Genomic DNA, 144,179 nt, shown 5'->3' on the forward strand with positions numbered 1-144,179 from the left:
TTATTCGAGCTTTTCGTAAATCAATCTCTCCCCCCCCCTTCCTGCCAGACAAAAAAATTTACCAATGACACGCGCTGCGTCACGGTGGGGAGGGGCCAAAACAGGCACGTCACAGCGGGGAGGAGCCAAAAGCTGGGTCGGGGTCGAACACGATTTGATGCTCATTCGAGTAGCGAGCACCATCGAGTACGCTAATACTCGAACGAGCATCAAGCTCGGCAGAGTATGTTCGCTCAACTCTCATAGTGTGCTCCAGAAATAGTGAGGAAGAGGCATAATGGCCTCAAAACATGTATATATGCTGGTTATGTAATAAACTGCGAAGTTAAGCAATGCCACTATTGTGTACTCAAATATGTCCCCATGTAGCACCTTATACCCAGTTTCTAAACGGTTTTTGGTATCTGGGGAGTTGAGACGGTCAGTTGGAGTTGGCTGCACCTGCTATACAGAGAACACTCGCTTATTGAGGATCCAATCTACACAACCTTGCACAGGATATGGTTCATATGTCTTTTATACTCATTTGGCTTGGTTCACCTTCTTTTCTCCATATTATCCACCTTGAACAGACAAGACTAACATGGAGATGTTTGGCCACAATGCCCAGTGCTTAATTTGGTGAAAACCAAACAACACACATTGGCACAAACACCTCACACCAACTGTCAAGTTTAGTGGTGGATGGGTGATGATTTGGGCTTGTTTTGCAGCCACAGAACCTGGGCCCCCCTTGCAGTCATTGAGTTGACTATGAGCTCCTCTGTATACCAACGTATTCTAGACTCAAATGTGAGGCCATCTAACCAAAAGTTAAAGCTCGCCAGAAACTTCATGCAACAGGACAATAATCCCAAGCACAGCAGCAAATCTACATCAGAATTACTGAAGGAGGAAATAATCAAGGTGTTGCAATGGCCCAGTCAAAGTCCAGACCTCAACCTAATTGAAATGCTGTAGAGGGACCTTAAAAGATAATAATTATCTTTATTTATATAGCGCCAACATATTCCACAGCGCTTACAAAACAGGGGGAGAACAGATACAAAAAACAAAGATACAAAAACCATGGTTACATGTAGTAATTAATTGATAGAAACAGTAAGGGTGAAGGTCCTGCTCCAACGAGCTTACATACTACAAATAATAGGGTGATACAGAAGGTAAAGGGGCTGGAGATGTGCACTGTATGGCGAGGTGGAGTGTGAGAGATGCTATACACACAGACAATGGTCAGACATAAGCCTTATAGTGGCTGAATTGGTATGACTGCAGGGGGCGGTTGATTATGGCTAGCAGGGATTGTAGTCGGTAGGACAGGGAGCATGTTATCGGGTGGAGAACAGAGGGGTTTGGTTTAGGGGATATTGTATGCCTCCCTGAAGGTGCGTTTTTTGAGCACGCCTGAAATTGTGTGCATCAGGTATTGCCCGGATAGTTTGGCTAGCATGTTCCAGAGGCTGCTCTTGAGACGTCTTGGAGGCGGGAATGAGAGGTTCGATTCTGATGGTTTGTCCAATAGGGGCTGTGTAGATGGAGAAGAAGAGGAGGCCGAGGACCAAGCCCTAGGGACCCCAACAGCAAGGGGAAGAGGAGTGGAGGCCATTTGACACTTTTGTAAGGGCGGTTTAGAGGGCAGAAGATGGACTGTAGGGGGTCAAGAAGAGAATTTTCTGATAGATTGCTTGTAAGGTGGAAGTAAACCAGGCGTTCTAAGAGAGCTTTCTCATGTGTTGTTGTTTATCTGAGGCTTTATTCCCACGAGCGCATATCAGCCACCGTTTTCACGGCCGGCCGATATACGCTATGTTGGGAGCGGAAAATCTGGTGAATAGGCGCACAAATCAAACGTTTGTGTGCCCGTTCAGATGGCCTGGGGAGCCAGGCGCTGAGCTCACCAGGCCATCGCTCATCGCAGGCTCACATCTGTTCCTCCCTGCTCGTTCTGTGCAATGGGAGGGGGCGGAGCTAAGCAATGGTCTGCCCCGCCCTCTCACATTAATGGCTATAGACAAGGGGTGGGTGCTTAGCTCCGCCCTCATCCTGCCCCCTCCCATTGCACAGAACCAGCGGGGGGGAACAGAGGCGAGCCTGCATGGGGGGGGTGGGGGAGCAGAACAGAGGGCTGCTAAACTCCCTCCCACCTATGGCCGCTGCAATGGGCTTCCATAGGAGCCCATGCAGCGGCCCATGCAGCGGCTGACGTATTCCGGCCCAAAACATGGACAATGTCTTCATTCGGCCTTACATACTATGTAAAACATAGTTCCAGGACTATGTTTTGGGCCCGACAATATATTGGCTTGGCCAGGTGTTATTATGCCTCGAAAATACACCCATGTGATCTGATGCATTGGAATCCAATGCAGCAGATCACAGCGCATATCGGCCGGCCGTGAAAACAGGCGTCCGATATGTGCTCGTGGGAAAGAGCCCTGAGGTTCTACTTACCTAATTTTAGCGCCTTCTAAGGACCAGATTTTTTTTAATGATATCCTTACACATAAAACCAAAGAATGCAAACAGGGTGTACTTTGTTTTTCTTATGACTGTATATACATATACGCACATACACAAAAATAAGCTATGTGAATGCATTCTCCTCCTAGCTTTCTGAAGGTACATCATCTTTCAGAACATCAAGTACATTCTCTCTCCTGCAAATTGAGCCTGGAAAATGCCCTGCATGAATCTCTATCACTTCACACAACATAATTTCTAATAGACCGTTACCGATAGATATCCTTAGGAGGTTCAGCACAGTCCGTCCCCATTAGTTGTAAACCAGACAGGCATTTTACGTTCTGAATACAAGAAAGAAACGTAAGATAAAGAAATGTTCTTTACAGGGCAGCAATGAGCATAAATGTTATCTCAGATGGTTAGCTGTATCTCCGGAGTAATCATTCCACCAGGGTACCCATCTGTCATTGTTATGAAAATAATGCACATCTAGCAATAGTCATTTTTGTGTTACAAAGTAGACACATTCCACTAGGTAGCCAGTGAAATGAAAACACATTCACCATGTGAGATCATGAATATATCTAAATCACAAAGTAGCCAAGACTAGTTAACTGCTTTCTTCCACCCGGATGCCACGTACTTTGTAGAAACTGCTCAGAATATTAATATCATAAGTTTTCGCCTGAATGCTTTATTAGTCCCACCACCCCTAATTAGAGAGGTCTACCACAGAGAACCTTGTAGATACTGACTGGCTGAGTCCTGCTGACAGACATGTATGAGAAATGTATCTGGCAGCAAACACATAGAACAACGCCCTCAGTGGGCACCCTTAGCATGCACTAGTTTAGTTTTCGTACATGCGCATCCATTTAATGACGTACATACGCATCAGTGAATAATGTGCCGCAATGGGGAAAATCTACAGCAAAAATCGAAAACACATTGCATATTATAGGTTTGGAAACTTGCAGCATGTCCTAAAAATCGATGTAGATTTATTTTATGGTGTGTAAATGGAGTTTAAGAAAGCCCCATTCAGGTTACGTTAACCCTTTGCAATCCAATTTTGGATTCAGGGTTTCCTAGGGGGCTTTTTCTTTCCGCCAATATACAATGGTGTTGCTGGTTAGAGCCAGTACTGTGGTATGGGACATGCTGGAGAGGTCCCCCGACAACATAGCGGCCAGTAATATACAGTAAGAATACCCTGCCGGACGTCTTCTGACATCGGAGCTCTTACAGCCTTCAATCAGAATGTCTTCAGACATCAGACAGTGGATTGGAAAGGGTTAACACTAGCGATTTTTCTACTGATCCAGTGTTATTAAAAATGAAAATCAGAAGTGAAATAAAAAGAATCTGTAAGCTTTCCGCTTACTCCTTTTTTCAGCATTTAAGACTCGGTGTCTCTACAATTAACCCATTCCCGCTGCAGGGCGTAAGTTTACGTCCTGGGAGCGGGGTACTTCCCGCAACAGGGCGTAAACTTACGTCCTGGAGATAGCGCTGGATCATATGTGATCCAGCGCTATCCCGCAGCGGGAGCCGGCTGTCAGTCACAGCCGGCGTCTCGCTGCAGCAGCGGGGGGACATCAGAGATGCGCCCGCCACTGTTAACCCCTTCCCTGCCGCGATCTAAGTAGATCGCGGCAGGGAAAGAGTTCACAGCGGGAGCGCGGCTCCCTCTGTGTCTCCGGCCGGAACTCGTGATGTCATCGCGAGAGCCCGGCCTGTCACCATGGCAACAGGACGCCAGACACTGGCGTCCTGTATTGCCTATGCCTGAGATCGCTGTATGAGCGATAAGGCATGGGAGAGCAGTAGCTCTGCCATGCCTTATGACAGCGATCATCAGGGCAGTGATTAAAGTCCCTCAGAGGGACACAAACAGTGTAAAAAAAAGAAAGATTTAAAAAATGAATTAAAAAAAATGTAAAAAAAGAGTAAAAAAACCATTTTTTATGCTTTTTCTCAGATTAGCATAAAAAAAGGTAAAAAAAAAATAAAACCCCACATATTTGGTATTGTCGCGTCCGTAACGATGCGTACAATAAGTTGCACATGCTTTTGACTGTGTACCGAAAAAAACGCTAAAAAAAAAAAGCTAAAAAACTGAGGCAAAATGCTCATTTTTAGCATTTTGCCTCACTAAAAACGCAATAAAAGTGATCAAAAAAGTCGTATGTACGCCAAAATGGTACCAATAAAATCTACAGCTCGTCTCGCAAAAAATAAGCCCTCATAGAGCTCTGTACATCAAAAAATAAAAAAGTTACGTGACTTTGAATGCAGCAATTTAGAATAGAAAAAAGATTTCCAAAAAAAAGGGTTTTTATTGCAGAAAAGTGGGAAAACCTAAAAAAAATGTTAGAATTTTGGTATCGTTGTAACCGTACCAGTCTGCAGAAAAAATGGAAAGTCTCATTTATGCTGCATGATTAACGGTGTAAAAAAAAAATAAAAAAATCTATGGCAGAATTGATGCGTTTTCTCTCTCTGCTATCATTAAAAAAAAATAAAAAATTTTACAATATAGTCTATGTACCCAAAATTGGCATCGATAAAAACTACAGTTCGCCACGCAAAAAACAAGCCCTTATACGGCCGCGTCCACGGAAAAATAAAAAAGTTATGGCTTTTGAAAAATGGAGATGGAAAAATACCAAAAAATCGCTTGGTCCTCAACGCCAAAATAGGCCATGTCATGAAGGGGTTAATGTGGCTCAATGAATAGTTCGGTTATCTTTGAATCTCATCAATGGAAAGTTTTGAAAAACTTTATACAGGTATCATCCTTGGTCAGACTTGAACCTACAACTCAGCACTGCAAGGCAGCAGTGCCAACAACAGAGCCACCGCACTTGTTTTATCATTGACAGAGAAGAGCAAGAAGAAGAAACACAAAGAGAACATAAAAAGCAAACACAGACATCACCCTTAGGCCGGGCTCACATGGCTGTATGCAGAATCTGCTTGCGGAGCCCCGCAGCGGATCCCAGCTGAGCCCGGCCGAGACTGTGCGTATGGCTGTGTAATGTACTGCGCAAGACCGCGTCCTTACACAGGCGGTCAGGCATAGTATTCTTTTTTTGTTTATATTTTACGTGCCATCGCTAAGTGATGCCGCAGGTACTCGCAGCCCATACGCAATGTAATTCCGCACCCATAGAGAACAATGGGCTCTACATCACAGATATCTGCAGTAAAAAAAAGAACATGCTGCATTCCATTTTCTGAGAGCGGATTATGCAATTTCAGCCAGCTAATGTGAGCAGAATTGTGGAATCCAATGCATTTGATTGAACCGCGTATTACCGCCGTTCAAACACTCGTGGAATCCGCTATTTCTATCCAGTCGTGTGAGACCGGCCTTAGTCAGATTTGAACCTACAATTCTAGCAGTGCTAATGACTGAGCTATTATGCCTAAGAAGAGCGAGAATAACTGCAATGAGAACATACAACCTGCATGCAGACTTTGTCCATAGTCAGACATGTTATAGTTTGTAGTTGACCCTTTTAAAGGGATATCTCACGAAAACTTGTTTTTTTTTTAATGCAGCCCCAGTTTTGGCAAATAGAAAGTATTCAAAATCTGCACCAAACTTCCCTTTGTGAACCTGATTTCATACTTTTTACTTATATTCTAGGCTGATCAAAATTTGTAGTCAGTCTTACCATACAATTGCTTAGTTTGAGTTGCTGTAGTCTATCCTTCTTCCCTTACTACTTGACCTATTTAGGGTTCTTGCTTTCTTTAGTTTTCATGTATAAGGTGCAGACACTACCCATACTGTTATGGCAGCGGCCAGTAGTGCCTTGCTTTACCTTTTCCCTCCACTTCTTGCAGCCATCAGTATCTTCTATCCTCCTGGCGCTGCACATGTCACTGTCCCATAGGCCCTCAAACCCGCCCAATCCAGACAGTTCACTGGTTATTTAAGGTACCCATTGGTGGGTTCCTGAGCAATAGGTTCCATAAGGTTTTGCAAAGGTGTTTCAGTTTCGTATTTGACTCTTGGTTTTGACCGGCGCCTATTCACCCAGCTTTTCTGTCTTCTCCTGTGCTGACCTCAGGTGGGACATTGACCATCATTTATCCAATCACCTGGTGCACTGATGCTCTGCCTGTCTCTCCCATTTACGCAAGAATTCTGCCTGTGCTGACATTGGCCTGTGTCTCGGCTTGTCTGTTAAGTAGCATGTTACAGTCATCTGGCCTGTCCGTGTCAGCTGCCACTGCACTAAGGCTACTCTTGGATTGACAGCCTGGGGGCCCCTGCAGCTAAGGCCAGATGTAGTGCTGTTTTTGGAAGAAAGAAGTCATGTATTCCACTCCTTTTAATTGCCTATACTCATCTTTGGATGAGATTTAACCAGTCATCTGGATCCTTGTAGGCTTCGCTGCACTCTATTAATGTAGTCAGAACAAGCTGTACTGTTAGTAGTTTTGTCCTTTAGGTTTTGTGCTCCTTTTAACCATGATCTCTACAAAACTAGATTGAGATTTTAGCTCCACTTTAATAATTTGTCAAATACTGAGTAAAAGGTTTAAATCTTCTATGTTTTTTGTAAGAGAACATGCGACAAAACACCATATAGTCAAGGTGCAGGGAGAAGGATTCCGCACCCTTCATAATTGCCTTGGTGTGCAGCCACAATTACCCATTTTAAACCATCCCTCTATTTTTTGGCCTACTTCACCACAAGTAATTATATATTTCCCATTGCTTAACTAGTGCTAACATGTTTCACAGAACTAGAAAGAGATAGGGGTACAATAGAGGTTTTACGCCAGTTTCTAACTTTAAAAAGTTGAATATTTTTGTGCAAAAATTTCTGACTTTCCTCCTTTCTGTGTTGGATGCTGAATACATAAAGAAACAGGGGCCTCTTCATGTATTCCGCACACTGTACTCCCGAGGGACTCTCTCTGGAAGAGAGTACAAGAACCTCTTGCCCGAAAAGGACAGAATCGGAGAGGTGACAGGGAGGTAGGAGAGGATTTGGTCCTATGAGCTGGGACAAGCCACAACAGTGAAGCTTGACTGAGAAGTAAAACTTCTCAATTCAGAATATTAGACAACATGGAAGCTTTATAGTAGGTAGCCATATTTGGAAGGCCCATGCCCCCTATCTTTTAGGCTTAACAAGATGTCTACATCCCAGCCTAGGCCTCGACCTTGCCCACACAAAATTAATAAATAATGAGTCCAAAGTATTAATTTTACTTTTCTGGTACACGGCTGAGCAAGTACTGGAAAAAATAAAAGGACATGTGACAGCATATTCATTTTTAGGGCATGAATTCTTCCGAACCTCGATAGAGGTAATTTGCTCCGAGAAAGCAGGTCAGATTTGATTTGAGCAAGTAATGGAGTGAAATGTGGGGAAGTTATATCCTCATGGTCAGGAAGAATCTAGGTGCCCAGATAAGCTAAAGATACGGGAGGCCCGTCTGAACAAAAAAAAAAGAGCCTTTCAACTCAGGAGAAATGTCAATATTCAGCACTTCGGATGTGCAAATTAACCTTATTACTACTAAAATCTGCAAAGGATTGGAATTCAAAGAGGATACAGGAGAAGCTAATAGCGGATTAGAAAGTAACGTCTGCATAGACAGCTAGCTTATAGACAAAGCCTCCAACCACTATCCCCTGCATCGACTTATTAGCTCTAAGAGCCCTGGTCAGACATTCCATGACAATGATATATAAATGGACAAGAGGGCAACCCTGCCTAGTACCATTTACCCTCACCTGTACCAGAGGGGAATTGTAGAGAGCCCTAATACAGGAGATCGTGGTCCCTCCCAGACCCTTATGTGCCAGAGCTAACCTTGAAAAGTCCCACTGTACCCGATTTAACTTTGGACAACAGGCCAAATTTGTATTAACGGTAATGCAGTCGCGACAACCACTAGCCAAAATCGTGCAAGTGTTGTCTGTTATGGGTGGGCAGAGTTGCGGCCGCATTGTGGTTACTGCAGTAGCCTCCTGTACTCTCAACATAACTTTTATTCTCCAACAAAACAATTAAGAAGCCAAATTCCATTAATGAAGCACAGGCTGTAATAAGCGCGCGCAGGTGTGACGTCTTCTTGTCCTCGCTCCACTGAGTAACTGCAGTCAGTCTATTGTAATCTGAACAATCAAAAACCTGACAACGTAAGTCTTTCACTGCATACTCTGCTGCCTCTCCTTCTTGTGATCTTATCTTAAAAGAATATTTGACCTTAATTACCAATAAAGCAAAGAGGTCTAACTGATTAGGTGGTGTTTTAGCCCATAGGGTAGAAGTTGATATGGCATACAACAGCAATAGAGGCTCATGAAGCAAGAGTCGGACCCTGAACACTGCTTTCTTTCAAATCCCTTGGGAATTCTGCTACCAAAGGTCTAGAATTCCTCAACAGGGGAGATCATGTTTATCAGCTTGAACAGGTCAGCTGGGCCACGATCCAGGTAGTCTGCTTGTCTAAGCTTGATGAAACATAGGCGCCATCGGGTAACAGTAGTGGTCAGGGACGCTGCCAGTAAGGTGTAACTCAAAACGAAAAAATGAAATTAAAATACAACGGTCGCCAGGCCGCTTCTTTCTGCAGATTGTAATAACTCTAAAATAGGCGAGTTATACGTATAGTCTGCTCGTTGTATGCTTTTAATATCTTCTCACACATATCATTTCAGACTTGAAAAGCTTATAACATGGACCAAAGGCTTTCTTCGGGGATCCCATCATTGTAAATACAGTAAGTGCTTCCTGGGTTTTTCACTAACCCTTTACCTGTTGATACATAGGCAGGGCCCAACTCCATTACAAAATGTCTCCTAATCTTTTCAATCAATCGAGTCAAAATTACATCTACTAAGCTGCTTAGATCTCGACGGATGGAGATGGACAATTAACAACTGAGCAAATGTTGCATAAGGTAAGACGCTTCACTTTGAATAAGAATTTACGAAATGTCTGCTCTGTCTAAGGAATGCGCATGTATTCGTGACACTGAAAATCTTGCTTGGCCTGAACACAGGCGGCCTTTACTTTTTGTAGCACAGAGGAAACTTTTCCTGTATGGCACCATCATCGCTTTCCTAAGTGATTCTGGACTGGACTTGCCCATTGAACAGGCTTGCGACATTAGCAAGCAGATGGTGGGGACTGTTCTGAGGATAACCATGCATCAGATAGGACACAGGCTTTAGCATGTATTTTGCACCCAAATTCAGGTCTCATTGTTTTTGAGATCCGGTGGGGAAAAAAAATTGGCATGTCAATCCTTGAGGCGAACACTGTCAGGTAGCCACAAATGAATAGGGGCCAATCCATGCATGGATCTGAAGCTGTAGAAACTGCAAATCTGAGGCAGAAATCAAATAGATTTTCGGCAATTGACTTTTCAGACTAAAAATCTATTGTCTCAACATACTTAAGCTTTCTACAGCAGAAAAAATGATTTAATAAAAAATGATTCATTTGATAGAATTTGAATAGTCAGATAAAAAGTAGACTGCTCTTAACCATGACCTTTAAACAAAAGTAACTAAAATCACTTTCCTTCTGAATGCATATTCTGTAAAATCCAAATGATGTGCATTTATACGGATTCCTTTAACACAGGTTTTTCTATTAAAAGTACCAAACGTCTCCCAAAACTCACTTCTATAGGAAATATTCTCTCTTCCACTATCGCCTACTTTTGTTACTCTGGTCCTGTACAAGAGGCAAGGTTTCGATAATATCATTAGCGGCTCTATGCTGTGTTTACACGGAACGATTCTTGTTCAGAAAATTGCTCAAATGAGTGAAAGATAATCGTTCAGTTTAAATGTGAGCTGAATATGAATGAGGAATGAGAATCGTGGGCATCTCATTCGTCGTTCAGTTTCAGCTGGCATTAAAATCATCGCCGGCTCGCGCTCTTATCGTGCCGTTTAAACACTGATCATAGGAATGTGAAACCCTGAACGATTAGCGCCCGATGTCACCAGCTCTGTCACTTGGGCAAACAAAAATTGTGAGATTCTCGACCCGTGTAAAGGGGCCATTAGATACAAGGCCAATGATGGGAAATCTAAGATCTGCGGCTTAGGGTCCTTTGACCCAGGTAGATTTCCGGGTAGAATGAGCGATAGTCAATGAAACAAGTAGATTAATGTACGTTTAAGGGGCCTTTTACATAGACCAAGGTAAACTGTATGGGGGTTAATGATCATTAATCATCAATAGTTGATCAGCCGGGGTCCGTTGCTTCCGCTCCGAGCGATGGACACCCGGCCAATCGACTATTGATGATCTGTCCAGATGATAGGTCATCAATAGTATTTCCCTGGAAACCCCCTTTAACACAATTGTTTGTGCCCCAGTTTGTGCATTGTTGGCAGCACATCTCATGTTTAAAGGGGGAGATGTACCGCCGATAAATGCTTATTTTTGGCCCGCATAAAAGATGATTTTAGCAAAAAAAAAAAAGCTCATTAGCTGATTGCTGCCTTGTTCACTTGCGGCAATAATCTTGAAAGAACATTGTAACAAATGTTTGATTGGCCAATTCTAAAGGCCCCTTTAAACGGAACGATCTTTGTGTCTAAATGCAATCCAACGCCCGAACGATAATCATTCACTTTTCGTTCGGTCGTTCATTTTATGCAGGCATAAAAATCGTTGGCTCATTCTCTTATCGTTCAGTTTACATAGCGCCCATTCAGTCGCTCTCATTCACTACTATAGCGAATGCAAACAACTGAACAATTTCTAGTTTGAACCAGCCAACTATGTATCTGCCTGTGCAAACAGGTTGCTCGAGTCAACGAACTGAACTCCGAGATCCATTCCCTTGCACGATAATCATTTGGTACCAACCGACTCTAAAAGGCCCATTACACTAAAACTTTATGCAAATATTGCATCTGAAAACGTCCAGTCCATAAAGGGAATAAAACTAAATTTGAGAAACAGTAACATTCATTTTCACTAAAAAATTTCCAGCCATATCAATTGGCCGGTCTGTAATGTCACGACCCCGCTGATCTCGGAATTCTAACCTCTTCTACAACACAAAGGACCCCAGATTTATTGCTCGGCTGTTCTAATGAAATCGCAGCAGGCATGTAACAATGATTGTGCTGCTGATTGACTAGACACAGTCAATCTGCTCAGCAAGATCATCAATGGTGGGGCTAGGACTGTGGTGAAAGATCCAGACCTTAGCGAAACTCATCCACAGTAGAAATGGTATGCTAGGAGATACGCGACTGCTGACATCTCCATCATCTCGCCAGTTGTCTCCTAATACAATGTTCACTAAGTTAACCCTTGCCGCAGAGAAACTGAACGCACAAAAGAAAATTCTTTCCATATTCTATTCCAATATAAGCTACGGCAAACAAATATTACATGAGCTTCTGATAAAATGACCCAAATCTCCAAATTTATTCTAAGAATTACATTAATGATTTTGGGTGCACCATTTTCTTTTTTCAGTGACAGTTAAGTTACTGCTCTTCGCCTGGTATACATTGCCCTGTTTAACCCACTTGTTGGCCAAGGTGGAATATGAAGAATGACTCCTCTAGATTTCCACACTCCAACTTCAAGTGATTGGGAGTTGCAGTACCAGGCACAGCAGCTGCAAAATGTATGGCGCTGTTGCTGGTAATAATGAAGAGGCCCAAGCGCTATAGCCACCATATACACTGATTGCGGGGGTATTGGGAGTAAAATAGGTGCATAACAGCCAGGCACAACTTGCATGGACACAAGTCCATGTGCTGACCGATTTATGCGGAGACAGCACATTTACATGTGATGAGCTTTTCTGGTGATCCAACAGTCCACGTGAAAAAACCGTCAATGTGCATAGCCTCATAGGCATATAAATCGAGCCTTGTGCTGTCCATGGATTAATACAGACAGCCAATGGCCCAAAATCCACTAGTGTGCAGGGGGCCTTGGAGAGAAAAGGCCACCAAAATATATATATATATATATTTTTTTAACAATAATTATTATTGAGAATTTTCAATATATTAACAAATAAAGACTATATCCGTATGAGAAGTTATACAGGCATATTATGGTGGCGTAAATGCAAAACAATATGCAATCTGGCTAGGCTCATTCTAACCAAATAATAGTCCTGCGGTTAAACCAGAATTTTATCGCCTTCCGATAAAGTTTTTCTCGTAGGTGTGGTTCGTTGATATCATTGGCCTGGCCAGGGCCAAATAACAGTACAACAGGGGAAAGTAAGGAAAAGGGGGGGGGAAGTCTTATGCCATCAATATTACAGTGACCTTCCTATTTTGACACAAAGTTCTCTCAGGAGTGGAGGGGGTATATAACCTGCTGCTGTTTTTTTTTTTTGCTGTCCCTCCGACCCCCAGGTTACAAGTCCTGTTATGGGCTGTCCAAAATGGCCAACAAAATCTTCAGACTACCAATCCCTCACATTAAATTGGTAGTGTTAAATTACCAATTCACTACGTCTACTCTCTGATTGGCCAGTGCAGCTTATATAATTAGGACTGGCCAATCAGAGAGTAGAGCACGGTGTGCATTAGCTAGTTAGTGGTAATCTTGGATGGCAGATAGGACCTAGAACTGGTGAATCGGAGGGATGGATAAGAAGAGCAACTGCAGGTAATATACACCCCCCCCCCCCCTCCGGTCTTGGTCCTGTAACCATAGGGTCACTTTAAAGTCTTGGTAAACCCCTATAACTGTATGGCCCAAAAGTGACAGTCTTTCTGACCATACTGAGCAGAATCTGAACATTTTAGAAATTATATATAAGTAGTTTGTGCTTCAAACCAATTGTAAAACTGAAAACACAACGCACATTCTTATTTGACTGCAGCCTACAAAATAAAAAGCGTGGAAACATTTTGGCAATTTTAGACAAAATGACTAAACTACTGCACTTTGTCTAGATGCAATTTGCAGAAATATGTAGAAATCCGAAGAGGAAAAAATAGTTACAAGGGAGTAATATTCCCCGGTTACCTACAGATATACATATCAATCTGGTACTAGAAAAGAAATGTAAAAAAAAAAAAAAACATCCAAATTGTTTGAATGCTTTTATTTTAAATGTTCTTTGCTAACAATTTAGTCTTTCACAAGAGACATTAATTGTCATGAGGGAAGGAGCTGGTGGAAGGAGATGAATGAGACCTTTGTATCGCCTGAAATGGCAGTCACTGGTGAAAACACATGAAGGCTTCAGAGACAGGCAACACTAGGCACTGATGGATTAGAGGCCAGGTATGGTCATATCAAAGCACTGATTTGGAAAAATGCCTCATGCCCTCCTTTTCTGATAACTAGTAGATAAGGAACATCTATACTTGAAGAATATAAAAGTCTTTCCAATGGCCAAAAAAAAAGTTTTAACCCCTCAGTGACAGAGCTTTTTTGCTTTTTTCCATTTTTGTTTTTTCCTACCCCCTTTTAAAAAATCGTAGCTCCTTTATTTATCCACCGACGTCGCTGTATGAAGGCTTGTTTTTTGCGGGATGAGTTGTATTTTTCAATGGCACTATTTATTGTACCATATAATGTACTGAAAAACGTTTTAAAAATTCTTAGCGGGGAGAAATGGAAAAGAAACGACATTCCACCATCTTTCGGCGCGTCCTGTTTCTACAGCACACAAATTGCAACAAAAACGACCTGATATTTTTATTCTATGGGTCAGTACGATTGCTACGATACCAAACTTGTATAGTATTTTTTTTGCTGTAGTACTTGAATTTTTTTTTTTAAGATATTTTATTTTTTTCTATTATTTTCTGCGATCATCTTCTGCGCGCAATACCATCTTTATTTTTTCGCCGACGTAGTTGAGCAAGGTCTCATTTTTTGCGGGATGTCCTGAAGTTTCTGATAGTATCAATTTGGAATACATATGACTTTTTGATCGCTTTTTATTGCGCTTTTTCTGGGAGACAGGGTAACTAAAAAACTGTATTTCTGGCGGTTTTGTTTTTTTTTTCAGACGACGTTCACCGTGCGGGAAAAATAATGCACTACTTTGATAGATCGGACTTTTACGGACGCGGCGATAAATACATATTTTTATTTTATGATTTTGATTTTTTAATAATGGATATGGCAAAAGGGGGGTGATTTAAACTTTTATAACTGTTTTTTTTTTTTTTTTTTTAACACTTAAAGGGGTTGTCCCGCGGCAGCAAGTGGGTCTATACACTTCTGTATGGCCATATTAATGCACTTTGTAATGTACATTGTGCATTAATTATGAGCCATACAGAAGTTATCAAAAGTTTTATACTTACCTGCTCCGTTGCTGGCGTCCTCGTCTCCATGGTGCCGACTAATTTTCGGCCTCCGATGGCCAAATTAGCCGCGCTTGCGCAGTCCGGGTCTTCTGCTCTCTTCAATGCAGCCGCTCGTGCAGAATGCCGACTCCGTGTAGCTCCGCCCCGTCACGTGCCGATTCCAGCCAATCAGGAGGCTGGAATCGGCAATGGACCGCACAGAAGAGCTGCGGTCCAGAGGGAGCAGACCCCGGCGGCCATCTTCAGCAGGTGAGTATGAAGACGCCGGACCGCCGGGATTCAGGTAAGCACTCTCCGGTTTGTTTTTTTAACCCCTGCATCGGGGTTGTCTCGCGCCGAACGGGGGGGGTTAAAAAAAAACCAAAAAACCCGTTTCGGCGCGGGACAACCCCTTTAAAAAAACTTTATTGATCTTTTTTCTTACTTTACTTTGAAGTCCCCCTGGGGGACTTTAACATGCGATGCTTTGATCGCTCCTGCAGTATGACGTAATGCTATAGCATTACGTCATACTGCTTTTTTACAGGCAGTCTTTCAAGCCGCCCTGTGTGGATGGCTTGGTAGGCAGTCTGCTAAGGCAGCCCTGGGGCCATTCATTAGGCCCCCGGCTGCCATGACACCTGCACGGCTCCCCCGATCTCACCGCGGGGGGGGGGGGGGGGCATGCAGGACTCCCGAACAGCGTTTGGGGGATTTAAATGCAGCTGTCAGAATTGACAGAGGCATTTAAAGGGTTAACAGCAGCGATCGCTAAGGGGTTAAAAGTCAGATTCGATATTTATTTTTTTTACCGCCACCATCTCCTCCTGAGCCCCATGCTGGACTGAAGTCAAGCGGTTGTTACGTTTCTAATTTTAGGTCAACATATGGGGGACTAGTTGTACGTCCTCTTGGTACCATTTTTGGGTACATATATATTAATGATCAAGCTCCGTTATATTCTGACGGAAAAACACTGAAAATACACATGCTATTGTTAGGGCATACAGACATCTTGGACGGGGAGCCTTAGAACAGTCATGGTGACCAGACCAACCGATTTCAGCGGAATCGGACGGTCATCTGACATGTATGGTGGTCTTCCTCCACTCCCTGATTGCAGATCCTAGGGGAGGTAAGGACTGGGTAAGTTGGATTTCATATGCCCGATCCTTTTGTTCTTGGGAGATAAGTCTCAGGCAGAGCTCTCTAGTAGTGGCTTTATCCCCTTTCAAAACACATGCATGTTCAGACAAGCCAAGTTTGCATATGTGTATATGTAGGAGTGACGAGATAGCTGTCGACAGACATCTAAAATGTGGGGGTAATTTTATGGTCCTTCAATAGACCCTGGGATCTCTACTTGTAAAAATTGTATCACAGGTAATCACTGTAGCACTAGCAACGGGGAATCCCTCCCTGGCTCCTCCCCTTCTATGCTGCAATCCGATTTGATCGCTACATGCAAGGTGTTAAACAACTGAAATGAGTGGTTTCTCAGATCTCCATGAATAGAGCAGGACCACAGCTATGAATTACAGCCTCGATCCTACTTCTGATCGCATAGGTACAATGACAGCGCCCAACGTGGTCAGAGTACCATAATAGTATGGCCCAGGTTCTCTGTGGACTCCTGTCTGTGCCATAGTATTATAGCATATGTCATTAAAGGGTATTACCATACCATCTCAGCAAGTTAGCCCAATCTACAGGATAGGGTATAACTTGCTGATTGGTGGGGGTCCAACCACTTAGAAGTCCACTGATCTTGAGATTTAATTTCAAAGTTTGGACAGCAGGGGCCATGCATGTCCGCCTTTACTTCAATAAGACCAGTGAAGATAGTGCTCGGCTAACTTTGGAGGTCACAGTGAAGTGAATGGCATGCATAAGCGGCCACTGCTGTCAAAACCTCAGGACCCACCAGGGGTAAAATCTCAGGATTGATGGGAGTTCCAGTCCGACCATTGATTAGCAAAGGTAACTTGCCGAGAAGGAAATACCCCTTTAAGATGCACAGAGTTTAGGATGTAAAAACTTTAAGGCTTTATTCATATGTCAAATTACAGCTACATGTAACAGTGGTAGCATCAACCGCATAAGGCCTCCTGCACACAGGTGGAAATTCCGCGGCGGGATTTCCCGCACAATTTCCACCCATGCCTGCCTGCATGCATAGGATTGCATTAGATAACGCAATCCTAGGCAGATGGCCGTGATACAGTCCGCGTGAAAACACACGCGGAAAACAAATCGCGGCACGTCCTATTTCCGTGCGGGTCTCGCAGAGGCCCGCACAGAAATGTCAGTGGTGACAGGCCGTCTCCTCTCTGCGCATGCGCCAGAGAATGAAGATGCCGGGAGTGGGTGAGCCGCAGGCCTCTGCAGGGGCACGGGACCACATCCCGCTGTGAGAATTCTCGCAGCAGGATCTGTCCCGGCCGTCTGCAGGTGGCCAAATCCACATTAATATAAGCATGTAACATTGCCTATATGGATATTGCAGTAGAATCACCACAAATGTGTGGTGAGATCCCTGGTAGAAAATTTTGAAAATGCGTGGCTTTACCGTAAGTGTTTCTGCATATGAAGATAGATCATTGTTTGGTGCTGAGCCCGCACCATACCCAGCAAGTGACAGGATATGTTAATCAACCAGAGTTGATCGCAGCCGTTTTACCCCTTAGATGTTGTTGTCAAGTCAGTAGACAGCTGGAGGGTGCTTGCACTGGCAGTCCACAGACTTATGAAGACCCATAGGCTGCCATGGAATTAAGCCTATTAAACCGAGCAGGTTAATGTTAGGAGTACAATATGCTGCAATATATAAGTATTGCATTATACTATACAAATAAACAAACTACTAAAAAGTTCAAGTTCACTATAGGGACTAATAGAAACTACAAAAATACATTTTTAATATTTTTTAAAAAATTTTCTTCAACTGAAAACTCCTCCGCCATTTCCTCCCCATTTAAAAAGACCAATAGAATAAAAATCATAATTGGTATTGCTGCATCCATAAAAAGTCTTAAGTATATTATATGGTTCAAACGATTTTTATGAAGTCTGCCAGACGCATACAATGAGTAGACCGTTGTAGTATCATGTTATCAAATAAGCAGATTGACAAATAGATAAGTGCATCTTCTCTGACCTACATTCTTGTTCAGCAAGGCAAACTGTTTTATTAATAAAGTAACTTTCAAATAAATTTCAAATATCACATCCAGTGTCTATTAGTTATTCAAAGAAAGTAGATGAAAACGAGAGAGAGAAAGAAGAGAAGGAAAAAAGAAAACGCAGGGGTATGGAGGGGGGAAGGAAGGATTAGGGAAGGGGGGGGAGGGTACCCAGCCCAAACTTTCAAAGCGAAGATTATGACTTATGGTCCTGATACCACAGTTAGGTTGTTATTCATACCTGTATCGGGGAGTGCTCCCCTATCGAGCCAGAAGTCTACCTCTGTAGAAAAGTGAAACGGATTCCACATCACCCAAGTGGCAAAGTGCTTATCAAGCTTCATCTCATCTCTTGCGCATAACTCTTCCATGTATTCTAGATGGTCAAGCACTTCTAACCACATTAACCTACTAGGGGGGGGGGGGGGGGTCGGAGATCTCCACCTCCTAGGAACGATCTGGCGCATGACTAGTATAAAGAATCTCAGTAAGGAGCGTTTGGTTTGCGCCAGTGATCCTGGCATCATAGATAGGAGTGCCATTTCAGGGGTGTACAGAATTTGGTTTCTACAAACTGCAGAGTGGAGAGTGTTGATCTCCTGCCAGAGGGGGCATATCAGCAGACAGGACACCACCAAATATGAACAAGTGTTCCAAGCACCGACATACATCTCCAACAGGCATCTGGATATTGGGGGAATATCTTTGCCAACCTTGCTGGTGTCTGATACCATCTAGTCAGTATTTTGTAATTTAATTCTTGTATCTTACTAGATACGTTCATTTTATGGGTTAGGGTGTATGCTTTTACCCACGACTCCTCTGAGGGTGAGATACCCAATTCTCCCTCCCACTCCAGTTCCAAGGCTCTATTACTATTTAGTGTGTCCTCCTCTACTAACATCCGATATAATTTTGATATTTTATGATGATCTGCAGCAGCCGAAACACATAATTTTTCAAAAGGGGTGATGGTGCGCCTCAACTGTCGCAGGTCTCCCAAAGATTCTATGTAATGGCGTAACTGCAGGTACTGGAACCACACTCCGGGATGGAGGCCCCGCTCCCTGAGTATCTCACACAGTGGCCTGAAACCAGATTCCGAGATCAGATCCCGTATCCTGGGTATTGAGTTTGGTATTATATTGGTTAGGGTAGAGCCCCGTAGGAGGGTGGGAATATCCAGGTTTCCCACTAAGGAGGTGAGTGGACTCGGTCTATGAACCAATCCTGCCTTGGTTGCTGGACCCAACCAGGCCGTCATCAGCACTTCTAGGAATGGCGACAGTCCTAACCCTCTATGTTTTCCTCTATCCGGGAGCCAAATAAATCTCAAACCTTGGAAGAGTGCTCAGTCCTGTTCCATTTCCACCCACAACTTCTACTGTCTGCCATGAAACAGGTCTAAAATTTGTTTGGTTAAGGTTGCTTTGTAACATAAGGAGACATTTGGTATGCTCATTCCTCCGGACTCTCTGTAGCTAGTAAGGGCCTTCCATTTGCGCCTGGGCTTGCCACCTTCCCAGATAAAGTTCATTATCGCTCTCCAGACACGTACCAGAAATGATCCAGGTAGGCCAATGGGTACAGTTTGTAGAACATAAAGGAATCTTGGTAGGGCATTCATCTTGACAGTACTGATTCTACCAAACCAAGAAAGAGATACCCCCCTCCATCTTTTAAAGTCTGCCTCTAATTTTGTCAAAAGCGGTGTTTAAGTATATTATATGATAGATTAAACTGTACCATTATAAAATACAATTAGTCCCTCAAAATTCAAACCATAATATGGGTTTGCCGATGGAAAAGTATAAAAAATTATAGCTCTTGGAAAGTGGAGAAGAATAAAAAAAACAGAAATGTTGGGAGCCTCATGTGGCGCAGAAATGCAGTCCTAAGCTCTCGCTCACAACCTGAAGGTTGTGAGTTCAAACCCCTCATGGTTCAGATAGCCAGCTCAAGGTTGACTCAGCCTTCCATCCTTTTGAGGTCAGTAAAATGAGTACCCAGCTTGCTGAGGATAATAAATAAATTACCTGAAAGTGCTGCGGAATAAGTTAGCACTATACAAATAACAAGTTTATTTATTTGAGTTGTGCACCAAATTATGATGCTGGTATTTAGGTCAGCATAACCTTCTTGACAGCCAGGACCCCTTTAATACGACACATACAGGCCACCATAAGAGAATAAGCTGGGCAAAGGTGTCACCCAAGGCAGTAACCAATTAAGCAACAAGGCTATATGTCCCGTATTCAGCTACAACAGTCCACAAGCCAACGACTATTGCATCACGGCCATTAAATAACAAGCAGGAACAATGCAAATGTGTGTAAAAGGGTTCTACAGGTTGAAGACGAGGTACTGCCATCTAGAGGGAGTGACAAGACAGCTGGTTGTCATATAGGCTCTCCAATTGTCCTCGTCAGGTTATGAATTCTGTTCAACTGAGTGATAACCATTACATTTGCCAATTCAGTCGGATTTTCCATAGTCATCCATGTACACGGGGAAGGCTTTGCCAACAGGAATCCAACCCCTTTGTTGTACTATGGATCCACAACAGGATGCCCATTGAATTCTACGGACCTGTCAGCACCGCCAATATTATGGACATATAGAGAGACTTTATTCCTTTATGAATGCTTAATAAATCTGAGCGAAAAAATGGTAGAGCGAGGCATCAGATGACGGTATTCGCTTCTCCTCACATAGCGTTTACAACCGAGATTTTTGTTCACAGGATTCCTAACGGAAACTACAGCCATTTAACCCTTTCCAATCCAATTTGTATCCTGGTTTTCCTAGGGGGCTTACTCTTTTCCCCCTGTTATACAATGGCGCTATCTGCTGGCTAAAGCCAGTACTGCATGAGGTGACACATTAGATAGGCTCTGACAGCAGAGAGGCTGGCAATATAAAGTAAGAGAACCCCACTGGATGTCTTCCAACATCGGAGCTGTACAGCCTTAAATCATAATGTCTTTAGACGTCAGACAGTGGATTGGAAAGGGTTAATGGAGGAGTACAGTATACATTTCTGAATTGAATACCCCCGTCTCCTGCGCCATTCCGGAAACCATCAATTGGAGGCCAAAATGGCGTTGATTGGGCGAAAAGGGATTCTGTTTACTGTATGTGCCGAGAGCTTTCCTATAACATATAACAAAGGTAGACTATAGAGGCAATGTGAAAAGAGCCTTGCATGGGTATTCTCCCCTGGAGGCATGGCTTCTAGGGAAGAATACAGCGACTCATGGGGGCACACATATGGCATTACATAGAGCACCTACAGGATCTGAAAAACTAAACCATAATGCCTGTTATCAGGGTCCGTGCAAGTTCAAGGGTGTTCCTGAAACTAAAATGTTGACTGCCTTAGGTTGGTCTAAAGAGGTGTTGTTTCTCCTTAAGGAAAGCAGCCAAAAAGTGTGTGGAGACACCTAGGGGGCAAGTGGGTTGGGGATGTCATCGTCTCTTCCCAAGGAGAACACCCAGAAAGGGTGTGGGAAGTCACCTGAAAAGTCAGTGAGGAGACTTATAAGGTCTTGCATGCTCCGCTGGGTAATTTATGCAAATAAGGAAGATGGAACAATACCTCTGCAGCGCCACCTATTGGATGGCAGCATTCCTTCAAATCAATGTAAGACTTTTTAATGGATTTCATATTAATGCAAATCGCACAAAAACATTGTTCATGTGAACACATACTTAGCAAGTCTGCCCTATGTATTGTAGTTTGTTTGGCATTCACTGCAGACCCTTCAAATAGCTGATTACCAGGAGTGCCAAACGTTCACCAATCTGATACTAAAGGCCAGAGTCCCTTAAATGAGCGTAGCCGTGATTACTGATCCATTCACTTCAATGGGACTGACTCAGATAGACTAACACAACCCCCAAGACAGTGAACGGAGGAGTGACCACGCATGTACACCGGGTTAGTATGGCACGTGGCACATGTGGGCTGCCTTCTACACGTCACACCTAACCGCAATCAAAGAGAACTCCAATCATGGTTGTTAATCATACAGATGCTGCTGTCAATTCTGACAACGGAATTTAAATAGCCTGACAGAGGGAGGGGGCGCTCTACGTCTCTCAGCAATGATATCATGAGGCGCTGTTTGGGTGTCATGACAGCCTGGCACCTTCTAAAGGTCCCTAGGGCTGTCATGTATTTCTACTTATTAAGTAATGCTGTGTCGCTAGTTCAAGTCCCCTATGGGGACTAAAAAAAATAAATAAATTTTTTAAATATTACAAAAAAATTCAAAGCTTAAAAAAAAACCAACCCTTTTGCATTTTGAACCATAATAAATCAAAGCAACAGGATAAAAAAAAACATTTGGTGTCCGTAAAAGGCTGATCTATTCAAATAACGTATTTTTTATCCTGCACAATGAATGCTGTCAGAAAAAAACAATGCCCGAACCACACTTTTTTGGAAACCCAACCTCAAAGGAGGAAAAAACAAACAAACAAAAAATATCAAAAAGTCGCATGTTCCCAAAAACGATACCAACAGGAACTACAACTTTCACGTGTGTCGGAATGTTCGGCTGGAGGCTCCTTCACAGATGGGACTGAAAATGCCAGAAGAAAACGTCCAGCAGTCCACCCAGCGCTTTTATTTCCATCCAAAGGCAGGGCAGCTGGGGGGACCCCATTATAGTCAATGGGGTCCGACCGATGCTGGTTGGTTTCATCCAAAACGGTTTGGCCGTGGGGATTCCCCTTTCCTACTCTTTGAATGGAGCAGAACAGTGGAATCCCCAGACAGGTGTGAAACCATCCTTAGTCCACCGAAAACAAGACCTCGAACACTTTTTATGTCCCTATACTGCAATGTATGGCTTCTGTTTCCACTACCGGAACAAGTGAGGGCTCCTTCACACCGGCAATCGCGACTTTACTGTGAGAAAACTAACAAAATTGCTTGTTTTTCACACGATTTTTGAGCCTCAGCGCTGCTTTTTCTCTTAAAAACAACGCCGCCGCTCGCAATTTTGCCACAATTTTTTTTAGCAGGACAGTCAATGGGCCTTCTAATGTTAAAAAAAGCAAGTTTATGCATTGTGATGGGATAAAAAGGAGACTCCATGGAGATAAAAAAAAGGCCAAAACACAGAAAGATAGTAAATGCCGCGATTTGTTTTCTCAAAACATTGCAAATGTGAAGGAAACCAATGAAAATCACTGTTTTCATAATCCTGCTTTTTCACTCGCTCTCACATCACACGAAAATCACACAATTTTATTGCCCGCGTGAAGGCAGCCTGACGCAGACCGCTATCGCACAGCGGCGTTTTCGTCTGCGCTTAGAGATGAACCAAAAAACAAACATGCATTCATCTTCAAAAAGCCCACATGCATTTTGCATTTCACCACACTAAGAATTAACGCCCAAAACATAGGTTTGTTTTTTTTTAAAAATGTGATTTTAAATGCGTTTTTCAAAGTGCATTTCTGGTGCATTTGGAACGCTGTGTAAAGTAGCAGCCAACACATCGGCGCGTTGAATCTGGCCGAAACTACACAGCGCAGAAATACCACTTGCATTAATACATCTCGCCGCCGAGCAGATGGGCGCACTGCAGGCGACGCCATCCTAGGGGAGCGCAGCAGCCAATGCAATAGCCGGGCTGTTAATATTCCACCAGACACAAGAGAAGAACTCCAGAACAGATTTATTGTATTTATTATATACATGTCCACCAGCGCCGCTCTAGTGGAGAGATATGGGTAATGCAACCCTGTACAACACTTTCAGCCAACTACATGGTGAGAACAATAGTCCCGTGAAGCCTCTGCTCTGCAGGCTGCTGGGAGGTGAGAGCCCCGTGGAATCTCCTACGGACACGTTACACACTAGCCGTACAGGGCTGACCCCTCCGCCGCCTCTTACCTCCACGCTGCACGTAACACAGTACTCTAAGCGCCGGCATCGTGAGCCTCGCGTCTTCTTAAATCACGTCATGTGATCACGTTCAAGCTTTCCTATTGGCTGCTACTCTCTGGCGGAAGCAGCATTCTACTCTATGGATAGTCCTGGAGAAGTAAAGATGGCGCTTACCGACGGCGAGCCTATGAGTCAAACTACTGCAGAACGCAAAGCTATAGTGATCATATTTTGTGATGTTTAGTGCACGGGACCAAACCTTTGTTTTGTAATGTGCTTTCTGTGGACCAGCATTAAACATTACAGTATATCAGCTATGTAATCTTAGTGGACAGGTACGTGTGGGTCATTGGCTGGGCAAAGGGTCGGATTCCGCTGCAGGACCCCACATGCGGAATCTGACCCGTCCGTGTGCAGGCGGCCTAAGAGAGGGATGGTAGAGAGAGAGGGGGAGGGGGGGGTAGAGAGAGACTTTGGCCGTTTTGCTCGGACATGGGGTTAAGAATTTCGTATTTTGCGAGCAGAAGAAAGATCGCAACATTCTCTATTTTGTCGCGGATTCCGCATGTATGGACTACATTGATTTCTGCCGATTTGCTTGCAGCTTGCTAGGAAATGAGAAAACCGCACTCATAGGTCACCATTGGCAATCACTCGCAGATCTTCCGCTGCAGGTATCCAACCAATTCGTGTGAGCCCGGCCTAACGTTCAGTGTTGAAGGGGGATTTTCTGTAATATTAGGCCGCTCTCACACGGGTGTATTGTCATGACGTGTCCGATACATATTACATACACATCACCATAGTGCATAAGGATTGGCAGCATGCAGCAAGTATTCATGTCATTGCGTACTTGCTGCATGCCTGCACTAGAGACCAGCGCGCAGCACGACCACTCACGCGGTCGCATGGGACCATAAATTCCTGGCCCAGTGTCAGTGTTAACGGCATGTATTCTGGAAGGAGCACGACCCTTTTCAGTTGTTATCTATTTATGGTCTATCCTCAGGAAAGGTCATCAATAATAGATTGACAGGTGTACATCGTCGTCTACCCCACCAATCAGCTGTTTATGAGGCCAGAGTACTTGTGCACTGGGATGAGTTTTGCAGGAAGGAGACAGCTCCATTCTTACAGTAGTGGCTAGGCCAAATTGCAGTTCTCATTTATCTTAATGGGAACTTTACCTGCAATACCAAGCCTGGCCATTACAGTTGGAACGGAGCTGTCTGCTTCCCGCACAAATCAGCTCAGTGTAGGAGTGTAGGGTCCCAGTGAACAGCTGATGAGTGGGGGTCCTGGGACAAGTACACCTGTCGTTTTACTATTGATGACCTATTCTGCATTAAAATCCACAAGTAGCTGTGCAGACTTTGGTGCAGATTTATGCAGCGGCAGCTTCTGCTGTGTGTTGCGGTGAGGCCTATGGCAAAATCCTTGCCCGTATGAAAGGCCTCTTAGGCTAGCTCTGCCAACTGTGGATCTACTAGCCACATTTAACGCATCATAGATATCTAGAACGCTCTAGTTTTGTGTCAGTAGAGCCATGGCTGCACCTGTAATATGCTTGTATGAAACTGGCCTAAGACGGTGTTCACACAACTTGCACTGGTTGCGCAATTCAGTTGCAGAGGTACAGTACAAGTGAAGCAGGTGGTGGCGTTGTAGATGGTGTGGCGGTAACAGATGGCAAGGTTGCCACCCTGAAGGTTTCTTTTTTCAGGACAGCTTATCAAAAAGTCACAGAGAGGCAACATTTTTTACAGACACATTGGAAAATCATAATGAATGATAACAATTACAAGTGATACGTTGTATAGGTCAGATAAATTAGCAGACTTAAAGGGGTTGTCTCACGAAAGCAAGTGGGGTTAAGCACTTCTGTATGGCCATATTATTGCACTTTGTAATATACATCGTGCATTAAATATGAGCCAAGTTATTCACTTACCTTCCCTGCGCTGGCGTCCCTGTCTCCATGGCTCCGTCTAACTTCAGTGTCTAATCGCCCGATTAGACGCGCTTGCGCAGAAGGGTCTTCTGCCTTCGGGTCTGCCCGGCAGCAGCGGCTTTCTGGCTCCGCCCCTTCTACGCGTCATCTCGTAGCTCCGCCCCATCATGTGTGCCGATTCCAGCCTCCTGATTGGCTGGAATCGGCACACGTGACGGGGCAGAGCTACGCGATGACGCGTAGAAGGGGGCGGAGCCAGAACGTCGCTGCTGTCGCACCAAGCCGAAGGCAGAAGACCCTTCTGCGCAAGCGCGTCTAATCGGGCGATTAGACGCTGAAGTTAGACGGAGACGGGGACGCCAGCGCAGGGAAGGTAAGTGAATAACTTCTGTATGGCTCATATTTAATGCACGATGTATATTACAAAGTGCATTAATATGGCCATACAGAAGTGCTGAACCCCACTTGCTTTCGCGAGACAACCCCTTTAAGTGTGAGGTGTAAAGTGATACTAGTGAAAATTATAATAGCCTGTTCCAGTACAACCAGCCTAAAAAAAAATCATGGAAGCATCGGATTTTTTTTTTCACGGAAACTGGAAAAAAGTGTCATTTTTACGGACAGTTTCTGGACAGTTGGTAACCCGGACAGACGGAGGCAGCATTTTATTTTACAAAAATAAACTTTACTAAACAAACTAAGATCCTCCTGTCAAACCAACAAGGCTTCTACAAGGAAGTCAAGTGGGTAAAAAAAAGTATTTAATCAGATACCAATTGTACAAGTTCTCCCACTTAAAAAGATGAGAGGCGCCTGTAATTGACATCATAGGTAGACCTCAACTATGAGAGACAACATGAGAAAACACATCCAGAAATCACATTGTCTGATTTTTAACGAATTTATTTGCAAATTATGGTGGAAAATAAGTATTTGGTCACCTACAAACAAGCAGGATTTCTGGGTCTCACAGACCTGTAACTTCTTTAAGAGGCTCCTCTGTCCTCCACTCATTACCTGTAGTAATGGCACCTGTTTGAACTTGTTATCAGTATAAAAGACAACCTCAAGCAGTCACACTCCAAACTCCACTATGGTGAAGACCAAAGAGCTGGCAAAGGACACCAGGAACAGAACTGTAGCCCTGCACCAGACTGGGAAGACTGAATCTGCAATAGGCAAGCAGCTTGGTGTGAAGAAATCAACTGTGGGAGCAATAATTAGAAAATGGAAGAGATACAAGACCACTGTATGCTTTATTTTTCAGCATTTCAGACACTATGTGTCGGCCATTAAAATGGAGAGCATTTAGAACGCTGTAGGAAACAATGTGTACAGCATTTTAAATGCTGCTTACTACGCCACCTGTGTGAGAGTGGCTTAAAGGGGTTGTCCCGTGACAGCAAGTGGGGTTATGCACTTCTGTATGGCCATATTAATGCACTTTGTAATATACATCGTGCATTAAATATTGGCCATACCGAAGTTATACACTTACCCCCTCCGGAGCTGGCGTCCCCGTCTCCATGGCGCTGAAGACCAGTGCGGCGCGAGCACGCCGGAGCGGCCCCATTCAACAGAAGAGCGGACTGCGCAAGTGTGTCTAATGGAAGGAGAAGGCTTCGGTCGGCGCCATGGAGACGGGGATGCCAGCACCGGAGGGGGAAGTGTATAACTTCTGTATGGCCAATATTTAATGCACGATGTATATTACAAAGTGCATTAATATGGCCATACAGAAGTGCTTAACCCCACTTGCTGCCGCGGGACAACCCCTTTAAGGGCTCATCAGAGACAGTGCTTCCTGGAGGTGGGGATTATTTCAGCCTCCTTTCTATCGCATGAACTTTTGATTTTCGTGCGATGTATTTTTAACATAAGGAAGTTCTTACAACTTTTGCGCTTAAAAAAAGATTGCACGTGGCAACAATGTTTTTGCGAGGAAAAGCAGCGCTGATGCTCAAAAATCGCGTGAAAAAAAAACATATTCATGGTAAAAATGGATCTTTTATGGAAAAAAAAAGTGTCCTTGTCTGACTGCCCCAAAAATTGTGAGGTACAGTAAAAGTAACTGGGTTTTAGCAAAGTCCATGTACATACAGCAGGAACATCTTCATATAAACAGCATACACTTTGTTGCAGTTTGCAGCCATTGCAATACAGCGGGTAAAACTTGCGTTTGTTAAGCCGCAATAACACGGGCGGATTGGATTCTGCATGTGGCATCCGGCCCTGGCAGGCATGTACCCGCTTTCTGACGAATCTCACCCCTGTGAAATAGGTCTTAGAAAGCAGCCATGTTGTTTTTTTTTCAGTTGTGGATAACCGCTTTAATCCCTTCGTGACCGAAAAATGTAAATGTATGTCATACGGTCGCAGGTGGTTAGGAAACAGGTTTGGACAAGAAAATGAAAGAAAAAAAAAAAAAAGGTCTTTGTTAATAAATGTATCACCTAGAGATGAGCGAACGTACTCTGTAAGGGCGATTTTGCAATCGAGCACCGCGATTTTCGAGTACTTCACTACTCGGGGGCGCTGTGGGTGAGCGGGGGGTTGCAGAGGGGAGTGGGGGAGAGAGAGCTCCCCCCTGTTCCGCGCTGCTACCCCCCGCTCCACCACACCACGCCACGCCCGGCGACCCCCGAATCTTTTCACCCGAGTAGTGAAGTACTCGAAAATCGCGGCGCTCGATTGCGAAATCGCCCTTACCGAGTACGTTCGCTCATCTCTAGTATCACCTAAAAAAAAGTTTTGTTTACATAAGATCTGCTATGCAAATTAATTAATGTAGAAGAAAAATAAGTGAATATTCCTGTTTTCATACCAACCACTGAGGCTAGACGGATACTTCTGGTTTTCTGCTGCTCACTTTTCCCTAAGTGGTGCTCAGCAGAGTTCTCCTTTTATCATTAGTGGGCAAAAATATGTATTAACATATGCCAGCTACATGAGGCAGCGTAAGGGTGGTGTCACATGAGCGATAAAATCGTGCAACTAGAGTGAGTAAAAACGCAGAATTATGAAACCAATCATTCTCAACAGTTTCCTTCACATTTGCGATGTTTTCACTCATGCGATGTCGCATTATGTCCTGCATTTTTTATCTCCCATGTTTCCCTATGGAGCCTCCTTTTTATCGCATCTATTTTCGTGCAATACGTTTTTAACATTAGAAAGCCCTATTGACTTTGCGCTAAAAAAAACAAAACACACAAGAAAAAAATCGCAAGCGGCAGCGATATTTTTGCGATAAAAAGCCTCGAAGATACTTAGAAATAGGGGGAACAAAGACGCGATTTTGCTGCGTTTTTCTCACGAAGAACTCACGATCATCCATGTGCAACTACCCTTAGTGGTGGGAAGCGACATAAAACCAACACTATCTGGTCTCTGGCAAAAGGTTTGTACTAGAGATGAGCGAGCACCCAAATGCTCGGGTCTGCGTTATTCGAGTCGAGCTTTTTGTAAAATTCGAGAGCTCTATGAGAGTAACGAACCCCATTGACTACAATGGGAGACTCAAGCATTTTTGTATGTGGGACGCCGGGTGCACTATTTTTCATTGTTCACTGGAACACAAGATGCCATACAGTGTATATTCAGGAAGTGCGCGCCTCCAAAATACCCCTCCCCATGAACTTTTAAAAGAAAAACCCACAGTTAAAAACAAAATTATACTGTCTAATCTGACATGTGACAAAAGTTTTATACCAGATTAGTTTGGAGATTATATTCTAAATACTTCCACATGCTGTACATATATATATCACCGTCATGTATTACACATAAAAATACCATCAAACTGTATGTTACAGGCAATGTGTGACATTTGTCATTGTACAGTACTAGGCGGTCTGTAGAAAACCCCAACCAGGACGCCAAAGTATGAAATTATGAATATTTCACTTTGCCGAGACATTCTATACAATGCCAAAAGGCGAATCGGCAAAGTATAACATATTCCTGCCAGTAGTGGACTGGGACCCAAAGTCATTTTTTCCCTACAGCAAAAGATAGGATTCCACCCATTGCACCATCAACTTCTAATGTCCCATCCTCCTCCAAGTTGTACTAAGAAAGTCCCGCAGTCAACCACGGCTTATAGAACTAGCATGGGTTCCCCGGCTGTCTCGATCCTCCGCTGACAGTCCAGACTCCAGAGTTCACAGTGCCTGCAGGCGGTATAGGTATGGCCCTTCATCTGTCCAGCCAGGACGCTGCCAATGCATGGTGCCAAGACGCGGGTCTTCTTCAGCTGCCCCCATTCACTGCCCTATGTGCTGCCACCCTTTTGTCTACACAAGGACCCGTAGTGGACCCGTTGTCTCCAGCAGTGGAGCAACAACTCCCGGGGCTCGTTCGGAAAGGAGTCCGGACCCATCTAGCTCCTTACCTCCCATGGCCACTTCCACTTTGAATCTGTCTTACCCAGAGATGGGCACACTACCACATGGGACCCCCAAAGCCCTCAGATGCAGGCACTACATGATGCTAGGTCAAAACTGTATTTCATTTCCATAAATGTTATTTTCCTCTTCAAAAAAGACCTTTTCATGACTCTTTCCCTTAATAGTACTTGTCGTTCTGCATAATGTCTAGGTATTCTGTACAATGCCTAGGGAAAGCATATAGTGCATTTAAATTGAACACATTTTGTACTTTGCCTGTAACATACTGTATATAAATAATTCCACCGTATATTGTGTAAATGTAAAGAGTGGGAACAGCGGGGTACTGGATGGCGGAGAAATGATGGCAGGCGGAAGCCAAGTTCAGTTTTGCAGCACATAACTTTTAATGCACACATATACATATTGACACTATTGTGCACAGCCAAGTGCCACAACCCCCACCCATATGTTGGTATTAAGCTCTGTAAGGGACAACGCTGCTGCCTGGCACCTTCTCACCCCTCCCTCTGTGCACTGGCAGCCAGGTAGCTACATCTCATTGGTGCAGAGTGATACGGGCAAGAACTGCAACCGCCATGTGCAGAGTCCTGCAGGGAGACATGGTAGCAATTTAGAAGGGAAATACATTTAAAATGGGGAGAATACATGATTTGTTTAGAGGTCTAGTTTTTATTGCCATCATTCTTGGGGGGGGGGGGGAATAGAAAAAAACTGAGCACTTTATTCAGTTTGTATTGGGAGACAGGGGTGACGAAAAAAAGCCATTGGTGATGAGGTGCCAATGTCTTCATTTCTGTGTGGAATTAAGGGGGATGCGGACCCCTCTGTACAAGCCTTTAAGAACATGTCTGATTGGAAACACAAGCTAAGGACAATCTAATGCTACATAGTGTAACAATAGATCACAGAGATCAGGAATATTAACCCCTTAAGGATGTGGCTTCTTTCCACATGTTTTAAAAAAAAAATCATTGTTTTGTTCTGCTGTAGCTGTCTGAAGGCTTTTATTTTTCATTAATACTATTTAACGTACCATATAATGTACTGAAAAACTTAGTTTCGAAGTGGAGTGAAATGGAGAAAAAACTATTTCGCCATCAGGGTAATCAGTCCTTGGTTCCTCAATTCTCCTCCCATTATGGCGGCTGAGGGTTTGCTATCCAGTCTTTCACTGGAATGGCAGTTCGTTCTCAACCATGGCATGTACCCCAGACTGCGCCGCAGGTTGAGAACTGTTGGCCTAGAGTTTAACACTGCTGAAAAGGACACTCCCCATTAAACAGTGCCATAAACTAAGCTACGCTGCTGCCTGGGGAGCCATTTTTTAAAATACTCAGCGGCTCTTTGATGTGTCCCCTGGTTAAGTCTGAACATCATCTGAAAATTTGACTCTACAGACCATTGTGTGCCCTATGGGAGGACATACATACAGCTGTCTGAGAAGCGTTGGAGTTTTGGACTTTGTGCAGACTTCACAAAGGGACACCGCAGGAACTGGGCGAGTATAACATATATATTCACTGGCTGTCCGAACAGCGCCGTAATTTAGTTTATGCTGCTATTCACTGGTGGCAGTTTCCCTTTAAGTTTCTCTTTTCTTGATCATGTAGGCTAAGTGCCCCGTCTATACTCTACACAAAAGGGCATTAACTTCCTCTAATACTGTTGTGCAATAGTGAAGTTTAATAGCTGGTGGTCATAAGTATAAGAGGGGGTTATTTTACTTCCCTGTGGGGATTAAGTCATCCCACTATACAGTAGTAAGCATGGTTAAAATATGCCACCACTAATCAAATTTAAGTAATCCCCGGGTCCTGTAGAGACCAAGATGGCGACACCACTTCTCTGATGCACACTGTGCATGGATAGTACATTGGTAATCTAAGACACTACATGCTATGTTGATTGGCCAGCACTATTGTCATAAGCAGAGCTAGCCAATAAGAGTGGAATGTAATGCATTAGACTACCAATGCAGCCATCTTGGTTTGTCTAGGACCAGACGGCAACTTTAAGCACTGAGGCCCCTTCACTTGTTTACCTGCACCGCAAAGAGTCAGAACAAGGAACTACAACACAGCCCCATTCACTTAAATGAAATCGTGTTGCATTTACAGTTGCATCAGAGAGGTACTGCTGTATAGGGAAATAAGGCATAGGAGTATTAATCCATTCACATTTCGGTGGGTAATACAGAAATGGCATCGCCCCAATCATGTTATAACATAGCCTATTGATATGCAACAACATTAAGTGGCAATACCCTTTTATATCTTATGGTCTTAGGGTTTGAAAGAAGGGCTATTATGTCATTTACTTGTAGTCTGGGCCAAAAGTCCAAGCTAATAGCTGTCGGTCTGGTGATTTACTCACCTCCTCAGGCCATGTGTCTTACAGTGTCTTGTCTCTTGGTTTCCCATTCTGCTCTGCTACTACTATAGTAGTGAGCAGCAGTCTGGGCAGCCATTTCTCTGTGCTGCTGATATACGTATAAGTGAATGGTACACAACAGCATTTTACTATTACTATTTTTTTTTTATTTTTAGATATTAGCGCCACTGAATAACTACATAAGAACCTAGCTGAGTATACTAGAAAAAAAACAAAAAACACCACAGTTGAAGTGTACACAAAAAAAAAAGGAAAAATCAAATTCATATTCATAGCCTGGTGGGCAGAAGATGGACTATGTACATAATTCAGTTGTAAAAGTGATGAGCAGAGACCATTTTTACAGCTCACCAGGTATTGTGCCTACATAAATTCATTACACCTTTATATATACTGTATCAAGGCAGAACAGCCAATAATAAAGGTCAATTACAAGTCGTGCCAGTTTTAAGATTCAGCTAATGCAGCGTATGACAGTTCTGCCGCAGGGAACGGCATAAATACAATAAATTTTGTAACGATAGCACTGATTTGTGAAGTCCAGAGATTTGAACTTTCTATGGACTTTACTCAGATCAAATTCATTGGCAACACTGGAAACGATTGCAGTTGTTATAGTTAAAAGTTGCACAAAAGTTGTACAACAATTTATATAAGTGTCTTATGCTTGGGCAAGTCTTTCCACTGTCCTCCTGTACTCCGACACAAGCTCCTGGTAACTCGTCTCTAGCTGCTCATGTTGCGTCTTCAGATCTATTTGATTCATCTGGTTGGTTAGTTCCTCTGGTTTTAAACATCGCCTCATCTTGGCCATCTCCCTCTGGTTTTTCTAGAGATTCAAAATAAAAAAAAAATCTGATCAATCCTAAAAGACAAATAATTAACATTTACATCACAGAATTAGAAAAAAACACATTACTAATAATAAGGGAACAGCCCTTAATCTTTCAATTCTGCGCTCTTTCAGCGCACCCTCTAGTGAGTGCCGTGCGTCAGGTGATACAGGAGTGGCTTCACTTGACCAGTGGTGCTGCACTCACTAGAGGCTGCTGTGTACCGGATGAAGGGGCGTGTTGGCAGTGCGAAGAATTGCGAGTTGGTGGGGAGCGCTGTGGCTGTTTAAATCAGATGTGTTCATGCAGCTAGTTTCAAGTCAAAATCCACACTGACTGTTTTTGCAGAAATGCTACAGATTTTGCAGTCACATTTTCTGTGACCGCAAATCTATAACCTTCCAGCTACGTGTGAACATACCCTACAGGCTCAGAGTCTCAGACTAGCTTTATCCTTATGCAGAGGCAGCCGAGACCATTCAGAAATAAACTGTTAAAACAAGGAAAATTATTTGGGATGGAAAAGACTGTAAATTGCCACAAAGTCTGTCTACTAGGAAAGCGGTAATTTCCTCTTTATATTTCCTGCTGCATCAGGGGAGCAGGAAAACAGAATCTGCGGAACAGACCAGTCCAATGACCATTAAGAAAATGGAAAAAAGTCATATCAGCCTTGGATGCAATGATAGAAGCCTTGACGTTTGTATGCACAGAGCCCAAAAGAACAAGGGACTCTTTTTTTGAATCCTAAGGCCTCATGTCCACGGGGAAAATCAGATCCGCTGCAGATTCTACATGTAGAATCTGCAGCGGGTCCCTCCTGCCCCGCGGACATGAGCGCTGAAAATAGCAATTTAAAAGCATTTACCTATCCGTAGCGGCCGGCGAAGCTCTGCTCTTCCTCACGGCCGGATCTTCATTTTCGGCCGGCGGATGAATTCCTGACGCCGGCGGCACGTCGCCGGCATGTCGTCGACGTGCCGCGCGCATGCGCCAGGCACATCCGCCGAGCCGAAGCAAGGGAGATGCGGCCGTGAGAAAGAGCAGAGCTTCGCGGCCCGCTGCGGGTGAGTAAATGCTTTAAATTCCTATTTTAGGTCTCCCGCGGATCCGGACGGCTTCCATAGGCTTCAATAGAAGCCCGCGGGAGCCGTCCCCGCGGGAGACCCGCATGAAAATGGAGCATGGTCCAGATTTTTTCATGCTCCATTTTTTTTTAAATCGCTTTTATTGACGATCCGCGGGTATTTATCTACCCGCGGGTGGTCAATGCATCCCTATGGGGTGCGGATCCGCGCGCGGGAGATCCGCTGCGGATTTTAAATCTCATTTTGCCCGTGGACATGAGCCCTAAAAGCTTTCCTTTAACATATCATTGGGTTTCTAGGCTATAACCGTATCACTGTCAATTGCTTTGTACCTACAGTGAAGGCTTCCATCCCCCATTCTTCCAAACATTTAAAAGGGGTTTTCAGAATTAAAAATTTATTGGTGGCTTGTTTACCCACGTGACTGCTGCAGCAGATAGAAGGCCCAACAGGGACATCAGTGACTTCCCATAAACCTGCCTGCTTCTTCTATATTAAAAGCTCAAATGACAGGTTTACGGGACGTCAACAGGCCAGAAGACCTGTCTACGTCACCCGTCAGATGCCGGAATGGTGCGCCAGTAAGAATAATGCTTTTACGGCCTCCTGTGCCCAAAACCATCTAAAAAAATTAAGTCAGACCATTCCCTTAGGCCTCATGTCCACGGGGAAAATCAGGCCCGCCGCGGATTCTCCATGCAGAATCCCGCAGCGGGTCCCTCCTTTCCCGGGGACATGAGACTGAAAATAAGATTAAACTCACCTGTCTGGAAGCTGCGGATCTTCCCTCCGTCGCGGTCGGATCTTCTTTCTTCGGCCCGGCGGATGTGCTCGGCATGCCGGCAGTGTGCCGCGCGCATGAGCCGGGCACATCCGCTGGGCCGAAGAAAGAAGATCCGGCCGTGACGGAGGGAAGATCCGCAGCGTCCCGACAGGTGAGTTTAATTCAGGTACGAGTGTTCCGCGGATCCAGACGGCTTCCATAGGCTCCAATAGAAGCCTGCGGGATCCGTCCCCGAGGGAGACCCGCACGAAAATGAAGCATATCGCAGTTTTGTTCCCCGCACACGCAATACGCGCCTGAAGGGAAAATGACATGCGCAAGGTATTTAACTACCTGCAGGTGTCCAATGCATCCGTATGAGGGGGGAAATCCGCGTGCGGGAAAAAGCTGCGGATTTTAAACAATTATCCCGTGGACATGAGGCCTTAAGGGCCAACAACTGGTACAGCACAAAGTAGTATTGCAAGCCAGTAATATTAGGATAGAGTGTAGAGCAATACCTTATATGGGCCAACAAGTCTCTTTTTGACTTCTAGTCTGTAAGATCGAGATTTCTCAGGATCAGCCATGTCCGTAGCACGGAACCGAAGGATTTCATAAACACGTCTTGCATGTTGCTAATGATTAAAAAAAGAGGCAAAATGGAAAATATAAGATTAGAAAAACTTAAGCATTATCTTCTGGGGGGAAAGGTGGGGAATGATACAGGGATTTGAGAAAGGTTATACTGAAAGTTCACACCCGCCGAAAGTTCACACCCACAATAGGTTTTACAAATAAGCCAGTCCCTGACAACACAGGTTTGAATTAAAAATATATATTTATAATATATAATCTCTATCTATAGCTATCACACACGTAAGGCACTTTAAATATACTCCTTTAAAAAGGAAAAAAAATTAGGGTACTTTTTACATTTCTACCAAAAAGCGGAAAAGTTCATGCCTTCCCCGCTACTCTTGAAATTTAAAGAAATGCCTAAATTCCCCTGAAAACCAGATACTCCTAGAATATAGTGTATGCAGTGTTCTTGTGAGGAAAAATGAAAAACATGTCAGTATAAAGAGTGATACAGTGTACAGTAAGTCGTCACAGCCAAGCGCTCTAGTTAAACTACCTTATTTATCTTGAGTTTCTGCTGAGCTTCTGTCACCATCTCTTTACTGAACCCTTCTAGAAGTTTCTCAGGAGAAAAGCATGGCAGATTTTGGCAAAGTTTAGCAAGAACAAAATCTCGGAGCCTGACAAAGTTCTCAGAAGGATCTTCAGCTAGAAAGAAGAGAAAAAATAAAGGGACAGCTTTAGCGGAATTTATTTTCCCTCCACAAAACATGCTACATTTCTGACAAAACACATAAAAAGTCTTTAAAGGCTAGAAGAGGGCAACTGTTCCAATTCTCATGTCAAAACACTTTGGAGAATTAAGACCCCCTGTCTACGGGCGTTGCGGTATCCCGCGGCGCAGCTCTGCCACCCGGGAGCAGGAGCCGCAGACGGATCTGCAGCGGTCAGCCTAATCCGATAGATAGGCTGACCGCGAAGAATCGGGGCAATTCACAGCATGCTGCGAATTGCCAGCCGCAAGCAGAGAATCGAAATGATTCTCCGCTCGTGTACAGGGGGCGGGCGCTTTCCATAGCAATGCTATGGAAAGCTTCAGACGGCATGATTCGCCGGCAGTAAACTGCCGTGGACAGGGGGCCTTAAGCTGTGACTGCTTCACACTTCCCTAGCACTAGTTTTGTTGCATCTGCCGCAGTTGGAAAGATTTAGTGTTAAATGCAACCCTTATTCAATCTGAAACCACTGCAGAACCATTTGCAGCCCGTCGTCTATCTAAATGCTATTTTACACCATTTTATCTTCTTCGTTTGATCAGTGCTAACTGTTGTGACATGATCAATATAGAGGACAGATTCACTACTGGTCTTCTGCACATGGCCAAATCATATGGATTCGTAATACTGAGCCTATAGGTTGCAATGGGCCCATACTGTATTGTTGCTATGGAACAATGCAGCGCCTCTGAGTTATATGGGGACTCATTGAGTGTCTGTAGGGACCATATGCCACCATTCAGAATATAGTATATAGTGACTTTCAGTACAAATCACACCAAATTTTGAATTAAAGATGCAATCATTATGGGCAAATAAAAAACAAAAAAACCTGGCGAGATCCTTTGCTTCACAGTCTTTACAACACGGTGCGGGACTGTTTAAACGTTAACGAGAAGTGAACAAGCAGTCGGCTTTTAGTTCTGCTGAAACTGAATGACTGACAAAAAATGTACGATTCTCGTTAGTCATTCGGTCATCAGCTCCAGTCTCGATGTAACGATAATCGTTCACTTTTGTTCGTTTGAGCGACAATCATTACATGTAAACAGGCCATAAGTCAGGGAATTCCATCCTGCCAAAAAAGAGACAATGGTGAGCGGATACTATGAATGGACAAAAGTGCAGACTGAAAAGATACAAAAGAGGAAAAGAGCTAGAGACTTAAGACTACATAGAATACTAGCTGATATACCCAGCTTCGCCCCTGTTAATTTGGTACAGGAGTTACCCGTTTGCACGGAAAATTTTATGAAGTCATAGTTACTTCAGAGGAACCGAGGAATAAAATATGTAAACACAAGCTCCCATTGGCTGAGCCAGTCAATGAATGGCTGTGATTGGTTCTTGACGCTGGCATGATGCCTAAACACAGTAATCTATTGCTGGAGGCGGGGTTCTCAAATCTTGCTTGCAGTAATAGATGATCTGTCAGTGCAGGGGAAGCCTGGAGCAGCGACAGAGACCAGCATCTGGATGGCACCTGCAAAGTGAGTATTGCTTTCCCTCGCTAGGGCGGATTTTCAGGGTAGGGCTTATTTCAAGCCCTCAACCCGAAAATCGTTGTGTGCGGTGAACGCTGCCAAAAATGCAACACCAGGTTGCGCAGAGGCGCTTTTGGAGTGTGACCTAGTCAATCTTCACTACAATTCCATAAGTAAATTGTAGATCCCTATTAGGATGAACTATCGGTAAAATTTATTAGGACAACATCCTTAAAAATAACAGCACAGATGACAAATGGGAGAAGTTTAAAAACATCCTAACGACCTCATGTGAGCAGTTAATACCCTTTAAAAATAAAAACTACAAGTAGAAGAAAACCTGTGGGGCTCGACAAGACTAGGATGGGGGGAATAAAGAAAAAAAAAAAAGCGTTTAAACTACTAAAACAAGAAGGCAGCGAAGCAGCGCTAAAATCATACAGGGAAAAAAACAAATCATAAAGAAAAGCTCAAAATTGCTAAGGAGGAGACAGAGAGACTGACTGCCAAAGAGAGCAAAAATAATCCTAAACTATTCTTCAAATTATATAAACAGTAAAGGGATTTTCACTGAGAGCACTGGCCCTCTAACAAAAAATGCAGGAGAAACCATAGAAGACGATACTGGTGGGAGGCAAATCTATTAAATAGTTTTTTTCTCAAGTGTATTCATGAATGAAAAAGAAATGTCACACGAGCTGCAGGGGATCAAAATGAACCCCAGGCTAAATATTTCCTGCCTAACACAGGAGAAAGTGCAGAACCAGTTAAAGAGAATTTGAGGGAAAAAAAACAAAACAAAAAAAAACACACCGGGCGCAGATGAAATACACCCAAGGGTTCTAAGGGAACTAAGCGACGTGATACCTAGACTGCTATTTCTTATATTAATGGACACTATTGATGCCGGGGTTCTACCAGTGGATTGGCGCATTGCCAATGTGGTTCTGATATACAAAAAGGGGTCTTTTAAAAAAAAAAAAAAAACCTGGTAACTACAGGCCGGTAAGTCTCACTTCAATAATTGGACAAATATTTGAGGGGTTTCTGAGAGACGCCATTGTAGAGTACCTCAAGGATAACAATGGCATAACTCATCAGCATGAGTTCATGAGGGTAAATAAATTAATAAGTTAGTGTTACACAAATAAGATTTGTCTGGGATGATTTAGTAAATCCTGCACTGAGCAGGCGGTTGGACCCAATGACCCCTGAAGGTCCCTTCAAACTCTACCATTCTAGGATTCAATACAAAATTATACAAGATAATACAAAAGAGGATACAAAAGGACCTAGATAAACTGAGGGCTTGGGGAGAAAAATGGCAAATGAAGTTCAATGTTGATAAATGTAAGGTTATGCACATGGGCAGGAGAAACGGATGTTACCAATATACACTAAATGGGGTACTGCTAAGGAAAAGTGATATGGAAAAAGACCTAGGGGTACTAGTTGACTGTAAACTTAACTGGAGCAATGCCAATCAGCTGCAGCAAAAGCAAATAAAGTCTTGGAGTGCATTAAAAGAGGTATAGGGATGAGGGACAAGAACATTATTCTTCCAGTATATAAGGCACTTGTCAGGCCTCACATGGAATACTGTGTACAGTTCTGGACACCGGTGCTCAGGAAAGATATTGCAGTGCTTGAGGGGGTCCAAAGAAGGGCAACTAAATTAATAAACAGAATGAGAGAACTAGAATACCCAGAGAGGCTATCCAAATTGGGATTATTTACTCTGGAAAAAAGACGGTTAAGGGGCGATCAAATAACTATGTATAAATACATGAGGGGACAATACAAGGATCGCTCCCATGATCTGTTTATACCCAGGACTGCGACGGTAACAAGAGGGCATCCGCTACGTCTAGAAGAAAGCAGGTTTCACAGAAGGGGGGTTCTTTACTGTAAGAGCAGTGAGACTGGAACTCTCTCTGCCTGAGGACGTGGTGATGACAAAATCAATAGAGGAGTTTAAGAGCGGACTAGATATCCTTCTAGATATTACAGGATATAGACATTGGGTGACCAGCAGGGTTGTTGATCCACGGATTACTCTGGCTGTCATTATGTCAGGAAGGCATTATTTTCCCTCCATAGGAGCCAATTGGTTTTTTTTTTTTTTGCCTTCCTCTGGATCAAAAAGAAGGAGGTTAAAACAGGCTGAACTAGATGGACCTTGTCTTCATTCAGCCTAACATACTATGTTCGTGCAGTTCAGATGTGTGTGCTTAGTTACATTACATTGGGGGTGGGGGTCACTTACTTTTGCACTTAGCATTGAATAATTAAGTTGTGACCCCTTTACTTTTCTCATTTAGCACCTAGAATGGTTGTGCCAAATTTCAAGCTTGTATGACATTGAGACGTTAGAGAATTAGTGGAGAGTCAGTCAGGGTTTTCACCTTTATATACCGTATTTTTAACTTTATAAGACACTTTTCTTCTCCCCAAAGAGGGGGGAAAAAAATCACTGCAACTTATAAAGCGAACGTGCTGAAATAAATTGTCGCCATTTGTTCGTGCAATTGAGAGTTTAAATGCGAACTAAATCGTGGTCGCACAAACAAACTTGCGATTGTGCAAACAAATGTGCAATCAGTTACTAGTTCTCTCTCCTTCCCACTGCTGCCCATATGTGCCGCTGATTGGTGGTGAGCGCCAGCGGGAACTGCTGCTGCTTCCCTGCCTCCACCAATCGGTTTTTTCCCCCTTGCTCCTGCCAAACAAGTGCCGCTGTAATACGGAGCTCCAGTATTTCAGACCCTTCTGCTCTGGCACTATCCTCTGCACGGTCCCTGGGTGAGTTAAGAAAAATATTTTTTTACCCTCTACAACAGGGGTGCGTCTTATAAAGTGAAAAATACAGTATATGAACTATCCATCCCATCTTGTAATATTTGTTAACAATGTTTGTTCTTCCTCAATTTGAATTAATCCCACTTACTACTGGTTATCAGTCATGACATATATATATATATATATATATATATATATAATTTTATGTCATGACTGATAACCAGTAGTAAGTGGGATTAATTCAAATTGAGGAAGAACAAACATTGTTAACAAATATTACAAGATGGGATGGATAGTTCATATACTGTATTTTTCACTTTATAAGACGCACCCCTGTTGTAGAGGGTAAAAAAATATTTTTCTTAACTCACCCAGGGACCGTGCAGAGGATAGTGCCAGAGCAGAAGGGTCTATATATATATATTATATATATATATATATATATATATATATATACACATATATACACACACACACACACACTAGAATTTTCATTGTCATCTAAAATTTCTGAAGCAGTGCATTTACCACAGGAGATAGTGATGGGGCAGATAGAGAACAGTTACATGTTGCCTTCATTATTAAGTAGCTGTGCAAAAAAAGAAAAAGAAAGAAAAAAAGAAGGGCTTTTTAAATCCCAGGCATGAAAGCAGCTGCCTGGGAAAACCAGCCTGGCTACCATTATCCATAGTCATTAGCCACTCCATTGTACTGTAAGCACATAACTACCCACCATTTCAAAGAGAAGGAAACAAAAAGATTTAATTGTTCGGAGAACCCTGCGCCCTTCTTCTGCCAATCGCAGAATTATCAGCTCATAAACCGCAGACAGGTCAATGAAAATTTTAGCACTTGAAGCATTAAGCAAACCTTCAAAATTAACACGGTTCTATTCATGACAAGGCAAACATTTCTACGACATGCGAGACAAAGACGTTTCAACTACTAATACAAGTAATTTCATTCCTCCCTGTAGATTCTAAAATTAAATTTTCTGTTTAACATATACTGGACATCCAGACGTTAGAGGATATTATATACAACACCTTCTAAGGGCAACCGAGGCGCAGAATGAAAATTACAAGTCATTTGCAAAGCCTTAGAGGGGGTTTCCCAGCACTAAAACTATTTATGACCCATCCTCAGGATTGGTCATCAGTAGTTGACTGACGAGGATACCAGATTGGCACCCGCACCCCTCCAACCCCCCCGCCGCCAATCAGCTGATCAAAGAGGCCACAGTCCACAAGCAAGCACTGTGGCCTCTTCCCAAGCCTGTGATATCACGTTCCTCAGTACTCGTTCATCAATTGTTTACTCCCAGAATATCCATTTAGGGTAGGTTGACAAGTGGCGGAAAGGCTGCCACATGTGAACTTCTGTTCAAATTTGCTGACTCAGCACATCTTATGAAACACAAAGTAATTTGTGTAAAATATATTAAGGGTCTTACAACTCTTAGGTCTCCCTCACACAGGGCGTTTGCAGAGCTTGCCGGCGTTGATTGGCTGAGACAGTCAATGAAGGGCTGTGATTGGACATCGAGCGCGTCGATAACCAATCACAGCACTCTATTGCCGGAGGCAGGGTTCTCAAACCTGGCCGGCAATAGACTTGCTAGTGCAGAGGAAGCCTGGATCAGCGGCCGCGACCCGGACTGCAGCGGCTAGGTGAGTATTGTTTTTTTTTTTCTCTACCTAGCTGGGACTGATTTTCGGGGTAGGGCTTCTATTGCAAGCCCTCACCCCGAAAATCGGCAAGCAGTTAACGCTGCCAAAAACGCGGCACCAGGTGTTGCCGCGTTTTCAGCAGTGCTAAAACCGCTGCCCATTCATTTTAATGGGCGACGCAGGGCTGAAAACGCCCCAAAATAGAACTTGCATCGCTGTCAAAGTGCAGCGTTAGAAGGCGCTGTGTTTTCAGCCCTGTGAGAGCAGTCCCATTGAAATGAATGGGAGTGTTGTACAGCGTTTAGCGCTGGGCTGAAAAGGCAGCGCTAAACGCTGTACAAAACGCCCTGTGTGAGGGAGGCCTTAATACGCTTTGTGCGCTTCACACCAGCATCATTTTTACATAGACTGACTGCTGTATGAAATGCCAGTATAAGTGAATCTACCAGTCTGGTGAGAAGGAGAAAAAAAATTGCTATAGGACATTTAGCGCCTAAGGAAAAATAAATATTTTTAGACTGGAGGAGCGGGTTATTGTAATTATTTTAGGATTTCACATTAATACCACCAATGTTATTTTTCTATCACTTTCCAGGTGAGTTACATGACTTTCCAATTGGTCTGTAAGGAATGTTATGGCCAACTTGGCCTTGCAGAAGGAAAAAAGTTTGACAACACTAGCAGTCAATTATGTATGACATTTTAGAAAAACAGACATTAGGACACAACAGGAAGAAAAAAAAAAAAAAGTTTGCAGAAATCAGAGTAATGAAGACAGATCCTCAACATAAGGCAACCACATATAACTCTCTCCCTGCCAAGCAGGTATAAGGTACATTCTTGCTTAAAAACGGCTATATCTTAGGCTATGCTACAGATTGAGCTTTGGTTACGGTCTTGTTTTAGAGCTAAGAATTTTGGCTTTAAAACGAGACCAAGCAAAGATCTGTCTGTAATACAGCTTGTTTTGAAGCGGGAGTTGCAGTAACCTGTAGCTCTCACTGCATCCCTGTTAGCAATATGGCCTGAGATACAGCAATATGAAGTCGATGTGAGTTTTAGGTGAAAATGTATACAAATACATTTTTTAAAATTACGTTTGTCACAAAGTTATGAAGTGGCTGTCATCAAGACAACTGCTTATTTCAAGAAATAGAGTTTAGAGGTGCACTTTTCTAGGTGTTCAATTCCTGTATTTTATAGTCGACTTTTTTTTTTTTTTAAATGATAGAAAGAGAATATTTTTATATTATATACAAAATACGGTATATAGAGATTTTTTTTAAAGTAACCTATAAAATACAGGAATTGAAAACCTAGAAAAGTGCACCTCTAAATTGCATGAAAGTGCCTACGATATAAAGAACAGAGCTGTTTTTTTTTTACCATGTGCACGGTTTCAACTTTCAAAAAATATATGTATAGGGGGAGTTTGGACGGTATCAGACAAGTATTGTAACATGTCCTTAATACGCAACTGTATTACAGACATTTTAGAGATAACATTCCAACAGTATGTCATCAGTATTTCATCTGCATTTACCTCCATACCGGTTTTAATTTTCTCCTGGGCAAAAAATAAATGAAAATTCCATTTTCCCAATTGGAAATACCACCAAGGAGGCAAAAACAGAGGGGGGGGGGGGGGGGGGAGTCACGCTGTTTTTAAAATGGCTTAGAAAAATGCAGCCATGTGATTAGAAACACAGATTTACATTGGCTCCATATTATAGTCCCCAAAACAGAGCTAACATACATTTGTCTGAAAAAGGCCTTAACGGGATTTGTGGGGTTTTTTGTGATTTAGGAGGTAATTACTGGAAGTGCAAAATACCCTCAACAGTTAAGGGGTTAAAATCACAATAAAGGAAAAAATCTCAAACATCTGATGGAAGACATGCCATTTGCTTGTTTAATATTGCTTCAAACCCACGCATATACAATATATATCTAAAGAAGTGCAAATTGTTATATAATATCTAATTTGTACATTTTCAAGTTCAGTATCACATTTACACCATTTCTGTGGTAATAACGAGCGCTTAACGATTCTGGTACAACTTTGTCTACTTTCCATCATTCCTTGAAATAAGGTTAGTCATATAGAAAGGTCCTCCTAGGTTATACAGAAAAAGAAATCCCATACATATATAACGCTACACATTTGGAGCTGGCATTTTCAGATACATGCAATCACCTCCTTTGGGCACACAGAAAACAGGTAATAAACACTTAAGTAGCACTTAAAATGTGCATAAAAATAGCTCATGTATGTTAATCACTTCAAAAAATTCTACCTCCGAAACAAAGCAAAAGCAGACTTGTAAAGTGCTTTCTTTCATGTTCTCCCACCCTACACTTACCAAGGTGTAAGGTGCAAGAAAGTCTGGGCACTGCCCACTGTACACTGAAGGATGCAGCCCTGGAACGTCATTCAAACAAACCTCTTTACAAAAAGGGAAAAGGAACGACTTGAAGATCCAACGCAGATTCTACCATTTGGCATGGGGGTTCCTAGGGAAAGGGGGTAAGGAAACAGAGGTATGCGTTTCCTCCTTGACCCAAAAAAAAAATAAAAAATAGAGCAGCTAGAAGAAATTGTCGAAATCGAATGAAGTTTGAGTGAGATTATAATGTTAATATACGCTATTCCAGTACAAGGGGAAAAGGATATTTATTATGGAGGACTGAACACATGAAGGGAGGCTCTAGTACCCCATCGTACCACCTATAGCTTGGATACAAGATGTGATAGAGGTGGGCATGGATGCTCTAGCATCCTGTTGTACTGCCTCTAGGTAAAGTCGCCTAGTGTACTCACTGAGTCGTGACAGTCACATCATGACGTATTCTTGGCAGACTGCTTTTGGGGAGTGGTTTTGCCATTGCATACCCCAGTCATTTTTACCAAGCTGGGTACTCATTTTACCGACTTCGGAAGTATGGAAGGCTGAGTCAACCATGCAGGGATTGAACCCGCCCGCAACCTTCAGGCCGTGAGCAAGAGCTTAGGACTGAATACTGTTGCCTTAACACTCTGAGCAACATGAGTAACTTGTTGTACCGCCTTTAGCTTGGATGTAAGATGTGATAGGGGTGGGCATGGAGGCTCTAGTACCCTGTTGCACCGCCTCTAGCTTGGATGTAAGATGTGATAGGGGCAGGCATGGAGGCTCTAGTACCTTGTTAAGTCGCCTCTAGCTTGGATGTAAGCTTGCAGGCATGTGTAGCTTGGTGGGATGGAAGCATACTGGTTCCGTTTGGTATTCTGCAGCATATCAGTTCACATTTGCTGTAACTGAGCCTCTAAATTCTGAAAACTTGTAGGCCATTGAAGTTGGTGTCCCAGATGGTCCCATACATTTTTCTATTGGTGATAAATCTGGCAACTGAGCACACCACAGAAGTGTGGCAATGTTGTAGAGGCTCCTGTGACACTTGTGTGTGCGGCCGAGCATTATCCTGCTGGGAAATGCCTCTTGGAAGCCGCCATGAGAGGAACACATGTGGCTGCAGGACGTCCTAAACACATCGCTGAGCTGTCATTTTCCCTTGTACCACTCCTAGTGGTGACTGTTGTATGTGATGGCCCTCTTCCCCCAGACCATTACACCAGCAGGGGGCAGTGTGCTTCTCCACAGCAAAGGCAGGATTGAGGCATTCACCTATAGGTCTCCAGACACAAACGTGACCATTGTCAGTGCCCAAACTAAACCTGGATTCATCACTGAAGACAACCCAGTTCCACTCCGTAGCTGTCCAGTTTCGTAGTTCACAACACCACTGCAGACAAAGGAGATGGTGGGTTTCAAAGGCATTACAAGTAATGGCACTGAGAGACCAAATGTCCTTCAGCCAAGCACCTGGAAATGATTCAGACAGACACGGGAGCCTGCAACGATGGGGCCACCTGTCTTTGGATGGTGGACAACATAACAATGGAGCTGCTTGTGCTTGTCAAACGATCCTCTCTACTGGTGGTCTATCAAGGGCGTCCTAAGCCCGGTTGCCTTGTGTGCCCTCATGCACCTACTGGTGCCAACACCTCTTAACAGTCTGGCCCCAAACAGCCCAGGTGGCAGGAAATTCGTTGATAGGACCAACCAGTTTCTCACATTCCAATAATGCGCCCCCGCCCCGTTAACTGAGTAAAATCTGTTAGATCGCGCTGTAGAAACGTCTAGCGGTCTACATGCAGAAAGAGAGGTCACTACACATAAGAAGCCTCAGAGCATTTTTATAGGCCAAGGGTGGAGGCACTTTTAGTGCCTCGGGTGGCAAGACTGTTCATCTAATCAAACCACAACACTCATCATTTGCATATCTGCCGGAGTTTTAACAGCAAGCCAAACTTTGCAGCAAAAGTCCTTTTACATAATGAGTATATTATAAGCGCCTCTTTTCAGTATTATATATTCACCGATGCACAAAACAAGTTGCATAAAAATTGTATTAATATACCTTATGATTACAGGACATCTAAAACAGAACCATATTCTATATAATTTGTATAATCTTCATGTCTGACCACAGCTATTTTAGTTTCCCTAAATGTATTCATAGACTAACATGGTACAAGCAGCTTTGGCACACTTACCGCTGTCTGGCAATGCTTTACTAAAAGCATGCAATGAGGTTTGCGAAACAAATTCACTGGAAGAGGAAAAAAATTAAACGCAAGCCTCAGTTTTCTGAACAAAATGCTGTCCCAGGACCGGAAGGGGATATACAGGGTTATTCATTAGAAAAAGAAAAAAAAAGGAGCAGCTTTGGGGAGGTACTGTGGTATCTTGTCGACACTGGAACTAGGGGGTGGAGACCTGGATATGTACAAGAGGAGTTTTGGGTAGTGCCCACACCTGCCGATTGGCTAGCTGCATGCCAGCAGAAGACTGTGTCTGACACCAGCCGAGAGTGACAGCGGCCGACCGGACGTCAATGTAGATCCGAGCCGCTGCCATCATGAGAACGGAGCCCAGGGGGGACAGTGACAGCGGCCGACCGGAGTACCCTGCACTTGACAGCAGTGCTGCAGTCATACTAACAGCGGGGCCGGCTTCTGAGGAGCAGGAGGCGGACACATTGCAGAAGAGGGCGGCGGGGACACTCGGCGCTGGAGGCAGGAGGGAACACGGGTGAGCAGCATGGTTATTGACAGGAGGGGACATGAGCCAAGTTCCCCAAGAATCACTGACAGGACACAAGACGGGAGATGGCAGCCCAGCATCAGACAATCCGCTGCTGTGGGCATCACCTAATCCACCACCTGCACAACCCATGCCCATTCTTCATGGTGGAGACAAAATACAAAATTTTCTGCTACACAGCAGTGGTTTCTTGTCATTCACACTTTATAGGAAAATGGTGACACCACAGAATCATAGACTGGTAGAGTTGGAAGGGACCTCCAGGGTCATCGGGTCCAACCCCCTGCTCAGTGCAGGATTAATGAAATCACCCCAGACAGATACTTGTCCAGCCTCTGTTTGAACACTTCCATTGAAGGAAAACTCACCACTTCCCGTGGTAACCTGTTCCACTTATTGATCACCCTCACTGTCAGAAAGTATTTTCTAATATTTAATCTGTCTCCTCTCTTTCAGTTTCATCCCATTGCTTCTAGTTTTTCTTTTGTGTAAATGAGAATAGGGCTGATCCCTCTGCACTGTGACAGCCCTTCAGATATTTGTAGAGAGCTATTAAGTCTCCTCTCAGCCTTCTTTTTGGCAAGCAAAACATTCCCAGATCCTCTAGCCATTCCTCATGGGACATGATTTGCAGACCGCTCACCATCTTGGTAACTCTTCTCTGAACTTGCTCCAATTTGTCTATGTCTTTTTTAAAATGGGGTGCCCAGAACTGGACAGTGTTCCAGATGAGGTCTGACTAAGGAAGAGTAGAGGGTACTGTTGGTACACAGCCAGCTGCAACACCCTGTGTGTTCTGTCACCTTTCTATCATAGTAACAACTTTTTCAGCAGTTTGTTCTACAGTATTTCAGTGTGATCGGACCAGCCTTCCCTCCCCACATGCATCAATGAGCCTGGGTGCCCATGACCCCATTGCCGGTTCTTCCTTGGACCCCTTGTGTTAAGTACTAACTACTATATACTGGGAATACCCCACAAGAACTGCTGTTTAGATGCTCTGACCCAGTCACCATAGGGCCCTTGTCAAAAATTACTCACATTCTTATGCTTTCCCATTGTTTCGGTTTCCAACACAACAGCTTTAAAAACTGACTGTTCACTTGCAGCACAATATATCCCGCCCCTTGATAGGAGCCATGGTCACATTATAATCAATGTTATTCACTTTCCCTATCAGTGGTTTTATTGTTCTGGCTTAAAGGTGTACTAACTACCTACTGAACAGTAGCTTATGATTATACCACGTTACATTAATATCTTCATCAGTGACTCTGCATATAAAACATTCCTTATTTTACACCGTGTTGATGTTCAACTAATTACAACCTAATGTTCCCGTTAGCCATGTCAGCTGGCTGTGGGGTTTATCAAATGGTATTTCTAAGGGTACTTCACACAGCCGATAGTCACCCAAATTAATTGTTTAAAAGAGCAACTACGGGCGACTGTCGCTCCATGTAAAATTCAGGACCCGACAAGGTAAGTGAGCGATAAATTGCTCACTTATGGGAGTCACTTAGTGTTTAGCTTGCCGAAAAAGAAGTGACTGCTTGTTTGTAGATAGATTTCCTGTTTAAACAACTTCCTGTCCACAGCAATTGGCTGGAAGAGATCCCTGGTGGGCTCCGCCCCCATTCACCAAACTACTATTGTTCCTGTGTGAAAGAACAGGAGTTCTAGTTGTTGGGACAACAGTCGGGTGCTTAAGCCCCTGCCGGCCGTTCCGTGGTAAAGTACCCTAAGGCTGGCTTCACACGGCCGAGAAAATCATGCGAGACTTGTGCGTTATTAGATACGTAAATATGAACCCTAGTCTTTTGCAATGCGGGAAACAAATGGCGGCATGATCTATCTGGTTGCGTGATCTCGTATCCCAGCCCCATTGTTTTCAATGGGGTCGGCGTCAGCAGTATCGGCCCCATTGAAAGCAATGGTAGAACTCCGCGATCCTCAGCTGCAGCTGTGATAGCCGCGGTGGAGGATCACTTAATCCCAGAAGTGATGTGAGGCTGTTTTGCCATGAAAACTCCTTGCATCCATGGGAATTTTACATGGTGGGGAGCGTGATATAGAGGCACGGCCCCGTATGGTGCTCGTGCGTGTGAAGCTAGCCTAAGGCTATGCTCGTTGTGCTGGATCTACCTTATCTAGAGCGGTTCTGGATCTTTCAAAGAATCTGCGGCAGAAATCCAAGGCCAACCACAAATATGCCGGCGGATCGCCACAGCCAGTGGTAATAATGAATATGCCGTGGATTTTCAATCATTACTCCATACAGATGTTTATCCAGAGTATTCACCAATATCAGAACGTCCACAGATTCGGTCAGGATTTAGGTACGCAATCAGCCCCCGGATATGGCTAACAGGAAGTCAAAGTTATCATTCCTAAATTTCTCTTTAATGCAAATTCCTGCAGTTCTGCCTCATCACTGGACAAAATACCTTGCAAAGACACTGGCAAAGGATCCTTAAGGGCTCCTGCATATAAAGGTGTGGTGACAGCGTGATATACTGTACCAATCTGCCACATTGCTCCCATGTTGTTGCTCACGCATATTGCATGGATTACATACGCAATACAGATCGCAGCATGTTCTATCTTGGCACATACAGCATAGCAAATGAGCGTCATGCAGTAAGTGCGCAATGTTATTGCATACTTGCTGTGTGCCACCTTGCATGTGGCATGCAATGAACTACAGTCATATGAAGATGCCCTTTAGGCCTTATGTCCATGGGCATAATTGAATTGCGGATGATCAGCACTTCAATATGCCCCATAGACAATTATTAGTTATTAAATACCTGCGGATGTCATTTTTTTCCGCCGTTCGGATCACATGCATGGGAAGAAAAAAAATGCAGCATGCTTTATTTTCTGCAGATTCACGTACGGACGGCTTCCATGGAAGTCAATGGAAGCCGTCCGAACCCACGGCACACCCGCAGCTAACACTGCGGACGTTCCGCATATCTGCGGGAAAGCAGGACATTTAAAAATAAAGAAAAAACACCGTATCCGCAGCGCAGAAGAAAGAAGATTCGGCCGGGATGGAGTAGACTCACACCGCATCCGGACAGGTGAGTAAAATGTCCGTGGCTGTGGGCACTGGTGGATTCCGCTGCGGATTTCTGCACTTGGAATCCGCGCGTGCCCGTGGACACGAGGCCCAAAAGGTATCTGCTAGGGGTAACATGGGAGCTACGGGAGTCCAAGCAAAACTTAGCTTTCAGTTTCACCAGGACACAGGTGTAATTATTACAACTTAATGCAAGGTCAAAATAAATATTCTTTGTGACCTATAACTAATCAGGTATCCCGCTAGGCATCCATACTTCTGTCCATTAAACGGTGTGCTAAACTACACCAATGTATGTTTTCAGAAGGACTGGAGGCAAGATTTTAAAAAATCCTAACGGTAACTTATTTAATGAGCGCTTTGCAAAATTAGCAACACACAAAAACATCTGCTGTACAGAAGGAGGGAAGACCACCCCGGCCATCAGCGCAGGAAGCCCCCTCTTAGGTGGCAATACAATAAATCTTCAGAGATTACTGATGGATGACTGCTGCAAGCTATAACCCCCAGCCCTTCAGTAGATCTGTCTGAATATCCATATTGCATATATTATTTTGAACACATTTCAAATCAAGAGGACAGAAAAGCCAAAACATTCAAGAGGAATTATTCTCCACAACAGTAATGTAAAGTCATCGCGGAGGGCAGACTTGCTAAGTCTACATGAAAAATCTATATGTTTACAAGCGGGAGGTGGGGGGTGGGTGGGGGTGCAGATTTTTATCGCTACGTCCCATAAGCAAATGTTAGTCTCTAGTGTAACAGATTAAATCGGAGACCCAGCTGAACCGGAAAACATTATAGGACTTCAAAGAAAAGTGCAGTAATCGTATAATAAAGCCCAATGTAATCTGGAAAACATTTTCTTAAAACCAGGCTTTCCTGATTAACATGACAGATACATTTCAAACAGACAGGAGAAGACTTGGTGCTTATCTGTCGCAGCGGATCTCCTTTCCAAGCTACTGCACATGCCGACCACTTGGCATAAGCAGCGGGGAAAAAGCAAGCAAGAGTAAAAGGCCCTTTTAGACGGGACGGTTAAAAAAAAAGAAAAAAAATTGTTCTAAATGCAGCCAATGCTGAACGAAAATCGTTCACTTTACGTAGGCATAAAAATCATTGCCAGCTCGTTCGCTTATCGTTCGGTTTACATACCGCTCGTTCGGCCGCTCTCATTCGCTTATACAGTGATATGTATAATGTGTGGAAGCATACAGTGATCCGAGGCACTATTACCACATACCCACAAGTAAGCACACATTAAGGTCTGTGCTACCTGATGACTTTAGTTCCCTACATCAGAATCAAAGGGGTTGTCCAGATGCCAACTACTGATAGTCTGTCCGTAGGATAGGTCCTCAACAATAAATTGTCAGGGTTCCACTGCCTGAGACGTTTGCCGGGCAAATGCACTCAGTTGAATTCTGCAGGAAGCAGGCAGCTCCGTTTCCACTGCAGTGGCCAGGCTTGGTATTGAACGCAAAGTTCCCATTCACTTCAATGGGAATTTTGCCTGTATTGCCAATCCTGAGAATGGAGCTGCCTGCAGGAAGCAAACATCAGCTCAGCACACAAGTGTACTGGCCCAGTAAACAGGGATGCTGGGCAGCAGACCTTCACTGATCTGCTATTTGTGGCCTATCCTAAGGACCGGAATGGTTTATAACTGGACAACCTATTTAAAAAATAGACTGGGCAATCGTTATACACAGTGTTATGCCTAGTGCAGGGTCCTGGGGGGCAGTGCATGGCACAGCAAAGACCACCAATGAGACTCCGATACCATGGCTCAATGTAATCCTGCTGCAAAGCACTCACCTGAATTTAGAAGCCACATAGTGTGAATCAACAGCTGTTTTCTAGCCCATTTGCCTCTGAGAGATGGGGGATAGGAACAAAAACAGAAAATAAAACGGGCATGTTGAATTTCAACATGCCAATCCAGGTATCTGGTAGCAGCTTTCTCCATCCTATTCAACACACAAACACTCTGCCAAATCAAGCCTTCATGTGTATGGGCACCTTTATTCCTAAATATGGTCCCAACTACAGAACAATGCAAATAAGATTTGTAGTAATCTATAGGTAGCCTAAAGCCCCATTTACACGCAAAGATGATCGCTCAAAATTCGTTCAAAAGATAGGGAGATTGACAGTTTGAGCGATCATTTTGCATAAGCTGCTTATAGGCAGTAATGCAATTAGATTCATTTGCATGTAAATGAGTCTCCTTGAGCTGTATGCACAGAACAGCAGGTGGTCTTATCTGCCTACAGCCCCTTTGTTCTGCTCTGGTACTGCAGCTAAATACAATGTTATCAGCGCTTTGGAGAATCACAGTGTGCAGTCCCTGCTATCAACTCTCCGGCCGAATGATGGATTTTAAACTCAGCTAAAAATCATGGTTCGGACGAAAAAACAAACAATGGTAGCATTTACATGCATCAATCGCTCAGAAGCCATCGTTTGAGCGAATTTTGAGCTATAATCTTTGCATGTAAATGGAGCTTTAGAGATGCACTTATAGTCAATATAAAAATAGTCTACAGATAAGCTGTGGGGAATTATAGGGCTATCACTATTGCATAGAATGACAGCACATCACTAGGATATGCCATCACTTTGTGCTTGTAGGGGCTCCTGCCAGTCAGACAGACTTCCAACCATCATGAGATTAGCACTGCATCCCCTGCACAGTGTTGCACCTGGCTGTGCAGGGAACAGCAACATGGCCCTATTCAAGTGAATGGAGCCGTACTATATTTTCCAGCTATACAACGTCACTTCGTAAGGTGGCAATATGTTGCTAAAAAGCCACAAACTGTATAAATATAGGTAAAGTAAAGTCCCCTGGTGCAAGCACCAAGTCATGGCTGACTCCTAGGCTGGGTTCACACAGGGCAGATTTGCCACGGTTTTGCCGCGGATTGCCGTTGCATATCCGAACTGCGGCAAAACCGCTGCGTTTGCAGTGCAATGCAGCACAAATGAGATTTGCCAAAAAGTTGTTCTCACAGGACGGATTTTTTCCGCACAGCCGCAATGCGGAAATGCAACTGCGTCGCGGTTTTAAAAGATGCAGTATGTTCATTCTTTGGTCTTTTCCGCAGCGCTTTTTTTGTCCATAGACCTCTATGGACACAGCCAAAACCGTGACAAATACGCGACACAAAGTAAAAAAGCGCTGCGGAAAAAAACATGTGCGAATTTTTCCGTATGCCCAAATTAATCTTCGAAGTGGTTCTGCCGCAGAAGCAGTTCTTCTGCCGCAAAATCGCAACGGAAAAAATGCGGCAAATCTGCCCTGTGTGAACCCAGCCCTAGGGTGACGTCACATCATGCCTTTACCAGTCATCTTTTACATCTTGCAAGCTGGGTACTCATTTTGCCGACCTTGGAAGGCTGCAAGTCAACCTTGAGCCGGCTACCTGAACCATGCAGGGATTGAACCTGCAACTTTCAGGTCATGAGCAAGAGCTTAAAGGGGTTGTCTCGCGAAAGCAAGTGGGGTAAAGCACTTCTGTATGGCCATATTAATGCACTTTGTAATATACATCGTGCATTAAATATTGGCAACACAGAAGTTATATACTTACCCCCTCCGGTGTTGGCGTCCCCGTCTCCATAGCGCCGACTGAAGCCTTCTTCTGCCTGGATTAGACGCGCTTGCGCAGTCTGCTTCTTCTGTCCCGCTGAAGGGGCCGCTCCGGCGTGCTCGCGCCGCACAGGTCTTCTGCGCATGCGCAGAAGACCTCTGCGGCGCGACCGCGCGGAGCGGGACAGAAGGGGGCAGACTGCGCAAGCGCGTTTAATCCAGGCAGAAGAAGGCTTCGGTCGGCGCCATGGAGACGGGGACGCCAACACTGGAGGGGGTAAGTATATAACTTCTGTATGGCCAATATTTAATGCACGATGTATATTACAAAGTGCATTAATATGGCCATACAGAAGTGTATAACCCCACTTGCTTTCGCGGGACAACCCCTTTAAGACTGCATTTCTGCGCCACTTGAGGCTCCAAATATACTTATCCATAAATTTGTTTAGATGTCAACTTTGTGCAATATAGAGATATAAAAGACTTGTCTAGATGCATTAGAAAAAGTTATCGTGTTTAGGCATCTTAGCATCTGTCCGTTTTCTGATCATCAATAATAAATCCTGGATAGAAAATACAAAGGTCTGAAAGTTACACACAAGACCCTTCTGTAGTTTGGGAAGAGAGGAACGGCACACAGTAGTGGTGAGCACCACTAGGCACTTAAGTATCAGTAGAAAATACCAAAGAAACAACGCCGGCCTCAGTTTCTTTTGTGCAAGAAGAAAATCCTTTGTCCCCGAGTGTGCTGCCTCAATGTTCTCAATATTCCACATAAAGCAAGTTCAACCTCTTCCCAAAGTCAGTCCTTACAACTCCTCAGAGACCGCTAATTACATTAAACTCTTCCCATGGGCAGTGGCACTTGCATATAAAAAAGTATTATTCTACACAGTCTGGAAGAGAATACTGGGGAAGTGTTCCAAAATAAGCACAACTGAAATAACCACCTTGAAGCAAAGTCTTCTGACTATTTACTAGCTGTATCACTGTGGACATTTAGGACATACAGATAATATATAAAAAGTGTTTAATCACTAAGGGTTAAATACCCTTAGGTTTTAGCAGTATTAGATTAGAATCCCTAAAATATAACCTTCATTATGGTTTAAATAAAACCACCCAACATGTTTCGCAACTTACCGCAGCATCCTCAGGGGAAACCTACTACGGCTATAACAGGTAGGGTTCACACTGACAAGAATTTCGTACAAATACGAACCCCATTCTTTTGAATAGGGGGCGGGGTTTCATACCCTTGACATGGCATGTCCCATCTTTGTGCGTGCCCTCGTATCGCGTCTGCCGTTATTTTTAATGGAGACAGGACAGTATTGCACTGCGGTCTAAGTGCACCCGATTGAAATGCCAGGTTTCCCACTGAAAACAATGGAAACACTTGCGATCCTCTGGAGCGGCCGTCAGCGGTACCCGAGAAACGCTACTTCCCTGTATTGAGGCGAAATTTTTTTTTTTTTGTACAATTCAGTGTTACATCTGTGGGGAAAGTCACATGTTGGCGAGTGCGATATCGGGCCAAATTTGAGAAACCCAGTGTCACACTGGCCCATGTAAAATTATCCTAAGTAAAGGATCCATTCACATTGTCATCGGAAGGGGTGTTAAAGTGACATAGAGACAGCAATAGACCAATTCTTTACCAATACTGGCGCTTGCTCAGCTGTGCTGCTCTGCAGAGCATTGCACAGTACAGACCCCAATCCCAAAGGACGAAGCATTCTGCTAGCAATAAGGAAGGACTTTTAACTATCCAGCAGCATAGATTACTGAAGTGTGCAGGTCACATCATCAGACACAGACATCGGAGGACGCTAGATATGCCAACAGGAAAAGCGAAGTAAGAGAGTGTCTCTGTATATACACGTTTACTTCTTGTAAGACTGACGACAGGCGCTATACCTGCCACTAGGTGGAGAATGAAATAGCATGAATTCTTAGGTTCCAGAAGAATTAGTGTAACACGATAGTGTAACCACGCATTATAGTTAAATAGCCAAAAATACAGTAGCAGTCCAGAGGCAAAGTGGTACAACTGTTTCCTAGTGCCACTCCATTCTAGTGACTGATGGTGGTTAGGACAGTGGCTACAGCCCCATTAATCTGTGAGTACGGAGTCAGCCTCCGACAGACAGATGGTAGGAATCCTACAAATAACACACTAGAGGCCTCTCAACCAATAAAATAGTTGCATCCCCAAACGGTTTCCTGGTTTCTAACTCGCATGGATGCCAAAGCTCAGTCATCATACAGCTACTTTACAGAACATCTTGGGATACAATAAGAAACATTCTTTAAATCACAATAAATCATCCAGCAAGCTGCAACGGCTAAATAAAGAGATGAAGACGAAAAGAGGAATAAAGACAACTGGCGACAAGATGGATATAATCATAAGTAAGAACCCTTAGGCTAGGTTCCCACAGGGCGGAATCCCGCTGAAATCTCACGGTTTGGCTGCAGTAAAAAAAAAACACGAAATTTCCAGTGGTGGGTTCTGGAGCGGCTTGGCCGCATGCTTTTCCACTGCGGCCGGCGCTCCCATAGAGCAGAGCGCATCCGCAACGAGAACAAACAAAAAAAAAAATTGATGTGCTGCGGCCGAAAAATCCGCACCGGATTCTGCCGTGGCGGATTGGCTGTCCCGTGTGGCCAAGATTTTTGACAAATCTCGTCCACATGGCTGGCTAATCCCGTGGGCGGATTTCCTGCAGCAAAACTTCCGGCCTGTGTGAACCCAGCCTGAAGGTCCAAACAGAAAAAAAAGGACATTGTACAGAAATGCCTTTCAGATGGTTCCCACAAGTTGTACGTGAACTGGCGGCACATTATCATCAGCATTTTCGTTTGTACAGATTGGAGGCTCCACAATACCTGTAACATCCAAAATGTTGGGGGAAGAAATATAATATCTATGAACGGTTTCCAGCAGCTGAGCTCCATGCCCTTCACTCTGGAATGGGGGCAGAATCAACATCTGGCTGCAAAGTAAAAGGGGGGAAAAAAACAAACATTCAAAAAGTTATCAGTACATTTCAAACATTCCCTCCCTGATACCATTAGTCTTCTGGTGACTGTATTGGCTATATTTATTATGAACACACAATGGAGTTTAGCTGCTGTCTAAAAACTAAACACTTAAAATGCATCAGATCCACTACAAGTGACTCACGCCGGAAGACAGATCTGTTGACTGTGAAGACAGTCTAGTCTACATTCATACCGCCTATGAGTTGGTGTAGTTTATGCCAAAAATTGCGACCAAATATTGTTGCAATTTAGGCCACACCTCTTTGTCAGACACAGCAAAAAGTGTCTGAAACACATGGCGCAAAGCAAGTTTAATGACTTTCTGTCCGAATTTGCACCAGAAACCGGTCAGATTTTGAATAGTAAATCAGCTCCAATAGATGTGATTCTTAGCACAGCCCTCTGTAGCCGAATTCAATAAGCTTTCATTACTTCCTAAACAAATGAATCTTTTCATGGCTACAGAAAATGTTAATAACGTTACAATTAGGATCTAGCGGAGAAACATTAGTCCGACTCTAGCTAAACTGCGTCCTCTTTCGCCCTCCAACCTCTTGTGTTTTACAAAATGCTAATCGCCATTAGAGGTAGAATTGGGAACTTCAGCGAGATTCACTTATGGAACAAAATAAGGAAAGGAGAAAAGAAAAAAGGGCACGTGCATCTCAGGCAATTACCTTACACGTGGCCGGGTTTTGTCTGGGTACACATAGTAATTATAGACTGTCATGTAGCCTACAGTCGCAAAGAGTGTAGTCCCGTCTTTATTGTACTTCTCAAATCTGCAGATAAAACAGAAAGCCAAGCGGGTCAATTACAGGCAAGCTCCCATGCAGGGTCCATTTTCCTTTTCCATTCTGTGTGAGAGTTTCCAGTGTCAGCAAGCTACGCTGTGAGGGCCCAATGGGTACACCTGCTTTATTCTGAATGCACAATTCAGTTAATTGGTGAGCTGCAACGTGGATAGATCAGCCCTCTTTGCATCACTTCAGTGCACTTGCCTATTATGCACATTGAATGGGTGGCAAGTAAAATGGACGTAGGGGGAAAAAAAAAAGGAAAAAAAAGCTCATTTTACTGTTTAAGCCCACATTCAGCGCTCCGACAGACAACAGAGTTTAATTCAGCGCCATTCTGGAGGCCCCCACAAACACAATGAAGGGAAACTGTGAGCCTTGTAAACAATGGTTTGTCTTGCCTGGGAAAAAAATATCATTATACTGTTGCTGTATAATTGGTGTCGACCAATTAAAACGCCAAGCTTTGTTAACTGAGGGAAGTCTAATGCAGATTTAGAAAGGCACTTACACCAGAAAGTAGTCCCATCGCTCATCATCCACATCAATGTAACTAGCGGTTTCAATGAACCACATCAAGAAGGTCTGGAGCCTTTCATGGTAGTCTCTGAAGCCTGGACAGGTCAAGTCAGCCTGGGGATAAACGTTACAAAGTCAGGTCAGACATTACAGAACAGACCGTTGGGTCATAAAAAGCTCTTCACACAATTTTCGGCTGAACCAGTTGTTGTAAAAAGATTATCCGGCTTTTAAAAACTGATGGCCTATCCTAAACCGAATATGTCTAAGAAATAATTAACAACGAGGAAGTCATGAAATTTGGCATCTTCTATTTTTCTTACCATCTTTTGGAAAGGACAGGTTTCTCATTCAGCCCCTCGAGTTGCCCTAATCTTTTTGAATTAGAAAACTAACATTATGGAAATATTTTGCCATGAAGAGTCTCAATGATCCCTTATTCACTGAACCAGTCCTTAGGTCTCAACCCAATCAATATTCTGAAGTGGAAAACGGTCAACGTTTTGAGGAGCCCCTCGCAACCAATCTTAAACCCCAAAGCTCCTTCTATCTAGTGGAACATAGGTGACCTTATATCAAAACCTTCTACGGCAAAGTGAGAAATGAATTCAGGAGTTTAACCAAGGTGAAATGTGGGACATCAATATAATTTTAATAGAACGATTCCCATCTCTGGGCATCCCTAGACGTAAAATCTATATATACCAATATTCCCCACAACAAGGGGATCCTAGCGATAAGACAATTTCTTGACCAGGATCCCCAATGCCGGTCCACCAAAGGAGTTTTATTCTAGATGTTATCCAGTTTATCTTAACAAGCAACTATTTTACTTGTAACTGTTTTATCTACAAACTAAAAGCACTGCGATGGGGACCAAATTTGCACCAAGCTATGCAAATTTGTACATGGGCGCAACTGAGGACTATCACAATAACCCCCCCCCCCCCCCCCCCAAAAAAAACCCCGATAATTTAATAACATGGGATGGCTCCTCTCCACGGGCGATATGTCACTGCATTATCTGTGGTGATAATCTGGTCAAGGGTAACGCAGTGAATGCTTTCCATAGACTTAACTATGGAAACCGCAGCCTGACATCCACAAGCGGAGAACCATAGCAATTCTCCAGTCGCGGGATTCATATTACGGCATGCTGCGGTTAGCCCATCTATCAGATAGGCTCACTGCGGAGACCTGCCAGTTGTTTCCCCCGCGGCAGAATATTGCTAGCGATATTCCAACCTCGCCCGTGCACAGGTGGCATTAGAAATGGACCTTCTGAATTTTTTCTCAGGTCTAAACAACAACATATGGGGACTGAAGATTTTAAGTAATACTAACTTATTGCTTTTACATTTTTAGGGACAAATCCACACTAAAATGAAGTATTAACTAAAATATAAGCCATCCCCTAAAAATAAACCCTAGCTACACTAGGTAGAAAAAAAGAATGCAATACTCACCTCACAGCCGGCGTTGTCACCGTGATGATCTCCCAGGCGCCGCGGCAGCCTGCCGCGTAATCCTGCCCGCTGTAAGGATTCTCTCTCTGGTAAACGGGGCTTTGAATTCCCCCGGCTTCAGCAAATGAGCGCTGTGATTGGATTGAGCGCCAGCCACCCATAGCTGGCGCATGATCATTCACAGCTATTCAGTGAATGACATCACTGAATGGCTGTGATTGGTTCATCGAGCGCCGGCTGTGATTGGCTGGCACTCAATCCAATCACAACGCTCACTTGCTAAAGCCAGGGGAATTCAAAGCCCTGTTTACCAGAGAGAGAATCCTCTGACAGCGGCGAAGATTACACAGCAGCCTGAGGCAGTGCCCGGGAGATCATCGCTCGGCACACAGACACCGGCTGCGAAATATTGAGTTATTGTTTTTATTTTTTCACCCAGTGTAGCTAGGGCTTATATTCCAAGCGCTCCCCCTCTCCTGAAAATCAGGGTAGGGCTTATTTTCAGGGAAACACAGTATTTGCATTTTAGGAGCTGCAATGCAAAAAAGTGGAAATTGAACATGCTCCTGTGGACAATTCTGCAGGATCAGGAAGAATTGTAAAATGAATTTGGATTTTATTGAGCAATCTAGTATTTTAAAGAAAATGGTTTTAAAGAAAAAAAAGGGTACCCCAAAAACTTTGGTAACTTTGGTGGCATCAGCAACATCAAAAGCACAACTTGGAAAACTATTGATTCAAAACCCCAGGTTTCTGAACAAACAAAAGCAATCTGTAACCCCCCTTTAATACACGTTTGTATAGAACTTTATCCAAATATTGGAGCACCTTACATGGTGACCCTTTCCTCTCCCGACATCCCAAATCAACAACAGGTCGTAATTTGGAAGAATAAAACCCTTGGCAACATATTAGCAGCTTCACAACCTCTGAAACGTCAAGTCAACAGCCATAGGTCAATACCAGATACATGGGGTAGACGCATTTGTGGAGTTTTTAATTTTGGAGTAAAAACATTTAAATGTTGCTCAAACATTTGCTACAAACCAAAAAGATTTCCTTTTGTAGGATCAGAAGAACAACTATATGATAAAGTGGTTTTCTGCTCTGAATAATAGAAGAGGTGTGTAAATCTCTTCCCTTAGACTTTTATAAAGAGGGACATGTGACGGCTCAGCCAATTCTCCATCAAATACCTCTATATTGTGGTCATCCATAGGAGGAAGGTTACTCATAAAATAGCAGTCCTAACAGTCATATACTCACTGATGTAATATCGGTCAACTTATTGTGATCACTCAAACTGGCATCATCACAGGACAGCCTTGGGTCCTCTGTTAGGATCTGGGCTGCCTATAACAAAAGGTGCATTCACATTGTTTGGAGTACACGTTTAGCGTATGCCAAATGTACCCATGGGCCCTCACTCAACCAATGGTAGCCAAAAGATTGTCCTTATGTCTTCCATCAGCGTGATCATTTATTTTTTATATTGCTGTGTAGGATAACGTAGTTGACTAGTTAACACACGTACTAGGCAATATATACACATACATACACACACATTATCATGTAAGATAGGAGCCCATGAACAAATATGCATATTTTCACAGTATCACACACACACACACGCACACGCACACGCACACACGCACACACGCACACACGCACACACGCACACACGCACACACGCACACACGCAGGCCCTTCGTGTAGAGAGATCATACAGGTACAATGTGCATGTATGTGAGGGATAACTGCCGGGCACAGAAACTAGAGGCCCTTTTACATGGGCCTATGGTCATTCATGAACATTCGTTTTCGCACTCATCATTACAGATGAATATGCCTGCGATCAGCTGAATGATTGAACCATGAATCATATGAGCGCCCAAATGCTCATTTTGTCGGCAGCACAGCTTCCTGTGTACAAAGGAAGATGTGCTGCCCACAAGTGCAATCTCTATAGGGACTAATGATCGCATTAGTGATTGCTCACCCCCATACTACCCTGAACGCCAGTAACAAACTACATTGACTGCTGCTCGTTAAATGGTCAAATAATCAGTCTGTGCTAAAGGGGAACTAACTCCTGCTTGATATGTGCATGCTAATCCTGGGCAGCAACAGGTTAAAATACTGGAAAACGGGAACAAAAACAACTTTTACGTTGCACTATTTTATAAAAATAGTAGACCTCTTTATGTTTACAACTCATAACTATCAATTTATTATGATATTTAAGGTATTTTTGGTGGTTTGACGCACCAAGGTTGGCTTCATCGTCATACGAGAAGTTCTGCAGGACCATAAACCTTATTTTTAGACCCGTTCTGACAATTACCAGCATCTATCCCATACAATGAGAACAGGCCACCTCAGGAGACAAAGACTTATTTGTGCTTGAACATTTTAGTTACTGGATGTGTAACGTAATCAGCGATTTACCGCTCCTAAAACAAGAACTATAGTCTGTGAAACAAATGAACTCCGAATTAGGGCTATGTTAGTCATTTGCTCATTGACGCTGCTCCGTGGATTCAGGCCGAGCCATTTATAGCAAATAAGACAAAAACTTAATAGAACAGAGATAATTTGAAACGCATGGACACTGTTACATTGAAAAGGTGCTACAAACCTATTACAACTATTAAAGCAGACGCCATGGCAACAATCCGCTCACCACGAGATCCGTAAAGGATGAAACAAAAAGGCTCCAAAGCCCTTACATTCTGATCAACTCATCTGTGATCCATAAACTGTAGTTTAGGGTTTCTAAAACACAATTTTCAGCCTCAACCTTTTTTATTTTTTATTTTTTTTATTTTCATCGCTGATCCTAAAAACTCAACAAAAAGATGATGAACCATAACGCTATGTATAGCAATAGTCTACAGAAGACTTTAGAGGGGTTCTTCCACAACAGACACCCAGCTACAGGATAGGTAATAATGTCCGACTGCTGGGGGCTGCACCAATTATTAGAACAGGGGTCTCATGCACGAAGGCAGTGAGGAGGAGTTTGAACGGATGGCGGTTGAGCATGCGTTGTTGCTTTATTCGAAGTCTTGGGGACTGACCGAGATAGCCAAGTGCTTTACTCAGCTGAAGAGCATTTCAAGTCAAACACCAAACTCTTCCTCAGGTAATGGAGTCAAACTTAAAATACCAGATCTGCAAAATGTGACCAGGATACAGGTGCATCAATGACCCTTGGTCATGAAAGGGTTGAGTAAACTCTGGGTAAAACAGCATGCATTTTATAAATCAAGCCCCAAGGAACTATGTTAGATGAGGTGTCATGGCAGGGTCAAAAAACTTGAGAAATGGTAATTACTTCTGGAAAAATAACTATGGGAAGAAAAAAACCCCCAAAAAACATTATATAAAAATATAATGGCTACCACTAGTACCCATACATAGTACGGTATATGCATTTAATTCCAGTCAATTTTGTACCAACCAAGGCAAGATATTTTTTTTCTTCTGTGATTTATCCCACAAGGTTTACCTTTACTTAAATCGAAAGTAAAAGGGTGTGTACAGCTGTAAACTATTGAGGGCCTACCCTTAGCAGGACACCAGTAGTAGATTAGCTGAGGTCTACCACTCAGGAATGCTGCCGATCAGCCGTTTGCCAGACCAGTACACTGAAATGATTTCTACAGGGAGAAGACCGTTCCATTGACACTCCAGTGGACAGCCCTGGTATTACACATATTCACTTCAATGAGAGATATCAGCACACTGGTCTAGCAGACAGTTGATGAGTGGGTGTCCTGGGTGGGAGATCCCCCACTGATCAACTATTGATGACCAATCCGCAGGATAGGCAATCAATGGTTTACAACTGGACAACCCATTTAAAAGTGAATGTCAGCAGGTTTAGGACTTTATCCTGAGGGCAGGATAAAGTAGTGACAAAGACCCCGATTTCAGTGGGTTGTCAATATGGTGCAGTTAGGAAAATAAATAAAAACCAGTCACGCAGATGCAGCATGACTAGAGTGCTGTGCCACCTGGAAACCCTTGTATTCATGAGTGACGGGCTCCCCTACCACCGATTGACAGCTTTCTCTATATTACTGTGCACAGGGAGAAAGTTGTCAAGTCAGCAGCAGGTGAACAAGGTTAGCCTGCAAGTTCATGAAACACAGAGGACTCCAGAGTCCGTGCATATCACTGATTTGTGGGGGAAGGAAAACTAAAGGTAAGTATGTGACAACTGAAACCAGGGTCTCTGTCACTACTTTAAGCTGCCCTCAAACAGGGCATATAATGGGGGAGATCCCCTTTAACCCCTTCCCGCTCCATGACATACCGGTACGTCATGGGAGCCTGGTACTTCCCGCAACATGACGTACCGGTACGTCATTGGGATAGCGCGAGATCATGACTGAGCCAGCTGTCAGTCATAGCCGGCCTCCCCTCAGAGGGACTCAAATTGTGTATAAAAAAAAAAAGGGGGGGGGGGGGGGGGGAGGGGTAAAAAAAAAACCTTTTTTGTGCTTTTTTAAATATTAGCATAAAAAGGTTTAAAAACATTTAAACCTCACATATTTGGTATTGACGCTTCCGTAACAACGTGTACAAAAAGCTGAACACGCTTTTTATTTTATACGGCAAAAAGCGTTAAAAAAATGCTAAAAAACAGAGGCAATTTCAAAAATTGAAAAATACAATTTTGGTATCGTTGTAACTGTACCGACCCGCAGAAAACATTTAGTGTGTCACTTATGCTGCATGATTTAACGCTGTAAAAGAAAAAAAAAAAAATCTATGGCAGAATTGATGCGTTTTCTCTCCCCGTTATAAAAAAAAATAATAAAAGTTTTACGATATAGTCTATGTACCCAAAAGTGGCACCGATAAAAACTACAGCTCGCCACGCAAAAAACAAGCCCTTATACGGCTGCTTTGACGGAAAAATAAAAAAAAAAAAGTTATGGCTTTTGAAAAATGGAGATGGAAAAATACCAAAAATCGCTTGGTCCTCAACGCCAAAATAGGCCGTGTCATTAAGGGGTTAAGTTACTTTATCTAGACAAATCTTTATCAAACGTAATAAACCAAGTACTTACCTTATGTATCTGGTAAGTGAATTCCTCTCCAGCGTCTTCATTGTAAACGGTATAGGAATGTATTATGGGGCCAAATGGTTTAAAGTTAACTTCTTTCTCCAATAAAGATACAAAGTCATCTGTGCCACAACAAAATCCAGGGGGGATAATTTCACGAATTTTGCTTTCAACGTCATCAGCCTGTTAGAATGATAAATTGCAGAGTGTTACAATATGTTGTAGCTCCGATATCACATCACTAACAAAGATGTCCTACTGCATGAAACATGTTTTATAGATATTAATACTGTTATTGACATCTAGTCACCTGTCAGAAGAAATGCTGAGGAAGAACCAGAAACATGCAGCAATCACAGGACAAAAGCTGGATGCACAGTTCTGGCACAGGGGTCTGTAAATTAGCTGCACCAACTTATTCACTCATAATAATCTAGTCAAAAGGTTAGCCCTGCCCAGAGCTGTGACCACACCAAACTGTTGTCATCACTAAGTGGGTACTGAGGAATCAAGTTTACATATACTGATGATGACACTAGACTAACAGAACAAAGATTTAACAGTTTCAGGGGTCTCCTACGTCATATTACATGTCCTAACCAGCAGGAGACCACTGGAGCCGTCAATCACGAGTAGAGGAGAGGTTGTAAAGGGTCTGTAGCATGGAAGCCAGGGCGCTTCCATCATTCAGGAATGAATTGCTAATAAAACTTCTACCTCAGGTTAGATTCTGGCTACTGATGTGATCTTGGTCATGTTTTGATGGGAATTCCAAAAGCACTGGCACTTGCATGTATAAATGAAATGGTTTTCACCTCACAATGCCACTACACCCCTTACTTTTAATGTAGCTTTCAGTCCTGAATCTCTTGTGCATCTCTCACAGCAGCGAGGGGAAAGATCTGTAGTGTCTAAAAGCAAGGCGCGTTTCTATAACCCAAACTAAATATCCCAGCATGCCTCACAGTTCCCCTTTTTATCACATCACTCTGTATGCTCTAGACAGTGCACTGCATAACAGCGGGCATACTAGAAAGCTCAGAATTGGACCAGTACCAGTCTATTGCTCATGCTACGGACGGTAGAAATGCCGGATACTGCGGTTCACCAAAAATAAGCCCTACCCCGATTTTGGGGAGCTTGAAATACAAGCCCTACCCTGATAATAAGCCCTAACTGCACTACACGAAAACAAAAAATAAAATACTCGTCTAGCACGCGCCGTCTGTGTACCTCCCGCCGGGCTGCAGTGCTCCGGCAGGCCTGAATAAGGAGCATTGCTTGCTAGTGACGGGGCTTAAATACCCTGCCTCCAGCAAGCGATTCCTCATTGGCTGAGGCGGTGCTTCTGAACCAAATCAAAATCAGCACTCGAACCAATCGCAGCCATTCAATGATGTAATTCAATGAATGGCTTTGATTGGTTCAGAAGGACCGCCTCAGCCAATCAAAGACATTCATTGAATTACATCATTGAATGGCTGTGATTGGTTCATCGAGTGCTGCCTTTGATTGGTTCAGAAGCACCGCCTCAGCCAATCAGAGCAATCGCTTGCTGGAGGCAGGGTATTCAAGCCCCGTCACCAGCACGAGATGCGCCATCAGCATTGAGGACTGCACGGAAGCCTACCGTGCACTTCTCGTTCATCACAGAGTTCAGCTCAGGATAAAATCCATCGTCGGACCGCACGGCGCGTTTTCCGCGGGCAGCGCTAAGAGCGGATATTCTTTCAGCAGCTGTCCAGCTGGAGAACAATAGTAATGTATTTAGAGAACAGACCACCCCGCTGCTCTCTAAATACATGCAAAGGAAGCAACTTAACCCATTGGTAGCTAATGCAAAATGATCGCTCAAGTTTCTGATGAATTTTGAGTGATCATCTGTGTGTGTAAATGGACCTTCAGAGCAGGTTGAACTGGCAAGGCTGTATATACTTACAGCTCTTGCCTCAGCCCATGTTACTTTAGGAATTCGACTATTCCTAAAGGCTTATTTATACGCAAGGACGATCTTTCAAAAGATTGACAGTTCTAGCCACCGTTTTGCATAAACTGCTAATGGACACTAATGTCCATTAGCAGTTTAGTACCTTCATTTGCGTGTAAATGAGCCTCCAGAAGCGGTTTGCAAATCCGAGCATGTGGTCTGGACTTTGCATTTAGCCACGGGCTGCCAGCTGAATACAATGTAATCAGCTGCTCCCGTGGATAACACAGCGTGTGGTCCCTGCTATCTCTCTCCAGCTGAACAATGGATTTTATGCTCAGTTAAAAATCATCGCTCAGCCGAAGATTGAAACATGGAAGCGTTTGCACGCAACGATTATCGCTCAAAAGCCATTGTTTGAACGAATAGTATAAATAGATCATTCAAAGCTCTCCCCATAGTAATCACCTGCACATCCAGTGTGAGGCCCCCTCCGAAGTATAATACACATCTGGCAGCCACACTACCACAGAACAACCACAGCCAGCGGCTCAGATAGAAAATTAGAAGGGGGAGATTAGGAACAAGATGAGGGAGGGGGGAGTGGAAGGGGTGTGGGGTGGGGAGCGGCTTCTCCATATCTTTCCTGCACACAGTGAGAGGGTCAGAGGTGAGTAAGGACACTCACAGTAAGCACAGCATTAAGAAAAACGCAGCTTTTTTTCCCCCTCCCCAAGCGCTTATGTGAGTTTTCAGCTGCGTTGACGTGTTTTTGACAGCGTTTGACTGCGTATCCAGCACAGTTATAAACGCAACCAAGCAAGCTGATGAACTGAAAAATGCAGTTAAAAACTCTGCTGAAAACACGGAAACCACGTTTTACCGCGTTTTCAGCGGCACTGAATACGCTCCCCATTCAATGGGCAAAGGATTGCGTTTTAAAACGTAGAAATGCATGAAAATAGAACAGACCGCTTGAAAAATGCATAGTTTAAAACGCTTGTCTGAGAAGCCCCGCTGAAATCAATGGGCTGCAGACACAACTTCAAATGCTGCAGCTCATCACAGGCTCCGCATGGTGCGTGCACACCCCTTCCCTTCTCAGCACTAAACGCTGCCAATTGCTGTGCTGAAAACGCAGGGAAAACACGCAGTGTGAGAGTGGTCTAACAGATGTGTCCATCATGCGCAACGTCTGTTATACGGAGGGGAAGAAATCGCCATTCTTAAAACTCGCTGCTGTATAAAAGCAGCGGTGGGTCCAGTTGCAAATAGCAGAAAGAACAAACTAAAATTTGCAAATGGCGACTAGAGCGCATTGGTGACTATTTTGGATATATCCGGATTTAGGAAGTCATTTGCATACTGCGCAAGACATACTTCTGCATACAAGAGATGTGCCGCATGAATGGCACATCTGTTAAACCCGCCTCTGACAACTGCTTACCGTGTCCAGGAAAGCTTGCCACTGCCAGCCAGTGAGGGGCACAGGATGGAGAAACTGCTTGTTCCTAGTCTCACCCTTCTGCCTTTCTATCTCAGCTGGTGGCCACTGGATGTGATTGTATTATGGTGGGGTGGCTGCCAGATGTGTAACTAGAGGCCTTATACTGTGATTACTATACAGGGTGGAGGGAGTAGGGGGTATGCCTTAACTCTGGATGTGCAGGAGATTACTGGATCTGTATACAGTATTAGTTTTATTAACTTTGTGCCTTTTTTAAATGTAGTGACTACGAATTTTATCTGGCTCTTAAATTTTTCATTTTAAGAGCCTAGGAAGGATTCTTTAATCTGGAGCTCTATAATTGTCTGCCGAGTGCCCCTGAACCAGGGAAGTAGTCTGGCCCCTGAACCAGGGAAGTAGTCTGGCTTTTCGGTTGCACAACCCTTCCCCTCTGCTTTTGATTGACAGTTTCAGCATGGGCTGAAGCGAGAGCTGCAAGTATATACAGCCCCCCAGTCCAACCTGGGTTAGATCACAACTAGATTCTTGACTTTGATAACAGCTGTCTGATAAGTGTACTTACATGAATAACTTTTGAGAACACGTATTTAACTTATTGTGGCCTCTATTTCACTGTGTTTCCATGTTCTTGTAATGCAGCGCTGTATATAAAACAGTCTGTGTACATGCACTCATCTACAGCTATATGATGGAAAGTCCTGGGGGATCAGATTACGTGCAACGTGACCAACGTCCAGTCCCATTGCAATGCACTGAACAGCGGTGCACATGCCCGCCCGCCGTGCCACACATGCAAGGATATTTGGGACCACCCGTTCTCAGGATTGGTCGGTCAAACCTCTACTGATCAGATTACCCCGTATCCACAGGATAGGGATAACACCATTTGGTGGCACACCTTCAAGAGGAAAAAAAAAAAAAAAAGTTTAGAGCACATTCTGGGCCATTTGAAATAGAAGCCATACTGCTGTGCCCAAAGAGACACCGACTGACTCCACTGACTCACATTGGGGTAATTGGGATTTTCAGTGATTCAGACAGCAAAAATAATGCGCCTACTTTTGTGTTCAAGAGTGACGGAGCCTTTGGACGTATGAGCAAAGCACAGAAAAAAAATAATAAAAATGGAAACACTCAGTTATTACGCTAACATGCAGTTATGCCATAATAGGACACTCAACTATTTTGTGCCAAACTGACTGGTAAGCATAGGGAGGGGGGGGGGGGGGTATGAGAAAAATCTTTTGGCAATAAACAGAGTCCTAGTCTCACCCCTCCATGCAAGAACAGGTGCAATCCAGTTCTGGTGACAAAGGGGAATATATAATCATATAACAGAGCAGGAACAGAAAAAAAAAGGTTGAAGAGGGAAAAAGAAATGTCCCTAAAAGCTTGTTTAATAGAATTTTACATGAAAAAAAAAAACAAAAAACAATGCATTTAGGATAAAACTGGAGAGCAAGTCAAGATCTCCAATTTAGGATTACAAGGAATTACACGTTCTGAAAACAGTTGTTTTTATGCAGATTTCCAACAATAAAAAGAGGAAATCCTCTCAGACAAACCGTAATCAGAGATTAGACGTAAGCTTGTTAAACAAGCGCCGTCTCCCTGTAGACTGTCAGCTGAGCAGACTCCATATTCCCTTTCAAATCCCCCAGGGCCACTTGAATGAATACATTTACTACTTATCTTAAACCATGAATATTTGATGAACTTTCACAATAACATATTACTGCTTCTCACCAGGCAATAAAACATAATGAATTGGTCTCAACTTAACAAACAAAAAAAAAAAAACGCGCCCTCCCTCAACGCGCTCCCTAAAAGCCTAGCGGTCTATGGAACAAAACGAGCTTGCACCCCTATTCAGGGACTCTCTGTTCTCACTGTGTAAGGGAGGGCAGTTAAACAATGGAGCCAGGTTTTTACTCAATGGAGTCTACGTGGCGTTTGGCTGAAATGTTTGTATTGTATCTATTTCCACAAGGGCTGACACAAGAACACTCTGTGTTCACTCCCTCAGGAACCCTTTCACACCGTTTACATGCATGATGAGTATTAGTTCAAACCCCACACTCTTGTCGCTGGCCATTCACACAGGGAAATTAAGATGCTTAGGACAAAATACGCTACAAAAGGCTAATACAACATACTACTAATTCCTGTCCTTTCAAGCATTATCCCCTAGTTGAGGCAATGCACCTGCAGATGAATGGCACTTATATCGGCATTCACTTACCCCTGGAAGGAGAGACACGCTTTGCCTTTCCTAACTCTGGGCATTCTAACAATGCACCGCTAACCAATGACCCTGGACTACTTATGTACTAACAGTTCAAACACCGTTCATTTGCTTTATTTGCACAATTTCCAAGCTGGATTGATGCAATGATATCACACAAACTAGTGGCAATTTTAGCAATCATTAGAAGTACTATGATTATATCAATTATTTTCTAGTTTTATTATAACTGTTACTCTGCGATGAAAACATAACAAAAAAAAAAATGGACTACAAGTGGAAAGGCTGTATAAAGAAAAAGAATTGGCACTTTTTAACTGCCCAGAAGAATACTTCTAAAGACTGCAGTGATAGTATATGAAGGGCACCATGGGGGAATTAGAGGAGCTGGAATCAGACTTAACTTAAAGTCAAATGCTGAATATTGTATGCACAAAACTAAAACACAAAGTAAAAAATAATAAAAGCACCAAAAAATTAAGCTGTATTGTATGTTGTATATGGATTTTTATTAATACACGTGAATAAAAAGGCATATACAACTAATATACTAAACTAGGGAAAAGTTTATGGTTATTGTGCAGTGGAGAATCAAAGACAGATCAAAAACAACCATGTAGCAAGGAGGATTCAAGAAGTGAAGAACAGCAAAGCTGAAGGACCTTGATAAAATCCGTATCATTCAGTATAGGAGTCAAACAATCCATAAAATACAGTGGAAACAGGCAATTTTGTGGTAAATGCAGTTGTAATATTTTGATAATGTAATATTTTATATCTAAACTGCATAGTAATCGTTGAAAATTTAAGGGGTAAAAAAATTTTGTGTATTACAACAGTTCAGACGTGGACAAGACCCCAAAAACCATTATGGTTCGAGGCTTTGTAGGTTATATGCGTATACTGGGAGAGGAGGAATATATATTTTTCTCTCTGATCACACACACACAAACGGTACGACCGATGGACATGACATTTTGCATATTGTATAATCTCGACCTGGAGAAGGTTATAGGCTAAAAAAATAAAACAGAAATGTTGTTGTCTTGCCAATCTTAGTTGTATTTTTTTTCCCCCCTTGGCTTCAATTTTAATGCAGCAACCCCCAAATTTCCTTTCACCAATGGATTCCACAGACTCGATTTAGTATTCCCGATTGTTTCCAACAAGTACTTCCCACCAGAAGAGTCATTCTGAGCAGTGACAATTTGTGTTTCAGGACTACTGTTTAGCACCAGTCTAACCCTGGTGGAGCCACCAATCATTTGCCCATTTGGTCCTTCCTAATCCCACCTTGGATGTCTGTGTGGATAAAAGTTTGCAAAAAAGTGATATGTCCCCAGACAGGAATACATGGAACAACTTTATGACCACCAGCCCTCATTCATCAGAATTGTCTAACAGTAAAATAAACAGTAAAAAACAGTTTTTGGTGCCCATAGCAACCAATCACAGAGCAGCTTTCATTTTACCTCAGCACTAAGAGGATTAAATACTGTTGCCCAAAGCAACCAATCACAGCTTGCATTTTACCTCAGCAGTATAATATAAAGCAACCAATCACGGTGCAGTTTTCACTTTACATAAGCAGAACAAATGAAAGCTGAGCTATGATTGGTTGCTATTAGCAACAAAAAATGTTAAATTTTACTCAAATTGGACCAGAACTAGGGATTTGTATACGACACAAAAACAGATTTTGTGTTTTAGATATAAGATGCCAAGCAAGTGAAGGACCTGTTTGGGCAGAAGGACAACAGCCACACTTAAAGTAGCAGCCGCGCCGCAGCAAACTCAAGTTATCTAATAAAAATGTTAAGTACAAGGACCATTGAAATTTGTCTATTTTAAGTTAATATAATAACATAGCATTAATCAGCATAGGTGTCCTTCGAGGTATTTATGCGCATGTTCTGATATAATCTTTTCTTACCTAAAATGTCAGGTTTTGCATCTGGTACCCGGGCTAGTATCTATTATATATAAATTTATGTCTCCTTAAGAGACTTGAACTGGCAAATCGTCTAAAAGCTTGTACAAGATACTGCGCTACTTCAGTACTGCAGGATATTATACTTTTTCTAGCAGTCTATTACTAGACTGAAAGGCCAACAGAACTGGGAGCCTTCAATAGTTCAATAGATGATATCACTGACAACTAGAAGGGGAAGGAAGCCTCCGTATCACGTGATCCAGTTGGCACAGGGCTAGAAGTAGAGCTGTCGGTACCACTGGACCCAGACTGACTACGTCATTTCCCTTCCAGGCACCCTAGCCGCACTCCAAGGTAGAAAGCTCAGTGCTAAGGAGTGGGAAGAGGAAAAAAACCATCATACTGAGTAGAGCTCCATAGCCATGTTAAGGAGTAGTTATGGTTATGGCCCATTCTCATGGGCGAATACAGTGTCGGTCCATGAAAAACACAGCATTTTCAATGACAAAAACTGTGCGCATTCACCTTGTATTTGGACCTTCTTGCGCTTGTTTTTTTTTGTACATATTGACTACTCGGACGGTAGTCACTGCCGTGGTGGTGAGCAGCAGCCGGCGTGCCAGCAGGGAGGGTTCTACGTGCCACCTGTGACACGCGTGCCATAGGTTCGCCACCACTGATCTAGACCCATCAAGAGGACAATACAACCATCATTCCAATACTCCACCTATTATAATGACATTGTCTAATGGGCAAACGACATCACGGGCATCACAGCTAAGGTAGTTAGCGCTCGTGCAGAGTGTTTACACTGACAGACTTCACAGTTGGATCGTGGGCTTCTCACTCAGCGCTTTTTCTATGGGAAGCGCTGAGTATTTAAACCGAACGTCAAGCCTGCAATCCAGTTATCGTTTTTAAGCTGACTGAAAGCAATAAGAACCTGTGAACAAAAAGTGAGCAATTTTTGTGCATTTACACTGTGCGAGTATTGCTCAATTACGTTAGTTTACACATATTTTGAGTGATAATTGCCCCATGTAAATGGCCAATTAGAGCAGCAGTAAATTGACAATAGTCTCCCCTTTGTCTTTTAGTATCAAATTACTAAACCTTGTATTTCATTTATATTCTTGCTGGGTGTTTCTGATTCAACATGCCATTAATTGCCAAGATGAAAAGACACCAAGTTAAGAAAATACAACTTAAAAGCCTGTTGCAGAACTTATTTATCGAGTCCAATGCTCATTAAAAAGAAAGAGGCAATGTGTTACACACTAAGGGTGCAATCACAAGACTGTATATCGGCTGGGTTTTCACGCCCAGCCGATATACGGCATCTCTCTCTGCAGGGGGAGGAGGCTGGAAGAGTCGGGAGCAGTGCTCTGAGCTCCCGTCCCCTCTCTGACTCCTCTCCGCACTATTTGCAATGAGAGGAGGCGGAATGGGGCGGGGCTAAGTTCTGGGAATTATCTCCGCCCTGTCCCGCCTCTCATTGAAAATAGTGCAGAGGGGTGGGGAGGAAGCAGAGAGGGGGCAGGAGCTCAGAGCACTGCTTTCCAGCCTCCTCCCCCTACAGAGAGAGACGCCGTATATTGGCTGGGCGTGAAAACCCAGCTGCTCTACGGTCGTGTGAATGCACACTAAGACTCATGGCAAGAAATAAGCTTCACCCTCCACATGTTTGGGCCTCCATTCAGTACATCCTATAACCAACTATGGCTAATGACTTTAAAAGTAAAACCTAAGACCTTTTGATTTTAATAAAGGGGGTGTACTGCGATTACAAGTTATCCCCCATGCTGGTGGTTAGGGAAAGACAGGAATTAGGTTTACCTGTTAATTCCTTTTCTGGAGTCATCCTGACAGCATACACATGGAGGATGTCCACTGGACCCCTGTTGGGACAGGAAGCGGAAAAACATACAAAAGGCACCTCCCGCCACCAGCTCACCAGTGTGTACCAAATAACTACAGTGACCCGGCTTTGCTTAATCACTCATTTTTAATAACGAAACTTATAGTACAATACGTTACTTCACGTAGAGAAGGATAACTGAAGGGGAGGGAAAAGCCCCTATGCTGTCAGGATGACTCCAGAAAAGGAATTAACAGGTAAACCTAATTCCTGTCTTCCCCTCGTCATCCTGACAGCATACACATGGAGGAATACCAACAATCAAGGGCTTTAGGGAGGGACCACTGCTTGCAGAACTTTCCGCCCAAAGGCAGTGTCCCGGCTGGCCCCCACGTCCAGACGGTAGTGTTTTACAAAAGTATGGGTGCTTGACCATGTGGCGGCTCTGCAAATCTGGTCGGTTGTCGCCTGGGCTCTCTCCGCCCAGGAACAGGCGACCGCCCTAGTAGAATGGGCTCTAACTTCGCCCGGGAGTGGGATCCCTTGGGATCTGTATGCCTCTTCTACGGCCCTCCTGACCCACCGCGCTAGGGAGTCCTTAGTAGCGGCCCCTCCTCTGCGTGGACCCTGAAATTGAATGAAGAGGTTATTAGATTTCCTAAAGGTATGTGAGACCTCTAAGTACTTCAGAACTGCTCGTCTCACGTCTAGGTTATGGAACCTCTGTTCCGTAGTGTTCCGGGGTTCCTGGCAGAAGGAGGGAAGTACTATTTTTTGCTCTCTGTGAAAGTCCGTAAGGACTTTCGGTTGAAAGAAGGGGTCGGGTCTAAACTCTATCTTGTCCGGGAAGATGGTCATATATGGGGTTTTTATAGAGAGAGCTTGGATTTCCCCGATCCGCCTGGCGGATGTAATGGCCACTAGGAAGGCAACCTTATATGAGAGGGTCTTAACTGAGAGTTCTTCCAGGGGCTCGAAGGGATGTGCGCAAAGGGCCTGTAAAACAAGATTCAGGTCCCATGGGGGCATGGTTCTTCTTATAAAGGGGTGAAGTCTAACTGCTCCTTTAAGGTATTTTTTGACTAGCCTATGGTCGGCTAACGGGAAGTCAAAGAAGGCTCCTAGGGCGGCCACCTGGACCTTAAGGATACCAGGTTTTAGGCCCATGTCCAGTCCATCCTGAAGGAACTCTAGAATCTTATTAATGTCTGGTTGTTGGAGGTCGTGAATACTGTGCCCCAACCACCTAGAGAAGGTGTCCCACACCCTGGTGTATATGTTCCTGGTGGACTCTTTGAGACTCTCACATAAGGTGGTGGTCACCCTCCCTGATAGGCCCTGGTTCAGATATTTTACCCGCACAGCTTCCAGGCCGCTAGTCTGAACTGTCGGGTTTTTGGGCAAATCAGGGGACCCTGTTGTAGGAGGTCGTCTCTCCACGGCAGATGTAGGGGCTCCTGTGTTGATAGAGCGGCCAGGAGCGGGAACCAAGGTCTCTTGGGCCAGAATGGGGCTACCAGGATAACGGAGCCCGGGGACCCTTGGATCTTCTTTAGAACCCGAGGGATCAGGGGAATAGGTGGGAAGGCGTATGTCAGGTCCCATTCCCATGCTTGGGATAGTGCGTCTATTCCTAGGGAGCCCCCGTCTGCCCCCCTGGAAAAGAACCGGGGACACTTGTTGTTCTCCCGAGAGGCAAACAAATCCACCTTTGGAGTCCCCCATCTTTCTGTAATCAGTTGGAATGCCTCTGGATGTAGTGCCCACTCCCCAGGGTCTATCCTCCTGCGGCTGAGGTAGTCTGCCATGGTGTTCTCTGGGCCCCTTACGTGGAACGCTGAAACGGAAGGCATCCGCTGCTCTATCCACCCGAGCACTTTCGCCGCCAGGTCTTGTAGTCGGGGGTTCCGCGTGGATCCCTGGTGGCGAATGAGGGACACAGTTGTTATGTTATCCGAGAATATTTTAATGGGTCTACCCCCGATCTCTGTCTCGAGGTCACGGATGGCCCTCCAGACCGCGCAAAGCTCCTTGTAATTGGAGGATTGAGTGGCCTCTTTCTGGTTCCAGACCCCCTGGACATAGCGACAGCCTAAGTGGGCCCCCCAGCCAGTTGCGCTCGCGTCCGTGAAGATGGATACTGGGGATGCCGGGTCCCAACTTGTGGACCTGGCGAGGTTGGAGATAGACGTCCACCACCCCAAGGAGGACCTTACTTTGTGAGTGAGGGTGACTTCCTGATCCAGGGAAGCTGGAGATTTGTCCCAGTTGCTCAGGATAAAGTCCTGGAGAGTTCTACCATGTAACTGGGCCCACGGGACTACTCCAATACAGGCTGTCATGAGACCGAGGACCCTCATGCCTCTCCTAAGGGAAACCTGGGAGGCTAACGAAAGTGCCCGGCTTTCGTCTTGGATCGTTTTTTGCTTTTCTAGCGGGAGGGAAGAGCACTGGTGGTGTGAGTCCAGGATAACCCCTAGGAACTTTTTGCTTTGTTCGGGCTGAAGATTGGATTTGTCGAAGTTAATGATCCAACCTAGCGACTCGAACAGGCGGAGGGTGAGGTTGACCCGGTGCTGGAGTTCCGAGGGTGATCCTGCTATAAGCAGGAAATCGTCGAGGTATGGGACAATTAGTACTTTGTCCGTCCTTAGTGCTGCTACCATCTCCAATACTAGTTTGGAGAATACCCGAGGTGCGGAGGAAATCCCGAACGGCAGGCATGTGAATTGGTAATGTGAGACTGACCCTTCCATCATCAGGGCGAATCGAAGAAACTGTTGGGAGTCTGAGTGTATAGGAATATGATAATAGGCGTCTTTTAAGTCCACCGTGGCCATGACGCTATCTGGTGTGATTAGGGGGATCGCTGATCTTACTGATTCCATTTTAAATCTTCGGTATGTTATAGATTTATTCAGGTATTTCAGGTTGATTATAACTCTGTAGGCCCCGTTAGGCTTCTTAATAAGAAACAAGGGGGAGTAGCAGCCTTTGAACCGTTCCTCTACGGGAACTGGGATAATGGCCCCCAGGGATAGCAGGTCCCGTACCCCCGACTGGAGGGCCCGGGCCGACGCGGGTGACTGGCAGGGGGTAACCACGAACCTCCGGGGAGGGGGGGCGGAAAGCTCAATTGTATAGCCCTCTGAGACCAGGCGAAGGGCCCAGGGATTGGAGGTTATTTCGCTCCATCTATTGGCGAACCCCCTAAGTCTGCCCCCCACCTGCCGGATCCCGATGGGCGGATTCTCACCCTTTCCGCCTTTGGGGTAAGACCAGCGTCCGGTTTTCCCCTTCCCCCTGTATGTTCTCGGGGGGACAAAGGGAGGAGGGTAGGAGGAGGAAGGCCGCTTGACGGGTCTGTCTGCTGGTAGCCCCTGACTTTTGTCTGAGGCCTTCTCCAGGAGTGTATCCAGGGAAGGTCCGAAGATGCGATGTCCCTGGAAGGGCAAAGAGCAAAGCCTGTTCTTGGAGGCATTGTCCCCTGTCCAGGCTTTTACCCAGACGGCCCTCCTGGCAGTGTTCGCAAGTGCCGCCGACCGGGCCCCGAACCTTACTGACTCCATCGAGGCGTCCGCCAGGAAGCCGGTGGCCTGTTGGAGGAGGGGAAGGCAGTTGGCGATATCTTCCCTCGAACCCCTTTGCGAGACCAGGGCCTGGAGTTGGTCTAGCCAGACCGTCATGGATCTCGCTACCGACGTGGCCGTAATGTTGGTCTTCATGGTGAGGGCCGCCGACTCCCAGGCCTTCTTCATTGCCGCATCCACTCGTGAATCCAGTGGGTCCCGCAACTGGGAGATGTCCTCAAAGGGGAGGGCAGCCTTCTTCGAGACCCTGGCGACCGCCAAGTCCACCTTCGGGACGGTGTCCAAGAATTCAATGTCTTCCGGGGTGAAGACCATACGCTCTCTAAACTCCTTAGACAGGAAAAACTTGCGTTCTGCCTGTTTCCACTCGGTCAAGATGAGCTGTTTTAGGATATCGTTGACCGGGAATGATGGTTTGGGCTGAGGTATGAGTCCCCGGAACAGGGTATCCTGGAGGGATGGCTGCTGTGGTGCCTGTTCCTCCACCTGCATGGTGTGACGGACCGCTGTTAGTAGCTGCCCCAGATCCGCCGATGCGAAGAAGTACTTCCTCGTTTCTTCCATGGGCGGTATGGATTCTGAGGGGGAATCCTCTAAGAACCCTTCCTCCGAGTCTGATTCTTCTATCCGTGACCGCCTTACCCTTTTCGTGGGGGGCGGAACGGAAAGAGACGAGAGAGAGGCCTCGATCTCCTCGCGGATCATAGCTCGGATGTCTGATATGCCCGAGGGGCCTTCCTCCCGGACCACCTTCTCTGTGCAGGCTGCGCATAAGGGTTTGGTGTGTCCCTCGTCCAGTCGCCGCAGGCAGACTGGGCACTTGCGCACGCGCTTCTTGGCCTCTCTGCTCTTTTGTGCTTCTCTGTCCTAAGAGACTGAGACAGCAGAAACAAAAGGGGGGGTTTTCCAGCACCTGACCCTTCGTTACCCCTGGTGTGAGCTCCCGGAGGTTTACTCACCAGCGGGTTGCTCTCCGTGTCCTCTCTGGCCGACATCTTTACTTAGGTGCAGACCGAAGACATGTGGGGAATCCTGCTTTCTCCTTTTTTTTTTTTTTTTTTTTTTTGGATTTTCAAATTTGGCGCCTTTTTCCTCGAGGCCCCGCCCCCCCGTGACGCGGCCGTGCTGACGTCATGCCGCCGCGCCGGACCCGGGGGATACACTCTGCGTCGGGCTCTGAGGAGGGCGCATAGATGTCCGGGGACGTCGGATCGAGCGCAGCCGCCGGCCCGCGCCGCGCGCTCTACCCCCCCCCCCCCCCCTCGCTGGCATACCTGCTCACGCCGACAGAGGATCGCTGGAAGTCAGGGTCCCGGGCCGACGTCCAGAGCGGGTGCCTGATCCGGAGGAGGCTTCCAAGCCCTGCAGGTACGGGCTGTTTCTTCCCAGTGCGACAACCCCACTGGGCAGCGCGCTAGGGAAGGGTTCCCCGCAGGGAACGTGGTGCTGGTTTTGGATCCTGCGGGTGAGGGTCCCCACGTAGGGTCTCACCCGCGCAAGCTCTGCCAGCCCGACCAGAGAGTCGTCCCCCCACGGGCGGACAGGCTGCATAGGAATTTCTTCTTTCTTCTTGCCTCCAGCATACACCTGGAGGCTTCTGCTTGGACTGTCCTGTAGGGACAGGAAGACACTGGTGAGCTGGTGGCGGGAGGTGCCTTTTGTATGTTTTTCCGCTTCCTGTCCCAACAGGGGTCCAGTGGACATCCTCCATGTGTATGCTGTCAGGATGACGAGGGGAAAACTTGTTATTGTGGTAATGGAAAAACTTGGGATTGTACCACAATTACTTCAATGTATTTATCAAGAATCCAAGCTAAAAGGATGCCGCGTAATATACGGTTTTTACTGATTCCTCTCGCTTTCATATAATAAATCTCGTTGCTTTCTCACCACTTTAATCTCAAACTCTGTTTAAAGATTTCTTAATGAAATCTCTACATGTACAAATGCATTTTTTACTCATTGCATACCACCATATGAAGTGCCAGATACTTACTTGGACTTCTTCAAACTTTTCATCAACTTTAGAAGTGTAATGGACACGGAACATAGTGGATAAGTTTCCAGCCGTGTAATAAAGGAGAATCTGCAAACCCTTGTATCCGAAAGCCACTTCACTAACATGACAAAAGAAAAACTGACGGTTACTGGGAGTAAGGGAACACAGGTTATTTTTTTGAAACTGCACAAATTGACACAGATTTCACCACAGCATATAGGACAGCAGGTCATAAAATGCACACTTCTTTCTGCCGAGTGTGAACTGGGTTTGGCAAAATCCCATTTAATCGCACTGTATTTGTTGCACACTTTGGGTATAGAAGCTGCATACACAATCCAAGTAATGCCCCCTTTACACGGGACGATTCTCGTTTGTCTGAGTGCATTAGCTCGTTCAGTCTAACCGCAGCATAAAGCATCTTGCTGGAACTGACAGGGCAAGTGTTCACACGGCTAACTACAGTTAGGGCCAGAAATATTTGGACAGTGAGACAAGTTTTGTTATTTTAGCTGTTTACAAAAACATGTTCAGAAATACAATTATATATATATAATATGGGCTGAAAGTGCACACTCCCAGCTGCAATATGAGAGTTTCCACATCCAAATCGGAGAAAGGGTTTAGGAATCATAGCTCTGTAATGCATAGCCTCCTCTTTTTCAAGGGACCAAAAGTAATTGGACAATGGACTCTAAGGGCTGCAATTAACTCAGAAGGCGTCTCCCTCGTTAACCTGTAATCAATTAAGTAGTTAAAAGGTCTGGGGTTGATTCCAGGTGTGTGGTTTTGGATTTGGAAGCTGTTGCTGTGACCAGACAACATGCGGTCAAAGGAACTCTCAATTGAGGTGAAGCAGAACATCCTGAGGCTGAAAAAAAAGAAAAAATCCATCAGAGAGATAGCAGACATGCTTGGAGTAGCAAAATCAACAGTCGGGTACATTCTGAGAAAAAAGGAATTCACTGGTGAGCTTGGGAACTCAAAAAGGCCTGGGCGTCCACGGAAGACAACGGTGGTGGATGATCGCCGCATACTTTCTTTGGTGAAGAAGAACCCGTTCACAACATCAACTGAAGTCCAGAACACTCTCAGGGAAGTAGGTGTATCTGTCTCTAAGTCAACAGTAAAGAGAAGACTCCATGAAAGTAAATACAAAGGGTTCACATCTAGATGCAAACCATTCATCAATTCCAAAAATAGACAGGCCAGAGTTAAATTTGCCGAAAAACACCTCAAGAAGCCAGCCCAGTTCTGGAAAAGTATTCTATGGGCAGATGAGACAAAGATCAACCTGTACCAGAATGATGGGAAGAAAAAAGTTTGGAGAAGAAAGGGAACGGCACATGATCCAAGGCACACCACATCCTCTGTAAAACATGGTGGAGGCAACGTGATGGCATGGGCATGCATGGCTTTCAATGGCACTGGGTCACTTGTGTTTATTGATGACATAACAGCAGACAAGAGTAGCCGGATGAATTCTGAAGTGTACCGGGATATACTTTCAGCCCAGATTCAGCCAAATGCTGCAAAGTTGATCGGACGGCGCTTCACAGTACAGATGGACAATGACCCCAAGCATACAGCCAAAGCTACCCAGGAGTTCATGAGTGCAAAAAAGTGGAACATTCTGCAATGGCCAAGTCAATCACCAGATCTTAACCCAATTGAGCATGCATTTCACTTGCTCAAATCCAGACTTCAGACGGAAAGACCCACAAACAAGCAAGACCTGAAGGCTGCGGCTGTAAAGGCCTGGCAAAGCATTAAGAAGGAGGAAACCCAGCGTTTGGTGATGTCCATGGGTTCCAGACTTAAGGCAGTGATTGCCTCCAAAGGATTCGCAACAAAATATTGACAAAAAAATATTTTGTTTGGGTTATGTTTATTTGTCCAATTACTTTTGAGCTCCTAAAATGTGGAGTGTTTGTAAAGAAATGTGTACAATTCCTACATTTTCTATCAGATATTTTTGTTCAACCCTTTAAATTAAACGTTACAATCTGCACTTGAATTCTGTTGTAGAGGCTTCATTTCAAATCCAATGCGGTGGCATGCAGAGCCCAACTCGCGAAAATTGTGTTACTGTCCAAATATTTCTGGCCCTAACTGTATATACTAACCATCCACGAGGCATTCCATATAACTACAGGAGTGCCTGAAACCATTGCCTGTGCTGGCTGACCTACTACAGCGAGTGCAGTCACTACTGGGAACTTTACTTTTACAAACAAGTTATATTACAGAAAACCTGCCCAATCTGAAGCCGAGCTCACACGACCGTATGTTTACTACGTATTATGCGAGCTTTGTACGCCCGTGTGATACACGGTAACTCGCAGGTAATCAATTACATTGATTTACGCAGTTCTGCTCACATTAGCGGGTCAGAATTGCGTAATATGTGAGCACAAAATAGAACTCAGCATCTTCTATTTTCCCACGTATAGACACAAGACAGAGCCCATTGTTCTCTATGATCGTGTATATACACACACGCGACCATACGCAATTACATTGCATATGGGTTGTGAATACAAGCACCATTGCTAAGCGACAGTGTGGGAAATAATCACCACCTATAGCTCAGTGCTGACCATGGTGCTTGGGAAAGGATGATTACTGCATAAAGAGATTTCCTTTGGAGGAGATGAGTTAGCTCTTTTAGTTCTTGCCTTTTTAATCTGTATATAACGACTCCGTTATAAACTCAGACAGGGGAAACGCGTTATAGCCCATTTACACGGAGCGATGATCGCGCAAAGAAAAAAAAAAGCCATCGTTTGAGCGATAACCATTGCGTCTAAACACACGGCCAGCGTGCATTTTTCTGGCACTGCTAGCGGATCGTTAAATTCAGGCAAACCTAAACAAAAATTAAAAAAAAAAAATAAAAAATTGCCCTGTGGTCTTAGGAGCAGTTCTCCACGGGGAGTGCTGATAGCATTGTTTCCCGTTGCAGAACAAAAGAACTGAAAGCAGATAAGAGCCCTTAGGCTATTAACTGCATTCAGCTAAGGCTTCATTTGCACACTTAATTGCTCTTAATTAGCTGAGTAGCTACTTAATAGTTTATGCAAAATAATTGTTCAAAGCTGTCCCTCAAACTGTTTGAGCGATCATTGCTCCATGTAAATGGGCCTTTACAATGGAGATTCTAGGAGTTTGATGTATCTGTGTGTTGAGGTGAATACATACATATTGGTGACTTGCAAGAGATTTTCTGGACACTAGTTAATACAATAGAGTATGTTCAGGATATAGGAGTTCTACATTGAACAATTTGATTAATAGTGATCTTTGTTGTCCCTGGTATTTTGATAGTTTATTGATTACAGGGTGCCAAGACCGAAAGACATTTCTGTTATCAGACAAAACCTTTTTTAAACAATTGAATAATGTTTTGAACTGTTTGTAGTTATCTTGATTTAAGTGCAAGGGCTCATGCCCACAGAGAGCAGGATACGCCTGCGGATTTACGCCGCAGGAGTATCGTGGTGGTAAGCAAAACATGCCCACTGGTGATCGCAGAAAAACGTGTGTTTTTCCGTGGTCTCCATTAATACTGTATTAATGGAGACATACCGCAGCGTAAATCCATGGAAAATAGAACACGCTGCAATTTATTTCTGCTGCGGAAATCCGCGGTAAAATTCCACATGTCAGTAGAAAAGCTATTAGGTTCAATAGAACCCAATAGCTGCGGAATTCCGCCGCACGAGCCGCAGTACAAATCCGTTCATGGGCATTAGCACTAAGTGGTGAACTTGTGGCATTAGAAGTGGGATAGTTACGGTCTTCTCTATTAATGCGCAGGGTTTAAATATTCCTGAGAAGAGGTCCTCCATCCTCTGTCTCTTCTGGAAAAAACAGCACAAGTGGCCTTCGTACAAGAGACCCACTTTCGTTCTGATGCAGTTCCCAGACTCACGGATGCAAGATTCCCAATTGTCTACCACAACACGAACACAGAAGTCAAATCAAAGGGTGTCTGGATACTGATCTCCAATTCATTCCCGTGTGAACATGTGGAGATACGCAGTGATCCAGGACGCAGATATCTTTTCATCAAGGGTAAGCTCGCCAGCACACCAGTCACACTTGCTTCCCTATACTCACCCAATACCAACCAGATTAGCTTTTTGGAAAAGGTTCGGGAGGACATGGATGAATTCAGGATGGGCACCCTGATATTGGGGGGAGACTTTAACATCCCGCTAGACCCTCAAGTAGACACCTCCAGGGGTAGCAGCAGTTTTCTGCTATCTGCACACCGTAGGCTTAGGAAAACTCTCCATAAACACCAAATGATAGACGCATGGAGGATTATGCACCCTACCACCACAGATTATACTCTCCCCCTCCACCCCCACATAACACGTACCAAAAAATAATCCATTCTAGAATACACCACTCCACCCTGGCCCTACTTAAATTGACGGAAATCGATAATATCGGCCCCGTGTGCCGATTCCAGCCAATCAGGAGGCTGGAATCGGCACACGTGATGGGGCGGAGCTACGCGATGACGCGTACAAGGGGGCGGAGCCAGAACACCGCTCGTGCCGGACCGAACCGAAGGGAAAAGACCCATCTGCGCAAGCGCGTCTAATCGGGCGATTAGACGCTGAAATTAGACAGCACCATGGCGACGCCAGCAACGGAGCAGGTAAGTGAATAACTTCTGTATGGCCAATATTTAATGCACGATGTATATTACAAAGTGCAATAATATGGCCATACAGAAGTGCTTAACCCCACTTGCTATCGCGGGACAACCCCTTTAAGTTATGTCTATAAACTTAGTAGCCATGTATCCTTGCATAGTACTTACTCGTCTCCAAATATCTGGTGACTGAACTCTGGGTTAAACAATGTGCCCTCATCGTCAATGTCCTCAGGGAAGCGCACTGGTAGAAAGAAGATGAATAAAGTGTTACAAGCAAAAGTTGTCAAAGAAAACCTTTTGTAAGAAAGAATGGAAGTTTTGCACCATTTAAACATTTTGCATCAGCAGACATTTAACATTGTTGCATTCCCATACAGCTCTGGCTTCCTTTGTAGAGATGAGAGAGCGTACCCGCTAAGGCAAATTACTCAAGCGAGTATTGCCTTTTTCAAGTACATGCCCGCTCGTCTGAAGGGATTCGGGTGCTGGCAAAGTAATTTGCCTTAGCGAGTACGCTCGCTCATCTCTATTCCTTTGGCATTTGAAGAAAAAAAATATATATGTAAAGTTATAGCTCTGCCGCTGTTATCTACAGGCCCAGTAGTTAACAGATGCTGGGCGAAAGCCACTACTGGCTAGAGTTAAAATGTCCATAGGGTTCGAGTGCACATTCGCTGCTCTCACAGGAACATGTTAGTAGACAGTAACAATGGGTGGAACTTCAATCGACCCCCCCCAAAGCAGAGAGTAAGAACCAATGTAAACCCAATTTTGCTTATAAAGCAGCAGATTTATACTACTGTGTAGATGAAAACACACTTTTCTGCTGGGCTCACATGATCATGTCATTACAGCATATTCTGCGTGTGGAATACGCTGTACGAATCTGCCATAGGCGTCCATGTTGCTGCTCACACAAACTGTGCAAAATACATGTGCGACAAAAGTCGCAGCATGCTTTATCTCAGCGCGTAATATGTGCGGATACACACCAAGATAGTACATGGCGATGGGTGGCCCGCAGCAAGTACGCACTGTCATATTACAGCGAATTACGATCGTGGGAGCCCGGCCTTACTTTGTACATCAGGAGAAATTTTTTTAAGGTTCACAGAGGAATGCCATGATTGATTTCTGTATCAAACTCAGCGTCTTCATGCATAGTAGGTTAGACTATGGCCCAATAGGTTAGGCTATTCTCACCAGGAAAATTACCCTGCCATTAGCCACGGGTCGGTGGGGTTTTGCGGCATGTAAATAATAAGGATTGTGCTGTATAATATGAAGCTGACGGGACACACGCTCTTAGCTTCAGCTTAATAGAATATTTAGAAAAAACCATGATGGTAATCAGAACCAATCAGAGCTTGTTTTCACTGCAGAAATTGTACTTGGAAAGATAAAGCCACAATAATTGGATTCTATGGTTGACTGGCTCAGGATGTCAATGAGTTTTGATGAATGCGCTTAACGTGTTGATCAGGACATCATTTCTTTTAAGTTACTCACCTAATTTTAACTTAATGACTTCATTTGTGTTACATTTGTATTCGGCCAACTTCTTTTCCATGCTACTGAGACCTATGACAGAAAGGCAACAATGAATTGGTGACGCATAACCGGATTGAGAAGGATAAAGTGACAAATTTGTTGCAGAAACTACATATATCTGAACGAGGTTTGTAAGAATAAGGCCTCATGTCCACGGGGACAGATCTGCAGCGGGTCACCTGCACGCGTGATTCACGCCCCATAGGGATGCATTAGACACCCTGCGGATGTCATTTTCCCTTGAGGCGCGGATTGCGTGTGCAGGAAAACACCTGCAGGCTTCTATTGAAGCCGCCCGCATCCGCGGCACACCCGCAGCTGAATTCCTACTCTCCGGTCGGGACATCCGCTGGGCCGAAGAAAGAAGATCCGTCCGCGACTGAGGGCAGATCCGCAGCGTCCGGATAGGTAAGTAATTCTTCTTTTAGGCCTTATGTTCGTGGGAAAGGAGAGACCCGCTGTGGGATTCTGCGTGAAGAATCTGCGGCGGGCCCGATTTTCCCCATGGACATGAGGCCTAAATCTAAGCACGTGCCACAGAAACAAGTAAACCCAGATGTAGCCACAGAGGTTCCTACAACCAGTCTGCCCCATGGGAACAAAGCCTTCCCTGGCATCCCATTATACCAGTGTCTTCAATGGAAAGTTGTGCTGCTTGTAAGCTACGGAGACCAAATACAATGCCCTTTCTATTGCCTAGACAGGTATATGCAAGTAGGGTGTACAATTAAGAGGAAGCAGAGTGTTAAAGCAGCAGAAATGCAGTCCTCCCAAGTTCTCACTCACAACCTGAAGGTTGTGGGTTCAATCCCTGTGTGGATCAGGTAGCCGGTTCAAGGTTTACTCAGCCTTCCATCCTTCCGAGGTCGATAAAATGAGTACCCAGCTTGCTGAGGGGGTAATAAATAAATTACTTGAAAGAGCTGTGGAATAAGTTGGCGCTATAGAAATAACAAGATTTTTTATATTTTTTTATAATGTGAAAAGACTTGCAGCCTCTGTGTGTTGCCTTACGGCTGCCTGTTCACGGGCATTGCGGTATCCCAAGGCGGATCTCCACCGCCCGGGAGCAGGAGCCTGCAGACGGATCTCCGTTTGCGAGCGGAGAATCGCAATTATTATCTGCTCGGGGGGGGGGGGGGGGGGGGCGCTCTCCATAGCGTTGCTATGGAGAGCTTTCATTGCGTTCCACGCGTCCAGATTATTGCCGCAGGGAATGCAATGAAAATCCGTCCATGGACAGGCAGCCTTAGGAGTTATTCACATGATTGGATAGAATCTGGAGCCATTTGGACTGCCCTCATTTCCAGAGTGTTGCGCTACTAATAAAGTATGTTCAACATTTTCTACTTAAAGAAAAAAAACATTGTTGGCCAGATGAGGCTTATGTAAACAGGCAGATTTCTGGCAAGGCTGGGGTTAAAACAGACTTGTGTTATATCAGCTTCAGGCTGCCTGTCCACAGGCATTGCGGTATCCCGTGGCGGATCTCCGGGTGTTGCTGTATCCCGAGGCGGATCTCCGCCGCCCGGGAGCAGGAGCCAGTAGACGGATCTCCGCTGTGAGCCCATCTGACAGATAGGCTCACTGCGGAGAAGTGCAGCAATTCACAGCATGCTGCGATTTGCCGGCCCCGCGAGCAGAAAATCACTGATTCTCCGCTCGTGGACACGGGGGCTGCGCTTTTCATAGCAATGCTATAGAAAGCGTGCACTGCGTTCTTTGCAGCTGGATTATCGCCGCGGGGAACGCAATGCAATAACGCCCGTGGACAGGAAGCCTCAATTTAAAAAAGGGTGTGAAACATGTGCCTTTCCACTACATTCCTACTTTTTATATATTTGCTTTACGACTACCGCATTTATATCCCATAAAGGCTGCATATATGTGCAACTTGTGTATTGAAGCGATGCACACGGATTCTAAGGTTGGGACGGAATTGCTGAGGAAATCTCACAGAATCTCCGCAGCGGGACCGCAAGATGTCCTCAGCAGGAAAGGCTTCTTCAAAACCCGTGCCATTCGGCGCAGGTTTGAAGCGGCTTGTCCGCTCGTATTCCGCTGGAGAAATCTCTCCCCATAGAGAGAAGAGGCCTGCAGCGAAAACAGCGATATAATTAACATGCTGCAGATCTGAATTTTGCGCCACATGTCAGTTTCCATGCAGCCTGTGGATAAGATTTTTGCAAATCTCATCTACTTTGCTGCTTAGTAATCGGGTTTAAGAATACATGTGGAATTTCTGTGCAAGAAGTCCACATGGAATCTCTGCCCCGTGTAAACCCGGCCTGAGGGTGACTAGCCACTAGAGGGTTTTTTTCCCTGCGAAATTCGCAGCATTTTTTTCTCTGCAGGGGTCTATGGGGCTTGTAATGTTAAAATCGCAATTTACCGCGATTTCACGGTAAATTGCGATTTTGCGCGATCGCGATTTTAACATTACAAGTCCCATAGACCCCTGCAGAGAAAAGAATGCTGCGAATTTCGCAAGGAAAAGAAACTCTAGTGGGTAGTCACCCTTAGCTGCAACATTTCATTTATTATGCACTAAATTAGTATCTAGGTGTATAGGTAGGCTCACACACAAGCCAAAAGGCCCATTTAGGCTTAGTGCCCACAGCTGTCATGGGCTCCGCAAGCGGAATTCCGCAGCGGAGTCCATCACGGCGCCGCCCCAGAGACCCCATACTCCCCTCTGGATCCGCTGCCTGATGTCCCACATCCCGTGCCAGCATGCATACGTAGTACAGCGCATGACACGCCAGCAGCGTCACATGACGCACCGGCCACGTCATATGACGCGGGCAGGGAAGCGTTTTCACGCCATCTACCGCTGTGCTACAGCGGAAGTTAGCGTGACGGACGGCTTCCACTGATGGCAATGGAAGCCGTCCGCGCGTACGCCCGCGGCAAATAGAACATGCCGCGAGTGATTACGGGTTACTTCACGGGGCAGAATCCCGCACTGTGAGCATTGCGCTATTAGGTTCAATAGTTCTCCAGTGGGAAAACAATGCTATCAGCACTCCCCGTGGAGAACGGCTGATAAGGCTGAAGGACGATTTTTAGGTTGGACTGAATTTAACGATCAGCTAGCAGTGCACGATGGGCGCACATTTAGACGCAACGATTTTCGCTAAAAACATCGCCTTTTAGCGATTTTTTTTTAACGATCATCGGCTCGTGTAAATGGGCCTTAAGGACAGGTTTCCATCTAGCATTTGCATCCGACCATCGTTTTCACAACGGATGTCCTTTTGGTAAACTTTTTGCACTGGTCTGCATCCATAGATGGACAGGAAAATGCAGTCAGCAACTTTTTATGCCCAGTGCAGTTAAGCATCGGCATCAAAACTGAGACTCTAATGTCTGCTGCACTCCATCTAGTCTTCTATTGCCTTTTGGGTATCTTGCTTAAGACATATCCAGATGTCTTGACTCAGGACAGGACAATCAGAGGTTTACAATGCCTGAAGAAAAAAAGCTGTGCTTGATCTTCGCTCACATACGTGTGCGCTCAGGAAGACGGCTGATTAAAGAGGGGCTTAGTTTTAGAAATGTATTCTGCTTAGCAAAGAGTCAAGGCCCTTTTACACGGGATGATTATGGTTCTGGTAGCTCGGGCTCCCGCACTCCTGTGGGGTTTTGAACAATAATCGTCCCGTGTAAAAGCATGCAGAAACTGAATGACTGGACAGGCATGTCAACAGGCACGGGTGATCCGCTGCTCAATGTGCCCATAGATCCCCCTCTCCATGCGCCCATAGATCCCCCTCTCCATGCGCCCATAGATCCCCCTCTCCATGCGCCCATAGATCCCCCTCTCCATGCGCCCATAGATCCCCCTCTCCATGCGCCCATAGATCCCCCTCTCCATGCGCCCATAGATCCCCCTCTCCATGCGCCCATAGATCCCCCTCTCCATGCACCCATAGATCCCCCTCTCCATGCACCCATAGATCCCCCTCTCCATGCACCCATAGATCCCCCTCTCCATGCACCCATAGATCCCCCTCTCCATGCACCCATAGATCCCCCTCTCCATGCACCCATAGATCCCCCTCTCCATGCACCCATAGATCCCCCTCTCCATGCACCCATAGATCCCCCTCTCCATGCACTCATAGATCCCCCTCTCCATGCACTCATAGATCCCCCTCTCCATGCACTCATAGATCCCCCTCTCCATGCACTCATAGATCCCCCTCTCCATGCACTCATAGATCCCCCTCTCCATGCACCCATAGATCCCCCTCTCCATGCACCCATAGATCCCCCTCTCCATGCACCCATAGATCCCCCTCTCCATGCACCCATAGATCCCCCTCTCCATGCACCCATAGATCCCCCTCTCCATGCACATGAGCGGATTTGCGTCCTCCACGTGCCAAAAATAAAATCGCAGCATGCTCTGTTTCAGAGTGTATACGCAGGGACGGCTTCTATTGAAGTCAATGGAAGTCGTCCATGCCACAGCACCTCTGCAATGAGTATTGCAGAAGTGTCACGTATCCGCGTCATCGCCTGGCGACAGCAGGGGTACATCTGTACTGCGCATGTGTGCTGGTGGCACATCCGCAGTACAGAAGAGGAAGAGTTCTGACAGGTAAGCAGGGTCGCCGGCAGTGGTCACGGGAGGATTCAGTACAGGATTTCCCACACAGAATCTGTGCATGAGGCCTAAAAGAACTATGAATACTTCGGCTTGTTAACAAAAAACGGAATCAGTCGTGGTTACACAAAGTGCTGTGTGACCGGTCAGCAAGTCTCCGAGCAGCTCGCCAACTCCCCCACCAATTCAAAAACACAAGAATATGCCTGTAGCGCTCAGGGGTGCCACAAATGATGCCATAGAAAACCATGCGTTAGTAGCAGCCTCCCTCTGCCATTTCACTAAATCACCACAAAGCAAGAAGAAAAAACAAAGAGGGACTGCTGAATAGAACAACCCAACTTTAAAAAAATCATCAAATCTACAAACATGACAAAACTTTTTCTAAAATATGCCCTTTTCCACAAGAGTGTGTAAAGGTAGCCCAAGGCCAAAAATCACACAAAAGTATATAAAAATTCATCCATAAAAACATTCTTTGTCAACCATACGCACGCCATGTGTCCATTTCAGTAAGCCATGTTTTTGGGTTTTTTTATGCTTTTCCTAAAATGCACAAAACGATCCCTACATTTTTCTATGCAGCTCTCTGGCAACAGATTCAACACATACGGACACATGGAAGCCAGTCGTGTGTTGTCCAAGTGTCCATCACATGGACTCGAAGGGGCGAGTACTGTCTATAAACGGATTAGAACTGTGTATGCCACCCCCCTTGCCCAGCAATCTGTGTATGGCCATGTTTAAAAAAAAAAAAAGAAAAAAAAACAAAAACGAAGGGTTCTTTGGCACACTGACTACTATGGGTCCGTGAGCCCAGTCCGCAGCGGGACCCAACCTGCGCCCCTGCAGGGACCAGTGTGGGTCTCATCTTCTCCCGCGGCTCCGGCTCTCTGATGTGCCGGTGGCCCGGGAGTGACATTTCTGTGCGGGCCTCTGCGAGACCCGCAGAGATAGAACATGCCGCGATTTGTTTTCCGGGTGCGATTGCCGTCTGCACAGAATTGCTGTTTTTAATGCAATCCTATGACAACTTCCACGGGTGGAAATTCTGCGCAAAATCCCGCCGCAGAATTTCCGCCCGTGTGCAGGGGGCCATAGAATCAGACTGCTGAGCCAAAGCCACATCAATGTCTTTTCAATGATAACCTTTTGCAGTTGCTGCACAATAAGCACTGATTGGACACAAGTTGCAGTCCGCAGTCACAGTAAGTGGCCCCCAGGAGGGTAGATTCTCTAGAACTTTGTGCATAAGGGCTATTACCCACTAGCGTTTTTTTTAACACTGCGGTATCGCTGCGTTATTTTTTTTACTGCAAGTGTCAATGGGACTTTCTAATGTTAAAAATCGCATCACAAAAAAAACCGCAGACGCGCAAACTTGCGATCTTTGTTTGATGCGATTTTAACATTAGAAAGTCCCATTGACATTTGCAGTAAAAAAAAAAAGCTGCGAAATCGCAGCGTTAGGTAAACGCTAGTGGGTAAAAGCCCTTACAGGGTATGAGATAAATACCCCGTTCCCAACTCCTTTACATGCTTTGCTCCAGGCTGTGAGCGCCATTGATTTTTGAAAGCATCAAAACAAGAAACATAAAAAGAGGTGTGCGATGCAAGACATTAGTATGAACCCCATTCTTTGGAATCGGGTCAAATACATGAGAAAGGTTTGCGTGCTTCGCGCAACGATTTCAATGGCGCCAGCAAAGCGGTGCACGCTAGTGCGATGGGAACCACTCCGCAATCCTCCATCGCCGCTGTCAGCCACACCTGAGGATCACTACTTCCCCGAAGTGATGCAAGACCTTTTTTTTTTGCGGCAAAGTCACATATCAGTGAACGCAATATCGGGCCATGCAATCGCCTGTGTGAAATTAGCCTAAAATGTGTAAAAATGAAACTGCACTCAGCTTTACAGACATGAAGGAATGAAATCTGAAGGAACATGCCAATATCAGAGATGACCGGGATTAGGGCTCATTCACATGTGTACTTCACTGTGCAATACGCATTGAATGGAATCAATTAAAGTACATCCATTTTCATTGATCCCTTCAAATTAGCATATATACATTGCATGTAAATACGCGTGTGAAGAAGATTGCAGTAGAGCATTGCACCGCACAGCGTGTGCGTACAGTCCTATTCTCTATGAGTAGATCATTCAACGCTGTCCATACGATGCCGCTATGAGGCAGAGCGGGGAATTAAGAAACAAGTCCAACTGCGTATGATAGCGTGCGTGAGATACGCTGCGATGTGGCGAGCGACGGCTCACATGGCAGTAACGTGCTGCATGATCCACAGCGCTTCACACGGACGCCTGTGGGCATGAGCCCTTAATCAGTTAGCTGTTGCAGTGTCTGTGTGGGTCGCTCTGCTTCCGTCTGCCTCCCCCATAGACATCTATGGGCAACATGTGCCAACACCCTCCTCCACTTTCTGTAGAGATGGACGTCACATGACAAGAGGCAGCGAACAGCAGATCAGCGGGAAGGGGGATCCATAGTGGTCGCACTTAAGAGGGTTGTTCAGTCCAAAAACATTTCAGGGGAATTAGGTGATCTACATTTTTGCTCGTTATCACATGGTCTATCATTGAAGTTGTTTGAAAAGGCTACAGCCTTTTAAATGTTCTAAGTTAAAAGGTTGCCAGTCACCATATGTACGCTGCTCTATGGCAGTACCCTCCACCAGTAACGGGTCAGCATTGTCCGTGGGGTATAAGTTGTAAATTTACGATGACCAACCCCTAGATCACATCATCAATAGTAGATTGGCAGGGTCTGTCATCAATGACTCTAGCATCTGTTCTCTGCACTCAGCTGATTTTGCAGGAACACAACAGCTCCATTTATTTTCATTAGAATGGCCCAGCTTGGTATTGCAGGCACATTTCTCATCAACCATTAGTCACCTAACCTGCGGATGGGGCATCAATACTTTACAACTGGACAATCTTTTGAAGTGGTTGGAATCATTCCCTCCAATAGCAGCCGTTACTATCAGGTTTCAATCGTTTTACATTAGCATTAAGAGTTTGTTTTCCTGCTCCATTCAGGAACCCAAGTCCAAATGGACCACATTGACTACCGTGTTTCCCCCGAAAATAGGTCCCTGCCGTATAATGATTTTTTGCCCCAAAACAGGAAGAGGTCTTATTTTCAGGGGGTGTCATACTCAACTAGCAGGCGCCATCTGGGTCCTTCCCACTGGTCTCCGGCGTTCATGTAGGCCTCCGTGAAGTCCTCAGCACCAAAAGAACATCTCTTGCTGGTAACGGGGATTCAATACCCCGCTGCCAGCAAGAGATTGCTCTGATTGGTTCGCGAGCACTGCCTCAGCCAATCAGAGCCATCGCTCTATAAACCAATCACAGTGTCTGCTAGGCAAGTGGTTTTTTTTGTTCACGGGGCCTCATGTGGCGCAAAGTTTTTAAAGGGGTTGTCCCGCGCCGAAACGGGTTTTGTTTTTTTTCAATAGCCCCCCCGTTCGGCGCGAGACAAACCCGATGCAGGGATAAAAAAAATGTCCAGTACTTACCCGAATCCCCGCGTTCCCGCGACTTCTTACTTACCTTAGTAAGATGGCCGCCGGGATCTTCACCCACGGTGCACCGTGGGCTCTGTGCGCTCCATTGCCGATTCCAGCCTCCTGATTGGCTGGAATCGGCACACGTGATGGGGCGGAGCTACAAGGAGCAGCTCTCCGGCACGAGCGGCCCCATTCGGAAGGGAGAAGACCGGACTGCGCAAGCGCGTCTAATCGGGCGATTAGACGGCACCATGGAGACGGGGACGCCAGCAACGGAACAGGTAAGTGAATAACTTCTGTATGGCTCATAATTAATGCACAATGTATATTACAAAGTGCATTAATATGGCCATACAGAAGTGCTTAACCCCACTTGCTTTCGCGGGACAACCCCTTTAAGCTCTCGCTCACAACCTGAAGTGAGTTCAATCCAGACACAGTTCAGGTAGCCGGCTCAAGGTTGACTCAGCCTTCCATCCTTTGGAAAATGAGTACCCAGCTTGCTGGGGGGGAGAGTAATAAGTAAATTACCTGAAAGTCCCTTTCATGTAGCGTAGCTGGGCCTGCATGCAGAGCTGAATGAACCCCAACATGACCGACACCCGCTGGGAACGGAGCAAACTGCCACCAAAAGCCTACTGCACCTGCTGTGCGGGTCTTAAGGCCTCCTTCACACGGGTAACACAGCATCGCCACTAGAAAGTCGCAGCGATGTCGCATCGCTGGTCCGTGCGATATTGCTGCATCTTCTTGCGTCAATACCACGATTTTGTAGCGCTACATGGCCCCACAAGCCCTACCCCGAAAATAAGCCGTAGCTGAAGAAATAAAAAAATACACATACGTCACCTCTCCCGCGCTGTCAGCCTGGCCGCAGCTTCTCCCCCGGTCTCTGGCACTGATCATCATCTTCTCGTCTGGCTGGAGATTCAAAAATCCCCGCCTCCTGGAAGCGCTGGCTGAGATTGGCTGATGCTTAGCCAATCCCAGCCAGCACTCGATGAGTGGATGTGATTGGTTCAATCACAGTCATTCATCGAGCACTGGCTGTGATTGGCTAAGCGTCAGCCAATCACAGCCAGCGCTTCCAGGAGGCGGGGATTTTCGAATTACCAGCCAGAAGAGAAGATGATCAGTGCCGGGACCCAAGGAGAAGATGCGGTTGGGCTGACCGCGCAGGACAGATGTGTATGTGTATTTTTTTCCTGCAGTTGGGGCTTAGATCATAGCTTCGGCAGTAACCGTGTTTTCGTGTGATGCAACAGAGAGGAAGGCTCCATAGGGATACATGGGCTACAAAACCTCACAAGTCGCGGGCATATCACCGGACCCGCAAGGAGTTTGTGTCTTTTGTAGCATGCTACATAACATCACATGTGGGAAGGAACCCATAGGAAAGCATGGGCTTCACATACATGAGATTTGTAGCAGCGCAACCTTGTCGCCCGTGTGAAGGAGGCCTAACAGCGGTGGGTGGGCCTTACTGCCTGCAGGGGCTTCTCTGGCCAACCATGTCTGCCGCCGGCAGCAGCAGACGTGTTGTGAGCGCCATAACATGCCACAGTACTGCACCTCATCCACTCAGCTGCACAAAGCTGGGCGTTACCAACATGGCTGCGTCCGGGTCACGGTGTACAGCAGCTTGTAGACATGGAGCACAACCGGCTCCCTCACCTCATACAGACACTTGGCTTCCCCCTCTAGCACTATTGTACCAGCACCGTCTCCTACACCTCTATACAGGTCCATGAGCTCCAGGGCCGCACACCACGCCAGCAGCACTGCAGCCAGCTCCACCTAGTCACATCTGGGCATCACCCATACATCAGCCTGCAGATTCCCGGGAACAGTCAGCCTGCAGCCCCCCCCACCGAGGTGTCAGGATATTTGGCGGGAGATGGCGCAGATGGAGGACCAACAAGTGAGGGGTGACAGAAGGCGCTCACCCCGCCACTGCTAACACCCGCACACCTCCCGGACGGACAAGCCAGACTACTCGGCCGTGACCGGTGTTATTCCTCGCCCTGCAGACTGCATTTATAAGCGGCGCTCCCCCTGAAACTTACCCGCCATGTCTGCTCATCTGCGACAACGTCAGGAGGAGAGCGCAGCCAATCAGCCGGCGCCAAAGGCGGAGCACGTGGCACCGTGACGTATTTCCACTTCCGGCAGTAGCTGCTTGTTTAGCATCCTGTAGGTGGTCGCCTAGCAACCGCTTAGCGCGCCTGAGGCCCGTTGTGTGCCATGTGCGCGGGTTGTTTATGTGGAGGCGGCTTGTTTCCCGGACAGAGGATAACTTTATGGACGGGCAGTCTAGAGGCTTCTGATATTCCCAGCTGTCCGGCTACCCATAAACAACAGGCCGCAGCCCCATGTGAACCGCAGGCTCCAACAAACCCTGGGGAAATAAGTAGATCCCGTATAAAATCAGCATGCTGCGCTATTTAATGCGGGAAGCCAAACTGATCACATTCTAGTCAATGTCCAGCGCTATTTGTGACTGGCGTATGCTGGATCTGGCCTGTTCCCCAGCTGGGCCCTGCCTAAAATAACAGAGGAGTGTATACTCCCCTCACCTGGGGCCCTGATACGCAGCTCACAGCCAGAGCTGGTATCGGAGGTGACTTCTGAGTAGCCGGGCTGGGTGGAAGCATGTGACCGCTATGACCAATCACAGGCCGTAGCGTCACATCTTCAAACTCCTGGCATCATGGCGGCCAGGATATAAGCAGTGATGCCAGGAGTGCCCGTCTACCTGTAAGTCGCTGCTGATGCCAGTGCAGGTGGTCAGCTGTCTCCCAGGGCCCCAGGAAAGGTGAGTAGGCCATTGTTTGTTATTTTAGGCCCAGTCAGGGGAAGGTCCAAATGCAGCATAAGGCCGCTTTCAAGGATTGGTAGATGCAGTCTGCTTTTCTATCTAATCCTCTATGTAATAGTCTCCCATATAGTAGCTGACGAACCGTGTAACTAGATACTAAGGAGATGGCAGCGACGTCCCCATTGGCCCCCTCACTCTCACTCTGTCTTCCTCTATCTTAATGTATGTAACTTGCATAAGTTTTCTTAAAGGGGTTGTCCCGCGAAAGCAAGTGGGTCTATACACTTCTGTATGGCCATATTAATGCACTTTGTAATGTACATTGTGCATTAATTATGAGCCATACAGAAGTTATTCACTTACCTGTTCCGTTGCTAGCGTCCTCGTCTCCATGGTGCCGTCTAATTTTCAGCGTCTAATCGCCCGATTAGACGCGCTTGCGCAGTCCGGTCTTCTTTTCTGAATGGGGCTGCTCGTGCCGGAGAGCGGCTCCTCGTAGCCCCGCCCCGTCACGTGTGCCGATTCCAGCCAATCAGGAGGCTGGAATCGGCAATGGACTGCACAGAAGGCCTGCGGTCCACCGAGGGAGAAGATCCCGGCGGCCATCTTCACAAGGTAAGTAAGAAGTCACCGGAGCGCGGGGATTCAGGTAAGCACTGTCCATTTTTGTTTTTTTTAACCCCTGCATCGGGTTTGTCTCGTGCCGAACGGGGGGGCTATTGAAAAAAAAAAAACCCCGTTTCGGCGCGGGACAACCCCTTTAAACTCTGCTCCCATCTTTCTTTGTCTAATGTTAAAAGATAAGACGAGCCAATAAGTGTTCGCTTTGTTATGAGCCTGCCTACTGGATATATAAAGCTCTGCATGTGATGTAATAAGCTACTCTGAGATTTGTGGACACATGGCTCCCTCAGAGTAAATTGTGTCAACACAAATAAATCTTTGTTCACTTCCTATGTCCTTGGTATCGCATGGTACATCAAAAACACCAATCCCACTGGTAACCCCTCACATACCACCAATTTTGTTTACGGTATGTAAAAGTTCACAGAGAGAGGGCACTCCCTCTGTGATGTCATCGACCCTCCACCATGTATTCCTAGAAGGACGATGGGTTGCCATGGCAACTCGATGCCAGACAATGGCATCCGGGTCTTTCGTGGCCTGTGATCACTATGAATAGCAATAATGCATTGTAGTACAGAGCTACTGCAATGTATTATCCAAGCAATATAGGATCGCAGGTTCAAGTCCCCTACAGGGACATAACAAATATTTTTTAAAAATGGTCAAAAACATAACCGCATATATGCTGTTTAATACGTTTTTCAAAAATCTTTCCCAGTGTAGAAGTCAGGCTCACAGGCCTGTACTTTCCTGAATCCTCCTTTTTTTGCAGATAGGAATAAATTTGCTCTTCCCCAATCTTCTGGAACTACTTCTGTTCTCCAGGAATTTTGAAAGATTATTGCGAGTGATTCAGCAATTACCTCTGCTGCTTCTCTCAGTACCCTAGGATGTAATTCATCTGAACCTGGAGACTTGAATTCATGTATGTTAGCTAAGTGTTCCCTCAGCATCTCTCTGCTTATAGATAGTTTGTGTCAAGGACTGAGGTCCGGGTACAGGAAGTTTCTGAGAACTGCCCGCAACCCCTGTCCCTTTCTACTTGCCCCCCTGGGCTATACCCCACGGCGACAACAGGGCACTCCCTCTGTGATGTCATCGACCCTCCACCATGTATTCCTAGAAGGACGATGGGTTGCCATGGCAACTCGATGCCAGACAATGGCTTCCGGGTCTTTCGTGGCCTGTGATCACTATGAATAGCAATAATGCATTGTAGTACAGAACTACTGCAATGTATTATCCAAGCAATATAGGATCGCAGGTTCAAGTCCCCTACAGGGACATAACAAATATTTTTTAAAAATGGTCAAAAACATAACAGCATATATGCTGTTTAATACATTATTCAAAGATCTTTCCCAGTGTAGAAGTCAGGCTCACAGGCCTGTACTTTCCTGAATCCACCTTCTTTTTTTTGCAAATAGGAATAAATTTGCTCCTCCCCAATCTTCTGGAACTACTTCTGTTCTCCAGGAATTTGGAAAGATTATTGCGAGTGATTCAGCAATTACCTCTGCTGCTTCCCTCAGTACCCTAGGTTGTAATTCATCTGAACCTAGAGACTTGAATTCATGTACGTTAGCTAAGTGTTCCCTCAGCATCTCTCTGCTTATAGATAGTTTGTTTCAAGGACTGGGGTCCGGGTACAGGAAGTCTCTGAGAACTGCCCGCAACCCCTGTCCCTTCCTACTTGCCCCCCTGGGCTATACCCCAGGGCGACAACTGGGCGACAGTCCCTACGCTTACTTAGGGAAGCGGCGCAAGGGGTCAGACACTGGGACAAACAAACACAGAGGCAAGTCAGGCAATCCGGGTCGGCAACAGGAAGGTACATGTTACAAGTGGACAGGCAAAGGCGAAGTCAGGGTAATCCGGGTCGGCAACAGGAAGGTACGCAGTACAAGGGGTCAGGCGAAGTCAGAGTCAAGCAATTAGTCAAACAGGGAGACAGGCGAGTCCAAAACCACGAGTAAAGCAAAAGAGCTAACTAACACTGGCAAATGCTGGAAGGAACAGAGGTGTTTATATGCTGTCAGAGCTCCCGTGCCCAGCAGCTGATTGGGGCAGGAAGCCTGACAGCAGCAGAATACAATCACCGAGGCGCTGGGGAACCCACCCCCAGGCTTGCTGGACAGGAGGAGACCAAGGACACGCGTCTGGTCGTCATGGCGGCACCCGCCGCGTCCTTAGCCACCCGGCGCCGAGCAGGATTACAGCGGCCAGGGGAGGTAACCAGAACTGTGGCTACCCGCGCCACACAGCTGCAGCCCGGGTGATAGGGCCGGCAGTGTGGGCAAGGAGGCCCGCGAGCTACTGGTCCTGACAGTCTGCTTATAGATAGTCTTTGTTTCTCCAATAGCACAGAGATCAGCTGATGTTACATTTACTTTCTGAGAGAAAACATAAAAAATAGGAATTTAAAATTTAGACCTTCTCAACATCATTTTTGACTAATTCACCACTTTCATCCTGTAACAATCCTATAGCATGCTTGACTTTTGACATATGCTCAAAATCCTTTTTTTTATTGTTTTTGGCCTCTTTTGCAAGCCTGAATTTATCGGCTTTAGCTTTTCTGACACTTGTCTTGCAGTTTCTGCAAACTGCATTATATTCTTCTTTAGATCTGCCCCTATTGCGGCAGTTCTGGGATCTGTTCCTTTCTAGTAGGATTCACACGAACGTATATCGGCTCGGTTTTCACGCCGAGCCGATATACGTAGTCTCTCTCTGCAGGTGGGGGGGGGCCTGGAAGAGCCAGGAGCAGTGCTCTGAGCTCCCGCCCCCTCTCTGCCCCTCTGCATTTTTTGCAATGGGGAGGTGGGACAGGGGTGGGGCTAATTCTCGGCACTTAGCCCCACCCCCGTCCCACCTCCTTTCATTGCAAATAGTGCAGAGGGGTGGAGAGGAGGCAGAGAGGGGACAGGAGCTCACTTCCTGATCCTGGCTCTTTCATCCTCCTCCCCCCCCCTTTCCCGCAGAGTAGGACACCGTATATCGGCTTGGCGTGAAAACCGAGCCGATATACGTTCGTGTGAATCCAGCCGTAGTCCGGTTCGGGTCTTGTATTTATTTCTCTTCATTCTCTGGCTCTGATGGGAGTGGTATTGGTGAGAATTGCTTGCTCTCACCTGTGGGTAATTTGGGAGGGCTATTTATCTTGGTCTTGTGCTTAGCTCTGTTGTTTAATTTCAATCTGCCTCTGACTGTGGTGGAAGTTGGTGGCTGGATCGCCACAAAACTAAGAATCATGGGGTACCATCATTTATATTGTTTTCTGTGGCATTCTCCTGTCCCACAAAGGGTCTGCTAGGGGCCAAGGTATGTGGTCTGGTTTGCCCTTGTTAGGGCTAGTTAACTGCATTTAGGCAAGTCCCTTTCCTGGGTAAGAGCTCCTTCCCACGGACGGATTTCCACCGCGTTGCCCGCAGCTATTAGGTTATATTGAACCTAATAGCTCAATGCTCACGGTGCGGAATTCCACGGTGGAATTCCGCACTGTGAATTCACCCGTCCTCACCCGCGGCATGCTCTGTTTGCAGCAGGTGTACGCGCGGACGGCTTCCATTGCAGTCAATGGAAGCCGTCCGTCATGCTATCTTCCGCTGTAGCACAGCGGAAGATAGCGTGAAACCACTTCCCCGCCTACCGCCGGCACGTCACGCCGAAGTGTCATGCGGGATGTAGGACGCCGGACCCGCAGGTAAGTATTGGGGTCTCTGGGGGGAGCCGTGATGGGCTCCGCCGCGAGCCCGTCACGGCGTGTGCAGCCGGCCTTAGGGTGTATAGGGACAGTGTTTCCTTGGTGTCTGGTTTCTTTATTGTTTGCCACTGTTTTGTGTACACTTGCGGTCTGTTTGTTCACAGCCCGTGAGTATTTCAAGGTTATGCATCCAGTGTGGACGTGAAATCCTCTTTCCATTCGATAAATATCTTTCTTCCTTTTTATCATCTGTCTATGTTCTATGTTCATTCATCCTTGTCTCTTTAAATACTTCCCATTATTCCTTCTTTTAGGGATTGTTAAATACATATAACAAATTTCCCAGCAGCATAACAGTGTTCTGCTAGTTTAGTGACTTAAAGGGGTTGTCCCGCGGCAGCAAGTGGGTCTATACACTTCTGTATGGCCATAATAATGCACTTTGTAATATACATTGTGCATTAATTATGAGCCATACAGAAGTTATAAAAAGTTTTTTACTTACCTGCTCCGTTGCTAGCGTCCTCGTTCCCATGGAGCCGACTAATTTTCGCCCTCCGATGGCCAAATTAGCCGCGCTTGCGCAGTCCGGGTCTTCTGCAGTCTTCTATGGAGCCGCTCGTGCAGAATGCAGGCTCCGTGTAGCTCCGCCCCGTCACGTGCCGATTCCAGCCAATCAGGAGGCTGGAATCGGCAATGGACCGCACAGAAGAGCTGCGGTCCACGGAGACAGAGGATCCCGGCGGCCATCTTCAGCGGTAAGTATTGAAGTCACCGGAGCGCGGGGATTAAGGTAAGCGCTCCGGTAAGCTTTGTTTACGTCCCTGCATCGGGGTTGTCTCGTGCCGAACGGGGGGGGGGGTTGGAAAAAAAAAAACCCGTTTCGGCGCGGGACAACCCCTTTAAAGATGCTGACAGGTTCCCGTTAAAGGGCCACTCCGGTAAATTTTTTAAAAAATTCATTGATTATACAGCTACCCCTTTCCCCCCCAGTATATATGTGAGCTAGTGTTACCTTGGTTAGTTATTGCCTCTGTCTGAAACTCCCAGACTCTTTTCCCTCAGATGGTCATGTGATGTCAGAACTACTTAGGGTTATATATTCATTTTCTAGTCAGATTTTCAGTTTGTGTGATGTTGTTGGATCTACCACAGAAGCGGCTTACATGTGGACACAGGCACTGCTGTCAAGTCACAGTTAGTTATAATAGCTTAGACTCCTGACTGTATAATCTGATCTGTAGCTTATTTAGGGGAATATAGAAGCTAATGATAATTAAAGTGTTTCTTTAGCAGGCAGAATGGTATAGTCTCAGCTAACGCGGTGCTGATGCATCATGGGATTGATTGAAAGTGAAAGTTAAAAAATGGCATCTTAAAGGAGATGTCTCACGCCGAAACGGGTTTTTTTTTTTTTTCAATAGCCCCCCCGTTCGGCGCGAGACAAACCCGATGCAGGGATCAAAAAAAAAAACCGCATAGTACTTACCCGAATCCCCGCGGTCCGGCGTCTTCATACTTACCTTGTGAAGATGGCCGCCGGCATCTTCACCCTCGGTGGACCGCAGGGCTTCTGTGCGGTCCATTGCCGATTCCAGCCTCCTGATTGGCTGGAATCGGCACGTGACGGGGCGGAGCTACACGGAAGCGCTCTCCTGCACGAGCGGCTCCATTGAGGAAAGAAGAAGACCCGGACTGTGCAAGCGCGTCTAAAATCGCCAGAAGAGGCGATTTTAGACGGAACCATGGAGACCAGGACGCTAGCAACGGAGCAGGTAAGTGAAATAACTTCTGTATGGCTCATAATTAATGCACAATGTATATTACAAAGTGCATTAATATGGCCATACAGAAGTATATAACCCCACTTGCTTTCATGAGACATCTCCTTTAAGGCTGAATGCACAAGGATGGGGTGGATTCCGCATGTGGGATATGACCCTGTGGCCAGCCGGCATCTGCGTGTACCTGCTTTTTCTTCACTGCTTCCTTTCCATCTGTACTGCGGATGGTCCACACGGCAAGCCATCGGACATGTGCAGTACAGAATTATTTTTTAAACTGGCTGCTTTCCTGTGTCATCGTCTAACGATGTCGTGGAATCCGCAGCCATTCTGCAATGTCATTGCGGAAGGGCTGCGGATCGGACAGCTTCCATTCACTGCAATGGAGCTATCTGGGCAGAATCCGTGCTGAAATAGAGCGTGCTGCGATTTTTTTTTTTTTTATTTATTTTTTCTTTCTCCACGAGCGATAAAACGCAATTGATTTTCACTCGTGGACATGGAAAAGTGATTTTTTTTTTTTTTTTTTTTTCCTATAGCATGTCTATGGGCAATATCTGTTGTGGAATGCAGAGGCGGACACCCGCTCTGGATTCCGCAATGCACATACGCCCATGTGCATTGGGCCTTAAGATAAAAATCAGCCAAGGGTCTGCACTGCAGGGAAGTGATTGGAATAGGCGTATGTGCATTAAATCAGCTTAAAGAGGTAAAAAATGAAGTATGGGCTGGGGGAGCTCTGACCTGTCTGCTGCGCTCAGCCTCTCCCTCCAGGCTGAACATGAATTCTTTTGTCAGGGTACCATTAGGCTCCACCCCCAGCTGAGGTCCTGCCCTTTCCCTCTCTGGTGTGCATATGGCTTCCACAGACTGCATTGAGAACAGCCATTTTATGCCATTCCTGGACAAGCCCTTTAATCCCTTAACGGTTCAGGATGTACATTTATGTTATGGAGGTTTAAGATCTGTATGGAAGGGACTGGGGGTCGAACCTGCTCCATACAATGCGGGGGCTGTGTGTTTCTTACAGCCAAAACCCACCCACAATAGCTCTGATCAGAAAGCTCCAAGCACTGCTCCTGGCTCTTCCAGCCTCCTCCCCCTGCAGAGAGAGACGCCGTATATCGGCCGGCGTGAATACCCGGCCGATATACGGTCATCTGAATGCGCCCTAAAGGCGAGCTCCCTCCATGTTTTTCAGTTTTGCACTGCTTTTTTCAGTTGTGTGATATCCATGGCAGTATCAGCTCTGACAGTATTATCCATCGGGTCCTTTGGCAGCCGGGTCTTCTTTTGCCGCTGATCTGTCCAAGCATTATAGATTTTTTTTTTTTTTTTTTTTTGCGACTCTGCTTGTATGTTATGGCCAAAATATGTGAGTCTGAGCTGGGTCATATTGCCCTCCAGTGATATATCAGGTCTTATACGATTCAGGACTTCTCTGTTTGTTACTCTCACCGTCCAGGGTATACACAGCAGCTTTCACCAGCACCACAGCAATAGATATGTAGAGCCAAAACTGTACTGAGCCTCCTGGTCTGTTTTTATGTGTTTCAGTTAAAATGATTCTCAAGTGGACCACTTCAGCTATGGAACATGACCTTAATCGTCAGTAGGTTGCAGAAGGTGCTTATCACTCTCCATCGGTACTACCACCACCATGTAGCATGAACGCTGGTTAAATAGAGCTGAGTTTAGCCCGATCCACACACAGTTATGCCTACGTCATTGCATTGTTCATGGGCTTAACTACTGTATATCAGGATATACTTACTCAACATGGCGTGTAGCTGTTCTACGCTACTACATCAGTTGCTGTCTATACATTACCTGTACAAAAACACAAGCATTATGAAAATTACACTAAGTATAAGTGAGAGGCTTGCAAGGGGTATGCCAGATGTATCAAGGGCCACCAAGGGAAGCTTATCATCTGTATCTTTCAGCACTTAGAAAACATGGTTGGGAGTAAACGACATATCTGAAGTCAGCTGTTCTACACCGCTGGATGTCTGGCCCTGACTGCCATGAGGAGCCAGAAGTGTAATAGTTGGCATCACTTCCATTGATTTCAATGGGAGTGAAGCCGGCTATTGGTGCTTACCACTCATGACGACATATGACCCACTGCACTGACAGTGGGCTGAACGATCAGCTAATCAGCAGGGATCATGAGTGTCAGACCTCCAGCAATCAACTATTGCTGAGAATAGATCATCAATTGTTAAAGGGGTTTTCCAGGCAGCGCCCGCCAGGATACACTGGGGTCGGAGTAGAAGCGCTGCTCTGACCCCTGTGTAGTGGACAGCACTCATAATTGCAAGTGCAGCTCCAATTGAAATCACTGGGAGTGCGCTTGTAATTACAGGTGCAGCTCCGATTAATTTCAATGAAAGCTGCGCCTGCAATTACAAGGACCGAACACTACACAGGGGTTGGAGCACTTCCACTCCGGCCCTGATGTATCCCAGTGGGTGCTGGCTGGATAACCTTTTTAACTCCTTCCCTCTATAAGATGTACATTTACATCCTGGAGCGTCGGGGTATGTATGAAGAGAGATCGCAGGGCGACCTCTCTTCATACAGCGTGGGCGTCAGCTGTTTATTACAGCTGACACCTGCGGGCAATAGCTGCAATCGACTGCGCGGCTGATCGTGGCTATTAACCCTTTAAATGCTGCTGTCAATTCTGACAGCGGCATTTATATATCCCGAACGGCCCTCCCGTGTGAGATCGCAGTGAGCCGTACAGGTGTCATGGCAGCCGGAGTCCTTCTGAAAGGTCCCAGGGCTGCGTTAGCAGATTGCCTATCAAGTCGTCCCCGTGGGGTGGCTTGATAGACTGCTTGTCAAATCGCAGTATGATGTATGGTACATTAAATAGCACCATTGAAAAATACAACTTTACCCGAAAAAACAAGCCCTCATACAGCGATGTCAATTGATAAACAAAGGAGTAACGATTTTTTTTTTAAAAGGGGGGGAGGAAAAAATGAAAATGGGGAAATAAAGGGCCGCGTCATTAAGGGGTTAATGCCTCAGATTACCCCTTTAAATGGACTTGACAATAGTATTTTTCCTTGCTACTCTAGAAAGTTGTCAGTTTTATTTAAACAGCAATTGAAATGCTACTAAAATTACCAAATATGATTGAATGCAAAAGTCCCCCATGTACCACCCTGGTGTGCCGAGTACAGCGTATCCAGAAATCTATGAATGACATAACCATAAGACATACCTGTATACTGTGTGTTTTACCCAGCAAGCTGTTTAAACACTTTGTTGTTTTCCAAATCATTCATTATTCGGTATAATACACTTTTGAATTATATAGCAAATTTATCGAAGATAGTTATAGTTATGTAGCAAACGAGTCAGGATCTAAGTACCGAGGAGTGTTACATATTTTATTCTCAATGTGGATGAAAGTTCCTATAGTGTCTTGAAGGTGAACCCTACATAAATGTTAAGAGTTTATTCCGCTCTGAGCAGGGGTTCTTCACACTCCATGTGTTGAGCACAATCCACTTGTTCAGTAAGGTTCCTATGATTAATGTAACTAACCTGATTGAAATAATATAGATTTGCGAGATTGGCTAAGACACATGTGGGCATCAGTACAAATTACGGAGATAGCTGTGAGTGACTAGGCCTTTTCAAGGACATGCTTTTCAAGCCTGCCAAGTAGATTGCATCTGCTGTAGTCATTAAGAGAAGAATACAATCAGCTCGGCAGTGCCATCCGCCTTTATTTTGGAATGAAAATGTTTCAGCAGAATTCAGAATAAGATCAAAATACAATGATGCAGGGAATACTTTTTTATTAACCCCATGTTACATATGAAAAAAAAAATGTGGAGCTTGTTGGCAATGTTTTAATATCCATGTACAATTGTAAAAAAGTTCTAAAGTTAGCCTACTATTGCAATAAAAGAGATTGTCAAATAACGCCTGTTTTACCTTCATGACTTTCACATTATCTCCCAGCAGCAGCACAATATTTGCAGTGACTATGGGAATAGAAAGAAAGTCATGTTACACATATTGTATGCCAGATGCATTATGTAGTTCAAGCCATGGGATCTTCTTGCGCCAGGCATTTCATGACACTTTGTGAAAAATCAAAAATCTGCAAAACTCAGCCTGCAGTTACATCCCAGGGCTTAGTCACACGGGCGCATCAGCACCCGTGTTACTGCACTAAAAGACGGCCGCACTGCAGATGCGGACGAATCTCTGCACCGCCGAAAGAAAGAACATGTGACCGGCTCCATTGCCGGTTATGTGTTCTTTCTTCGGCGCTGCGGGGAGTCGTCCGTCCTGAAGTGCGTCCGTCTTCTTCGTGAAGTAAGGGCTCAGTCACACGGGCGCATTGGCGCCCGTGTGACAAAGCCCTCAGGCAGATATGTAAATTATTAGAGTTGTGGTGCTATTAGATGAACAATCTTGGCACCTGAGACCCAAAAAGTGGTTCCACCCATGGCCTATAAAAATGCTCTCATAGACTACTTGTGTGTAGTGGACTTTTTTTTTCCCACTTGTGTAGAGCTTGTTGACCACTGGACCAGTTAACACAGTTTGAGAGGGGCGCAGCTTTGGAATGCAAAAAGCTAGATGGTTGTATAGATGAATTGCCCCCCACCTGGGCCATTCTGACCAGACTGATATGAGGTGTTGGAACCACTGGAAGAGTGAGGGCACACAAGGCGACCGGGCTCAGAACACACTCCACAGACCACTAGTAGAGAGGATCATCCGACAAGCACAAGCAGCTTCAATTGTTATGTTGTCCGAAATCCAGAGACAAGTGCCAAAATTGTTATCGGCCCCTGTGTCTATTGGAACCATTTCTTGGCTGAAGGACATTTGGTCTTGCAGCACCCTACAAATCTCCACAATCTAAAGGCTCAGTTACAGCAAATGTGGAACAATATGCTGCAGGATACCATATGGGGGGTAAGGAGGCATTTAGGTTCCATATCACATCTTGCATCTAATCTACAGGCAGCCCAATAGTGTACTAGAGCCTCCCTTCAAGGGGTCAGTTTACTGCAATAAATTATCCTTTTTCTCTGATATTGTAATCACTTACGTATATCAACGTTACAATCACACAGAGAAAGTTTCAAGTTTAATTCGATTCTGACAACTCCTAGGGGCCTGATTTGTGTGTGTGTGTGTCAGATGCATTATGCAACTCAAGTCATGGGACCATATATATATATACACACACGTGTGTGTGTGTAATAAATATAAATATTTCCCCAGTCGTCTCCACGCCAGCACCAATTGAGATTGCCTCCTCCTGATAGGACAGGAACATACTGAGAGGTTAAAAGCGCTCCCCCCCCCCCTTCCCCACTTTCCTCAGTGTCTTCCTGTCCTGCCAGGAGGCAGGATCGCTGAGAGGAGCTGGTGGAGAAGCCATCCCGAACTACTTACCGGCGGATCGGAGGGCAGTGGCTCAGCCTGTCCTCCCTTCCAAGCCAGACAACTCCCGGGACGCCACATGGGGTGGTAACCCCCGGGCCAGGTTCCTCCCGCGGCGGCCCATGGGGGGTACAAAGCGGGAGCCTCAGTCCCCCTCGTCCTCCAGGCAGAAGTTACAGCACGGCGCTCCAGGAAGCCCTTTGACGGCAGGGGGCGGGGCGCCGCGTCACCTGTCCAAGCGCGATGACGTCATCGTGCCTGCATCAGGAGCGGAGGGGGCGGGGCTTAGCGCAGGAGCGCGAAAATTTAAAAAATAAGGAACCTGAGAGAAGCCAGAACAAACCAGCACTACAGGTCGCAGGGTGTCTGCAGCACCGGTACAGAAATGAGTGCTCCAGCCCCAGAGATAGCTGAAACTTCAGCTTCAGTGGCCGTAAGTAGCCAGTGCGGCAAAAACACAATGCAAATATCCAGTATGTTGTGTATGGAAAAATTGCATATTTACCCGCATAAAATGCTTTGTTTGTCAGGGGGATAAAAAAGACATCACCCCCAGAACAAAATTGCGAAAATGCGTGGAATGCGGGACGAGACTGCCAGCCACGTACCAGAGGCCTCTATGCAAGGCATGCGTGGCTAGGCTAGTCAGAGAGGAATTGGGGGGATTCCTGGAGGACGTCAGGAAGCTGGTGAAAGAAGAGGTTCGATCAGCCCTAACGTCACAGTCGGCGCCGCCAGCGAAACGCCAGAAAAAGGCGTATGTTCCCGACGAGCTTTCCGATTCCGAGAGTTCTATCGGATCGGAGCAAGAGGAACAGGCGGCCGAGGAGTCCTTAGATGAGGAGGGCCAAAAAACATATTTATTCCGGCAGGACGATTTAACGGAATTAATTAAGTCGGTCAGGGCTACACTAAAAATGGAACAGCCCAGAGAACCACGCACCCTGCAAGATGAGATATTCGGTGGACTAGGGGAGAGGCGCAAGCATACCTTCCCTGTCCACAAGAATATCAATAAAATAATTCAGAAAGAGTGGAGGAAACCAGACACAGGCTCCTCCGCTAGAGGCGTAAAAAGAAGATACCCACTCGAAGAGGAAGTTTGCGCAAGCTGGGAAGAGGTACCTAAGGTAGACGTCCCGGTGGCCAAAGTAGCCAAGAGGACGACTCTTCCCTTTGAAGACGCCGCACAGTTAAAAGACCCCATGGATCGCAAGGTGGAGGGCCTTCGAAAGAAATCATGGGAGGCAGCGGCAAACATACTTAGGCCAGGGATCGCAGCCACTTGTGTGGCACGGACCCTGGGGGTATGGTTAGAACAGCTAGAGCTTCACCTAACCAATAAGACGCCGAGGGAGCAGATCCTAATCTCCCTTCCGATCCTGCGCATGGCAACTAACTTCCTAGCGGACGAAACTGTTAAACTTTCGGCGAAGGCCTCAGTCCGCTCTAACTCAGCCAGAAAGGTGTTATGGCTGAAATCATGGTCAGGCGACCTAGCCTCAAAAAATAAGCTATGCGCCCTCCCGTTCTACGGCCAGTTCTTGTTCGGACCGGACCTAGACAAAATTTTAGAGAAAGCAGCCGACAGTAAGAAGGGGTTCCCCGAAGAAAAACCACAGAGAGGGAAGACCTTCTTCCGGGCTCCAATGCAACAGCCCGAGGCCTACCGAGGCAAGGGCAAGACAGGCCGCTGGAGTTACCCCAAGGGGGGCAGAGGAAGGAATATCCTCTTCAACCCCCACCAGGGAGAGCCGAAGCAGAGACCCTGACGCCATCCCCGTAGGGGCAAGGCTGGGGAACTTTGTGGATCAATGGGCCGCAATCTGAGAGGGCCCATGGATCCCAAAGATCTTACAGCAGGGATACCAGATAGAGCTGGTGTCCCTCCCCAGAAGAAAATTCGTTATCATGGGAGGCTCAAAAAGACAGTTACACCTAGCGTGCGCGACTTGCAACAACTAAATGCAATATCCCCGTACCGCAAAACGAGGAAACCCAGGGCCATTATTCCAGGCTCTTCCTAGTAAGAAAACCCTGCGGAAAACATCGGTTGATAGTAAATCTGAAACCCCTGAATACCTGCGTCCGATACAGAAAATTCAAAATGGAAACCATCTCCTCAACGATAAAGTTGATTCCCAGAGGAGGCTACATGGCATCCATCGATTTAAAGGACGCTTATTTCCACGTACTGATCCACAAGGGGTCCCAGAAATACCTAAGGTTTGCAGTGGACATGGGCAAAGGAATAGAGCACCACCAATTCAGATGCCTGCCCTTTGGGATATCCTCTGCACCCAGAATCTTTACCAAAATTATTGCAGAGGTAGCCGCCTACCTGAGGAAAAAATCGGTCCTAATAGTACCCTACCTGGACGATATTTTGATAATAGCAGAGTCCAGGGATCTCCTAACAAAACACCTGGAGATAGTGCTAGAGCTTCTCCAATCGTTAGGATGGATCATAAACTGGGAAAAATCCAGCCTAGATCCCGACAAACAGAAGACGTGTCTGGGAATAACGCTCAACTCAGAATCGCAATGCTCCTACCTACCCGGGGAGAAAATACAAAAAATCCGAAGAATAGTCAAAACCTTCCTACGAAGACGATTTTGCACAATTCGGGAAGCAATGTCTCTCCTGGAAAACTTGACATCATGCATTCCAGGGGTGGCATGGGCCCAGGCCCACACCAGAGCCCTGCAGGCCTTAGTCCTATCCTCGTGGGACAAAAGGCACTACTCCCTAGGAGCAAGAATGTACATCCCAGGCGGGGTGAAAACATCCCTGCGTTGCTGGGCATCCCCAGAGAACCTGCGGAAAGGTGTTCACTGGCTACAAAACCCAGCCACCCACATCACAACGGATGCAAGCACCTGGGGATGGGGAGCGCATGTGGGGAACCAGTTCTTTCAGGGCCCCTGGCCTCAGAGGACAAAAGAACAGTCCTCAAATTACAGAGAACTACAGGCAGTATGGCAGGTTCTACAGCAGTTGGGGAACTCGCTACAGAACCGACATATAAAGATACTGTCAGACAATATCACCGCGGTCGCCTATATACGACACCAAGGGGGCACAAGATCTCCCGCCCTGCAAAGCATCACACAGAAAATTTTTCACTGGGCAGAAGGCCGGATCCTCTCGATCACGCCAACCCACCTGAAGGGGACGTTAAACCAAAAAGCGGACTTCCTCAGCAGGAGGCAAATAGACCCAGGAGAATGGTCCCTCTCCCTAGAGGCATTCAGAATCCTGACCAACCAGTGGGGGACCCCACAGTTGGACCTCTTCGCAACCAAGGAGAACGCCAAAGTAGGCAACTTCTTCTCCCTCCGGCCAGGGGATCGTCCGACAGCAGTAGATGCCCTAGGCCGGGACTGGGGACAAGGGCTGGTGTACGCCTTCCCTCCTATACCACTGATCCCCAGGGTTCTACAGCATTTCAGAACCCAGGTATGCACACTAGTCCTGGTGACCCCCTTCTGGCCGAAAAGAAGCTGGTTCGGTCCTCTAGCAACATTGAGCGTCCAGGACCCAGTCACCTTGCCTACCTGGACAGATCACCTTGCCTACCTGGACAGATCTCCTATCGCAGGGGCCACTGAACCACCCAGGCCTAGACAAACTCCATTTAACGGCATGGCTCTTGAGGAATCCTCACTAAGAGAGAAGGGATTCTCAGAGAGAGTAGTAGAAATCTTAATGTCCAGTAGAAAAAAGACGACCCACCGGATCTACCAGAAGGTTTGGAGAAGGTTTTCCTCATGGAGACAGGGAAGGGATCGCGGGGAGTCTATCCCTGACACTCCGCTAATCTTAGAGTTCTTGCAGGAGGGCCTAGAGATGGGCCTCTCTCCAAGTACCCTAAAGGTCCAGGTCTCAGCCCTTAGCGCCATATGTGACACAAAGTTTGCAGACAACAGATGGGTCAACGGGTTCCTAGCAGCAGCAACTAGATTGCGACCTAGGCCCATAAATCTTTTTCCAGACTGGAACCTTAATTGGGCTCTAAGGGCCATGACAGCGGCACTGTTCGAACCGATCGAGGCACTACCCATAAAAATGCTTACAATCAAAACCATCTTTTTAGTAGCCATCACCTCCGCAAGACGGGTTAGCGAGCTACAGGCCTTGTCCATCCGCCACCTGTTCATGAAAATCGCAGACACCAAACTAGTATTTAAAACGGACCCTGCTTTTTTGCCAAAGGTAGTATCAGAGTTTCATAGGTCCCAGGATATAATAATCCCCTCATTTTTCAGTAATCCAAAGAACGAGGAAGAAAAAACCCTAAGCTGCCTGGACGTTAGGAGAGCAGTCCTAGGCTACATAGATGCAACAAGCCACTGGAGACGGGACGACAACTTGTTCGTCCAGTTCAGTGGCCCAAATAAAGGTAGCAAAGCAGCAAAAAACTCCATAGCCAGGTGGATCCGCCTGGCCATCATAGAATCCTATAAGGCCCTCGGGAAGGAAATCCCGTTAGCTCTTAAAGCCCATTCCACAAGGGCAGTAGCATCCTCATGGGCCGAACACAGCTCAGCCTCGGTTGAACAGATATGCAAGGCCGCAGTCTGGAAGAAACCCCATACGTTCGTGAAACACTATAGGGTAAAAGTGCAGCAGGATGAGGACATGGCCTTCGGCCGCAAGGTCCTCTCGGCAGCAATCCCACCCTAAGAAAACTTTAGTTGGTACGTCTCAATTGGTGCTGTCGTGGAAACGACTGGGGGAAAAAATGGATTATATCTACCCGATAATCGGGTTTCCAGTAGTCTCCACGACGGCACCCGTACCTTCCCCCCCCTAAGAAAGTAGTATAGTATATAATTTCAAAAAAAACCCCGGTTAAGGGAAGAATTTTAAGTTGAGCTCCTGCCCCGGCAATTCGTTAGAATCCACTGAGGAAAGTGGGGAAGGGGGGGAGCTTTTAACCTCTCAGTATGTTCCTGTCCTATCAGGAGGAGGCAATCTCAATTGGTGCTCTCGTGGAGACTACTGGAAACCCGATTATCGGGTAGGTATAATCTATTTTTTTTTTTAATTTTTTTTTTTATGTAGCACTCTGCAAAATGCAGTGGTTTTTGGCGGGTATTGAAAAATGCTGGCAAGAATATTTTCAAAAAATAGAAATGTTTTTTTTTTTTTTTTTTTTTTGTCAACAAAAAATGCAAATTGAATGAACATAAGAAATCTAAATCAAATCAATATTTGGTGCGATCGCCCTTTGCCTTCAAAACGCCATCAATTCTTCCAGCTACACTTGCACAAAGTCAGGGATTTTGTAGGATTATAGTCCGTTGTATAATTGACCAGTTAAACCAAACAGATAATGTAATTATTTTCATATGTAGGTTGAAACAACTGTGTTAGAGGCTAAAAACTGGGCGAAGAACAGTCAAACTATGCTACAAAGGTAAGGTTGTGGAAGACAGTTTCATGTCAAAAAGAAATATTAACACTTATTTTTGAAAGCATTCTGACTTTGCAGCATGTTTTTCCATACATACCTAGCTTTCGCATACTACTGTATGTATATGTAAATTAAAAGCAGCTGTAAAGCATGGAGAGGACTGGCCTACAGCGTTTCCAAGAATCAGATACAACTGAACGGATAGAATTGGAAATTAAAAAAAAAAGAAAATTTTATATACATTTTTTTTTTTTACTTTCCAATTCTATCCGTTCAGTTGTGTCTGACTCTTGGATACTCTGTAGGCCAGTCCTCTCCATGCTTCTCTATTCTTTATGGCTGCTTTTAATTGCCTGATGTCTATTCCCATGTCCTTCTTGATGGTGTCCAGCCAATGTGTCATTTTTCTTCTCTGTTTCCTTTTACCACTGACCATTCCAAGTAGCATCTCTTTTTCCAGCGTATTCGCCCTCATCACCGGTCCAATGTATGTCAGTCTCTGTCTGGTGATCTTGCCTCCCAGGAACACCTCAGGGTTGATACGGTCCAGGACAACTTTGTTGGTGACCCTAGCTGTCTAGGCAATTCGTAGAAGTTTTTTCCAACAGCACAGCTCGAAAGCGTCAATTTTTCTTCTGTCTGCTACCCTCAATTTCCACGTCTCACAGCCATATGTTGCAATTGGTGTTCTGGACTGAGAGTGTGGCATCACTGTGCTAAACAACCAGCCTGGCTTTGGGACCAGACCTGGTGTGCTTGGCAGCTGACTCCAGTAGTGAGTGGTACTGTACAAGACAATATCAGATGAGAAGTCTAGCCCTTAGCTGATCAGGAAGATGAGAAGACCCCTGCCTGCAAACTGGGCGATTGTCCTGATGAGGATGGCCTCGCTCTAGAACCTTGGGGCTGACTATCCCTGACAGGACACAAGTACGAAGTACTGAACACATGGTACGTCAAACACAGGACTGACTCCCACAGACAGGAATGAGACAAAGACTGAAAGGAAAATGGACAAACATACACAAGCAAAAGCACAAGGCAAAGAACCTACAGAATAAACAGATACAAGTACAGGATCAAACAGACAAAGCAGACCTGAGACACACAACCTAGAAATGCTTAGTGTCAGAGACAAACAAACATCAAACACACCTCAATTCTCAGGTAAGGAGTAAGTGCCTCAGCGCAGCTTAAAACGAAAGTAATGCCCATTACCCCACAGCTGGGCTGAGAGCCAGAAAATTGGCTAACTCAGTACTGGAAGAAAACAGACATATAGAGTCTATACACACAGGAGGAATAGAGCGATGCTCGCGTCTGCCCAGAACCATAAGTGGACGGCAGACACAGTTAGCAGACCTAAAAAATTTTTTATGTTGGATATGTAATGGCATAGTTTATTCAATAAAGAAAAGCATATCCTTTTTAGAGAATTACCGGCTGTGTTTTCCTTTTGGAGATTCGTTTGATGGGTGACTAAGACATCCTTGCACTTCCAAACTGGGTCCATGCTCACCATGGCCGTACACCGCAGTGCTAATCAATGCTTTATCTTACCTGTCGAACTGCCACTATGATTGATAAGGGACCCAAGGAATATGAAACTATTAACTACTTCAATTTCCTTAATGTTGACCTTTATGTGGACTTTCTTGTTGGCAATGCTCTTGAACTTTGTCTTGATGTTCAGGTAATGTCCTATCTTCTCACTTTCTTCTTTTAGCTTGACGATCAGCGTCTTCAGATGCTTTGTTGTCTCTGCTACCAGGGTCTTATCGTCTGCGTATCTTAGATTACTGATGGTTCTTCCACCTATTTTCAACCCAAAACCTTGATCATTTAAGTCAAGCTGCATCCTGATCACTACCGCATATAGATTGAAAATAAAGGAAAGAGGATGCATCCTTGTCTTGTGCCCTTTTTGATCTTCAACCATACCTGGTATGTACGCCCATACCAGGCTCTCACTGGGACTTCCTGATTGTTGTAGAGGGACCTGATCAATGTGATTAGGTGTGCTGTGGTACTCCTACCTCTCTTAGTGCTTCCCAAAGCTTAACATTATCAATGCAATTAAAAGCCTTGGTGTAATCAATGAAACACAGGTAGAGCTTCTTCTGATACACACTTGCCTTTTCCATGATCCATCTCAGGTTTGCGATGTGGTCATAAGTCCCTTTGCTCTTGCTTCAGAATCCAGCTTGAAGATCAGGAAGTTCCTGGTCAAGGAAATTCCCGAAGCACTTCTGGATTTTTTTCAGAAGCAGCTTGCTAGTGTGGGGAAATCGGAGCAATTGTTGTATAGTTTCCATAGTCCTTGACATCACCCTTCTTTGGCAATGAGATGAAAACTGATCTTTTCCAATCCTCTGTCCATGTACAGGTCCTCCTGATTGTGTGGTATAGTGTTGCAAGTGCAGCTCTTGGGACTGCTTTGAGCAGCTCTTCCAGGGATTCTATCGATGTCGGTTGCTTTGCTGTTTGGCAGCTGTCTCATCGCCCACTCCACTTTTCAGCAGGTCTAGTTCCATATCCTCTTGGCCCCCATGCTACTCTGGGTGATCACTGCTGCAGCCAGCGTATAGTTCTTCTGTACATTGTCTTCACCTCTTCTTGATGTCTTGTGGCCGCTGATTTAATTCTCGTCATGTTCCTTGATGGCTTGTTTAAAAAATAAATAAATAAAATTTAAACATCTTATTTATTTGTCTTCAAAATATTTTGTGACCGTGTTCAGTGACGAGGGGACTCCCCGCAGGGAATATTTGCACGCACCATGGACCTGAGCAGTGCGCGCATGTCCTATCTTTTGTAGGTGTGCGCATTTGCACGCCTGTAAAACACGGACATGTGAACACATTATAGGGAAAGCAATGGCTCAAATAGATGCGCGGGTTTTGTGCGCACCCATGTACGTGTGAACACACGCTCGTCCGAACGAGGCCTAAGGCCTCACATCCATGGGTGGATTTGATTTGCGGAATCCGCGTGGAAGATCTGCAAATCAAGCCGCACATAGGGATACATGGGTATCCGCAAATGCATTACAGCATGCGGATTTGTTTTGCGGACCTTTTTGTTACGGAAAACAAATCGCAGCATGCTCCATTTTTGCTGCGGATCCCACATGGACGGCTTCCAATGAAGTCAATGGAAGCCGTCCGATCTGCGCGCTGTACGCCATTCAATTGCGGAAGGGCAATTGATACCATGGAAAGCAGGAGTTAAAAGAAAAAAAGAGTACGCATCTGTGCAGCGCTCAGGCTGGTGCTTCCGCGCACATCCGCAATGAAAAAGAAAGAAGATCTGGATGGAACGCAGGAGACCTGCACAGGACTCGTACAGGTAAATGTGTCCTCGGACGCAGGCAGGGTGTGTATGTGTTGTCCGGGGTTTTTACAAGGCTGATTTGCAGTTTGCATTATCTCTATATGTATTTTGATGAAAACTAGAGAGAAGTAGGAAAGCTCTATTTAGGGACGGCTTTATATATTTTTTTTTATCTTCTGGATCCAATTTTGTTTTTGGCAAAGATAAAATATGGACAGAAATCACAAGACTTATTCTAATTAAGGAAGTATAGGCTGCGTTAGTTCATTTACTTGTTCGCTCTAGGGGGGGACAGGCTATGCAGGTCATCTGGTTCATACACTGATTTCTACATATGGGTTTAAAGGGGTTGTCTCACCCCTTTCAGAATGCAGTCCATCAGCATACCTGGCAAACATCTCCGATATCTTTATGAGAAATGCACACGAATATGCGAGACACTCAGTGTTTTCACTTTTGTCTTTTTTTTTTTTTTTTTCCAGTTCTCATGTACTGTGATGTATCAGCAAGGTGTGTATTCTTTATGATGTCTGCTGTTACTGTATATTTGTCTTTTGGCTAAATAAACGTTCCTTTAAAAAAAAAACATCTCCGATATCTCGCACTTGGAAGCTATCCCGAAATATACTGTATATACTCGAGTATAAGCCTAGTTTTTCAGCACATTTTTTTTTGTGCTGAAAAAGCCCCCCTCGGCTTATACTCAAGTCAGGGAAGGCTTAAAAAAACCCTCCATACTCCCCTCCCAGCCGGTGTCTGTAGCTCCAGTGGCATTGCGGCAGGCTGCTTGAATTCTCTCCGCTATCATCCCCCACCGTCCTCTTTTGCTTGGCTCTGTCATCCCCTGCCGTCAGCGCTGTGTAAGTAAGAGCTGTAATTGGATCAAGTGTCAGCCAATCACAGCCGGTGCTCGATCATTCACAGCCAATCAAGCTGCTTTAGAATTCTCCCCGCTGTCATCTCCCTGCTCGGCTTTCACATCCCCTGCCGTCAGTGCTGTGTAAGTAAGCACTGTAATTGGATCGAGCACTCAATCCAATCACAGCGCTTACTTACACAGCACTGACAGAGCTGAGGACAGAGGGGGATGACAGCGGGGGGAAATCAAGCAGCTTGTCACACAGATGTCAGCTGGGAGGTGAGTATGGAGGTTTTTTTTTACTTAGTATAAGCTCGGCTTATACTCGAGTCAATAAGTTTTCCCAGTTTTTTGTGGTGAAACTTATTGTCCTGGCTTATACTCTGGTCGGCTAATACTCGAGTATATACAGTAACTTGTTGTCCAACAATGTTTCCGTAATTCCTATTCACTTCTATGGGAGTTTTGGAAACAGTGTAACATAGCTGTTTCCATACTCCCAGCCACCCTAGCCATAGCTTACCGAGAGGTAGTCTCATCTCGGCCATTGTGGCCCTGTTAACTGCTGTAGACAGAATACTCTTGGAAGCAGAAAACATTGGAAATACTGGAATGATGATTACAGCAAATAATGAAGGTTGAAAATTGAGTATTGAGTCCTGCTCAAGAACATATGGCATACAGGAAGACGAGGTGGGTAAGAGCAGCAGAGGTATTGCAGTAAATCATGATTAGAGCAGAGGGATTATCAAGGGAAGTATTTGAAGACCAGGTTAGAAAGGACAACATGATACAATGATGCACGAGTGACTGTGAAGACTTGGATTTGATCTGAGAGGAAATGAGAAGCAGAAAGGATTTGTATAGTGAAGTACTGGATGAAATGTTCTTTGATAAGTGAATGAGTTTGGCATCCCTACTTGGTGAAGAATGAAGTGGGTAATAGCTGTCAAGGAAATACCACCAGCAGTTTGTACATTCCATACAATGCACTATGGGGGAGTTCACTAAACTTTAAGGAAACTGTAAGCAGAGAGGCTTATACTGACAAGTCGATGATCTATATGTGGACCGTCCCACATAATTCTAAAAGGAGTTGTCTGACATTAAAAAAAGACAGTAGACCCTGCTATGAAATAGAGAAAAAACCCTATACTCCGCTTTTAAATGGTCTTCCTCTCCAGCTCCACCGGTACAGTCCCAGCCGGTATGGTCCCATGTGTGCTTGTAGAAAATATGCCGTTTATTGATTAGATGACTGCTCAGCCAATCACTGGCTTTAGTGATCATGTGTCAGTTATACAAACATAATTGCTGAAGTAGTGATTAGCTGTGTGGTCATATGAATGATGACCACTGCAGGCACGTCTGGGATCCAACTGGTGGGGACCAAAATGGCAGCGGTGGGCCGAGGGAGCCATTTACAAAGTGAGTATAGTTTTTGTTTTTCTCTTTATACAGCTGTCTGGCTTTTATTTTGTGCCATTTCGGATAACTCCTTCAAAGGAAAAGGCTGCTTTAAATTACACCACGCCACTATAAAATCTCAATACGTTTTTGAGTAATGGTGGTTTCACATCTGCTTTTCTGCTGTATTTGGTGAGCAGGAAAGGGGATTCTCCCGTGGCCTGAATAGTTCCGTCTCTAGAGGGTACCCAACAGTGCCAGATGGACCCCATTAACTACAACAGGTTCCCCCCAACTGCCTGGTTTTTGGACAGAGGAAAAAAAATGCATGCGGCGGTTTTTTCTTCCAGTATTTTCAGCCAGATCTCCAACAGAACCTACGGCCGCAGGTTCCAACGATGATGTGAAACCGTCCAAAGTCTGAATGTTTGGTTTTTTTTTTTATTGCTGTCATGAACCCGTCATGTTCACAATGCCGTACAATCTGTGGCTGGCATGTTGTGGAGCAGATTGATATATAGATTTGTGGTAAAAGATTCAGTAAGACTTTTAATTTTTTTTAATTGTAGTTCTTGCTCATTCTGGATTTAGGAGTACAGTGGGCGGTCTAATTCAATGATTGACTGCCTTCCCTGTGGACATAAAAAAATATTAGCCAATCACTGAATAGGTCCGCCCATAGGACTCCTAAACAGGAATTAAAATGAAAAAAATTCAGTTCTACTGAATCTTATCCCCATGTAACGATATATCAGTCTGCTCAACTCTTCCTGCTGTATTATAGCAGATAACGGTAAATATAAACTCTATTGAATTTCTATGGTTTGTAATGACATTTTAAAAATGGATTAAACATAAATAATTTACATTTTCTATTGTGTTTGACATGAAAAAAACTAAAATTGTGTGGGAAAATACAAAAAAAATCTGTCACTAAAAAGAAAGCGATGGATCTAAAATGGATGGCCACCGAATCCCCTTCCATTACCGGGATGGAAAAAATTAGTCAATACTGTTCTACCTTATGAAAAGGTAATCTACTAAAACAGAGGATGCCCTATTAAATGTAACAAAATATGGGGTCCATGGTTGGATGCCTGTACCACTTTGCAACATAAATAATTATATATATTAACCATGAAACGCAAATAAAAACCAATGCAGACAGGTTTATTGTTTGGAAAATGTTTTGTTGATGTGTAAAGATTGCACAATGGACAATAAGAACTGTAAACAGCGATATGAGAGGGGTTTGGATATTGAAAGAAGTTCAATTGTCATTATGTACCAATGATGTATGGTATATGCCTATGCACCAATTATATGATGTGTTATAACTCGTTTCGTTTCAGTGAGTTGAAACGTAGCGACTAGCAATTAATGAACGATTTCTCGGTCAGTGACCTATCGAGTGAACAATGCTGTAAAGGAAATATAGGGATATAATCACAAACTGCAGCCTTGTTTCTGACATTTCTGTAACTACAAAAAGGCGCTGATGCATTTTAACCCCTTAATGACCATCCAGCCATCTTTTGACCACGTCCGTAAAGGGGCTTTAATCTGCAATGCTGTCATTAGACGCTCTGGCGGATCTTCGTGCTGGGGAAAGCTCTAATGGTGGGAACCGTAGAGACCTTCAATTCCCGCTCTTTAACCCTTTACAACCGCGGCATGTAAATGGCAGACAGAGGGAGGGGGCTCTGGCTGACTACATAATCTTTCTAATGCACTACTATAGAGATGTATTAGAAGAATCACAAAAGATGCAGATATTCAAGTTCCCTAGTGAAACAAAAATAAAGATATATAAAAAAAGTTAAAAAAAAATAATAACGTCAAAAGTTTCACCTTTCCCCCTTTACTATGTAAAAAAAAAAATAAAGATAAAAAAAAAATCACTCGTGGTATCGCTGCGTTCATAATGATCCAGAGAAAAAAATTGGTTCGTTATTTAACACGCACAATGCACACCATGAGCAAAAATACAAAACTCATAGCTAATTTTGCCTATCTCGCCTTACAAAAACAGAATAGAAAGTGATCAAAATGTTGCAAATGGTACCATTAAAAACTCTCTCCGCAAAAAACAAACTCCTCATATAACGCCGTTGACAAAAAAGAAAAATGGTAGCGGTCTTTCAATGCAGCAATAAACAAAATATACATTTTAAAAAAGTGTGAAAAAGTTGCAAAAAAAAAAGCCTATATAAATTTTGTAGTGGTGTAATCGTACTGACCTGCAGAATTATTTTATATATCATTTATACTACTGCACAGTGAGCGCCGTTAAAAATATAACAATCTGCAATTCTGGCGTGTTTTTTGTCTCCTCAAAATGTTAGGCCGAATGCCCACGGATGGATTTTCTCTGCAAAATTCGTGGCCAGATGCCCGCTGCGAATTCCGCAGCGATGTCCGTCCATAGACATGCTAGGTTAAAAGATTCTCTCTTGCCCACGAGTGGAAATCAACTGCGATTTTCCGCTCACGGGGGAGAATTCGCAGTATGTTCTATGCTATGCGGAAAATCAAAGACGGCTTCCATTGCAGTCAATGGAAGCCGTCCGTCCCACTGTACTTCCGCTGTGAGCACTGCAGAAGTATCGCGGGAATCCACCTCATAGCCTAGCGCCGGCGCGTCATGCGCTGCACTGTGCATGCGCTCAGGCCGAGACACTTGCAGGGGATCCGGGCAGGTGAGTATGGGGTCTCTGGGGGGCATCGGATCTGATACCGCTGCGAGATCTCGCAGGCGGAATCGGACCCGGCCGTGGGCATGAGGCCTTATATGTTCCCAAAAATTGTATAAGTGAAGACTAGAGTTCATCCCTCAAAAAACAAGTCCTCATAGAGATCTGTTGATGGAAAAATAAAAATGCTATGTCTCTAAAAAAACCTTCAAACATTAGTTAGCCAGTAAGGCGCAAACAGGCTTCATCACTGAGGGCGAAATACACATGGACGTCTATCTCTCCCCTTATACCGGGTGCTAATCACGACCTATAGCGGGACAAAACCAAACCACTGATTTCAATGGGATTTCAGTGGTTTCGTTCTCACTATCAGGATTGTGAATACTACAGCCAAGTTAAGGATAGGATCTGCCCCCCCCCCCCCCCCCCCCTGCATATAGTGAATACATCCTGCGCTCTGGTGCGGAGTTTGAAAAGCGAGCGAAGGGGAAAAAAAATTTCCCATGTTCAGGCGCAACTACACTCCGTAGCGGCTAGCATAGTTGTGCCCATGGCAGTGTGTTGTCGCCCCACGGGGTTAATGACGCTGCTGCAGCATGTGCATGGATGTCTGTACGCCCCGTGGAGAGCAGACACTTGTATACTGTTCTGCAACAAATTTGCTGTGCGTGACTATACCCTTAGGGCTCATTCACACGGGAGTATGAGTACAACGCTGTGAGCCTCGCAGCGTTGTACTGATCGTAGCCCATTCGCTCTGCTGGCGGAGATCGTGTAGGCGCTGCGCATGCCGGGGACTCTGACGTCACGGACGTGTGCAGTGTGATTCCCTTTTTCAAATCCCCCGCTCTGTGTACAGCGGGGATCCGTATTACATGCTGCCCAGTCGCAGGCAATGCGAGGGAGCAGTGTTTCAATAGGCAGCCCTTAAAGTGCGCTGTATGAATCGCAGAGAAATGGGGCACGCTGCGATTTATTTCTCCTGCGCTTAAGGGCTCCCACAGACTTATGGTTTTTTTTTTTGTTGTTTTTTAACGCTGCTTTTTTTTTTTCTTTAATGCAATTGTCAATGGGACTTTCTAATGTTAAAAACGCATCGCAAGTTTCTTTGCGATTTTTGTGCGATGCGTTTTTAACATTAGAAAGTCCCATTGGCAATTGCGTTAAAAAAAATGCACCGTTAAAAAAACAAAACAAAAAAAAACGTAAGTGAGTGGGAGCCCTTAAGCGCAGGAGAAATAAATCGCAGCGTGCCCTATTTCTCTGCGATTCATACAGCGCCCTTTAAGGGCTGCCTATTGAAACGCTGCTCCCTCGCATTGCCTGCGACAGGGCAGCATGTAATACGGATCCCCGCTGTACACTAGTGTGCAGGGGCCCTTATATGGATGTCCCCTCGCAGCTCCAACGCAGGTGTCAATAAAAGAATGAAAGTCCATAGACTTTCATAGCCTCCATCACCACGTGGTACGCAAGGGAAATATGCGTGCGTAATAAGCGGTGACAATACGCCTGTGTGAATGAGCCCTTACGGCTCATGTCCACAGGCAAAATTCAATTGCGGAATCCGCACGGGGCACCTATGCGGACGATCCGCAGTTCAATATACCCGTATAGCGCTTCCACGTTCTGCATATGCAAGTACTCCCGCGTGAAGCCGGCCTAAAGTTACCTTTCGGGCTGAAAGACGGGCGCATTCACTAATATGCCTGCCGCCACTAAGAAAGAACAGCCCTGCCCTCAAAACTCCGTACGAGGAAGGTAAGGTAAGTCCTATCTTTCCTGGCGCGTGGTATTAGGCCGTCTGCACACCGGCGGGTCGGACCCCGCATGCGGGATTCCTGCAGCGGAGTTTGACCCGGTGCCCGGCCGGTGACCCCAGCTTCCTGCTCCGTATTCTCCTCTGCTGCGAATGTGACAGAACATGGCACATGCGCAATTAAGACGCCACCCCGTCGCTACGCGATTGCAGAATGATCGCGGGACGGACGGCTTCCATTGACTTCAATGGAAGCCGGCGGTGCGTAGCCCGCACAAAATCATGGTCGCCCAAAGAAGTCCTTACAAAACAGCTTGTAGCATATGGTCACCCAACCTGTTATCAGCTGACAGGGCACCTCATAATGGCTACTGCCCGCTACTAATTAGCATGCCAAGTGGCTACCACCTGCTTTATGTGTTTTAACACCCTGTGCCAGGGCACTGCCATAGACAAGACTGGCAGAGAACTGAAGACTCCCTGACCAGCCTGTCAGTCCCTGCGGCCTTGAGGGAGATGAAACCCTACCCTCATGTCTTATGTATGACCCTAGGAGCCGCCATGGGCACATATAAATAACCGCCGAGGAAGGGGCAGCCCGTGTGCCAGTGACAGGCGCGGGCAGCCGCCTCCTCACCGCGCGTGTCCCCGAGCCCCGGGAGCGCGCACCGCCGGCGCTGACATCACACAGCCTCAGCATGGCGCTCAAGGTGACTCCGACTAGCTGCTCTCGTTGCATAATAGCTTCTCCATGCTTTGCCAGTGTGTTTGCCCAGCTGGCCGCCATGCCAGAGGCCTCCTCAGCTCGGGGGGCGCTATGCATGCAATGCTGGGGGTGGTGCTGCGGGCCCCGCTCCACCGTGTGTTGTGCTGTCCTGCTTGCTTTCTGTGTGTCCTCTATGCCCATAGCCTGGCATGCCCTTACCTGTGTGCCAGGGGGGTGGTTGGCAGCTTGGTGTAAAATAATGGCTCCTGTGTGCAGCATGTTACCTCCACCGATGAGACTCGCGCAGATAGAGCGCGTCTAGACGGAACCATTAGTGTTCTAACGAGCGAATGATTATCGTTTAGTCTTAACGTACGCCGATGAACGATAATCGTTCGCCCCGTGTTCATTTTATGTAGCGTAAAAATCAAAGTTTGCACCCGCTTCTACAGTCAATGCGTACGATTTTGCGTGCGAACGAGCAACGCCGCATCTGCCTGTCTGAACGTGCGAACTCTGATGTCGTTCAAAGCATAAATGGGCTTGTCTTAAAGGGCCTCCGGTCAATCGATTAACGCTAATTGTTACGTAAACGGCACCCAGGTAGTCTTTATACCTGCGCTGACTTGTTAGAAAAGCGCATGTTGTATATTATTATTTATTTTTTTTTTACGATCATTCGCAGTCGTAAAAAAAGCAGTCAGGTGTTTGAAAGTTTAATGTATATACAGCAGGCCGTAGAGGGAGACACATTTGCGTAAGATAATTGCGTGTACATAGAAGCGTTTCTTAGAGGACGTCATAGGGCGCATTCACGCGGGTGTATATGCTGTCTGTATTCAGTCCGTACTTTTTACGGACTGAATACGGTTTGAGAGATTAAAGAGATAAACTTTTTTGCACGCGTGAAACACCCGCAAAATGTGACAAAACGAACCCGTTGATTTTAACAAGTTTCTTCTCGTGAGCATGTTTTTAGTGCGCAATTTCTGCCCGAGGGAAAAAATAGGACCTTCCCTATCTGTTGGCGTGTAACGCAGAAAGCTGCCATAGAAGTCTATGGCAGGTATCAAAAAAAAATCACGGTGAAGGGTGTGACAATCCTTGTTCATGCGCAAATACGCTACATTGCGGCAAGCGTATTACAGCATACGTTCGTCTGATGAAGCGTTTAATTAACTTACTGTATTCAGATTTTTTATGCGCATTAAAAAATAAAAAATCTCAGCATGTCCTATTGTGGTTCCAATCGCGTAGCAAAGTCTTAGGCCCAATGCCCACGGACGGATTATCACTGCAGAATTTGCGGACAGATGCGCGCCGTGAATTCCGCAGCAATATCCGTCCATAGACATGCAATGGTAAATGATTCTCACTGCCCATGAGCAGAAATCAACTGCGATTCTCCGTTCGCGGGGAAGAATCGAAGTATGTTCTATTCTCTGCGGAAAAACGCACGGACGGCTTCCATTGCAGTCAATGAAAGCCGTCCGTCCCGCGGCAAGTCACTGTGGATCCGCGTCATTGCTGGTGCGACGGCAGCGTCATGCACTGCGCATGCGTGCCGGCCAGGACGCTCGCCGTGGAACCTGAACAGGTGAGTATAGGGTCTCTGGCCTGTACTGGGTCTGATTTTTCGCGGTTGGAATCTGACCCGGCTACATTCACTTTTATGTGAGGCATGCATTGCGCTCCTCAGGCGCGTGCTTTATGTACATCAGAGGGTTGCACGTGTTTCCGTTGATTTCAATGGGAAACCTCATATTGCACTTGCGTGCCCATCACACAACTTGCGGGTTGCATGCAGTGTCTATAAGGGTGGTTTCACACAGACGATACAAACACGTGATTTTTGCATGATGCGACAATGAGTAAAAACGCTGGATTGTGAAACAAATAATTTTGAATGGTTTTCTTCACGTTTGCGATGTTTTCACTCATGAGTTTTGCGTTTTTTGTTTTTTTTATCACAACGCACAAACTTGCATTTTTTGTTCAATGCGTTTTTGAAAGTACAATTGACGTTCATGTGGCAAAATTGCGCTCAAGAGTCGCAAGCGGCAGCAATGGTTTTTGCAAGAAAAAGCAGCACAGACACTAAAAATCGCAGGAACAAAGACCCGATTTTGCCGCTATTTTTTTTTCGCAGTGATATTGTGAACACCCGTGTGAAACAACCCTAAGGCCTCATGTCCACGGCTAAAATGTAATTTAAAATCCGCAGCGTGATCCGCGCCCCATAGGGATGCATTGGACACCCGCAGGTAGTTAAATACCTGCGGATGTCATTTTCCCCTGAGGCGCGGATTGCGTGTGTGGTAAAACAGCCAAGGCATGCTCCATTTTAGTGCGGGTCTCCCGCAGGCTTCTATTGAAGCCTATGGAAGCCATCGGGATCCGCGGCACACCCGCAGCTGAATTTCTGCTCTCCGGTGCGGGAGAGCAGGAGTTTAAAAAAAAATGGAGTGCCCGGCGCATGCGCGCGGCATGCTGACAGCGTGCTGAGCACATCCGCCAGGCTGAAGAAAGAAGATCCGGCCGTGACTGAGGGAAGATCCGCAGCGTCCGGACAGGTAAGTTAATCTTTTAAGCCCTCATGTCCGCAGGAAAGGAGGGACCCGCTGCGGGACTCTGCATGAAGAATCCACTGCAGGCCTGATTTTCCCCGTGGACATGAGGCCTTAAGGTCCCATCGAAAACGATTGGCGTGGTGTTCCACTGGAACTCCAAAAGATGGAACATGCAGTGAATAAAATGCTCATGCGAATAAGTCCATTTAAAAGAATGGAGTTCATATTTGTTCGTTGCGTGACGCAGAAAACTCGCTTGAGATTCTTGCCTGTGTGAATGTAGCGTAATGGGTTGAAAAACTCGGCTTGATTTCGTGCTCGGCAACCTGCGTTTTACCCGCGGATGCGAGGCAATTTTCAAGGAATAACGCCTCACATGGCTTCTGTGAAATTCCGATCCTCTGGCGTGAGTTTCACGTGCGATAAAGGATTGGAAGCTTTTCCCACTGATTTCAATGGAAAACCGCACATAGAACGGCAAAAAATAGAACATATGTATGACTCCATTTAAAGGGACGGTGTTCATATTTGCGCTTCTTTTGTGTGACGTGTCACTTCTTGATGCGGAAAGATGATTTTCTGGATCTGAATTGCGCAGGTAGATTTTGGCCATTGACAGGACAAATAATGCATGTGCATCCGCACCAAAAACCGTGACAGATGGCTTAGGATTTTGACATGAACATGCAAAATTCAGCAGCAAACTCTGCAGGGTGCATTCACATGTGACTGATTTGCTGCAGATTTTATTGCAGATCTGCCGCAGTTTTCACGCCTGCAATTTGAATTCAATTGAAAAGGTGAAAACTGCAATGTAATCTGCAGCAAATCCGTGATGTGTGAACACACCCTTAAATGGAAACGCAGTTATAAAAGACTGAGGCCACTTTCACATGCACACAAACATGAACCCCCTACTTTTGAATGGGGTCATAGGCATACAAATCGCGGCATGTCCTATCTTTGGGCGTTCCCTCACATTGCATGGCCCATTGTTTTCAACTTTTGATCAGTGGAGGTCCAGCTGCTGAGAAGACCACTGATCGCTGGAGCGAAGCAGCAGACGTTCTCAGCTGAGCGCCATCTCTGCTCGCTGGCTGCAAATGGACTCTCAAACTTTCTATCATATGTCAAAGGTTTTTTTGAAAGTGCAAAACTTTACAGGGGTTTTCTGAGACTCACATATTAATGACCTATCCTTAGGCCAGTCTGTAGGGACATCCCCAACTAGTAACACCCAGATGTCAATTTATTCATAAGAATTGTTAAATTACGGGGAATGTAAGTTTTTCCCGAAACAGACAAGTCACAAGCGGTGACAGATCCTTTTTAAATCCCTCTTTTCAGAGTCCCATACCCATGCTCTCCCATAAACTTGTATAGAAAAACGCGCACATGGGGCTCTGAAAAGTCAGATTTTCAGCGCTGTGCGATCTTCAGAGGGCGACAGTGCTGACTTTAGGTCATCAGTATATTAGTCTGGAAAACCCCTTCAATGTTTTTCGCCTTTTGGAAATATAATAAATATAATATAAGTGATAATGATAATCAGCCAAGAATGCCCCATACACACAGTGCGAGACATTTCATTTCAGGAATTTCTATTGCTGATATCCAGTACCATTACCCATATATTATTATGGGGAGGTAGGGGATCTTCAGGTCGGTGGCCTATGAGGTCCATACAGCTTCAAAAGCTGTCAGCCAGATGCTCGTTGACCCGACAGCTATTTTCCCGCTATCTGACTGTTTGTTTTCATGGGGCCAGTGGAGAATGCCACAGCCGGGCAGATCTGGTGGCGGCCTATCGCCAGGGAGAACAAAAGGATTGGGAATTTAAATTCAAAGTTTCCCGCCAACATTATCTGCACATACCACAATTGTCTGGTTCTGCCAAATCATCGGGCTCGGACAACTCTTGCCTAATATGTATGAGCACCTTTAAATCTGGGGATGATCCTGTGTCTCTTCTGATCTGAACCCCACTATATTAACCAGAGCCAAGAGCTTGCCCGTCCGGCCCGGCCCATTGTAATGTTCAATTCTTTCTTTACCATTGAGCAAATTACTGATGGCTAAGGGGTTGTTGTTAAAGAAGTAGTACCACAAACACCTGACTAATTGTGTATTAATGTTTATTGCAGTTTACCAAAAGAGCTGATCCCAATGAGTTGAAGGCTATCTTTCTGAAGGTAAGGAAACTGTTAAACATTTTTATTAGCATTAGGGTGGTTTCACATCTTGTTTTGGGGAGCAGGAAAGGGGAGTCCCCACGGCCAGATGGTTCAGTCTCTGGATGAAACCAGACAATACTGGGCTGACCCCATTAACTAAAATGGGGGCCACCCACTTTCCATCCAGCCGCCCGCCTTAGTACCTAACGTACAAGTAGTACACATACCCATGATGATACATTTAACATCTTTATTTCAATATAATTGAAAAGGATAGCCATACACATACAGAAGGGGCAGGTGGCCATAGCACCATCTAAACAGAGTTAAATACAATCAGTGGACCAAACAGAAGTATATGTAATACATCCCTTATTATGGAGCTGTAGAGACTCCATGTGCTGCCGTATAGCGGACATCATTTTACCTTACGTTTTATATAGTACCTAAACACCTCATGTATTATTGGTGTTTCTTAAAGGCTCCGATATAACATAAGTACAAAGCCCCCACCAATATTGTCTTTAAGTGTGCCTTTATTAGAGTTTAGCTCTTTAAGTTGTAATTAATTATAACTAAATTGAAATCAATAGGAGCGCCGTGCTGCTTTGGCACTTCCCGCTTCTCTGCTGGTCATGACGTCACATCTAGAGTTGAGTGAACATACTCTGCCGAGCTTGATGCTCGTTCGAGTATTAGCGTACTCGATGGTGCTCGTTACTGGAACGAGCATCAAGCCGTGTTCGACCCAGTTTTTGGCTCCTCCCTGCTGTGAGAGAGAGAGAGAGAGAGACCGACCTAGGGAAAAAAAAAAAGCTCTGCACCTGACGTCCCACATACAAAAATGCTCGAGTCTCCCATTGTAGTCAATGGGGTTCGTTACTCGAGTAGAGCTCTCTAATTTTACGAAAAGCTCGACTCAAATAACGCGGACCTGAGCATTTGGGTGCTCGCTCATCTCTAGTCACATCCCGTAGAGAAGCAGGAAGTGCCATAGTAGTGTGGCGCTTCCATTGATTTCAGTGGGAGTGTAGCCGGCACTGGCACTTTTTCCACTGTCCATTGATGACAAAGTCCCGCCCGCAGCACTGGACAATGGGCTGGATGATCAGCTGATGGATGGGGGGTTCTGAGCAGCTAACCCTTGTCCATCAATTACTGATGACCTATCCAGAGGATAGGGCTTGACAACTCATTTTAAAGGGACCCTGTCATCACTTTTTGAGTCCCATAAACTGTTAGGCGGCTCAAAGGTAAGTTAACAGTGATCTGGATAGCCGTGTCTCATACTCACTGGGTGCCACGTTCCGACTTGACTCTTCTCAACCGGCTGTGTGCACATGCTCTGCCTTTCTGTGGCAGAATGCGTGCACACAGCCGGCTGAGAAGAGTCAAGCTGTGTGCGTGCACCGAAGCGGTAGACCCAGTGAGTGTCAGACACAGCTCCCCAGACTCCCTGTCCCCTCACTTTCGAACCCCATAGCGTAGTTCATGATGCTCAAAGGTGATGACAGGTCCTCTTTAATAGTAAAACTATATTGGTGCAGAGTATTAAGGCAGCAGAAATGCAGTCCTAAGCTCTCACTCACGACCTGAAGGTTGTGAGTTCAATCACTGCATGGTTCAGGTACCCGACTCAAGGTTGACTAAGCCTACCATGCTTCCGAGGTCGGTAAAATGAGTACCCAGCTTGGTGGGGGGTAATAAATAAATTACCTGAAAGCGCTGCAGAATAAGTTGGTGCTATACAAATACCAAGACTGATTTTATTTCTTAGATTTGCATTGTCCTTTATATTTTTATATGTAGCACAGATTTAGATCTGTCTTGCTTGAATAAGCCCCAATATTCTCTATTTAATTTGCTTGTCGTTTCCAGTAATTTCCATTGCATGAGCCGCACAGGTTTGCCAACACACCCTCATGCGGTAACATGTTATTAACCGGTTTCACCACTTTGATAGTACAGTGTGATGCTGGCCCACATACCTCCGAGGTCTTATGCAACCTGACACTCTGCCCGTGGCTTATCCTCCTCTGAATGAAGGACAACTGAATGTTGCATCATTACAAAGCTTTTATAGAAAATTAGCCTGGATTTATAGATGGTACATGGATGGATCAGTGATCAAAACATCCAGAGATAATGGCTAAAATACTGTATTATTTCTTAATTTGGAATAATTGCAATGCAAGCTTGTGTTACAGTAACTCTTATATAACTCTTGGTTCTAGTTCTGACGCTTCCAATTTTTCTTGGCGGGGGACTTCTCTTTCAGCGTCCTGGATTTGTTTGAAGTTTTATATATACCAAGTTGCAGGACAGTTTGCAATATGGATCATGCCAATTAGTTAATAACCAGATAGATTGATAACCTGTGCTTCTAATTATGACACGTCCAACTTTTCTTGACATTTGACTCGTTTTAAAAGGGGGTGTTCCAAGAAGACAATCCCTGTCCATATCCCCTATTGTGGACATCATAGAACAAGCCCCCCCCCCCCCTCCCACACACACTACAGGGCTAGATCTGGTAGAATTAAGCTGTCCCACATTTCCACAGTTGATCGTAAGCGGTCGCTGTAGGGAAATTGCTTAGCTGCAGCTTCCCACAGCCAAATCAGCTGTTTGCTGGGGTACCTGAGAGTGGGATGTGGGACAAGAATGCCATGGATTTTCCATTGCGGAAAACCATGTAAAAAAATCGACAGTATTTAGATTATAGTGGTTGAAATTTTACTAAATGACATTCAAATGTTGCAAAAAAAAATCAGCAGCATAAGTTAAAGATGGACAGATAGATAGATAGATAGATAGATAGATAGATACCGTAGATAGGTTCTTATAGGCATACTGGTATATGTTGGGACTGCAACCAAATAATGCCACTGTGGTCAAAAGTAACAGAACTAATTGTATACCCGCTGACCCCTGAATTGCTCTTTTTACATTTTTTTTGCCATTGACTTTGTTGCCAATTAACAAACCTTTGTGGTCCCAGTTAATTACAGCTGCCAAGGCCATGATGCCATTCCATTGGCGCAGTACAGAATCGCCATCAGTTGCTCACTGGGCGAGGAAAGTGTACAAGATTAGAGGAACAATTTGTCTTGGAAAAAGGGAAACCTATCGGCTACAAAATAATTTGATTCCCCGGTTCTCCTTAATGCAGAACACAGAATCCACACAGAAGATTACAGATTTTCCAGCTTTACAAATTAGTTGCGTATAAGGGATCATTCACACGGGCATATTGTCACCACGTATTAAGCACGAGCATTTTCCATGCGTAACATGCTGTGAATGGAGGCATTGAAAGTGTATGGACTTTCCTTCTTCCATTCACACTGGCGTGTGAACACTGTATCAATACGTGGGAGAAATAAATCGCAGCACGCTCTATTTCTTCGCGTATCAAATGCTGTCCCTATGCAGGCATTGCGAAGGGGCAGCATTTAAAATTTGAAAAAAAATGATACTGCGTATGTCCGTGACAGTATATTCTTGAGCATGCACAGTGCCAATTGCAGTCCGTACATGACCTTTGCCAGGAGAGAGAAAGGGCTGCGATACGTACAATTCTGCGGTATACTCGCAGTATTGTACGGACTCGCCCATTTGACTGAGCCCTTAGAGTTAGAAGAAGTGTTCATGTTATCTCCTTATGCAAGTCATTTATGGTATAATGTATTGCTCTGTATATTTCACTAATCTACTATCCAGCTATCTCTCCCCCTAGGATGAGACCATTATATTAACAATATTGTGACATGTGACAAGTTTTTGCTTTTGTGATATTCAATGTGACAATCAATGTATTTATAGAACATAGAATGGGAGGTACAGCCATTTGAAGTAGGGTCGGGAATACTGAATTTTCAGTTTTCACTTTAGTCTGAGTACAGAGCAGTGGGGAGGGCGAGCCGACAGCAGAGAACAGATCTGATTCTCCTGTCCCAACGGTGGGTAACTTTTCTTCATGTTATCATTGTCCCCCCCCCCCCCCCTCCCCAAACGAGTCAGATAACATAAAGAACATAATGGCACTCTGATTGTCAAATACGTAGGGTCTTTTTTTATCCCAGAAGATGAGTGAAAAGGATTGATAAGCTGAGCGTTTGTTAATCTAATAACTTTTCTATGCTGTTTAACCCTAAAGATGCTGCAATTATTGCTGACTGCAACATCTTAATATTTTTCTAGAATTAAAAAAAAAGTTTTTTTTACCCCATACAGAATTCCTTAAATATTGAAAAAAATAAAAAGCACAAAAACTATACATAATTGGTGTTGCCCCGTTTATAACAAACTGCACTATGAAATATTACATTATTTTTGCAGCACGGTATATTTCGTAAAAAAAAAGAACTAAAGGGGAAAATGCTACAATAGCAGTTTTCTGTTCATTGGGTTTCTCTCAAGCAGGAAAAGTAAAAGTAATCAAAGTCATATATACCTCAAAATAGTACCAATGAAAACTACACGTCATCCTGAAAAAAAACAAGCCCTCATACAGCTTTATCAATAGAGAACTAAAAATGCTATAGTCTTGGAATTTGGTGGTACAGAAAGTGTTTTTGTACAAAAAAAGTGTTTCTATTGTGCCAAAGTATTAAAGCAACAGAACAGTCAGGACAGATTATGGAAACACGGATTAGTTCAGAATTGAGAAAGGCGTACGGCAGGGCTGCATTCTATCACCAGTCCTTTTCAATCTGGTCGCAGAAACCATCATGAGGCGATGCAACTTGGACGCATTAGAAATCGGAGTCAAAATCGGTGGAAGAAATGTAAATAACCTCCGATATACAGATGCCACCACCCTGCTTGAGGAAAGTGAAAGGGACCTGGAATACCTTATCCAACGAGTGCAAAAGGAAAGCGACCGTATGGGACTGTACCTCAACAGCAAGAAAACGGAAGTCATGACCGCGGTAGGCAACAGTATAGTGAGCATAAACAACGGAGAAGTCGAGGCGGTCCAAGATTTCTTGACCTGAGGACAAGAAACGAATTACACTTGGTAGGATTGCAATGCAAAGACTGGAAAAGGTCTGGAAAAGCAAGGACATTAGCATTGTAACACAAACCAGACTGGTCAATGCAATTGTTTTTCCCATTATGACGTATGATTGTGAAAGTTGGACACTCCGAAAAACAGAAGGAAAATTGATGCGTTTGAACTCTGGTGCTGAAAGAGAAGATCAGGACCACAAAGAGCAAGATGGCTAGAATCAATCAAGGCCACCACGGACATGTCAATTGCAGAATTGCAAGACAGACATGTGAGGAGAAGATTGATCCATGGAGTGACCAAGGGTCGGATGCGACTGAACAGATAATCATCATCCTTAAAGCAATATAAATTTGCCATTGCCGTAATCCTAATGAAACATAGAATAAAGTTGACACGATATTTGTATCACAGTGAATGCTGTGAAAATAAATCCTTGACCACGGTAAAATTGCTAATTTTTCTATTGTCCTCCAGCATGAAAAATTGATAAACATAATTCGAATAATTATATGTACCCAAAATTGGTTCTTGTAAAAACTAAAACTCTTCCCGCAAAACATAAGATCAAAACATATGGCAACATTGATGAAATAATAAAAAGGTTATGGTTGCTGAAACGCAAAAGGGAAAATGATAGTTATGCCACTAAGGGGTTAAAAATGAAATTTAAGGTGACTGAGTTATGCGCCAAATATATTAACATCAGGCATAAGTTCATAGTGTGCGATCAAAAAGGGACATTTTTGGAGGGTTTCTCCATTTTTAATGTGATTGTTAGTGAGTAGAGATGAGCGAGCATATTCGTTAAAGGGGTTGTCCCGCGCCGAAACGTTTTTTTTTTTTTATTCAATAGGGCCCCCGTTCGGCGCGAGACAAACCCGATGCATGTGTTAAAAAAACAAAACGGATAGTACTTACCCGAATCCCCGCGCTGCGGCGACTTCTTCCTTACCTTGCTAAGATGGCCGCCAGGATCTTCACCCACGGTGGACCGCAGGTCTTCTGTGCGGTCCATTGCCGATTCCAGCCTCCTGATTGGCTGGAATCGGCACACGTGACGGGGCGGAGCTACGAGGAGCAGCTCTCCGGCACGAGCGGCCCCATTCACCAGGGAGAAGACCGGACTGCGCAAGCGCGTCTAATCGGGCGATTAGACGCTGAAATTAGACGGCACCATGGAGACGAGGACGCTAGCAACGGAGCAGGTAAGTGAATAACTTCTGTATGGCTCATAATTAATGCACGATGTATATTACAAAGTGCATTAATATGGCCATACAGAAGTGTATACCCCCACTTGCTTTCGCGGGACAACCCCTTTAAGGACAGATGCTCGAGCGAGTATCGTCCTTTTTGAGTACCTGCCTGCTCGTCCACAAAGATTCGGGTGCCGGCAGGGGAGAGCAGGGGGTGTGGGGGGGAGGAGGAGAGAGAGGTCCTTAATGAGTATGCTCGCTCGTCTCTATTAGTGAGTTAAGAGGAGCAAAAAAGAAGAAAGATTAAATGATTAAATGAATTAAGACACATGTGTTCTCTCTTTAGAGGCCTCTACTCAACGTGGAGAATAATTTTTAGGATATTTTATCCCTAAGATTGGTTGTTCCTCCATCTGGAATCATATGCTGCGTATTCCTCTCTGTGATAGTTCTACATTCTCACCTGGGAATGAATTACTCAGTGAGCTACGGTAGTTTGGTGAATTTGTTGCTGGTGTACAATACATGTTAGTGCCGTCATTCATTGACTCCCCTACATGCATTTGAGGGTCATAAAAAAAAAAAAAAAAAAAAAAAAGTTTTATGGACTTCTTTTTGTGAGAAATGGAGAGGGCTTTCATGAATTTTAGGATGCGATTTGGAGAAAAAAATATGCATTATGGAAAACTTTGAAAACTGTTATTTGATGAGGTTTAGCACATACGGCTTTAGCAGAAGCAATTCTAGGATCATAATTATAGAAATTGTGCCGAATTGACTTTTAATAATACATCGAAATGTTGTTTTGTGTGACCTGTTAGTGTTGGGTTCTGGGTGAGAATGTCTTTGACATTTGAATGAATGCTCTTTGAATTACAGATTCTTTGTACAGTGGCAGTTAAATGTAGTAACTCTTTATATGCTGCTGTTCATAGCATTTAGCATCTTACATTAGGCGCCTCATTATCCGGCAAAGTAATAGGAGTCTCACTGGGGACAGGGAATGATGATCGGTATTCAGTGCTACAAGAAATATATAAAGGCAAATAAAATTTGAAATTTATTAGCCGAAAGGCATGCAATATGGCTTCTTACCTGTAGAGGAGACCTAGTAGTTTAAAGGAAATTCTATAAACCATAAACTAAGTTATGGTGCTTAAAGTTTAGGTGATGTGCAGTCGGGAGATCCGTGTCTCATACTCAGGTGGTTCACCGTTCTTGTGGTCTTCGGCAAAATCATTGTATGGACATCCGGTGTGACTCTCTTCAGAAGGCTGCGTATGTGCATTCCCACTCATCACTATGGGAGTGCATGTGCACAGCCTTCTGACAACAGTCAAGCTTGCAGTGCACACATTGACTTCGCCAGGGGGACCAGGTGAGTATTGGCCACAGAGCCCCGGGCTCCCTATCCTCTAAACTAGAAGCACCATAACTTAGTTTATACTACTTACAGTTCTTGACAGTTGATAGCTGCCAGTTTTAGACATTTCTTGGGTTGTCCATCTGATCTCCCCATCATAAGAGTTGATAAGAGAAAAAGGTTGAATTGTTGGGCTAAATTGAAAAAGGGAAAAAAAAAGGTCCACCCCCCCCCCCTTCCCCCAGATGCCACAGAAACAACAAACTGACTTCAAATTGATCCTGACTGGTCCCTCTTCTCACTATAAGTTGAAAGTCCCAGCCCAGTTAGGAGTAGTTAGAATTTGGTTTCTCGTTCTTGGGGTATTTGTGGGTTTTTGTTTTTTTTTAACATTTCCTCCAATGATAGAATTTTTATAAATAGTGACTAAAACAATTTTAATGGCTTTTCTACCTAGTAAGTCGTCTGGTCATTCTGTGCAATAATTTTATAATTCAGTGCGTTAAGTAAAGCTAAAGGGGATTCTGTCAGCTAGATGAAACCTGTGAGAGCCCTCCCACCCTGTTGAGTAATACTAAAGTAATAGCACTGGAAGCATCAATGGTGGGGGTCTGGGGACTAGCAATAACTAATGGCAGGATAATAAATGGTATAGCATGTGATATGGCAAGAGCACTTAATGCTACCTCATAGGCCTTTGACTTATTACTGTTGAATGTGCAAAGGTGCTCAGTAAGCTGTTCTACAGAAGAGATATACAATTGATGGTATTCGATCATAGATGTGAGAAATTTTAGGGTATGTGATGTTTTAAGCTAACTGATAATTTGGAGTCTATTCATAGAAATATTCAGAAAGTTGGTACAGACACTCAGGCAAAATAAGGACCAGGGATCATTTGAATGGCCTTCCGGTTCCTGGTTCAGTGTTTCTTGATTTTGTCTACTTTTCTATATACTTTGTGGTGTAGTGGTGAGTTTTATGCTCCTTTTGCTGTTGCATTCCGAGCGTACCTAATCTAGTAGGTTATATAATAAGTGGTATTGGGTCCATTAATACACAGATTCGTAATTTTTTATTTATTTTTTTTCTAGAAGAGATCCAACTTTGATATGACTAAATGGTTTCTTTATGCTTCCTTGTGCTATATCTGTCCCCCTACACAGCACATGTGAATCCCCTGCCCTCAAACCGAGAGTTAGAAAAGAGACCTTAGTGATGAGCTGGGGCCACCCTTCGTGGGGGTAACCAGAGGACCATGGACAGTTCTTAGAAACATCTATCCTCTCAGACGTTAGGTAGGGCAACACGTTCCCTAGTTATTAGCTTATGTTTTTGGGATGAGAATGGAGATCCTGTTGTAAGTGTGTGGGGGCTATGTAGCATGATGAAGCGGTCGCAAAAGGCGGGACTTTTAGGGCAGTAATGAATCCAGTTGGTATCCGTCTTGCATCTTGCATGCCTCGGTCTCTGTCATATCATTATCATTTTTCAGATGTGCACCCAGTTTTAAAGGAATTGATTGTCTAAGTACATTCCGTACTAAGAGATAAAGAATCCAGACTGACGGTCAGTGTCAGCACAACTTGTTCTGTGGGAAGGACCTATATCTGATTGTTTATACATTTTGTACATTGTGTTTTAGAAGCCTATTGCACATAGTTCACATCCGCTTGAGAGACGTCTGCCTGACCTCGAAGACGTTAATATTCTTGTTTAGTTTTACAAACCAATGATAGTGAGTCGTGTTCTAACCTCATAGCAAATGTCTTTTGTATGTATAGTTCTGCTTATTAATGCAATAAACAGATGACTTTCAATCACCTCCAATGCGTGTGTGGTCAGCAAGTTGATTTGAGCTTGAATATAAACCATTAATTTGGAAACCTAAAGACATACCTTTTTAGCAATCTTTATTGCTGCACTAACAACTGGGGCTCCATTCACACGAGGCAGTTCGGTTGCAATAAAAACCGCACCAAAAAGTGCATTTGGAAAATTGTATGTGGTTTTTACCACATTTATTTACAAACAGTAAAAACGCACATGATTTTACCAATGCACTTTTTAGTGTGGTTTTTATTGCAACCGAACTGTCCCATGTGAATGGAGCCTGAAAAACTAAAGAGAAGGTTAGAAATGTGTACTGGGTTCCGTTTCAATATATTTTGTTGTCTAATACTGCAGCTCACCTCATTCAATTATTAGTAAATTAGAGTTTGATTTATTAAGCTTTGATGGCCCCAGAAAACTCTTTTAATTTTGCTGATTAAAAAGTGTTCTCTGATAGTGTGTGTGTTAATGGACACATAAAGAGAATCTGCTACCATGTTTTTGTAGCCCTCCCTGGGAACAGCATAAAATAAGGGCAGCCGCACTGATTGCAGTTATATGTCGTCTCCATGTATCTGTGCAGTAGTTTGGGAGAAACCTACATTTTATGGTTATGCGCAAATACATAGAGGACTGCATCAGGTAGTCCTCCATATTCATAAGCTGGAGGCTAGCACCACCCAGTCCTCTCTCCAGCCACTGATTGTCAGCTGTCTGCCTTTTACTGTGTATAGAGAGATGGCTGACAATCATTGGCTGGAAAGCATGGTAGCCGGGGCTAGTACTGCAGAGATAAATACAGCAGACTTATCACTGCAGTCAGTGTGCCTGTCATTACTTTGTACTGCTTTCAGTTATAAGAAAGCAACCATTGCTTACTATGCACCTGAACTTTTGAGTGCAGTGTACTCGGTAAAGGAGAAGGCAGAAAGGGTTAAAAACCACTACTGCCTTCTCCTTCAGGTTATCAGCTGTGGCTAACCATGCTTCCAATTTATTACAGAAGCAGGGGCTTTAATTCCCCCCACCCCCGCGTACAATATTTTTATTTTCGGCTGGGTTTAAAGCCCAGGACCAAGTGCCATAAATTTACTGTGCTTGGTCCTTAATGGGTTAAATGTCAAATTAACGCTTGCTACATCTGTATCTCCACAAGATGGGGGTTAACTTTATGATCTGTGGAGCTCTTAGCGGCGAGACCCTCACAAATCCCAAGAACAGTGGTCCCGTGTCCCCCCCCCTCTTCACTGCGGGCTTACTGCACCCCCTACAGTGAGAATCAGTTTCAATGGAGCTATGATCACGCCTATGTGGTGCCGCTCCATTCACTTTCAATGAGACCGTGGGAGATAGCTGAGTACAAGCACTCTGCAATTTCCATCAGCCCTATTAAAATGAATGGAGCAGTGGCTGCGCATGTCCGGCCAGCGCGCCCTTCAGTCTGACGTCACTGCGGGTGGGAGAAGCGAGGGGGACACAGGAAACCTGTTCTTAGAATCGGTGGGGGTGTCAGCCATGAGACTCCAACTGATCATCAAGTTATCCCCTTCTTGTGGATAAAGTGTAACTTTACATTTTAGGATAGCCCCTTTAAAGGGGTTTACCAGAAGTGAAGAAAAAAAATGCTATGGGCAGGAAATGGTTGAAAATAGAAAAATAAGCCTTATATACCGTGTTTCCCCGAAAATAAGACAGTGTCGTAGATTAATCTTTGTTCAAAAAGGTTTCACTTTTTTACATGTATAGCTGCCTGGACAATATTTAAATTGACTTTTTCAATTAACTGTTAGCAGGGCCTAATTTTGGAGTAGGGCTTATATTTCATGCATCCTCAAAAAGCCTGAAAAATCATGTTGCATCCTCAAAAATTCTGGAAAATCATGCTATGTCTTATTTTCAGGGTATGTCCTATTTTCAGGGAAACGGGGTAGCCCCCTTGGTCCAGCACGGGTGCTGCAGTCCCTTCTGATTTCCCACCCCTATTAAGTGTGTACATGACTGATCAGCTAATCACATGATAGTATCATCGCTGACACCTGTGAGTGGTCACGTCCACTATGAACGGCGCGTGACCATAAGCTAAGTTCATCCGGCTTGACTTATGGTCTGTGGTGACTATGTCCTCTTATTTTTAAAAACTTCTCCCCTTGTGACAAGAGCTTTGACTCGGTTCACCACTACATCCATTTATGTTCGCCGGATGTGATGATGTCATGCTTCATAGGATCTAGGTGCGCCATTAAAGTGAAGTACTTACAGAGAGCCTTTCACTTAGTTTAATGCTTGTTATCGTGATACGCCAACACCTCACCATACCCCCTCATTTATATTCTCCAATTATGTAGGAAAGGTCCCCGTAGGCCTCTTCTTACATATATTTATGTGTAATATATATGTATATAGAGTTTCTTTTTTTTTTCTTCAGGAAAAAAACCCCTTTTTATTCTTTCATATTAATATTTCTCTGGATGCTTCCCGGTGGGGATTGTGCAGAACGGAGCTATTTTAACTATTGTTTCAGAGTCTAGTTGCGCTCAGACAATTGTACTCCGTAGTCAGCGAGTGGTCTGAACTTGCATATAAGAATGAGCACACATGCAAAGTTGTTCACAAAAGAAAGATGCAGCTGAACCCGTACATTTCGTACAATAAAGCCGCCGCTGTTCTTTTATAGACGTGAAACAAAGGAGATAGATTTTAAAATCTGAGCAGGTTAGTCGTTCTCATGGCAATATGCTGAAATCGGAGCCGCGTTCTCCGCTACTTAGAAGCTATGAAGATGTTGTTGAGTTTTTGTTGAAGAACAAAAGAGAGGCTTTAAGAGATGCACATGAAAATGTTAACGTTTGTGCAGACTGCAGTAATTAACCATATACACCAATTTATTCCTTTTTTTTTCTTTCTTTTTTTGGACCGGAAAGCAGTCTGCATTGTAGAAAGTAACAATCTGCTATTGAGCTGATGATCAGGAGATTCCTCAGTTTCTTTTGTTTAAAGGGTCACATTGCAAAAAGTGCATCTAATGTGTATTTGCACTTTATTTAGTATTTACATTGTACAGTTTTATTGTAAAATAGGAGCTGTTTATTTTGTTGTTGTTTGAGGTACTGTTGAATTATGTCTACACCGGAAGCTAGGGGCTGACCGGCCTTTGGTGGAGTGAGCGCCCCCTGTCAGGCCCCTAGCTTCCGATTGGCTAGTACTACGGCAGGAAGGGAGGACACTATTGTAAAGATAAACTGTGGTGCTCTGACAGAAGAACTTCAGAACTACTGTGAGCTGCAACTTTGTTGACATCAGACAACTGAATGCAATGGTAGAGAATAGAGAAGCATGGAGAGGTCTGGCCTACAGAGTATCCAAGAGTCGGACACGAATGAACAGATAGAATTGGAATCAGAACAAGTTTGTTCTGTTTTATCACTAAGGCCTCCCTCACAGAGATGGTTTTTGTACAGCGTTTAGCTCTGGCTTTTCACCGCTGCGCTAAACGCTGTACAACGCTCCCATTCATTTCAATGGGGCTGCTCACACAGGCGTCAAAACGCAGTGTCTTCAATGCTGCACTGTGACAGCGATGCATGTTCTATCTTTGGCAGTTTTCAGCCCTGCGTCGCCCATTGAAATGAATGGACAGCGGTTTCAGTGCTGCTGAAAAGGCGGCACAACTTGGTGCAGCGTTTTTAACAGCGCTAAACGCAAGCCCTACCTACACTACCTAAAAAATAAAAAAAAGCAATACCTAGCTGACACCGTCTGGGTCCCTCCCGCTGCTCTCCGGAGCTCCAGGCAAGCTTCCTGGCACTTGTCAGCGCTGACAGATCATTTTTTGCTAGCAACAGGGTTTGAAGACCCCCACCTCCAGCAAGATATCGCTCTGATTGGCTCCTTGTGTGCTGGGTCAGCCATTCAATCAATGGCTGTGATTGGTGCATTCAGTGCTGGCTCTGATTGGCTGAGTCCACAGGCTCAGCCAATCAGAGCAAGTTCTTGCTGGAGGTGGGCTCTTCAAACCCCGTTACTAGCAAAAAATGATCTGTCAGCGCTGACAAGTGCCCGGAAGCTTGCCTGGAGCTCCGGAGAGCAGCAGGAAGGACCCAGACGGCACCTGTTAGGTAAGTAAACGCTGGCAAAATGCATGCGAATGCTGCTGAAACCGCAGTAAACGCATCTTTGCAGAAATGCAGCATTTTTTTAAACGCCTGTGTGAGGGAGGCCTAATGGTGGAAGGTTGGGCACTGTGCAATCAAGAAGCCAGTGCTCCTTTTTACATTCTCAAACTCAATGCAAAAGTGTTTTCATTCAACTGATCCTACAAATATTGATAAGTCAGCAATTAGCATCCACTTCACAGTTTTTTCTCCCTCTCTCAAGCAATATAGCAAAATAGACTTGGTTGAACGTGACAAACCTCTTACTTGACCTTGTAGCATTTACACGTTAAGGAGCGATGGAAGAAATGAAGGACCAGCTACATTTAGTATCAAGTGTGCAATCCAGAAAAGTAGTTTTCCCTTTTGAAGCCCACTAATCTTTATTACAACTCTCTGACCTCCTGCATCATTGCTCTGTACAATCGGAACAACCTATGTAGATTTTTAGGATTCCGTGTGGCATGCTCCATTAAATGCTTGATTCTGAAAGTATTTTCACCAAGAAACACCAGAATGGATTTGTTATTTCCAAATATGATTTACACTGGACGAGTGTCGGGCAAATGATGCCTGACACTCGTCCCTGTGTCTCCGCGCTCCTGCACGGAAGCTAGT

At 45.0% G+C, this 144,179-nt stretch overlaps 3 protein-coding genes across 4 annotated transcripts in view; 1 reads left to right on the top strand and 2 right to left on the bottom strand.

The window, feature by feature from the left end:
* The window catches only part of METAP1D (methionyl aminopeptidase type 1D, mitochondrial), a 188,394-nt gene extending 164,487 nt beyond the window's left edge, over positions 1-23,907 (bottom strand). The window contains exons 1-2 of one of the 2 annotated variants that reach the window (XM_066575855.1): positions 23,840-23,860; positions 2,734-2,804 (exon numbers count right to left, since the gene is read on the bottom strand). Coding sequence is in view for 1 of the 2 variants with exons in the window: in XM_066575853.1 (XP_066431950.1) it covers positions 23,840-23,879 (40 nt within the window). In the remaining variant the exon portion in view is untranslated. Of the gene's footprint in view, positions 1-2,733; positions 2,805-23,839 lie in introns of both variants that reach the window. The other variant, XM_066575853.1, reaches the window with a different exon arrangement.
* Positions 23,908-30,555: 6,648 nt separating this feature from the next.
* Positions 30,556-96,892, bottom strand: HAT1 (histone acetyltransferase 1). The gene is made up of 11 exons (XM_066575858.1): positions 96,779-96,892; positions 86,525-86,596; positions 85,181-85,256; positions 80,341-80,461; positions 65,327-65,506; positions 58,772-58,893; positions 58,141-58,245; positions 57,308-57,414; positions 36,410-36,561; positions 35,793-35,909; positions 30,556-33,416 (listed from the first exon to the last, which is right to left on the bottom strand). The coding sequence occupies exons 1-11, from the start codon at positions 96,783-96,785 to the stop codon at positions 33,249-33,251; spliced, it is 1,227 nt and encodes a 408-aa protein (XP_066431955.1). The 5' UTR covers positions 96,786-96,892; the 3' UTR covers positions 30,556-33,248.
* A 28,288-nt stretch (positions 96,893-125,180) lies between these two features.
* SLC25A12 (solute carrier family 25 member 12) overlaps positions 125,181-144,179 on the top strand; it is a 144,108-nt gene continuing 125,109 nt past the window's right edge. The window contains exons 1-2 of the mRNA XM_066575859.1: positions 125,181-125,261; positions 129,972-130,019. Coding sequence (XP_066431956.1) covers positions 125,250-125,261; positions 129,972-130,019 — 60 coding nt within the window. The 5' untranslated portion in view covers positions 125,181-125,249. The remainder of the gene's footprint in view (positions 125,262-129,971; positions 130,020-144,179) is intronic.

The sequence above is a fragment of the Eleutherodactylus coqui genome, chromosome 8 (genome assembly GCF_035609145.1).
Source record: "Eleutherodactylus coqui strain aEleCoq1 chromosome 8, aEleCoq1.hap1, whole genome shotgun sequence".
NCBI classification, from domain to species: Eukaryota; Metazoa; Chordata; class Amphibia; order Anura; family Eleutherodactylidae; genus Eleutherodactylus; species Eleutherodactylus coqui.

What these genes read in the sequence shown, in the direction of transcription:
- HAT1 (XM_066575858.1), bottom strand. An exon ending in AAAAGTTTGAAGAAGTCCAA is followed by an intron (nt 65,507 to 80,340) that starts GTAAGTATCTGG and finishes TCATTCTAACAG; the next exon opens with GCTGATGACGTTGAAAGCAA. An exon ending in TCACTTACCAGATACATAAG is followed by an intron (nt 58,894 to 65,326) that starts GTAAGTACTTGG and finishes GTTTATCCCCAG; the next exon opens with GCTGACTTGACCTGTCCAGG.